This window comes from Amblyomma maculatum, chromosome 9 (genome assembly GCF_055883805.1).
Source record: "Amblyomma maculatum isolate TAMU_Amacu chromosome 9, ASM5588380v1, whole genome shotgun sequence".
Lineage (NCBI taxonomy): Eukaryota > Metazoa > Arthropoda > Arachnida > Ixodida > Ixodidae > Amblyomma > Amblyomma maculatum.
Window position 1 is genome coordinate 25,843,185 of NC_139352.1, and position 144,179 is coordinate 25,987,363.

At 47.4% G+C, this 144,179-nt stretch overlaps 3 protein-coding genes and 1 long non-coding RNA gene across 7 annotated transcripts in view; 3 read left to right on the forward strand and 1 right to left on the reverse strand.

The window, feature by feature from the left end:
• The window catches only part of LOC146178606 (ubiquitin-conjugating enzyme E2 N), a 13,725-nt gene extending 7,290 nt beyond the window's left edge, over positions 1-6,435 (reverse strand). Inside the window, exons 1-3 of the mRNA XM_084578405.1 lie at positions 6,288-6,435; positions 5,657-5,758; positions 4,768-4,912 (exon numbers count right to left, since the gene is read on the reverse strand). Coding sequence (XP_084434531.1) covers positions 4,768-4,912; positions 5,657-5,758; positions 6,288-6,317 — 277 coding nt within the window. The 5' untranslated portion in view covers positions 6,318-6,435. The remainder of the gene's footprint in view (positions 1-4,767; positions 4,913-5,656; positions 5,759-6,287) is intronic.
• A 2,862-nt stretch (positions 6,436-9,297) lies between these two features.
• Positions 9,298-115,849, forward strand: LOC146178607 (uncharacterized). Its single transcript, XM_084578406.1, has 4 exons — positions 9,298-9,441; positions 47,420-47,914; positions 113,179-113,421; positions 114,115-115,849. The coding sequence occupies exons 2-4, from the start codon at positions 47,513-47,515 to the stop codon at positions 114,238-114,240; spliced, it is 771 nt and encodes a 256-aa protein (XP_084434532.1). The 5' UTR covers positions 9,298-9,441; positions 47,420-47,512; the 3' UTR covers positions 114,241-115,849.
• Positions 75,677-80,208, forward strand: LOC146178608 (uncharacterized). Its single transcript, XR_014700621.1, has 3 exons — positions 75,677-76,089; positions 76,323-76,388; positions 80,109-80,208. It is a non-coding gene; the product is annotated as an uncharacterized LOC146178608 (long non-coding RNA).
• A 10,039-nt stretch (positions 115,850-125,888) lies between the features above and the next one.
• LOC146178609 (phosphatidate cytidylyltransferase, mitochondrial) overlaps positions 125,889-144,179 on the forward strand; it is a 25,606-nt gene continuing 7,315 nt past the window's right edge. For 3 of the 4 annotated variants that reach the window (XR_014700622.1, XM_084578410.1, XM_084578408.1), the window contains exons 1-6: positions 125,889-126,261; positions 126,913-127,095; positions 128,161-128,253; positions 131,981-132,128; positions 132,790-132,935; positions 142,594-142,759. Coding sequence is in view for 3 of the 4 variants with exons in the window: in XM_084578410.1 (XP_084434536.1) it covers positions 125,977-126,261; positions 126,913-127,095; positions 128,161-128,253; positions 131,981-132,128; positions 132,790-132,935; positions 142,594-142,759 (1,021 nt within the window). In the remaining variant the exon portion in view is untranslated. The remainder of the gene's footprint in view (positions 126,262-126,912; positions 127,096-128,160; positions 128,254-131,980; positions 132,129-132,789; positions 132,936-142,593; positions 142,760-144,179) is intronic. The other variant, XM_084578411.1, reaches the window with a different exon arrangement.

The following is a 144,179-nucleotide window of genomic DNA, read 5'->3' on the forward strand; positions in this document are numbered from 1 at the left end:
ACGGGATATCCAGTGAAATCTTTTTTTGGCACCCACATTTCTGTCGCAGGAGTTTGGTTCAGCGGCGTAGTTACGGCTTTCACTTCAATAAAAGAAACATGCACTACCGCTGTACAGAATTCCACGAGCAATGTACCGTATCTTCTGATTGGCCAAGCAAACTGTGAGAACAGGGCCACGGTTGGCAGCACCTGCAATCAGCAGTGCTTCCGTCTACAGATACACAAGTACTTTGCTGTGAACACGCATGCATGAACATATTCATACAATGTTCTCACTGCATAGACAGTCTGATGTCCCAAAGCACACACACAGACCACGGACTGCATATGTTAGCGTTCAACTTCTCCCTTCCATCGCGAGAAGGAAACAGAGGTCTGCCGCCAGACGTGGGACATGGTTTATAGAGTTTAACGTCCCGACGCACCTCATGCTATGAGTAGCACCGCAGTGAAGGGCTCCAGATAATGATGTAAAAGCGCTCAAGACGCAATTACTTGAACATGCACCAAAAATCCTCACTAGGCGATGCGTCATGAGAGTCTGGCCAGCAAAACATGGTCTACCTTTTTCTGTACGTGCCTGTACATATCTGAGCCAGCAGCAACGACACAGTGCACGCAATGCTAATGGACACTTTGTGCCTACACTACTTTTTCACACAGTGCGCACCGAAGTTCTGTATTACTGCTCAGTGCACCTAGCAACAGAATGTCGCGACTGCACCCATCATTTCCTGCCAGGAACAAAGCGTCACATTATCAAGTCCGTATATAACCTTCTTACGCTACCTGTGACATCCAAGGTATTTGTTAGCCTAATCAGCAAACAAATATGAGGAAAATGAGGCAAGGGTGGCAATGGACAAGCGAGGCACTGGTGAACGCTCTCTATGGTAGTTTTGGTTTGTCTTGTGGGGTTTAATTAATGTCCCAAAGCGGATAAGGCCACGAGAGATGCCGTAGTAGAGGGCTACGAAAATTTCGACCAGCTGGAGTTCTTTAAGGCGCACTGACATCACACAGACACCCTGCTTTTTCGGCTCCATTGAAATGCGGCTCCAGGATTCGATCGCAGCACTCTTAGGCACAGCAGTCAAGCGCCCAGAACACTGCACACTGGGGTCTCAAATACAGATTAAACGGAGCATAAATATGTAACTAGAAGAGTTAAAAGCTACCACCGGTAGCTCAGTCGGTACAGCACCAGACGAATACCCCGCCAGTATGAGGCTATTTTTTTCTTTTACTTTCTAATCATTAATCTTCATGATTACATTATTCGAGATTGATGCAACAAAAAAAATCCCCAATAGTTTCCTTGGTGTTGGTGCCTGCCAGCTCCCTTTTTAATGCCAACTACAAGTGTCTTGAAGTAATTCCCGGAAAACTAAATGACACAATATTAACCGTGAAAAAGGTATGGGTGTCCAAAGCAGAGAGGTGAGTGATGTTGGTAGTGTCAACGCACACCCCTAACGCTGCATGCTTGTAATGAGCACCCACTCCGCTGCTTTGGTGTATTGGCTGGGGTGTATGTGAAGTAAATGGCAAGAATATCATTACAAACAGAACAGGGATATTTGTTACAGCAGACTGGAAGCCCAAAGAAATTATTCTGTTTTTTACACAATGTCCATTGCGAGTCGGCAGCCATGATTCTTCCCTTTTTACAATTCACCCGTTCGCTATATCTTTCCGGTGCACCCAACGTTCTTGTAAACCAAAGAGACACCTGTTAACAATACAGCAGCTCTAGATAATAAGATGTGTGAAAGAAACCCCATAGTAAGGACTACAAGAGGGATCAATCTGAAAGCTCAGGCTTATAGATGCTGCCATACAATGTGTCACATTGCTCGCTGCAGCACTCGGCTATTGAATCAGAGTACTCGAGTTCGAAGCCAATTGTGGTTGCCACACTTCAATGGAGGAAGAGCGCAAAGGCATCTGTGTGCTGTGCGATGTCAGTGAACATTAACCCTTTGCGGTCCGTAACTTTTATGCCTTTTCTCAGTGCTGCGGAAGAAAACGATGACTATGCAAAAACTCTTTGGGAAATATTTATTGTTGACCTTTCCGTGGATGGCCAAGACCCTCAACGATACTTTGGCAGTGAGTGGAGCCGCTCGAAGCATTCCCCTGGGTGCAGCCCAGGTTTAGTGGAGCCGCTCGAAGCATTCCCCTGGGTGCAGCCCAGGTTTTTGACTGCACGTTTGGCAAAAAAAAACACCGCTTCATTCATGGCTCCTTTTGGTTTCCCGGTCACTGCAAACCGTGCACTCTTTGCTGCTTCATCCAGGGAGCTTGTATATGAAGTGAGGCTTGCCATTAATCCTTTCCTCGGTGTCCATATGTGTCGATTGGCTCCGCCTTTTAGCTCGGGCCCTCATCATCGACCAAGCAGCTCGATGAGCTTCCGGTGGTATTGCAGGTGTCCCTGCTCCCTCAGGCCGTCTGAGCCGCTGAGTCTCAATAAAATAGAACTGTTTACAATAGAAACTTTCAGAAGCCAGAAAACTAGCTTCCGCCCCCACTTTATGCTCTTGCGGGTAAATGCATAGCTGGCACAATAGTGGTTACCCCCGTCAACTGAACCCATGCTCTGAGTGTAGTCGCAGATCACCACAGGCTTCTGCATGACGACTTTCTTTCCGCCTGCTTGCGTGCGCGTCTTTGACATATTGTGGGCAGAACAAAGCATCGTTATGTGACGCTTGTCCAGCCAGGCAAGCGCCATATATGCATCTCCTTGCCTATCAGCTGCCATTTCACCTTTTTTTTTAGCTTTTCTTGAGCTGCGGTGCAACTGCTTCCAGTCTGTCATTACCGTACCCGTTAGCAGCACTCGCTTTTCAAGCAATTGTTCTGCAAATAGTGGGGAAGTGTACAATCGGTCCGTGTAAATATGGTAGCCACTTCCCGGTGTAGCCAGCTGCAATTTATCGAACAAGTTGAGAACAATTATACATGTGAAGGGGAGCTCTGGACGACAGAGACTGTCAGTTGTTGTGTTTTGCTGCCGTAATAAGGCTTAAATGCTGAAATGTATCTATTTTTGACAATCAGCCAGGGCATCGATGCACATGCTCTGTTTTGTTGGTTTCTGAGGATTGCATCATTCAAACGAAATTCGTCCTTTGAAACCACCGGTCTTTCATTCATGCAAATTTTTGGTCTGGCTTTGAAATGCTCTCTGCATTTTGCGTCGGTGTAGCGCACAACGTCCCTTACGTTGCTTCCACAAATCGGTCTGTCTGTGGAGAGATCCGGGCATGGCGAAACATGAAGCATCCAGAAGATCTGCAGAAACTGCTTCTGCTTGAAGACGTGCGGAAAAAAATTTCTTGATTTCTGGCTTGGGATTTAAAGCCATGTTGATTATGACACATAAAAATGCTTTGAATTCCTCTAAGAACACATCTTCCCAGCCTTTCCAAATTGAGTTCTGTGGAAGTACTCCAGCAGATGAGATTTTTTCACGAGCATAACGATTGGTCCCGCACACAATATCACCATCACGATATCAGTTTGTCAGTGAAAAAAAGCTGAAAGTAGTCCAGCTCCCAGCTCAAGCTGCGTGAGCTTACTTGAGATCCCAGGTTCGAGACGGAGAAAGGAATAGGTGAGAAATCTAGCCAATTATTTGTGTATGCTCTCCAGACTGGTGTACTCTGTCGACTCTGTCGCGTGTCCCCAAAACGTCACCAGCGCCGTCACCGCCGCAGCTTGATACTGTGGCATCACTGTCTTCATCATCTGATGGAGGAATGTAGTCTTCTGCACTGAAGTCATCATCAATCTCGTAGAAAGTTTGGCTATTTTTGCCGTAGAAAACACTCAACGAGAATGCGGCCATGCTGTGCTTTGTGAGGCATGTAAACACAATAGAACGCTCAGACGCTCGCTCATTCCAAACCTTCAAAACACATATCTGCTGCCCTCCAGTTCAAAACACAAACACAAGAATAAAGAATAGTTCACTCAATGTCTAAGAGATGGCGCATGCTGCATAACAAGAAAAAACATGCGTAATTCAATCTTGAAAAAGCTTGTCGGGCATGCCCGACACCAGACTGCTACGGACGTGTCGGATTGTCACTCAGGGCCCGACTAAGAACCACAAGGGGTTAAATATCCCCAGGTGGTCTATGTTATTCCGAAACCCTTCACTAGGCCAACTCCTCTTCCCTGCCACCTCAGTCCCTTCCCTTACTGCATGGTGTCCACCGAGAAATGTGACAGATACTGTCCCTTTCCATTCCTATCCACCCACCAGTTTACCATGGAGCAGGTCACTGTTAAAACGGTGAAAAAGTTTGTCCCTTTCCCTCAAAACTAACAGCTTTAACCCACCGCAGTCGTGCAGTGGTTAAGATAACCGACTACTGTGCCAGAGTGCCCGGGTTCGAACCCGACCACCAGCGGCTGTGTTTTGATGGAGGCGCGTCCGTGTGCTGTGCTATGTCAGTGACACATTAAAAATCCCCAGGAGATGGAAATTACTCCCTAGCCCTCCACTACGGCACCTCCTTCCCTCTATGCACTTTCCCTCCCACCTTCCTCCCTTCCCTTAAAGCATGGTTTAGGTGTCCACAGAGACAAGTGTGACAGATACTGTGCCTTTCCCTTCCAGTGAACCAATTATTTTTATTACTTCTCAAGCTGGCTAGACAGCAAAGAATCACACTGAACCACCACACGTAAAGCCATAAAGCGGTGAATGGAACTTTCCAGAGCCGTCTGGATATGTGAAAGATGTGCGCACCTTTGAGGATGTCCAGGCATATGCGACCCAGCTTGTCAATGTTGGGGTGGTAGATCTTGGTCATGAAGCGCACTTTGGGGGCCAGCATGGGGTATTCTTCAGGAAGGAACAGCTCCAATTTGAACACGCCGCCTTCAAACGGCGACTGCAGAGAGAAAAACACAGTGTCAGTGACAGGAAAACCCGGCATGTCAATGTGTCAGAACAACACAGCATTTTAAACGTGCGCATACCTTTTGGACTAATTTGAGCAGAAAGCAACATGCCACAAAGAAAACACTGCCCTTCCAAAGATACAATTCAACGAATTTCTTCTGAAAGAGTACACCTGGCCAAAAAGAAAGGCAAAAGTTTCTTGCAATGCACTAGGCAAAGGCAGATACTTGATTACAGCACCTGATAGCACCACTAGCCATGAATAGTGACAAACACAGCTCAGAAAAGCACACAGGACGTACTGAATACCACCAGTACTCTCGAGTTATGGCAGTCCATTCGTCGACGAACACGATCGCGGGTTAACTTGAGCGACAAGATAACAAGAGAGTAGCGTCAGGCGAGCATCGATCCTTTCCAGGAGGGCGCGCACACAGATCTGCAAGCTCCTTCTCAAGTGTCTGCAAGTGCCAATCTATCCATGCCATAAGAATCTAAGAAATGTTATTTGCCGGCTATACAAATCAATAAATTGAATGAAAAGTTGCAAAAATAAAAACTCGACGAAAGCTTTTTCAACCGCTAGGCGCAAGCAAACTCCTGGGGTGGCCTGGTGTATCACACTGACCTTACGCTGATCGCTAGCGTTTCCTGTACACCCCCAGTATCGCCCCAAAGAAAAGAATGCAGACGCTTAGAGGTCAAGGTTTCGTAAAGAAGCCGGTGCACTTACCCCTTCGGGACCGGTTACAATGACGTGAAAGTACCTCGCGTTGCTTTCGTCTGGAACTGCACTAATACCCGGCACAGGTTCAGCCATGAGGCGCTGCGTTTCCTGAAAGACAGACAATCGTAGCTGGGTCAGCACCCCAATCGGATCGGGATCGACCGCAGAACGCCGAAACAAAACTAACACACAGGAACGCTGGAGAAAAAATATCGCGAGCCAGTTCTGCGCGCACAAAGTGCACGAAATCAACGCGAGACACGAGAACTTTGCGCGGGTCCCACTTTCCGTGTCGGCAGCCGAAGAACTTACTCGAATCGAATAATTGCACTCCGCCCATGACGGCTACTGGGCAAGGTGCTTTCGGCTCGCTAAGTGCGGCGGCTGCGCTTCCGTAAGCTAGAAATTATGTTCAAAATTATTTGAAACGAAGTTCAATTTAACTGTTCCACTAGGTCGCGGCTACGCTGCCGTTTTCTAGAGGCCCGAGTGAGCAAAAGCCGGCTATCCCCGCAGTCAGGCCTAATGTCAACGTCATACTGGTAGGGTCCCATGGCAGCGAGCACCGGCGATGAGCGAAGCGTTGTTCGATCACAGAGCAATGTCCCCGCTCCGGAATGAATGCGAGCTTATTTACCTTGATTATTCTCCTCGGTAATGCAGACATTGTGCAGAATTACTACGATTATATTATCCAAGGAGCGAACAAAGAAGCACAGCGCCTAGCACTCTCATACGGCGAACATCACCGCTTTGCTGTAGCCCATAAACCGCATCAACGTACTTAGTACTTTTCTTCTTTTTATTTTTTTTCTACAAATTTTTTACTATATTTTTTACCGCTGTGCCTTGACATCACTAAGTAAAAGTCATATCTAAGTAAAAATTATTAGTGTACTTTTTTTGCTTGTAAATATTTTAGTCAAAAGTGAAACTGAAGTTCATTTTTCTACTTTTTTTTTAGGTCACATACCATTGTTGTGCGCCATCAAGTTGTGAACGGAAAACTGGGAGTTAGTTTAGGTTTAGGTTGCGAAGTATAGTGAACTAGTAGCAGAAGGGAGACCAGAATTAAAGTGTTGCATGGCATGGTTTTCTCGGCAAGGATGCTGTAGCGATTTAGCGTCGTGCATGGACGCTTGTTCGATAATGATTGTGTGAAATTAAGGTACCGAGTGAAACTTGCATAGAAGGAATCAAAGGCGAGCGTTGAGGACGCGGGCATTCGTTCAACTGGTTGTAAAGAGTAGTATAGTGTACTCATCGCGAACAATTAAGTGAAATCGGTGTGCAAGATTTCGGGTTTTGTCCTCTTTTGCATTCTACTTTTTTTTTTTTTTCGAATGTTATTTCGCGTTGTCTAAACAAGTTCCTGGAACTCATTTCGCTTCGTGATGATGAAGTAGACTTGCCGAGTACTGTGCGTTGCACACTGCCTGTCACGCGTGTAATGTCATTGCGAACTTCAATATTGTTATGTCTCCTTAATAAATGAGCTATGGATTCAACACTACCACTGAACGCAAATGAATTGTGTCCGTGAACAACCGCGCTTCCATGCTCGATTGTGGAAAATGACATAATATTCATTCATTCATTCATTCATTCATTCATTCATTCATTCATTCATTCATTCATTCATTCATTCATTCATTCATAAATCTTTACTCATAAGGATGGCCTGAGGCCTAGGAGGGATGTAGGCGGGTTAGACGAGGTTGAAGGCGACAGGCTCGAACATGAAGTCTAGTGGGCACGAGGTAGTAGTTGGGCTGTCCAATATCACAAAAATAAATTTTCACTAGGTTGCGCATTACTCGCTAGGTGGCGCCACTTAACCGCAAGGCGCCCGATTTTTGGATCATCTTTTCACACTGTGGCATCACCTGTGGTACCCTGTGGTTCGCTTCAACTGACAGCAAGCATACGCGCCATTAGCGACATCCTTTCGAGCTCGTTCAAACAGCAGAGCAATAGGTACTGGAATATTGAACCATGCTACGTCCACGTTCGGGTCGGATACTCGCGCTCCGCCCATCAATTGCCCGCTGAAGAGCGTCACAAAAGAAAGCGTTCGGTACAATGCCACGACCAGCCAAAAAGACCTGGCTTCGCCCAGGAAGAAATAATTACCAGCTGCTCCGCTAGAAAAGCCACTTCTAGGAATTATCGGCTGCCGGAAACGCGGCAACGCCCTGAGTACGAATTCGACCTCTTAACCTCTCCGAGCTCTGCAGCCGGGCCAAGAAAGGGAAGCTGATAGGCAACGCGAGGGAGGTTCTGGATGCCTTTGAAGATACACCCGGACTCGATAACACCGGACTTCTCCCTACCGCCTCCCGACATGGTACTTTTTTTTTTTTTTTTTTAGTGAATAATTCATGGGCTGCTGCTATGCGCACGAGATGCGCTTAGACGAATTGAGACATCCGATATATATATATATATATATATATATATATATATATATATATATATATATATATATATATATATATATATATATATAACATATATAAACAGGATGTCACACAACAATTGCAGCACTGAACAGAATGCCTGTTCATACTTCTCTGAACATATTAAAATTATCAAAGGGCATCACGTCACAGCTGTTGAATACAGCGTTATTTATCAGGTCTCTGGACAATTAAATGATTCTAAGGCGCGGTGTAGGCGCTTTGGCAGAGAATGCCTTTTAATTGTGCCATGCAAGCACCCTAAACCAATTTGTTTTGGTCATCAATCTGAGTACCTTTCGTTACACTACTTGAATTATTTCGGCGAATATTTTGCAGCGCAATCGTTATATTTAAGAGAGCACAAATCAACACGCGCTGAAATGTTGTATAAGGTGCAAATACTAACTTACAATGTATTTCCAAGCTCCACGGTGTCTGTATCTTCGTTATGGATCATATGCAGCCTAATTTTACCGAAAAAAAAAAAAAAGAATGCAATTGATACTCCCCACTGCGATAACCACCCATAAAATGTATCCGTAATTATTCCCTCCGCAATATTTGCAGTCTGCGTAATATATTTTTCTTATTCATTTCCTCTTCGGAAATTACAGGATAGTCTTCAAAGGCTTTTAAACCTATATTCTGCACAACTAATATTTTTTCTAGGTAAAATGAAGGTAACACTCCGGTAATCCAGTGGCGTTTATTTATCGCGGGTATAGGGTACCATAAATACCTTCTTGACATTTGCACCGACAAAGGCTTCATAAACGCAGCATCAGTTCATGCCGTGTTCAACACGGACCAATGAGCCATTTGTCGAGGCAGGGCAGTGCTCCCGCGACTCCAGAGCGATATGGATCCACGGCGAGGATATCGTCAGTGCAACGAGGAGTCAGAAAAGAAGACCGTGATTCAACAGTTCTGACCGTGCAGCCATGGCTCGACTATGGTGTTTGCAAAAGATTGAAAGCTAAAAACGAAGCGTGAATCAACGCGCTTGATCGGCATGGCAGGACCCACTCTCCACAGCTGCCAGAGCCGAATTCAAAAATGGGAAAGGCCGCTTATTCCTTCTCCTCCTCGAAAAAGCTGTCTGCTCTCGGCGCGCTCCCATTGGGTGGCGGAGGGGCGCCGGCTCGCGCTGATTGGTTCCCGCGGCCCGGGCGCCGTTCGGACGCAAGCCATCTTTTCGGAAACAGGCGAACTCGCACTCGTGACCGAAGCGCGCGTTTGGCTTGTCAAACTGTTCCACAGGGCCGGTCCTCCGTGCACGAACAAGCCGACAGCGGTTACACGAGAGCGACTGCACGACAGCTGCAGCAGGTAAGGCTCTGCCATTTTCGCCGCGTGCACTAACTACGCCAAATGTCTTAATGAAGTTCGTAGATGCCGAAAAAGTGAGGGAGTGCGGCGGCAGCGTCCGCCGTTGGCGTCGTCTGCTCTGCGCGCGCATCCTCCATGTTCGATCGCGCAGCCGACGCACTGGGCGGGAAATGCGAGGCGTCATCGGCTTCATCCGCGGATAAAACATTTGTTTTGAGCCCGATATAATGCACTCTGCGAAGTGGCTGCCGAGCACTTTAAAACATTGGCGTTGGTGTCTGTGATCAATGACCCTAAAAATGGCAAGCATCCATCTTTTTTTCTACGCACTTGCCGTATGTCTGATGAACTCTAGCTTTTTCCTTAGCTTACGTTTACGCAGTTCTTCGCTCCGGAATTATGCGATAGTCGGTGTGCTAAACTCTCCCGAGTGCAAACGATATGAGGGAAGAGTGCCGAGCCGTGGTCGCAAGTTTACTTTGATGAGTAAAGATTTTCCTTATTGGAACGCAACACAAAACCACACCCTCCTCATAAAATCAAAAGTGTAATACAGGTAGCCTATGCGTGTGACAAGAAGGGGAGATTGCACTGTTTATAATCTGCGTGGTAAAAGGAGGGGGGGAGGGGGGAGTTTTAACCATCAATATTGGTCATAACTATCCCTACTGCAGCCCCGCGTGGCTAACCATCTGCATAATTAGCCCACGGATGCCAATATATTCAATTTGGTGCATTCCTAGCATCTGCGGCTTGCCGAACGCACGTGCCACGCCCCTTTTCTAAGTTCGCCTTTAGTGACCTCCGCTTATTGTGTTAGGCATTGAACTTTAAGCAGAGAAACATAAAAAAAAGCATAGTCTAGTTATTTCCAGTGACATTTCGTGTTACAAGTGTTGCTGATAAAGATAACATCAATTAGAAAATTAAAGCAAGAACTATGCACAGCGCCCTGTCAGGTGTATCGCGGAGCTGCCGGATTAATTTTTTTTTTTTTTTTTTTTTGCATGCTGTAAAGTCCGTCGGAGCGCACCTGTACACACATGAGATAGACTCGTTACAAGTGAAATCTTGAATACGCTTAAGATAAGAGGGAGTTAATCGTTTCAAGCTTTAATTGAAATACGTGCTCGCCTGTTCCGACGCATTGTTAAGTCGCTGTCTTTGCAGAAGGCAACTGTTTCGCAAGGTGGACGGGCTTCAGCACTTCTCTTTTCGCCAAATTGTCCTGTGAACGCATACTTTTCGGGGGGATGGGAGGGAACGTTGCACAAACCCTGGCAAAAGTTTTTGCTTCCTTGTACAGGCACCGTATACAACAGTAGAGTGAAGGAAACGCAGAGAAAACCGCGTGAGGGTGGGCAGGTGGCGACTGCTTGCCCCATGTGGAAGAGGGGGGTGGGTGCGGTCATTCTCCGCGTCCAGCAAAATTCGCTACACCCGCACGAAACGGAGAGTGAACGGGAGGGGATTCGGAAAAGGGGGGTGGGAGGGGTAAAAAAGGACGAACAACGGAGTCGTCATTTCCTTCCACCTCCGCGTTTCCCCCACTTATCTTTTTCTTTCTTTTTAACGTCAGCTTCACTCTCCCTATTGCTCGCCTTTTGTGTGCCGGCTCCGCACCCTCCTGTGTGTCTCTCTCTCTCATTCAGCACTGACCTTCACAAAACGCGCGCAACCGTGTGAGCGACCTGCCGGAACGCGCGCCATCGGTGGGGGGGGGGGGGGGGTTGACGGCCGATCTACTGCCGTCGTGAGTGTCGTGGCTTCTAATGCGGGCAGAAATGGTCTGCGTGGCGGTCGAGCAAGCGTCGCATTGGTTTGGCTCGTGAATCTGTGGAATTTGGTAAACAAAAAAAAAAAGTCGAACGCCGAATGGCAGGTGCCCCGTGTGGAGCCAGGGTAGGCACTATAGCCAGGGTTCGTCCTCCTCGATCATCTCCCCCCCCCCCCCCTTTTTTTTTAAATTTTTCCTTTGACTCCTTTAGGCGCGCAAAAATATGTTTTCGGGATTTTCTGCGAGGTTGAAGGCGAGGAGGGGACAATTTAACCTCGTTGACAGCGTTACCTTCGTTATTTGTGCGTTCCTAGATATCTTCTTTTTTTTTTTTTTGCCACCGGTGTTTGAGAGGTGGGTAGAAAACTTTGCAGGCGCGTGGCCGGGTGAATGCAGCTTGCACAACGGTCATCTCGCTGCTTCTTCGTCATGCTAGTTCTCTAATCACCTCTTGTTGTTTTTGCTCTATAGCAACATCACGCTATGTGGTCACGTATGCTCTAGAGCGCCAAAGAACGATTCGATCGAAACACGCGCGGATAGGTTCAATACAGCAGACGTTTCTCTCTGCTGTATTGAACTTCATCGCCTATAGTGTACTTCATTAGGCATGTGACGTCACACCATCGAACTTCCTCTGAGTACACCTAGTTGCTGCGGTAAACTCAGTGAAGGCAAGGTATTAAAATAAACAGCAAACTTTGATTGATTCAAAAGATGAGCTAGTCGGAGGTTGGCCGACAACCACGTCTTTTGCGGCTTGGCTTATCGGAACAGTTGCTGGTAACCTATAAATGTTGAAAAGTGGCTTCACTGACTGTTTGCTAACTTGTCGCGAGTTAGGATCGAACTCGGTTCGAGCGATCTTCGCGAAATGGCGGAAGTTGCTCGAAATAGGCAGCCACCTTCGAAAGGTCAAAAGGGCCAGCTCGTGTAGCATCTCGGCAACCGTTAATGCCCATCTGGCTGTATTCCGAGAATTTGAAAAGATGACCAAAAACAGTCGGCACTGCACCTACATTCTTTCCTCAAGCTGTGCCGGGGCTTGCGCTGTCCGAGTTTGCCATCGCCATTGTGCGACGAGACAGTCTGCATGCGTGTGGTTCCTGGGTTTGAAAGTAACTGTTTTGCGTATTTATTTGCACCCTAGGGCACAAATTAAACCACGTATGAGCCAAACCAATATACTTCCTGGCCATCTACAAAAATAGGTAGCCCGAGTTGGAATCCCTCTTTCTAAAAACGGTCTGTAGACATTGGATCTTCAAAATACCCTTTTTTTTTTCTTTCACGCTGGAGGGTCTATTATTCCAGCACGCAGTGCGTATACCATCTTGCCCGGCACCAGCCATTCGATATCTTGTCTTTTTTTGCAAATAGATGTCACACATTCCCCAGGATACCCGCGCAGGGAACGTGAGGAACGCCCCGACGAAGCTACCGCGGGGTCTAGCTGGTCCTTCGCCTCGCGACAAACACTGCACGCCTTATCGCCTGCTTCGAAAGACAACGCCTCTCAAAAACGAACGCCCCCCGCCGCCCCTAACGAAGGAATGCGCCGTCGTAGCTGCATTCTGTCGTCTTCTGGGAATGCCAAACTTGTTCACAGCTTCCCAGAACGGGACACTCGGAATTTCGCCGTGGGCCCTCTTAACGGTTGGGTCCGCAGGCTGGCTGTACACGCGCGTGAATGACGTGCTTCCCGCGAGGCAAAAGAAGACAGAACAATTGTTAACATTCGACGACGACAAAATCAACACATATACTGCGAAAACAAAACATTTTCAAGAGGCTTTCCTTCTTTTTTTTTTTTCTCGCCGATAAAGTTGGTCAGCGAAATCTTGTCCGTGATCCTTTTTGTGACTGACCACGAAGAGGTCCGTGACATATACTCAAGATTCCCTTCCTTTCTTTGGCTCCGCAGATATCTATCTAGTATCTAATATTCGCTGTCGATGGATGCATTGCCTGCACCCCTTAACTGCGTATAGACGAAAATTCTTTTCTCAGGCGGGCCTAAACCTGACGCCGAGATATAGATTCCTAGCTGTTTTTAGACGTTCTAAGAACTCTGCTACACGTTCTGTGTTCAGTGGGACGATAACATGTCTCTACAGTGACACAAGCGGCACTGCCAAAGTAAACTTCATAAAGTAGACGGAAACGGTGGCCGCGGCATGAAGCTGGCCGCTCAAAAACAAATCGGGGAGCGAAGAAAGAAACAAAAAAGCAGTGGCAACTGAACAGTAGCATGCACCTGCTGCTGCCTACAACACGGTAGCATAACACTGGTTGTAATGAGCGGAAAGCATGCAGCCGCCGGCTTTGGATGGCCATCAGGGTGTACACTAATATTAGTGGCAATTACTGCGCTGGCCTTGAAATCGGCAAGTCACGCAACGGGACGGACGAAAACGCTACGTGCCACCTCGAGTGACCCTCAGAGCGCTTCACACAGAAAATGCCTCGGGACAGAAGACTAGCTCGCTCTGATGACATGCTGTACTGTAACTCCGCTTATAGAGTATCTGTGTGCTATACAGTCTTTTCCGTTTATAATCTACCTTTTTAGCCTCAAGGGGGGAGAACTTGTGTACGATGACTGTTTCTTTCGTGTGCGTATATATGTACACTACTCCCAGTGTGCGGTACTACAGGAATTCCGAGTGCAGCTATGAAGCCTCTACGCGTGTTTAATAATAGCCGGAAGGCGATTTCAGCTATCAAGTTTGCTTCTCGCAATCATGTCTTAATTATATCGAGCTGAAAGCAGAAATGAAGGATTAATTATAAGCATTAATAGCGTTGAAAGCTTGCGGCGATTGTTATCGGATTAGCATGTATCGCCGTGATTGCCATCTATAGGGTGACTTTACATACTCACCTCCGTTTCAATCGAAACCATCAGATACAATTGGGAAGGCCAGAAATCCAAATCAGGTTACGTGCAGATAAACCCCTTTGACTTGCGCTAGCCCCGGCCGCCCCGTGGTGCGTCTGAGACAAGCGTGTCCATAGCGACTCTACCTTATCCTCTCTCATTTCTCTTACTTTTTACTTTTCTCATACCTATTTAGTTTATCTATGTCACCCGGCTAGGGCACATTACTGAGCCCACACGATACAGAGGGTACAGTCACAAATCATCATCATCATCACCGTTCATTCTATGCGGAGTTAAACTTTTACTTAAACTGGAGGTGCCCTTATTTTATTTGAAAGCGCCTCAGTGCAGGGCCCCCTACGGGGGCTAAGAAAGAGAGAGAGAGAGCGGTGCCACTCTCGCTACCTGTGTTGTTTGGCTTGGCGGTGCGCTAAACGCGCCAGTTTAGAGCTCTCGCTCGAAAATAAATCAGCGGCATTCCTGCTGGGGAGCTCGATAGGCAGGCGGAGGCGAGAAAGGCGGTTTGGAGGAGGTGTCTGGAGTTCGGCGAAAACCGCGTGAGTCCGGCGCGTTTGCAGAAGCTCTTCCCGGGGCACCGGTCTCGTTTAATTTTTTTTTTTTTATTTCTTTTCTAGAGGGCAGCCTAATTCTTGCTACTTTAGTTTTTGTGTTGTTTTTTTTTTTTTTACCAGCCGCATTGTTTTTTTGTTTTTTTTTCTGTTTTTTTTTTTTTCTGGAGAGATGCAGCTCGCAGTCTGGCGGGATTTTTTATTTACTTGATTAAAAAAAATGGCTTTTCGTATTAACGGTTCCCTTGTATTAGAAAGACGCGCGTGCGGTTTGTTCCGAGGAAGCTGGGCGTGGCTGTCTGTAACGCACTGCGTCTGTCGGCGCGAATTGGCGCTGTCAAGCCAACAGGAGTGGCGTAATAAATAGTCAGCTCTCTTAAGTTGCCGGATTGCGAGTGCGCAGGAAAGGAAGAAATAAAGAAGCGTCTGTGTACTGGCGATCATTTCGTTATAACCGGCGCTTCGGTATAGTGATGCCGGCTTGCGCATCTGCGCATGCAGCTTTCGCGAGGAACCACAATGCTGTGACATCGTAATGCAGGATAAAACGAGAGACAAAGATCTCTCGTTTTAGCTATCGCTATCTCTCTGTCGTCACTTCCGTGCAAAAATGTGAGGGTTCCGTGGGTCTGTATATCCGAATTCGTATATGTATAACATGCAGCAAAACGCATGTGCTTTTGAGGCGTTCACCTCATTCGTAGGTGGTGCACCTGCATGGCTGTGGAATGTTACCGTATTTGCGGCACTGACGTGTCATGCATCGTGGACACCTCTCGATTAAGTTTACGCTGCAACACGGCCGGCCGAATTTCGAAACATTTCGCTGCGCCTATCGGGGGAGGAGGCTTTGGGCGGTGCATCCGCACAACCTCCTCCGCGTCGTATTCAATCACTCCGACTGTATATAAACATGTGCGTACAGGTGCGATCGGAGCCGCCTGCAACGCGACTGCGCCGGTCCGACAGCTTGTTGCGGTGGTGTGATTCCGTTCTCTCAAAGGTAGGGTCCTCTGAGCAGCGCCACCTGGCGACAGATAGCGGAAATATTGTAAAAATGAATACGAGCGCATTTAAAGTTGCGGTGCACGGCAACGCACTGAGCGTTCCTGTTTTGCCGGGAAAAATTTCAAGCAATATCGAAGAATGAACTCTGCAAATATCGTTTCTTAAGTTTAAAGGACTATTTTGCCATCGGACATACGAGGCAGGATACATGTCTATCTTCCTGGTAACCTGAAGTGTGTAGTAGGCTAGCTAACTTTGTAGCCCTTGCGTCGTGCTGGTTCACCAGCAGTTATTGCAACCCTTACGTAATCGAGACAAATAAAAGCAGCGAAGTTGAATAAGCCGGTGGACAGTGTAATAACGACTACTTATTGTCGGCAGTTGCAAGGAAGCCCCCGTCCGAGGCATATCGTCCACCAAACGCTTCCGTATTCAGTCAGTGTCATGTGCTCCCCGTGGCACCCCCGTCAGGCTCCGCTATCCTTTTTTTCCCAGTTCCAGCACGCATGAAGGTTGGCTGGCATATTTTCAAGGTTCCTTTCCTGACAGACCACATAGCGCCTTCTGTGATGTGGTGAAAAACAACAACAACAACAACAACAATAATAATAATAATAATAATAATAATAATAATAATAATAATAATAATAATAATAATAATAATAATAATAATAATAAAGAGACACGGAAAACGAATGTAAGTTTTGGCAAATGTGGGGCAGTTTTGGGGGTGCAACGTTCGTGACTGAAGCCGATGCGGGCGCACCGCTCTCTTCTCCGCCTTCTCTCCTGCTGAGTTGCGCTCGTTGCACACAGATGGTTTGGAAGCCGGCAGCAACCGACCACAACAATCCGAGCACACGCACGTCGCCCCACCTCACAGTTGTGCGCGGTCATCGGACGCGGAGGGGTGGGGAGGACTGCCGTGTTTATCGCGCGACGCATCGTGTGGGAACTGCTTCTACCGCGTGCGCCTCCGGTTCCGTCTCGTCCTGCACCGGCTACTTGCGCGTCCTCTCTCAACTTTTTTTTCTGCTCGCGAAAGATAAGAAGAGCCGAGAAGCGGAGATAAGATTGCATGCACTTTTTCGTTCGAAATGGGAGGAAAAATTAGCCTGCTTGTAGTACTCGTCGCCGACGTGATGTTCGGCGAGTGTCGATCTCATCAAAGAAAAAACGAAGAGGGGCTAGGAGTAGCAACACAGAGAAAGGAAGGCGGCAGATTCTTCTTCTTTCTTTTTCTTGAGACGGAACTTGGACGTCAGGGAGCTTTGAAAGTTGGTGCGGTTGTAACAACGAAGGGGTTTCAGGAACGGGGGTGGAACGGAGGAGAAGAGTGTCTTTCTGAAGGCTTCTGACATTCCGAGATGCTCTTTTGATTGTACCATTTCCTGTGTTACAGCAGACCATAGAAAGCAAGCGGCGGGCTCCACTTCGGGGGGAGCAACGCGAACTCGTGAGCCCACACAGCTTTTAGCGCAGCAAAGACATGGTAACGTGTACGTGCAGTTGGTTAACGGGGGCTGGTTGCGCACGCTCGGTATGCTCTGGCTGAACGTTCTCTCTTTGAAGCAGAACAGAAACTCTCTTTTCTGCTTTTCCTTCGCAGTTCTGTACACAGCGCTTCAGCAATGCTCGGCCAGCAGCATGGCCGCGATTGCATCCACCCCTTTAGTGTGCGGCCGCAGGACAGGGTCCGGCAAACCGGTATATGTATCCGCTAAGCACGCCTCCGGCCAGCTAAACCTCTGTAATTACTTTTCCTCCCGCAACAAATAGGAGACGTAGGCATGAAATGGTGACGAGCGTAGCACGTTGTCGGCAGGGGAGAGCAGTCTTCAGTTGTGACGTATAACTCGCAAATTGATCGACATCTTTCATATCAGGCTCCATTGCTCGGCTTAAGCAGCTGTGACGGTGACAGCAATGATGTGCAGAACGATGCAGAAGCGTACGTGATCACAAAGAGACGCTGGCCTGATAAGAATATGGGAGAAGTACGACATTCTAGTGCTCCCCGAGAGTGCATAAAACCGTTTGCTGAAGAGGGAAACGCCAAGATGTGACGCCGCAACGCAGTGCCAGACTTGATTCCATTCCAAATAATAATAATAGTAATTGGTTCACAGGAAGGGAAAGGCACAGTATCTGTCACACTTGCTCTGTGGACACCTGAACCGCGCCGTAAGGGAAGGGAGGAAGGTAGGAGTCAAACGCGCTTCGAGCATATACCACCGGCGCCGGACGTTGTCTTCACACGCGCGTGTGTGTGGAACCGTGGTGTGGCAAACATCTCCTTCCTTTTGTATATACAGTAAATAACCACCACCACCACCTTGGTGAGGGCGCGGAAGCCTTAGAGAACTTAATACTCGTCTTGTTAAATCTCGCTCGTTGTCCGGATGTTCACGATTCGATGCCCGGATGAAGCGCCCGGATGGTCGCTCTCGGTGTTGGCTCGGCGTCACCTAAAAAACAAAACAAAAATAAAAACATGCTTAACAATTTACAAGTCGGTTTATGAAGGTGCTCTACAACTTTGCGTATCAAGCTGGGGGTAGCAACCGCTTATTAAAAAAAATGTTTAGGCAGTAACATAATCAATTAGTTAAGGGGAATAAAAATAACTTTAGTTACCATATAGGCTAGTGCCAACATCATGTCCGGTTCAGTTCGCGTTCGAGGCGCCTTTCATTTTCGAAATATGACTCAAGTTACAGGGATCAACCTGCGTACAGCTCGTTAATGCGGCTTTACACAGTAATGGGGAGTAAACTAGCCTTAACCACCTGCTTTCGTGACACGCTGCGCTTGCACATGCTTAGCCCCGCACTGTCGGCTTCCGACACCGACAAAGGTATAAAGAGCGTCCCCGTATAATCGCCGCCAGCAGGAGAGCGAGTTGCATCTCGGGGTGGCGTTCGCAATCAACGTAAACTTGTTTCGTGCGTGCACACAGGACACGGTCAACGATGGCCCGCTGTTTATTACTTTACTGTTTTATCGGCGGGTGTTTAGGAGGTGCTGCCATCCCCTCTCCTTGTTAGCTACTGTATACCTGCTTTTATGTTCGCGCGGCACGCATGGTATCGCCGGAGGGCCTCGGCTTTTTCGTCCCGGCGCGCTGTCCGTACCGAAGGGCTTGCGTGTTGCAGTGTTACGTGAACCTGCTGCGTGGACTGGCAGTATACGTACAATAATGCCGTATTGCCCGAGGCGGTGAAGGTAGTAGGGCGGAAAGGGAGCGGCTTGCGAAAACTCTCGCCAGAAGCCGCATAAAAGATGGAGGCCGGGCGGCGCCGAAATTGCACTCAATAAATAAGCTTAGAGGAAGCGCAACATGCATAAACTTCCTGTAGGTCAACAGGTCGTGATTTTTCTGCCTGTAACAAAAAATTAAAAAGCGATCCCGGGAACTGTGCCGGAGTTCCCGGGTTCGAACCCGACCGCGGCGGCTGCGTTTCGATGGAGGCGAAACGAAGTGGTGTCCGTGTGCTGTGCGATGTCAGCACACGTTAAGATCCCCAGGTGGTCGAAATTACTCCGTAGCCCTCCACTACGGCTCCTCTTTCTCTCTTTCTACTTTCACTCCCACCTTCCTCCCTTCCCTTACGGCCCAGTTCAGGTGTCCACGGAGCAAGTGTGACAGATACTGCTCCTTTCCCTTCCTGTGAACCAATTATTATTATTATTATTATTATTATTATTATTATTATTATTATTATTATTATTATTATTATTATTATTATTATTGTAGACGAAGCTGAAGGTCACGTCGTCGTTCTGATAGCACCTCCATTTGGTTCGCCCGGAAACTCGTCGTGGCGTCGTAGCAGCAGCAACCATGGGCAGTATAAGCTTTCGTGGGAAACAGATGCTCCGAATCTGCCGCCTCTTAGTCAAGCATCTTTATCCTGCGTTTTTTTTTTTTTTTTTTTATTTGGCAATGTTCTCTAGCCCTCCCCTGCTCTTTATTATTGCTGTTCTCTACGGGGATGACAGTTTTATCGTTGTGTTCTGCGCTGTTGACATCTGACATTTTGGTTGCTCTTTTTGTTTTCTCTGTTTTTTTTCTCGTGTCTCTCTTCTCGTTAACACCGTGGAACGCGCACATCGCCTAGCTTTTGATAGCCTGGTGGCGGAGTGTTTCGTTTCACCGTATTTCCGGAAGCTGGAAAGAACGTGTGCATCAGTGACATCACGGAAAGCGAATGGTTGACTGTCAGTGGAACTTGGTTGGAGGAAAGTGTGTTAAAAAATTTGTCGAAACAGCAGCAAATCGATCTTACCTCATCTAAATAAACCATAATAGTCCGCACAGACAGATCCATCTTTTCATATGTTAATTAGATATAGACTCTCTACTATTCTGCTCATCTCCTTTCCGTTTAGCTTTTATTTTTATTACTGTTATTCTTAGTCTTCGCTCCTCCCACGTTTAGGTCCGCAAAGTTCTTTGGTTGTCTTTTGAACGTCGGCGGGCCTACCAATCGAGGTGCACATTCTGTATACCCGCATCAAGGTCCAATCCACCCGTCTTTACTCAGGCGTATATAAGCCGGTCCCCGAGGTATTAGCAGAGATATATAAGCACGAACCTCCGCTTGGACGACGACAGAAGAGGCGGCAAACTGTTTCCCAACGACCGTATTATGCGGCATCAGTTAAAACGCACGATACCCCCCCCCCCCCCCCCCCCCCTCTCCTTCAACCTTTCCTGGCGTTCCACGACCCAGAACCCAGCCGCGACGAAGGGGGAAACAGCAAAAACAAAAAAGGTAGAAAAAAAAAAAGAAAGAGATAGAAGAAGCCGCAAAGCTGGCATATGCGACGTGGCCGATCCATCTCCATTATGGCGCGAAAAATCCACCTCGTCCCGGCCAGGCGCGTTATATACGTATACAGAGATAAAGAAACCCTGCCCGGCAAGCAGTCTGGTCGCCCCACGCGCAGTGTTGGCCCTTTTCGTGGTCTTTTTCTCGTTGCCTGCTCGATGACCGAACACTGTCTGCCCCGAGGGTCTTCGCTCATGGTTCCCGCGCTGCTGCCGTCGCCTCTCCGACCTTGCACGCTTCATTGGCTAAGCGTCGCGGCCTGTTGGACCGTTTTTATGCCGCCTTTTGAGACTGGAGGCATTTGTACACCCACCCCCGGAAGCGGCCGGTGGATTCGCTGACGGTTAATTGCCTGGAAGGTTTCCTAAATAGATCGCAGTATTGCCCTCGTCTATCATCCGTTTAACCGCATTGGGAGCGGACCTCGTTGGATGGGTTGTCTTTGCTATACGTTCGAAATGGTGACTACGACAGGATGTTGCGTTGCTAGAATTAGTTCTGGGAATCTCGACGCCTAATACGAAGCTATAGTGCGCACACGTCTGTTAAAGCAGAGACAACGAGGACACTGACGGCTTGTTCCTGAGGGCGATGCGGTTTCTGCGCAACTTGAACGTAAGGCGGAAATAACCGTCAGACGAAGATGATTGAATTGACAAGGCCTTCGCGCCAGTTGACTTTGAGTCGCTGTTAACCCTTTATTGAGCAGCTCGAAATAGGACAGGAACAATGCGCGGTCGACACGACAACAGATATCCCAGTTATTTGCGAGCACTGCGGGCACGGTGTAGCCGTATGGTGCCAACGCACGCTTGAGGCATATCTGCTAGCTTCGAAGCAGGCAACACGCTGCATAATGGATTGTCTTCTAAACGATTCATCCGCCAACTCTGGTCAGTCGCATCTCGGAGACGCCCTTTTCCAGCTAAGGTCAACGACAATGCTGTCGGCCTCCAGAGTCCCAAAACGTGAACGTCCCAAGCGCAGCGGAGCGCAACTCATCACTCAAGCACCCTGAATGACCTTGAACCCCAGGTCTGTGTAGTATGCATCCCGCCATGAACTAGGAAAAGAGAGGTGGAATGGCGAATGTCCCTTGCAGTTACGAGAAGAACAGCCGCACCAGCACTTTGTTGCACCTTCCCTCTCCGTCTTCTCTCCTCTTTTTCGCTTCTCTTTCTCTCGCTTGCCTCCAACCGCCATCGTGGAGGAGGCGAAACGACGGAGACTTCCAGAGAAACGGAGCACATTAGCCGCCCATCGAGCGAGCGTCTTTTCTCCGAGGCGGATCTGTTGGACTGATGACACTGCGGAACCTTCCCCCTGTCTGCCCCCCTACTCATCTACTGACTTCGGAGGCGGAACGGTCTTTCCCCGGTGCCTAGCACGCCGTGTCGCTCGCTCCAGACGTGGTCCGTGCTCCTCCGACAAGAGGACCGTCCACGTCCTTCTTCAGGCTCGGTCTCCGCAGCAGACTGGAGCGGCGCCCACATGCTCCCGTTTTTAGAGGTGAAAGTTACATAAAATGGGCGCTTGCCTGGGGGGGAGGGGGTAGTAAAGAGGGGGGAGACCACATGTGCGTCGACGTCATCGTTGCCTCCTTTCTCTCTGATGAAACAAACAGAAGAGAAAAACAAAAGCCGCAGAGAGAAGGGAGGGAAGTAGCTGTGTACTGGAGACAGAGGCGAGGAGAAAGAGTCAAGAAGACGTGGCCATAGCCTGAATGCCGCTGGCTGCGAGTTTGAGAGAAGATGGGAGAGCTGCTCCTCCATTAGGTGGGTCCAGCCAAGCAGCAACCGGAAGTCGGTGTTTGTATACCTTTGGCTGTTTTGCTTCGCTCCCTCTCCGCCTCCGGTGCTGCTTCCGGTGAATGTCCTCTCGCGGCGAAGACGACTCTGCTGCTCGCACCGTGAATCCCCAAGCTTCTGCTTAATAATATTTTTTACTTTAGCGAGTATTCTGCGCTTGTGAGTCGAAAAGAAAAGAGTCGCATTGCTGCGTCAGGCGAATCGCTTTCGCAGCCGGGTATAATCTCACGCAGCCCGTTTTAAGCGCTGGCCATCCGTTTATAGTCTTGGGCAGCTCCTGCGATAGTCCCTTAAACGGCTGGTTATAAATGTAGCGTGAACGTATGCGAGACGTACACTTGCCGTCTAAATATAAAGCCCCGCCGCTTCCGCGGGGTGCGTCGGGGCAGAAAGCCTACAGGAGCTATCTGCTGGCTTCTCCGTGCTCGTCATGATGTATAGGATGAGTGCATGGGCCTGCACGCGCTCTGCACTTATTTAAGAACGCATTATTCGCGTACTTTTGCACCTTTGTAGGGAGGATGGCGGAATTATTCGCCATGGCTAAAAGACGCCTTGTTGAGGAGGTCTTTAAGTGGTCAGTGTTGAGAAGAAACTCAAGTGACGAAAAATAAAAAAAGAAAATTGAGAACTTTTATTATTATTATTATTATTATTATTATTATTATTATTATTATTATTATTATTATTATTATTATTATTATTATTATTTGCTTTGTAAAAAGTTAGGTCCTTCTGCAGTGTTCCAGGTTCCCTCTCCCGCGGCAACTTTAAAGCGGAATTTTTATGAATGAACGTCATCAGACGCCGTCAAGTAAAACAGCCGTAGTGATAAGATTACGAGAAAAGGGCGGGCTTTGGATCGGCAGAATCATCGCGGGGCGGGTGCAAGGGTACAAATGTAGGCGTTGCTTATTCGCAACAAAGAGTATCAACCTGCGTGTTTTTGTCTTTTTTTTATGCGCAATCAATGTTGTGGCGCACTGGTATGTTCACCCGTTTCTCGGGTGATTAGGGCTCATGTGAGCCTGAGAAGGTTGCGTGACGCTGACGTCATTCGCGGTTAACGTTCCGAACGGCTATGCCGCCGGTGGTGGGAACGGTCTACGCTGTCGTCGTCATCGCAGCCCACCACCCACGCGATATCTAAATCTGTCGTCGGAGCTCGTGCCCCTCTTCTACAATGGACTGCCGCCGCAGACGCGTCACGAGCTGTGAGAGAAAGGAAAAAAAGGTCAGAGAAAGCATATAGAGAAAAACTAAATCAATAAGGATTATACATGACACCTCCAGCGCCGACTACCGTCGAATGCAAGACACCAGTGTCCCCTCTCCTTCTCTTCCTGTACCTCCATGCGGTGCCTCTGGTGTTGTGATCGTGCCTCTTTCCTCCTCTCATCTTTCCCACGGCGGCGTTTGCGAGGGATCGAGGCACCTAAGGTACGGGGACGACACGGCCGGCGCGGGCAGCGGCGTCGTTCGTTGGTGGAGAGACAAACGGAACGTACCAACGAACACGGCACCCGATTTGCTTTTTCTTTTTCCCGTTCTTTCTTTCTTTTGCTGTGCGCGTCGTTCGTGAGAAACGCGGTGATATTTCATATGCATCACCGCGTGGCGAGCATGTGACGCATCTTTTTATTTCTGTTGCTACGTCGGCTCGCTGTCGCCTTCAGCACGGCGCAGTACGCACGCCAGCCTTTGACCATGGTGAAACCGGAAAAGGAGTTCTAATGTGTACAGCGGTTTGTCTAACTTCTAAAGGTGTTTCCAGTATGCTCGTTGCTTGCTAGGCTACACTGGTTCAAGGGTGTGCCTAGGACAACTCTAACATTTCTATTTCCTTTTTTCTGTAAAAATCGATTCTTGGCCTTTTTCTCTCTGCGCTGACATTTTTTCCGACTGCAAAACACGCATTTATTCATTGGAAGATGAATTGGAAAACAGTTCGATTGAAATTCACTACTTGAGGACCTAACTGATTCCGTGATCGCCGGTTAGAGTTCTAACCTTATAGGTAGACGTGAACATGATACAGTTTGCGTTGTTAATCTAAGAACCCCGCTTGCGCTTTTCGCCGGCTATTGTCCTCAGTGGTAAACTCACGTTCGTACGAATTGGTGAAAGCAGCGTTTCACATAAGGCTGTTGATGACTGCATATGCCAATGAACATATGGGACCCGAAACCGAAGTGAAACCTGAAGTGCTAGCCTATCTAACTTGTCTAAGTACACTCAGCCGGCCTTAATCCCCCCCCCCCCCCCCCCCCGCCCCCCTTCCAACTACTTCCCGTTTAACATCGCATAGTTTTGCCTAGCAAGAGGACTACTAGCCGACTTCAATTATTCCAGACAAAAAAGAAAAATGCCCACAGTGCAGTGTACATTTCTTCTAATAACCAAGACAGCGAATGGAACCACACACATACACACATTACCTGGGACATCAAGTGTCCTAGCTAAATTTAACCAAAGCTTTGAAAAAGACGGTGTGCATGTTCTAGCGTTGTGAAACCTGCTGGCCTTACTGCTCTGTCATAGAAACGCCGCCTCCATCTTCGCCGTCTCGGTTTTAGATCGCGTATCGTTGTGCCTTTTCGGCTCCCTCTCCCCCAGTGTGCTTGCCGAGAAACGTGCGGCAGCTCGAGGAGCGGGGGAAGAGGCGGCGAGGGGTTACGACTTTGGCCCGGGTGAAAAGTGAAACCGGAGTCTTCACGTAAGAGCACCGAGTCAGCGTCTCGCGACTTCTGAAGATGACATCTGGCGAGTCTCTTTTTGCAGGCTTGGGTGAAGCTAGGGAGAGGAGAGGTCATTTCATCCATGGCGGGCTACGCGCGAAGTGGGGTGGGGGAGGGGGTAGCTAGAGTCTAGGCCGGGAGAGGGGAAAAGAGAGAGAAGGAGGAAAGTGTGCAGCGTGCGGCTTGTTTTAGAAGGCGACGTGACAAGGTCACGGGCCTTTCTCTCACGACGGGGTCACGGCGCGAGGCGCGGGAGGTACCAGCACAGATCTGAAACTGTCGAACTGGAGATCAGGAGCCGGGGTAAAGTTTCGTCTCGTCAGCGTTGTTGGGGGTGGAGGGATAGGGGAGGAGGCTGGTCCCAGTGAAGCTTCACATGCAGCAAAGACTTGGGACTCTGGCTGCCACTCGGCTACTGCAGTTTATCAGAAGACACCACGTTCGACATAGCTAAGCACGTGACGAGGTCACTCACCCCACTCTGCGAGGAGAAGGAAAAAAAAAAAACGCAGGTCAAAACCAGATTGTGTCAGTTGCGTTCATCCTTCGCAAGCCCCTTTCTTTCCTCTTTAAGAAACAGAGGCTCGAATCGCATCCGACTTTAATTTTCTTGCTTAGATCGCGCATGCAGGCGGCTACCACGTGAACCGTACAGCAGCATACCTGTCTCTTCCCAGCACAGCGCGTACAGGTATTCCCGCCCTTGTGATCGCCCTCGCTGCGGTTTATATAGTCTTGTGCCCTTTGCAATCTTGGCTTGTGTCTGATAAGTGTGGGGGCTCTTCATGACGCACATGGTTCCTTGATGACTGTCTCTCCTCCTATCCCTTTTAATCACCACGCTCTCCTCATCTATGGAAAGGCGAGTCATGAAATGAGGTGGTGGTGGCAGTAAAAACTTTAATCTCCAACAGATACAGGATAGGCGCCAACCTATCCGCCTACATGACATCCTGGTTGAAAAGAAACCCTTTCTCGCGCGCTGCTTTCTAGGGCAGGTGGTGGTGGTGAACTCTTATTACGCCCAAAAACAAGGGACCAGTCACAGGATCGGTTGCGCTGGCGAGGCTAATGCGGCGCATCGAACTGCTCTTTATTCGCATTGGTTGCTGCTGTTTCGCTCTGGTATTCGGCGCGAACGAGCCTTCGTAACTAATTCGTAACAGCGGTCCCATCTTCTCCCGAACGCTCCATCTTCCCGCGTGTAGGGGCCCGCGCGTCGCCTGAACAATCCGAGTGCGCACTGAATGGCGCGAACGTCCCGTCTCGCTCTGTCGCACTCCAGCGAACTCGCGGTCACTGGCTCTGAAGCTTTCTATCCTGGTCGGCGACGGTGAACGCGCTACTGGGCCAGCGCACCTAACGCCCGGCCTTGATCCTTTAAGAGCGCCCTCATTGCACAGGCAGTGGTCTCCCGAGCAAAAACCGTGCACCGTCACGTAGGTTAACGTGCTGTTGCATGCTGATCACAAAAAATGACTCGGCCGAGTTCGCGTTCATTGGTTCTCGGCTGTTATCTCCCGATCAGCGCCTTCCCGATTCTGTTAACACAACTATGATTGGCTAGCGCTCGTTTGACTGGATATCACACAAAGCTATCTTGCGTGAAAAGGTGCCTTCGCAGTGCGGCCCCAGGAGCACAGCACCGTGAAGCCGTTTCATATTCACAGTGAATTTCGTGAGCACTGCACGTTGGCCGGTAAAAATAGGTCATATTTGTACAGCCCATACATCGAATTATCTTGATCGATTAAGGTTTGAAGCATTGTGGATTTTAAATTGGAAAACCCCGGAAAATCGATCTCACAAGGCGGGGTGAGACGAGGAGGTAATTAGTTCTCTCTATCTTCTCTCTCATGATTTCACAACTGTAGAGCTCTGAGTTTGTCACGCTTCGCGCCCTTTGTTGCCCTCCGACGCAGCGTAGATAAAGTCTTGAATACTGCGCAATAACTCCCAGAAAGTAAGGCTTTTTGGTCTGGGAACTTGATCATGTCGACGTCCCGCTTTGCTTGCTTAGCTGACGCCAGCTCTCGAGTCTTATAGCTTTCCTCTTCTTCCCTGCACCGTTCCAGTGAGGCAGGCTGCAGAAGCGTTCTCCGTGATCTTTCTTCGGTGCCTCTGGAGCGTGGTGGAGAGGTGGTGGCAGTGGCCCAGTGCCGTTGCCTTGCCGCGTGTATATACACTCTGAGGGTAGCTTCGTGCGACCAGGGTTGATCTTTGTTTGGACGACCGGGACGAAGGGAGAGAGAGAGAGAGCCCGCAGCCATCTCCTCGAAGCGCCGATCCGTCAAGCCGTGGCAGGTACACGAAAGGCGCTGGAAACGCCGCCCCGGGACTTCATTCTGAAGGCAGGGGCCGAGTTTGCTGCACGCTTCGTTCGACTTTCGTTCCGGCACTCGCTTGCTACCCTGAAAGAGGCGCGCAGTAAGTGGGTATTATGTAAGGAAAATAAAGGTAAGCAAAAAATGAGAATCCGAATTCCTCTATGTATGCGTATAGAAGCGGAGTAATAAACGCAGTTCTGATAGGCTGGCGAGATCGACCGACCTCGTAACCCTGAAAACTGGTGATGCGGATGAAGGCGCTGGATTGACATGACGTGCCGACGAAGGGATGAAAGATTGGCTCTGGAGGCACGGAAAAAGCAATATATAAAAAGGAGCAAGGAGATGGCACCGTGGGAATTTGCGATGGCCGGGAATCTACATCGAGGACGTTATAAGTGAGTCGTCCCGTAACATGCGCGATGTCTCACTGTTACTTTTCTTGTTAGTGCGTACTGGAAGTGCGCCTAAGCGCCGTTTCACTCATTATAGCGTTGATTGATTAGTGTATAGTACCTGTATAGCGTAGTGGTGAGGTGACTGGCCAACCTATAACTGTTGAATGAGCCGCATATGTATTAACGATCTGCGTCATCAGACTAGGCGAGAAGTCGCCGTCGTTGCTCAGTGTGTGTGTGTGTGTGTGTGTGTGTGTGTGTGTGTGTGTGTGTGTGTGTGTGTGTGTGTGTGTGTGTGTGTGTGTGTGTGTGTGTGTGTGTGTGTGTGTGTGTGTGTGTGTGTGTGTGTGTGTGTGTGTGTGTGTGTGTGTGTGTTGAACTGTATTTTCTGTACGTTATGACGCGCGGTAACTGATCAGTCGTAATGGGGTCCCGCAGTCATGGTTGCAACGAAATCGATCAATCTTAATAGGCAGTCAGAGGGTAGCAGGAGTCCGCACAGGCGCGGTTATATATATATAAAAAAAAGAAAAACAGGCGACCATGTCATTTCACCCACTTTCGTGCGAAAATTCTCGACAAATTACCTATGACCTGGGGTGCTTTGAGCGCACATTTGCGTTCCATTCTATCTCATATTCTTGGGCACTTTATAGAGAGGTTACACCAACGAGATTTCCGTGGTAGACAAACATCCCGTTCCGTTACCCCGGCTGTACCTCGTCACCTGCACGAGAAGTGTCGTCGCTTCGTCGGAGGAGCAATTGCCATCACTGCATTTGTTACCACAATTTTCAGCGATGTCTTTTATTCTTTTTTGTTCTTTTGCCTCCAAGGAGAGTGGATGCATTCGTCTATGTTTTTCTCATATCCGTTTTTGTGTGTGTGAGTGTGTGTGGGGGGGTGGGGGGGGGGGGGTAGGTTACCCCACATGGGCCCCACATGATGTCTGCGCCGGGTTTGTGGGACGATTCGCTTGGGAAGAAAGTCTTATGGCGGTGCCTGCTCTCTCCTTGGTCATCGTCATCATCAGGAGAAGGAAAAAAGGGCGGGGGTGGAAGCAGCTCGGAGAGACGCTGCGGCGGCTCTTTTGAGCTCCACTCTGCGTGTGCCTGATAAGAGCACAATGTATCTTTTGATCGGTCAAAAACTCTGCTCTCCGTCCATCAGCGCCCCCCGCAGCCTCCATGTCTCCAACTCCTCCCTGCTGCCTGCCTCCCGTCTCTTTAAAAAGGAAGCCGCTGGGGGCAGGCAGCGACTCGTCTTTTGTGACCGCACAAGTGACCTTGAAAACTTGGAAGAAAGGAAAGTATGCGTCTTTCTACCGGTCATGGTTCCTTCTACTCCTCTCTCTTACTCTCTCCCTCTGATCTATCTCTCGTTCTATTTCTTTACTTACCTAGCCCCACTTGTTAATCTTCCCCCACTTCTTTATGATGGGAGGAATTCCTCTCGTGTAGGGGCGACAGTGGAGAGGAGATTGTTCCGCGTTCCACGGTGGATTACGTCATGTCGCGCCCCTCGTCGCATCATGGCTTAACGGCAGCTGCTATGCCGTTTCAATAGCGAATGGCACAAGGGGGTCGGGGGCTCTACAAAGGAAGGAATAGGTACATTGTCGCCGGTAGACGGCCGTGGTATGAAAGCTGGCACTGATTTGGGCACAGAAACCTGGCGAATTATTGCGCTGACATGTTATTGCGCATTTCGATAAGTTTGTATCGAAACGGTTACCGTTATTTGGGGCTTCTTCCGCGCAGTGTGGCTCGAAGTGTCGTAGTACATTGTAAACGAAAACTGTGACCAAGTTACGCAAGTGGGCTTGGCAGTCAGCGGTCTCTCGATATGTCAGGGTCAGGTTTGAGGTGCAGTGGCCACTTTGCTCTGTGGATGAGACGAATCCCCGCGTGCAAATCTTTTCGTGGTGAGATGTGAGGTAACATATATTTGCAACTATGTGTTGAGATATAGTATGCAATAAAAGGATTTTTTTTTCTTCTCTGGATCAAGTTACTGTTCCGCTTAAAGAAAGGAAATATTGATGCAAACCCATTTTCTTTTCACTCCATAAAATGTGGAACACACACACACACACACACACACACACACACACACGCACACGCACGCGCGCACACACACACACACACACACACACACACACACACACACACACACACACACACACACACACACACACACACACACACACACACACACACACACTGTGCGCGCGCACCGTACTTCAAGCATCTTCAAGCACGCACACACTGTGCGCGTGTGTGTGTGCGTGTGTGCGTGCTTGACGTACGGTGCAGATTTGATCTTGTTTCCTTCGTGAATTCGAAGTAGTATACATCTAAATCTCCGGGGCTTGTTCCGCAGCCTGTCTCACAGCATTCTCTCAACTGTAAGAGACCTCCTCCAATCCTACACAAAACGACGTGCTAGATCTGAGCCACATAATGAAAAAATGATCCTGGAAACTAACGAAAGATGATTTTTTTTTTCTCAGTGCAATGATCCACAAAGAAGACAGTCCGAAAGCCGAAACTCAGGTGAAAGGCTCGTTCGGAGGCACCGTTCCGAATCTGATTATTGCGAATATTGTCCTACATATGCATATCGCGATACAAAAAGTATGGAGGACACTTAAGCTCCAGAGTAGGCTAGGCTACCACTCGATATATAAACATGAAGCCCTGTTTTAACCAAGTCCCATGAACGTGCCTGCGTGGCCTATGGGGGTGCCGTGTCCGACTCAGAATGCAAGGGTCCTGGCAGGCTGATTCTGATATCACCTTCCCATGTGAAAGGAGAGGCCCAAGCTGGCAGCTCCTGTCAAACGTTACTTAAGACAGTCCTCCGTCAAATCATTCAATGTGCAGCCATGTCAGCTGCCAGCTTCCAATTGCCAGCGCTATTTTAATTCGCTCACAACAGCGACGTCTGATTTTCTGCGCAACGTGCCATTTAACGCTATATGGCGTTAAAATGAAATGCTGACTGTAGCTTCCGTCTCCTAAATAAATTTAGTCGTATCTCCACTCTACCAACCGGCGACATCAGGCAATTGCGGTCAGTGGAGCAAAACTGCTGAGCTCTGTGTATATCGCGGGCGCTATTAAATGTATTTTACAAGCAGCGACAAATTATTGAATCGGTGAATTCAGGAACTAATCGCTGCTTTCCGTGGATTCGGCTACATGTTCACTCTCTTGCCCTCCGTAGAATGCTGTGGGTTTCGGAATACGACGCCAGTAGCAGCGCTGGTAGCTAGCCACCCGTGTTAGTCGCTGGACAGGGTATCATGGATGGGGTTGACCAGTGACGTTCCCCGGTTAGCATATCATCACGCGATGGACGTTAAAAATGGCAGATGTTAGAGAGACGGGTGACAGTAACGTGAACGCCTGGAAGGCGTGCGTCGAGCCGGATGCTCCACTTTAATCCGCATTCGGTAGTAACTTCCAACTAGACATAATAAAAAAAAAAAAAAAGAAACGAATAAAACGCGCGATGCCTGGACATGGGCGCTCGTTTCGCGCTCCAAAGGCGCCGAGGAACGTGTCATTTGTAACGCCATCCAACTCTGCCCTCGCCTCATCTTCCTTTTCTTTCTCTTTTTCCCCCGCTGCGGGTGCTGCCGGCAGAGTTCCGCGAGCAGGGGGTGTGTCACGATGGCAGCCGGAGGGCAAGCCTTCTTCTTGTCAGCTTGCCGCTGCGGGAATGGATTTTGTTTTGGCTCTGGCTTGGCTTTTCGCGTGTTTTACATTCCACGCGTGCCCCCGTTGCGTTCATCTTTTGAAAAATAAAATAAAACAACCTATGACAAGCGTCGCCGCTCTGAGCTGTGTCCATAATATGAGAGTGCCTTGCTTCTGACAGAGGGCTTTTGCCGCGTCGGCAAGGGTTGACAAGGCGCACACAAACGTGCGTGACACCGACCCGAGGGTATGTGTGTGTCCGGGGCAGGGGGGGAAGGGGTAATTAGGAACAGGACTTTGTTATGATTAGCGACCACGCTGCCATAAGTCTTCCCGGTTGGATGTCCGTACTCTCCTCCCTTACTATACACAGTGACTCTGCGATACGGTTCGTTCACGACCCCGCGACTTGAACCGGGCTTGCCTTGAGCCTCCAACATGAGCGCTTGTTTGTTTTCACTGTGCCATAGTTCAAGGCGCGTATTAACCTAGTTATACTAACTACTACCAATCAGCAGGCGCATGTTTTACTGCTAGCTTTGGGCACTCTTCTCTTCTAGGCATTGCGATGCGATTCGTTCAAACGCACGTTGCTCAAAGCTAGCCTTCGAGCCTGCACATGCTTGCCATTATTTTATTTTTTTTTCTGTTAGGACCAAAGCTTGTATTAGCCTAGTTACGCTAACTGGAACATAGTGTTATTATTGGGCACAAACTCGAGTGCTGTCAGTGCTGGCTCTCATTTCGAGAGATTCCGACACGCTTGGTTTACGATCATCCGCTGTATTTGGTCACCGGCTTGCCTGCGGTTACCCTTGGAGCTGTGGTCGAATTCTTTTCCTTTGCGTCAGGAGCGAGGCACGTATTAGCCTAGTTACGATGTTAAACCCGTTGTTTCGCGAGGTGAGGTTCTTTCTGCGCACAGCCTTTTTTATTTTTTCGGTCGTCTTGCACTGTGTTATTTTTTATCTATCACCATCTGTGCGCGTATTCAGGAACAATTTTTCGAGGCGAGCTCGATGCACGTTCTACGTAGCCTCATACTTGTTTTTCATCGTTGTTTGCTCCCCGTGTAACGCGCTGCATACACATTAGCTTACCCGGAGCCCTTCAACGTGTAACTATTATTAATGCTCACCGCGCCCGCCGTAAATCATACCGCTTCGCCTTCAGACATGGCCAGTTCGATACGCTCGGTCACGAAAACCGCGCTGCACAGTGAGCTTCCTTGTTTGGCGTCAAGGCTTCAGAGCCTCTTGTTTTTCTCCTTTGGAAACGATGCACGTTAGTCTAGTTATAATCCGGTCGTGTTTACTGCTGAGGTCGATGAAATTATGACTCCTATGACAAGTCGTTCTCGTGCTTTTCTAGAAATCCGTTTTAGTCTTCGATATCTCAGCTTTAACTATGGCTCTAATGCAAGGCTCACAGGACCACTCTTTTTTCATTAGTCTTCTTTATCTCAGCTTTAACTATGGCTCTAATGCAAGGCTCACAGGACCACTCTTTTTTCATTTCAGCGATAATTATTTATTGGGTGAATGGTCTCGAATGTGGAAGAGATGCGCAGTCGATTCTATGCAGATATCTCCTTCAGTTATCCCTATTACTGTCACGTGACAACGATAACCGAACAGGGACAGGGATAACATATGCATGAGATGAGGGAAGAGGCCTTCCCTCCATTCGGTATTTCTACTAACGTAGAGCTATGCAAATTGAACGTTCATGTGTCGTAAAACGTGGCATCGCCACATAACACAGCGGTATGTGAACAAAGCATACCTCAAAACATATTGGATTCTCCGGCAGACATATAAGATCAGGGACAGGAGCGATAAAATCTGGAAATTTTGGGTGCACACAAGAGTGGAGAGGGTATGGACGTGTGTAGTTCGTGAGCTGGAATCGTGTCTAAATTGCACAACGAGAACATTTCAGCGAAGCCGAAAGAAATTGTTCCAATGAACTGATATGACTGACTTCACTCGTTCTCAGCGATACTCCTGATGCAGCACAGCTCACCGATATGTGCGATAACGCGATCAAAACGAGCAGCTGTTTACGGTGGGTCGGGACCGCCTGTTCTGGGCTGTTGTCATTTATTGCCTCCGCACGGCCGTTAGGGTATTCTGTGGTGATTCCGGAGGCGAGATCTGATAACGCGGCGAGAAGATAAGTCGTTTAGGTAATAACGCCCGAGGAGCACAGTACGCGCTTTCGTTGCCTCCGGCACGCATGTTATGCGATTCCTTTCCTCCGACACGCAGGAAACGAGAGAGAGATAAAAACGCAAAATTCCGAGAGCAGGGCAACGCCGGTCACGGTTGACATGGCAACGACGCCGTTCGTGCCGCCTCGTCCTCCGTTCGTCAAACTGTGCATCATTTCCTCAAGACGTATTCCTTTCGGAACACCCGGTACTGCTCTTGACGTCGCACATGGATCGCCTGGCACATCGAAATAGAACGGTGCAGAACTGTCAGAGCTGTACCGTGGCGTGTTACGCAGTCGGGCCCCTATTCTTTGGTGTAGCCTCAGTGAAACTGCGTAATTTTTTCTTTCGCAGTGGAAATTGTATCAAGACAAGTCTTGCAAAGTTAGCGTCGTCGATGGGGAGCTAGCACGAATTCACGTGGTCACCCTTTGACCGACGAGGATTCAGCATATCACCGCATTCCTCAGCTGTTAGCCAGTAAGATTTCACCGCCTGCCGTGGTCCCCTAGTTTAGGTCGAATCGTTAAAATATGTGTTCACACGTGTTGGAGTAAATGAGGTGGAGGGGGAACAGGGTTTAAGAGCTGTCATCCTCGTCATTTGCTTCTCATAAATTGATAGATGGATAAAAGCCTCGAGATTTCTTCAGGTTCCTGTGTCCTCAGTCACCCATACTCGAGCATAGTTTTTACCTAGCGGCAGGAGTATTTCCTTTGGTGAAGTTGTGGCAAACCTTCCGGCTCTTCCGGTATATACTTGAATCTTTCTTGCATGCTAACCACTATTGGTTACTGCGTCGCGGTCTTGGTTGCTACGTTCACGCCAAGCCGGCCACTCACGTGACACCTATAATTCAGTGCCGCCATGGCAGCTCCGCAGCATTCTCTAACACTGCACGGCTTTCGAGTGTGAAAAAAAGAAAGGGGGAAAGAGTCAGGGTGCAGGGTGTTGCCGGAAAGCAACGAAAACACGATGTGGCGACGGCCGTCCCTTTGAACTGGAGCGAACCGACGGCGTGGCTGCGTAGTACTACGCAGACACGTCGGGTGTGTGTAGAGAAGACGAGGAAAGAATCATCACGCATGCCCCCCCCCCCCCCCCCCCCCCCCCCCCTGCCTCAGAGTAAGACAGATATACGTAATCGTTCTCTCTCTCTCTCATTCCGAGCTGTGTGATCTCAGCGCGGAATCCCTGGAATGTATGCGCGCGGCGGAGGGAAAACAACATTCTGGCTGGATCGCATCTCGCTCGTAGATGTCTTTCTTTTTTTTTTTTTTTTTTTTTTTTTGTCGTTCACACAAGTCGGTTCCAGGCACGTCTGACCCTGCAGCTGGTATCTGTCACTGGCGTTCGTCAAGGAGTTAATCTTTTTTTTCAGGCTATGTGGCCGTGTTGGGCGAGGCGAGCGGCAACACGAATTGCGCAGTTGTTGTTGTGACATCGTGTGAAGTACAGTGATAAATATAAATAAAAATCGCTTACAAGTGGCTTTGAAGGGTCACGCCACTCAGCGTTTCGAAAAGTGCGAAGATCCCCCTTTTAATCTTTCGGCATTGTCCTTGTCCACACACACACACACACACACACACACACACACACACACACACACACACACACACACACACACACACACACACACACACACACACACACACACACACACACACACACACACACACACACACACACACACACACACACACACACACACACACACACACACACACACACACACACACACACACACACACACACACACACACACACACACACACACACACACACACACACACACACACACACACACACACACACACACACACACACACACACACACACACACACACACACACACACACACACACACACACACACACACACACACACACACACACACACACACACACACACACACACACACACACACACACACACACACACACACACACACACACACACACACACACACACACACACACACACACACACACACACACACACACACACACACACACACACACACACACACACACACACACACACACACACACACACACACACACACACACACACACACACACACACACACACACACACACACACACACACACACACACACACACACACACACACACACACACACACACACACACACACACACACACACACACACACACACACACACACACATACCGGGTGTCCCAGCTAACTTGAACCAAGGGGTACAAAATAATATATTTGAGGTAGGTCAGTGAAACCAATTGCATACAACTACCAGCCTCCTTGCGCACTACAGGGAATTTTTTGTTTTGCAATTACTTAATTAGCTAATTATGTTAATTTCTCTAATTTATTAAATATCGACTTTAGACCAAAAATGTGAATTGGAAAGTTGTAGAGCACCTTCAGAAACCCCCATTTCAATAATTGCGATAAAGAAAGTCTCACGTCACGTGTATCTTTTTTTCCGGGCTCAAAAGAAAGCCCGCGAAATACAAATAATACCACGTGACTAGTGCATTTTTGCGCCGCGATTGTGGTGCTCTCAGTAGTGGTTTGAGCGAACGAAATTAGCTGCGGCCGTGTCTTCTTGGCCCCGTTAAAGCGGCAGGCCGATATGCCTGCGATGGCTTCTTCGCCCGCGTCAGACAGCCGGCCCACGTGACGGTGCAGTAGCAGCGAGAGCGGCGAGCCGACACCACCGAGATTCTAACCAGGCCTCCTTCTCTCCCATCAGCGAACGTCACGACAAACGGATGAGCGATAGGGTATCAGCCACTGAATCTGCGCATGCATGCTTGGGTAAAGGGGCGAGATGACATCATGTGACTCGACTAAAATTAGCGCTGCACCTTCATTTGCCGGTTCTTTATCGTCATCCGCCTGTCGTGATGTAGGCTGCTGCGGTGCGCAGGCGTGGCCAAAATCGCGGTGGCGACGGGCGAGCTCGAGCTCGCTCGAACCATCACCAATATTTCTGCCTGCCGCTGCAACGGGACCATCGGGTCACGGCCGCAGCTGATTTCGTTCGCTCAAACCACGACTGAGAGCACCACAATCGCGGCGCACAAATGCGCTAGTCACGTGGTATTATTTGTATTTCGCTGGCTTTCTTCTGAGCCCGGAAAAAAAGATACACGTGAGACTTTCTTTATCGCAATTAATGGAATGGGGGTTTCTGAAGGTGCTCTACAACTTTCCAATTCACATTTTTGGTCTAAAGTCGATATTAATGAAATTAGAGAAATTAACATAATTATCTAATTAAGTAATTGCAAAAGAAAAAATTGCCTGTAGTGCGCAAACAGGCTGGCAGTTGTATGCAAATGGTTTCACTGACCTACCTCAAATATATTATTTTGTAACCCTTAGTTCAAGTTAGCTGGGACACCCGGTATATATATATATATATATATATATATATATATATATATATATATATATATATATACACAAACAGGTGCAGGTGCTTCGTAATTTTGTCGACTTTTTTTAACCTGACAGGTCGGGAGCACATCGGTCACATTGGAGAGTTATACGTACGCCTAGAAAACGCAATCACGTGTACTCTGTAGTGCACAGTGCCTCAACGCTATCAGTGGAGAATCAAACTTTAGGTTATATGTGCGATTTCATTTAGCGAGCTTTAACGGTCATTAAGTGCAGCACTTCTTTGTGTTCACTATTGCCTTTGTAACCGAGCATAATCGTGGGGCTCCGATGGTCGAGTCTGTGTAACACCGGTGTATGCGGGAATAACAACAATGACAACAACAAAAAATACCCACCCATTCTAAACCTACCCAGCAGCTGACGACGCAGGACAGAAGTTGTTTTACTCTAGTTTTTAGTGATATTTTCCTTTGTACTTTGTTTCTACTGTGATGAGCATTGATGCGGTACAAACGTTGCTGTTAGTTATTTGACGCTCGGGAGGGAAAAACAGTCAAATATCAAAATTTAGCGCCGTCTCGTAAGAGCCAAATTTCCTCCCATTTGGAAAAATAATTTCTTATATACCGCACGGTTTTTGCAATGGGGAAGCGATTGACTCGATTTTCCCCCCTGCAGTGACATCAAACTCCGCTTGTGGTACTGTACGCAAGCGTTGACTTGAGTATGTTAATTAGCGCGTCCTTGTAAACTCGGAAGTCGAAGTGCCATTGTTCTTATCTTTCCAGGGTTTCTTCTCATTCTCGCTCGACCAACTTCCTGTCCACGCACAATGCAAACGAAGACGCCTTGAAATGCACTTTTCGAGCCAGTGATGCCGGAAGCCTTTGTTTCGTCTCGCGATCTGTTTATTCTTCCTTTGCTTTGGCTGTCTTGGACGTGTTATGGATTATAAAGTGACTGACCATAGTTTCTTTCACCGGTCCTTCTTGAATCTTGACTGCGCCCTACATGTCTGCGAAACCACCCGCCAAGATTTTACGCGAGGCGGAAGTTTGCCGACTTCTTCGAACTGTCTTCACCGACAGTCCTGTCATTTCCATTCCCCGTGCTCCGCTTGGGAGGAGTGCACGGGGCATCTGTTTCACTCGTAAAATCCCGGATGGACGCGGTTGCCCTCGGTCCGCCTCTCATCGTTGGAGCTTTGCCAGCGAGTGCGAATATCTGCATGTGCGTTCGTTTGGGACCGTACTGGGGCAGGGCGGTGAACGGAATGCCCACGCTAGACCCCCCCCCCCCCCCCCCCTCTCTCTCTCTCTCTCTCTCTCTTTCTCTCTCCCCTGCTCCCCTTATATATATATGCAGTCTCTGGGAAGCGAACGGGTACGACGCCCGAAAATCGGCTCTCCCCGTGATTTACGGTCACGCGCGGCTAGTCCACTCGCGCGGTTCGGACCGCCCACGTTCTGAAAAGCAGGCGCAAAGAACAAGAGGTTCGCTTGTGTGTTTCTGGTGGAAATTATATATGGAGGCCAAGTGTCGATAGGCGCGTGTTCGCCGAGAGAGCTTTTTACGGGAAGCGATGGACGCAGGCCTAGAGCAATTTCTCGAAATAAATTTATGGACGAGGGAGCGATGAAGGCGTCTCACATTAGTAACGCGACTTGAGCTCGAACTTCTCTGTACAAACTAAACTCATGGCGTAAAATGAACGTGGGGAATAATACAGCAGTGAAAAGGAAGCAGAAAGGACCGAACATAACAGTAACATGCATTAACTTTTTCTTCTTGTTTCTTCGACGTGTATTGCGCGGTGCATAATCATCGAGCAGGAAATTCAGGTCTACCTGCTGCGAGCTTTGACTGATTAACAGCGCTCAGCTACTATAGATCCAAAACCTTCATAAGGTCGTGTTTTTGTTGCGACATTTGTTGCATTTGTCTTTGTAAGTGCAGTCTCGTCCCTCTCTCGAAATTCATTGAATATCCTTTAGGGGTACAAATCATACTGAGTCGGCATAACGAAAACAGACCTGAAAAGTATTAACTTGTTCGCAGAGACAGTTCGATAGATCACAGGGGGCCCACTCCTGTGCAGCTGCCTCCCTCTACACTGCCCTGTATTATTCTAAGATATTTAGGTTATACTTCGCCTGGCGAAGCTCAGCTCGTGCTCGCGCGACAAGCGAAATATTTTTCTGGTCTGATGTATAGTGTCCCTTACTGCTGCTGCTACAACTACCACCACTAAGCGAGTTTCGATTCTCAGGTGAACGCCACCACGCGCGGTAATATTTTACCGGAAAAATATTATATGAGGAACGTCTGAGGAAACTGGACAGTAACAGATGGGCAGCTAATGTATTTAAATACCTACTTAAAAAGCGTTGACTCACAATGGAGGAAAAGAACTAGGAAACTAACTAGTAAGTATGTTAGTCACAAGGACGGAGAAATAAAGAGCGTTAAGCAATAGGTTGGTTGGTTGGTTGGTTTGGGGGGTTTAACGTCCCAAAGCGACTCAGGCTATGAGAGACGCCGTAGTGGAGGACTCCGGAAATTTCGACCACCTGGGGTTCTTTAACGTGCGCTGACATCGCACAGCACACGGACGCCACTTCGTTTCGCCTCCATCGAAACGCAGCCGCCGAGGTCGGGTTCGAACCCGGGAACTCCGGACAGTAGTCGGGCGTCTTACCACTGCACCACCCCGGCAGGGCGTTAAGCAATAGGTGAAAACACAGAAGGTAAAAATTGGATAAATTCGATGGAAAAGAAAAAGTGTGAAATTATACCGAAAGTGGAGAAGGCAGATCAGGAAGGAAGCTTTCTTTGATAACTCAAGAGGCAGCGCCCTACTTTTTGAAGCTATAGATCAGGGTGCCTTAGAATACGCAGCTACAAAAAGAAATTTAACAATGAAGATGACGCATGTGCTGTATGTGGTAACTCCAGTGAAACAATTGACCATATTATACTCGAATGTAATGGTATCCATCCAGAAGTTGATGCAGGCGCAGTCACTTTTCCTGAAGCTCTGGGGTTTAGAGATGCCAGTGGCTGGGCGAATAAACCGGCGGTGGAAGCTAGCAAAAAATGACTGGAAGATTGGTGGCTTAAAAGCAGAGAAATGACATAATGTTAGTAATGTAGAAACAAAAATTCAATAAACAGAATGATGGTATAGTTAACCAATCTAAAACAATAATTAAGATATAAGGAGAAAAACGAGCATGATAGCTACTGATACCACCCCGTTTCGAAGGAGCGCTCCAATATTCCATCCATCTGACGGAAAGGCACGAGCTCGATATACCTTCCCATAGTTGACGGTTGGGTTCCCGCTTTAGTTTCTTCGCAGAATGGAAGAGACATGCGCGTCATAACACTCGCCTCGCCCGTATTGTAAACCACCCGCTTGCACTTGTAACCACATATGGGCTATGCCCTCTCCCTCTCTGTCGAGATAGAGTAGGGGGCAATTAGTGAGCGCTGCTCAGTGGCCGGCATTCGCAAAAGAAGCCGCTGCTCCCTCTCTGGTGCCGAGGTCGTATCATTCTGTCAACAGGCATCGTCCTACTCCTAGCGCAGCTGCATGGGAAGCGTGAAAATATAATGCGCAGAACAAGTGGTATAGACAGTGAGGGGGAGAGGAATCGTTGTAGCACCAGCTGCCTCTCTCCTCGAGCGGAACCCCCTTAGCGCCAAGTCGTGCGCCGTCTTTTTTTTTTTTCTTTCTTTTTCATTCTTCCACATGTATTTATTTATTTAAACTTTAGCAGCAGCGTGTGTGACGGGGGCAGCTTCCGCTGCCTAGCATTCCTTTTCCTGTCGCCGCTGTGGGGACGAATGTTTTGCACGCATCTTTGCACCGCCGAACACAGCTGTGTTGTGGGGAAGGGGGGCGGGGTTCAGTGCTGAGGCTGTGTGGTCGACCGTTCATCTCTTCTTGGGAGCGACAGCTTGTCCCAAACACGGGCGAGATATGCTGCATGAGCGGCGGCACGCCATGTGGGTATTTTCTCTCGTTTATTTTCACTTCGGTGCGGTACTGCAAAGGCGATCGAGAAGAAAACTTGAGCCTGCCGGAACTTTTCACACTGGGAAAACCGGAGGAAAGGGCGCGCGGGAAAAGGTGCAAAAGCGAGCAATGCGCGCCGCCGGACAGCTCACTCGCGTCCTACTACGCCTTGAAGCAGGTCTGTTAGAAACCAAGGAGGATGAAGAGATGTTTTATTTCTTATCTTCAGATCTTATAAATGTCAGATTCAGTTTCTCTTTCTGCCGCGTCAAACTCTTTTTTTCCTGTATCTTTTTTTATGTGCCATACCTTACTCTAGGTGAGTCGGTCAACCGTGTAGGCCTGCACCAATTCCTGACCCATCCACCATAGTGGGTATGTGTCATATCTTTCTAAACAGCAACCAGTCTCACTTATTTATTTATTTATTTATTTATTTATTGTCTCAGTTGTTCGTTTAAAGAGGCCAATGATGAGCGTTGGAAATGCGAGGTATAGAGGATGTCACTCAAGTAATTGTTTTATTCTCACTGACAGAAGTCGTTGTCCTGACCTTACCACCAGAAGACTTGTCGATTGATCAGCACGTCGAAGCAGGCAACAGCATATTTACCAGGACGCCATGGTAGTCACCTATCCATGGAACGGGAAACAAAAAGAAAAACGATTTCGAATATAACCAATACAAAATGAGGCTCGTATTTTGTAGTGGCAGCTATTGTCGTTTTTATACTTTGTACCATTTGTCCTTGACTAACAAGGCGCCACACTTTCGTTATCACTGACATCAGTCAGCAGGTGCAATGGAGGATAAAAACGATATAGACGGCAAAGAAAAATTATATAATACGGACTTCTGATATGCATATGTCCTGCGCAGCTTGTTACGTGGAGACGGGGCAGTTGCGATACTTATAGAGGTGCAGTAGTACACGGTCTCGCAGGCATTGTTTCCGCAGCATCGTGATGGACGGGGCTTTGTTTGGGCACTGTAGTGGTGCTGTGCCCTATATCGCCGTCTCGCCGCAGTTCTTCGTGGAGTGGTTGTGCTGGCGGAGGGGGCTTGTGTTGCGGGCGGCTACGGTAGGGGACGTGTGGCCTTGGCGTTCGTTTGGCAACATGCTGTGGTATGCCAGTACGCGCTATTCAGCACGAGGCGCGTCCTGCTGTGTGTGTGTGTGTGTGTGTGTGTGTGTGTGTGTGTGTGTGTGTGTGTGTGTGTGTGTGTGTGTGTGTGTGTGTGTGTGTGTGTGTGTGTGTGTGTGTGTGTGTGTGTGTGTGTGTGTGTGTGTGTGTGTGTGTGTGTGTGTGTGTGTGTGTGTGTGTGTGTGTGTGTGTGTGTGTTAACCTGCGATGTTAACGCGCTAATCTTTATGACTTCCTTCTTTCCAAGGCCACCGTGCCCGTTCGGCCGTCCCATTCTACTCGTGCAATAGGAATGTATGTATGTACGTGATAGACAATAAAAGGCGATTTTTTGTCGCGTGTTCTTTTTTTTTTTTAATGAAAACAGTGGCAGCTATGAAAATAGAGGCAGTTCAATGAGCATGCAGCTATTGCCATGAAGAACTGAATAGAAAAACAAATAAAGGCGTTGTTGCAATGGTGGCGTTTGATCCCCTGTACGTGCTACCATCGACGCGTGCGGAAATATGTAGTCAATAGCTATTGACGCACTCAACAACTTTTGTTTGCTTCTTTCTGTCTGTATGCGGTAATCATAAACAGTGGTGCAGATTCGGCAGGAAAGCGCACTTTTCGGTTCTTACACACATGCGCTTTTTTACTACTACTACTACTACTACTACTACTACTACTACTACTACTACTACTACTACTACTACTACTACTACTACTACTACTACTACTACTACTACTACCACCACCACCACTACTACTACTACCACCACCACCACTACTACTACTACCACCACCACCACTACTACTACTACCACCACCACCACTACTACTACTACCACCACCACCACTACTACTACTACCACCACCACCACTACTACTACTACCACCACCACCACTACTACTACTACCACCACCACCACTACTACTACTACCACCACCACCACTACTACTACTACCACCACCACCACTACTACTACTACCACTACTACCACCACTACTACTACTACCACTACTACCACCACTACTACTACTACCACTACTACCACCACTACTACCACCACCACTACTACTACTACCACTACTACCACCACTACTACCACCACCACCACTACTACCACCACTACTACCACTACCACTACCACTACCACTACCACTACCACTACCACTACCACTACCACTACCACTACCACTACCACTACCACTACCACTACCACTACCACTACCACTACCACTACTACTACTACTACTACTACTACTACTACTACTACTACTACTACTACTACTACTACTACTACTACTACTACTACTACTACTACTACTACTACTACTACTACTACTACTACTACTACTACTACTACTACTACTACTACTACTACTACTACTACTACTACTACTACTACTACTACTACTACTACTACTACTACTACTACTACTACTACTACTACTACTACTACTACTACTACTACTACTACTACTACTACTACTACTACTACTACTACTACTACTACTACTACTACTACTACTACTACTACTACTACTACTACTACTACTACTACTACTACTACTACTACTACTACTACTACTACTACTACTACTACTACTACTACTACTACTACTACTACTACTACTACTACTACTACTACTGCATACACTGCGTCGCGGAGAAAGGCAGAGAGAGACATGTTTGGTGTATTAAACGTTGCCTTGTAAAGAACGCAGATTAGTGACATATTGGAGCAACTTTGTAGATTGTTTAGTTGTTCTTTTTTTATATAAGAAGCCACTTACAACCCCGCGGTTATGCAGTGTTACTGTAACCTTCGTTTCGCTTTGGCCTCCTAGGTGCGGGAACGGAGGGAAAGAATTCTTCTCCTGAGCCTCCTGTGTACAGGAGGCCCAATACAGCATTATGATATATTCATCTCCTTTTTTGTATCCGCGTCAATAGACGCTTATGAATTAACAAATTATTTGCCAGCTATACTGTGTGAAAAAAATATATATATAATTTGCGCACTTTTCAGCTTGATTTTGACAAAACTGACATTCTGCGTCGCATCGTTAATGCTAACCAGCGCTGTTGTTTTTACCTAATTTCATCCATCCCAGCTCCAGAGGCATCGATATTCAGTCTGCTTGCTTGAATATCGGGTGCCGTAACAGCGGAAACGTCACTTGCATGCATTACCTTTTCGTTTAGTATGCCTCTTTTCCGAGAGAACGTTCATAAATGACTAGCTTGGTGATGTGAGGCCCTCTCTAACAACTGCCCACTCATCAACCGTTCGTCATCGCGTATGGCACGTGCTCGAGCCAGCTGGCCTTAGCGGGCCTCTCTTCAGGCGTCGGCCGATCGTTGTCACAACGCGCGGCCAACCTCGTGCCACGTCGTGGTCGGGCCACGTACTACACAAACACGCGACGTGTCGGGCGAAAGCGGCCCCATTAATCCTAATTGCCGTCGCCTCTCCCATAATGGGCCAATCAGCGACGGCTGCGAAACTGCGCGCCACACGTGTTCGAAACCGCTCGGCGCGCGCCCTCTCGCCGCTAATGACGAGGAGACTCCCTTGCGCGCACTTAAGTCTTGAGTCAACAGCGCCGGCGCGTGCGACATGTATGGCACAATATGTGTGGGGCGGATGACAAACGCCATTTGAAATTTTAGCTAAAACTAAGTGAACGAGCTGCGGTTGTGATAAGAGATGTTTACGGGCCGAGGCAATATATGGTGAGACGGCGCCTAGTTCAGATCTTCGGATTAGTTTAGACCACAGACACGCTTCGTTAACCAAGGGCACAATGTTGTCTTCATTGAAGAAGAAAAAAAAAGTGTTCTGTATTTTTTTTTCTTACAGCATTTCAACAAGAGTTGTTGTCGGGCTAGTTGGCTTGAATCATGTAATGCCATTAAGGCTATGCGCAGAAAAGACAACACACAAAAAAAACAGAGGCAACGACAGGACGAGCGCTTTTCTGCGCATAGCCTTAATGGCATTACATGTTACAGCATTTATTGGTTCTCTGCTTCTGTTTAACGCTCCTATATACTTCTTTGAGTGTCTTTCCTTTTAGGGAACCGTATACGAACGGAACTGCGCATTCACCCAACTATCACCGCCTTTGCACCGGAAGACCACATGTTGCAACCCGATTACAGCCGCCATTGCGTTTAACTTGCAAAAAGGTTGGTTGGTTGGTTCACAGGAAGGGAAAGGCACAGTATCTGTCACACTTGTTTCTGTGGACACCTGAACCGCGCCGTAAGGGTAGGGAGGAAGGTGGGTGTGAAAGTGGAAAGAGAGAAAGAGGAGCCGTAGTGGAGGGTTACGGAGTAATTTCGACCACCTGGGGATCTTACGTGCGCTGACATCGCACAGCACACGGACGCCACTTCGTTTCGCCTCCATCGAAACGCAGCCGCCGAGGTCGGGTTCGAACCCGAGCACTCCGGACAGTAGTCGGGCGTCTTACCACTGCACCACCCCGGCGGGGCACAAATAGATCCAAACAAGTGGTGTTTTTTGCTCTTCTAACTCTTATTGTTAAATTTACTAGCTAGCTACCGAGTTAGACTGCGTGGAACAATAAAGTATATTTTTTTTTTTCTGGCTATATAGTTTGGAAATTGCACACTTGAATTCAGCTTTCGGGCAAGGTTCGAAGCCCACCAAAGCTGCGAAACCAATAGTGTGCGTGTTTTTATAAAACCACCTCATCCTACCTGCGGCCTTCACGGAAAGGCATAGACCGATACAATATAGTTATTTTGTTAAACAATTGATCAATTTTTTCTCAGCTTTTTCACAGCCATTTTCGTCGGTGTGGATAGAAAGGCGAAAACAGTCTTCGCGTCGAACTACGATCGCGCGAATGCGGTATACGTACTGCACTCAACGCTGTTCGCGCCGGATGTACGCCTGTTGAGCACGAGTCGTCGTCGCATCTGCGCACGGCCACTCCCCGTCCTCAGGGTCTTCGCCTCTCGCGAGCATAGCTGGCAGCGCTATACGCTCTCTGAGCATGCATCCTCGCCGAGTGGCAGGGTGCCGGCGCTGCAAAGGAGAAGTCCACTTCGCAGAGTTGAACGGACCTTTCTTTTTTCGAAATCGCCGGAGACGGACGCGAGCGTCGCGGTTTCCTGCGTTCCGGTTAAGCAAGGGATCGTGTTGGCGAATGTGTCGGTACAGTTTTACGCTGCTGCTGTGTTGGCCAAGAAGAGCTCAAAGTGGCGACGGACGAGCCTGCTGAGTCGGTTTAATTGTCTGCGTACACCTTGTTGACGGCGGAAATGGACCGAGGGGGTGATCATTTAAGTGTCAGAGTTGGTACAGAAGTGCGGAAAACGCAATTGAGGATCGTCAAGAGCCAGGCGAGCTGTGGAAATCTGCTGGTTGCCGCACTTAACTGAAGAAGACATTGGGAAAGGAACATGTTCTACTTCTAGGCTGATGATTCATACATACGACGAACGCTTCAGTGCTCGCCAATGTGAGCGTTGGACGACCATATTTTAGCGAGTCCTTGGCGCACTTCATACTTGAAGGAAAGGGTAATCGGCTCACTGGAATTCATTATATCGCACGACGTAAATATTTCTCCCTCTTTTTTTGGCAAAGAAAGTCACTTGAGCATGCCACAAATATAGCACTTATGTCATTGTAGTGTCGGTGCAGCGTGCCGAAGGGCAGCATGATCATAAAAGAAGGCAGTTTTAATGACGTTTCACCTTGTTGCAGAGAGATGCGGTATACATGACAATGCGACCTTTCTCAACCGCCTCATATTGGTTGTTTATCTCCCGCAGTGCGCGATAACATTGAAACCCAGAGAGGAAGCGAAACGGGATAGATTTTTCGCAAAATCGCAGCTTTTTCATGCAGTCTACTTATTACAAACATTAGAACATGGCCTCACTGGATGTCCCCGCAAACGGCGGACTTTTCTTGTGCTTGAAGGACAGAGACAATGCTATAACGGAATGATGAGTACGAATTAACGTGCACGAGCTCGGCTCACCTGTAACCATTTATCAGATTGGCCATCTTGACACTAATATACATCTGCTCGAACTTCAACGCTTCGAAAAGCGATGAAAGAGAGTTTGCTCTCTCGTTCAAGTGTGCTCAAGCTCTCTCTCTCGTTCTTTGTTGCACAGGTACATCCACCCTCAGAAACCCAGTGGGGATCAGCCGACGAAACTCCCGACCGTTAAGCACAGCACAGACGTGCAGAGGCAGCTGAACGCGACATGGAGTCCAAAGATAAGAGCTCCCGGTCCGGCTCGCGGGCCAACCTGAACGAGTCCACGCTTCCGCTGCTCGAGGACGTGGGTGGCGGCGACGTCAAGGTGGAGGACGCCAAGGAGAAAATCGAGCTGGAGGTAAAGGGCACCGACTCCGGATCCAAGGGCGAGGACTCGAACGCGGCCACGGCCGAACCGGGCTCCGACGCCGGAGGCAAGGAGGGCGGCGAGTCGGACGCCGAGGGCACCTCCAAGAAGGACAAGAAGGGCAAGGACAAGAAGAAGGAGAAGAAAGAGAAGAAGGAGAAGAAGACGGCGCACAAGCGGTCCCCGTCGTGCGTAGAGACGCTTACCATCGGTCTCAACCTCCTGGACCGGGATGAGAAGCATGTCAACGACCATGTGAACGTGAGTCTGATGCCAGAGTGCTGTGACATCGTGTCGCGCTGCTTTCTCAGGCTTTAATGACGATGGAAACAGTAATCTGAGAAAAAAAAAAAAAAAGGCCACCGCAAAGGTAATATATAGTTGCGGACCTTCAGGGCTTCTATAGGCTTGAATCTTACGTCAGGAGCCCGTTGGTTTCACTATACGCATGGCATGAGCGGAAACACATCCGCGGCCAGACGTTCTGGTTTCGCGTGGAAGGGAGGGGTTGTAACGAATAAGCTAGTGTTTGTGCGTTTCGACAGAAGTAACTTTAACGAGTTCACACCATACATCCAGCAGGGCAAGCTGGCATTCAGGACAGACGCGGTCGTAGGAGATTTTAATCGGCGTAGCAGAGAAACCTGTACGGAGTTGCTTTGTTACGTGCAGTCCTTGTTGTGAAATAGTTACGTGCTCTTTCCTAGAAATCAAGTAGACGACTGCGTTTCAACGGATGCCGATATCTTGCAGTACAATGTGTACAGTATACGCTGGCTTTAGTGCATCGAATTGCTTCGCTTCGAACGGCTCGTACGGAGTCGAGATTTGTCGGCACTGTGCGGGTGCTTTGGTGTGAACGTACTACATAACTCGTAAACGTGTTCTGCACTTCAAGTCCCGCATGCAGCTGTAGGATGCTAGCCGAGGTCATTAACGGTGACCCCGCAATTCGACGCCCACTCTCGTGCCATGTCATTAGCGTGAATGCAACGGTCGCCCTGCTATAAGAGCCTTGTATCACACTCCAATGCTGTTCGCGCGCACTTAGCAGGTACGGACAAACTTAGCCTGTCAAATGTATGCGGTTATTGCCGCATGCATACCACGGGCACCTCTCTATTTTAAGGTGCACGAAGGAGGCCCGTAAAACGAGGCATCCGCGTGTGTGTACATATACTTCTCCCATATACTCCGTTGTTGATGGCGGGTCATCGTTTATATGCACGCTGTATGCGTATTTTGTTTTTTCGACCTCCGAAAGGCTGAGCGATCCTATGCGAACAAGGAGGTGACTTGTCCTTTTATTTGTGCATACTTTTTTTCGGTCAGCTTTGCGTTGCTAAATCCGAACCCAGGAGCATCGGCCGACCTATCAACATCAGTGAAAAAAAAAAAAAAAAAAGAGAGAGAAAATGAACAAGGAACGGCTCTCCTTGGCATGTTTCTCGGCGATGGGCGCGCATCGCAATTTACCTATACATACTCACATGCCACCGGTGAGTCAGAGATCAGGCCAGAGCTCGCGTGTGTGTATATAATATATATATATATATATATATACGCATATGACGCCCGCGGCGACAGGCATGTGCGCGTCCAGGAAGGGAGGGGTATTCTGGCACGGCCACTCCTGAAAAACAAATAAATAAAAGATAGCGGCCTTTTTCGCTCAAACCGGTCACGATGCGGCAAAGGAGGAGAGCCCGTGGGCGGATGAAAATGCGCCTATGCGACGACGTAAGGAGGAAGGGGATGCTATAGAAGACGCGAGCCAGGTCCACCCGCGCGTGGGTCAGTGGTTCCCCAAGGGAACCACTGTACACCCGAATCGACTGGACAATGTGCGAGCTGCTGTAATTTTGGTTCGATTAAACGGGAAGTTCGAAATAACGAGAACCCAGTGCGCTTCTTTTATGGGGCACGCTTGCTAGCTGCCGAGACCATAGGAGGTTGGATATTACGAACGTTAGAGGTTGCCTTGACCGCCAGAGCTCGCAAGACATGACCCCACGAGCGGTCATACGTTCGCGGGTGAAGCCATTTTTCTGGCCTTCTTGCTGAAAAGGTGGTCGTCACTGTAATTCATAATATGGCATGCCACTGCATGGTGACTCGCGTTTAGTTATTTCCTATGCTTGGACACCTGTGCATTTGATACGCTTCAAGACTTTTTATTTATGAGTGAATCAAGCTATACTTATTGTTGTAAGTTGTTAAGCAGTATCAACAAACAACGGCGAAGCGTTTCAAGTATATTCTGTAAGAGTACAGAAGCGCTACCAAACCCACTGGAAGCTAGAAGCCAAAATGTATGGGCAAGCACATGGAGGCTTGTCCGATGTTATATAGTCATACAGTCAGATAGCCCTTCTAAACGCACCGTATATCTCTTCGACTGCACAAGTTGAGTGTCAATTGAAAAGTCGTTCTGTGTAACGACATGCGTGAACGGTTCAAATCTCCTGGAGATTCGGAGTTCGGCCCGTACTGTTGGAGCTAGGTCGGTTGATTTCCGGTAACAATTGTCATAGGTATCAATATCGTGTTGGGCGGCGCACATGCAGAACGGCTACCCTCGAAGACGGGCTTTGCGATGGTCGGCGGATTCCCGCAGTGAACTGTTTGCCGAAGGGTGTGTGGCCCGTCGGCCGCTTGGCGCGTGACTGCTGTCTGGCCGGGCTTTGTCCATGGGCAGCCAAGTCTAGCGCTATGAGTACCCCAGATAAATTTCGACCACCTGGGGTTCTTTAACATACATACATACATACATACATACATGAACTTTATTGCGAGAAATATACATGCAAAAAATATCGGGTGCCCGCAGAAGCGCAAGCGCTTGTGGGCGGGCAACGGCAGTCACAGCGGTATGCATTCAATATAAAAACGCTGATAGTACACAGTCAGTCAAAAAAGAAAAACAAACAAAAACTGGTACAATGCATATATAGTTTTCTCAGTACAATCAATAGCTAAAAGACACTCAAACCTGTAGTCAATAAACGTAATGAAATCGGCAAAAAAGAAAAAAAAAAAAAAACGAACATAAATTACAAAGAAGCTTGATAGCTTTCTTCGCGACCTGCAATCCACGCTTTCAGTGCAGATTTAGTAGCCTTCATAGAATCGCAACCCAACACATGTGCTGGTAGTTTGTTAAAATAGTAAGGAATATAAAACTGTCGTGTTTTTTTGCCATAATTGGTATAAACCCTTGGTACCTTGTAACGTGCTATGTGCCTAAGGGACTCTGGTTTTTTATCTGGTTGTTTGAACTGGTTTGAAAAGTAGTTTCTTAGAATTACCACTTGCACGTACAAGTCATGCAGGGGACTAACACCTGCTTCAGCCATCCTGGTGTTGTAGTCAGCCTTCTCATAAGCAGTTCCATACAGCAAATTAGTGGAGATTCTGCACAACAACTTATCAACCTTCCTAATCTTACAGGGCGCACATGATCCGTAGACAGAAATGCCGTATCTAAGCATAGATTCTCCCAAAGATTTATACACAGTCTGACGCAACTTTACAGGTGCAGTGTATTTTATACGATACAGCTGCACAGAAAGGGAACGCATTCGCTTTAATAAGTGGTCAATTTGAGACGACCAACACATATTAGAATCAAGATACAGGCCGAGATATTTAACACTGTTCGAGTAGGGCAGCAGCGAACAGTCACAATTGGCACAGTCACTACCATGCAAAAGAATCGACGCGGAAAGATCAACATTCTTGTGCGGATTTCGGAAACATATCAACGCAGTTTTCTTTTTGTTTATGTATATTTGATTTCCAGAAAACCAATCTACTATTTTTTTGACATCGTACTGAAGTAGTTTCAGTGCCTGTGGGCTTGATTCATGGGATATTACTAATGCCGTATCATCAGCATACTGAAATAACCTTGCATTTAATTTTAAGTCAACCATATCGTTTACATAAATATTAAACAAGAAGGGCCCCAAAACAGAACCTTGTGGTACGCCGTACTGAATATCAGAAAAGGTACTAAATGATTCATTAATTTTTACTACTTGTTTACGATTAGACAGATAGCTTGCAAAATATTTTTGATATGGACCACGGAATCCAACACTTTCCAATTTTTTTAACAAAACAGAGTGTTCTACGGTATCGAATGCTTTCGATAAATCCATAAATAACCCAAAAACACATAAATTCTCATCCAAATTACCATTGATAAAATCGCAGCAATCTTCGAGAAGCTCAACCGTACCAATATTACGACGAAAACCATACTGTGTAGTACTCAAACATGAATACTTTTCACAAAAAGATGTCATATATTGGTGGACAATTTTTTCCATCAGGATGCTAATGACCGGCAGTATGGCAATCGGTCTGTAGTTGGTTGGATCCGACTTTTTTCCCGACTTGTAAATTGGTCTTAAAACTGATATCTTAAGACCTGGCGGTATGTCTCCTGTATTAAAACAACCATTGAGTATATGTAAAAGTACTTCTTTAAGTATGGAGTAATTGCTCCGCAAATCACGCAACCTAATCCTATCGTATCCTGGTGGTTTACTATCTGGTAGCGTCAGAATAAGGTTCCACAACTCTTCGTCATCAACAGGTGGAAACGCAGCCGAATTGATTGTTTTCTTGCCTTGGTAGGGGATGGTAGAATCATTAGTTCGCGTTTTCAGCTCCCTAATGGATGATAGAAACGCGTCATTAAAAGAATTCGCAACGATCGCAGAATCTACTTCTCCGAAAGTACAACGCAAATTCTCATCCAAATTAGGTTTTTTCTGTCTACCTAATAACCCATTTAATAGATTCCAGGTTTTCCTTTTATTCTTGCTACACCTAGAAAATTCCGCAGAAAAATATTGCTTCTTTGCTAGCCTCAGTGCAGCAGTAAGTTTATTACGATGTGCCCTGTATTGCTCTTTCAAGGCTAGATTCCCGACATCTTGTTTATACGCACTCCAAAGTTTGTCTTTTTGATGAGATAATTTCAGTATATCATTCGTTATCCATTTCTTCTCAGGATTCCTTAACCTGATTTTAACCTCCTTTGTGGAACTGGCATACAGCTCATCAAACTTAGCTACTAAAGAGTTATAAGCATCAACGTGACTTTGAGTTAGCAGTATCTTCCAGTTAAAAGTTTGAACGAGGTTGTCCAAACAATTGTTATCGATAATTTTTATCGTTCTAACAGTCTGACTTGACGTTTCCCTATCGTGCTTGAGCACACAAAGCACAGTGAAATAATGATCCGCCACTTTTTTTCGTATTACTGCAGCGTTAACGTCATAATTCGGGAGTCTAACTGCTATATGGTCGATACACGACTGAGTAAGTCTAGTGCCCATTACCTCTTCTCTAGTATAACTACGAATCATTCTCTATTCCGTATGAGGCAACTAAGTCTAAATAGCACTCAACACCAGGCTTCCTTGTTTCTGAAATGTCAATATTAAGGTCTCCCGCTATTATCAGATTAATTTGATTGTGTCGATTTAACAATTCTGTAAGTTCAGAAAAACATACGTCGAGTATTGAGTTAGGAGGGCGATATATTGCCAGCACAAAAAATGTCTCGTCTTTGGAAGTGAGTGAAAGGGCCACAACCTCCGCCGCAGTAAAAGCACAGGATACTCTTTCAACGTGCCAACATTCTTTAACAAATACTAATACACCACCACCCCTACCAGAGTCACGACAATAAGAGAAAGATTGGAAACCCGGAAGAATAAACGTGTCAGACTCATACTGGTGAACATTAGTTTCAGTCAGAATCACAATGTCAAGGTACCTAGCCAAATCAGACAGGTAGACATTTAATAAATTCCAGTGCTTCTTGATGCTCCTTATGTTGATATGGACAAGATCTACTGCAGCGTTGGCTTGGGAGTTAAACAAAGTACTTCTATATGTGTTCCAGTCGTCAAAAGAATCGAAGTCGTCAGTCATGGCTATTTGAGCTTATCAATATCACATAGGTTTTCAATTCTTATCGCTCCAGAGCCCTCAACTTTCCTCACAAAAATTTTCCCATTTTTCAGCCATACAAATTTGTATGATTTTTTCTTTGCTTCTTGTTTAATTTGCCACAGCAACTTCTTTGTCTGAGCAGGTAGGTTCTCATTAATGTACACATCTTCATCCTTCAGTGCGTAGCGCTTATTTATCCACAGTTCACGAGCAGTATGTGAAGTAAATTTCACTAGCACAGCCGGTATCCTGTCCTTTTGTGCAGATAGTCGGTGCGCAACCTCTACGGATTTAAGTGTGGTCTCTGGAATTTCCAACCTACAAGCCAGTGACCTCAATGTAACCTCAAGGTCCTCATTTTGCTCTGGTTTGAGACCATGGATTTCTATGTTGTTACGCCTTGAGTAGGCTTCTAGGTTATTCAAGGCTGTGCTAAGATAACTCAGCGTATTAGCCTGCTCCGCAAGAGAACCCGCCAACTCTCCTGACCTCTCTTTTAATGCAGACACCTCAGCAGAATACGAAGCCACAGACACCTTCATTTCTTCATACTTTGAAGCGAGAAGTTCAATAGAAGCCTCAATTCCAGTAATCACCTGTCCTTGTTTCTCAATGTGTTCAAGCACTGAATCACTCTTCTGACTCTGAGACTGTATAACTTTGTCTAGCTTATCAACTCTGGAACTGATTTTCGAAATCTTCTCATCTAATGAACGGATAGCTTTCATGAGCTGATTCAGCGTTGGTTGCTTTCCTTCATCTTCACTATCTGTATCCGAATTTTCTGTGTCGCGCTGATGTACAGACTTCGACGACATACATGTCTGGCACACCCAACCAGATTTTTTCAGAGTTTTCAGGGATTTCTTTGCAACCCCAGAGCACTTGCCAGAGTGATAAGAACTGTTACAGTCACTGCACTTCAGGCCATTGTCATCAGGCACTAGTTTTGAACAAACACAACAAAAACCGATAGTATTAGAAGACATGGCAGAAAAAGCACTTGTACCAGACACACGCGAACAGAACACGCAAAGAGTACGCTGATCGCAGTCCGACGAAGTGAACAGAATTCAATCAGTTTGGTAGTTGCAAAATTAAACAAATTGCTTACCTAGAATAAAGCATGGGTGTTAGCATCTCGTTCCGCACTCCGTCGGACTGCGATCCGTCGAACATCCGAGGCCGCTTAAGTAGCCTTAGTTCGTCACCGCCCTCCTTGATAACGGCGGTACCACGTGACGATAAGATAAAGGATGCCGTCTGTCTTGCTTGAGGTGATGCACGCCGGTAGCTTTTGTGCGGGTTTTCCTAGTAGGGTCACCAGGCAGCTGCAGGGATCATTCCTCCATCGACGATCAGCAGGCTAGAATAAAGCATGGGTGTTAGCATCTCGTTCCGCACTCCGTCGGACTGCGATCCGTCGAACATCCGAGGCCGCTTAAGTAGCCTTAGTTCGTCACCGCCCTCCTTGATAACGGCGGTACCACGTGACGATAAGATAAAGGATGCCGTCTGTCTTGCTTGAGGTGATGCACGCCGGTAGCTTTTGTGCGGGTTTTCCTAGTAGGGTCACCAGGCAGCTGCAGGGATCATTCCTCCATCGACGATCAGCAGGCTAGAATAAAGCATGGGTGTTAGCATCTCGTTCCGCACTCCGTCGGACTGCCTGCACTAACATCGCACGGACGCTTTCCGCATTTTTCTTCGATGAAAACGTGGCCGAAGATTGAACGCGCATTCTTGGTTTCAGCACCCGAACGCTCTCACCAGTGACTAGCGAGTCACTTATCGGTTCATCGCAAACGCTCGGCACGTCACAGTTTTTTGAACGGATGCCGCGTCAGATTCAACCAGCGTTACGTGATATATAAGCTCCGTTGTATTCGGGCAGGAAGATGCTTCCCCTGAATTCATGCTTAATACCACTAGAGTTTTACACAATACCGCGTAAGTGGCTTTTTGTTTGCGCACTTCCGAGAACAGGAAAGGGGAGGGAAGAGATAAACGAAGGATGAGTACACAGATGAGAGCTTATTCACATTTTTTGAATTTGCAGAAGCGAGGTTTGACATCAAAGTATAACATGGGATGGGCGGTTTCATTGAACTCACATCCCTCTCTTTGCAGTCCCGCTCTTCCTCTGACCAGTTGTTGTTTGCTACCTTTCCCGTTCTCGCGTTCGCGCCGCTGTGTGTGAACGGTATAAAGCACGCGCCACGGCATCTTCCTCCGCACTCGGCAAAAATAGCTAGCATCCTCTGCGGGCTCGAATAAAGACGCACTCCTTGTCAAGGCCAGGTAGCGAGGTGCCCATACGGAAAGGAAAAGTCGAGACAGGAACATGTGTCGCTTTTATAGACTTCGGCGTGTGTGTGTGTGTGTGTGTGTGTGTGTGTGTGTGTGTGTGTGTGTGTGTGTGTGTGTGTGTGTGTGTGTGTGTGTGTGTGTGTGTGTGTGTGTGTGTGTGTGTGTGTGTGTGTGTGTGTGTGATATATATATATATATATATATATATATAGAGAGAGAGAGAGAGAGAGAGAGAGAGAGAGAGAGAGAGAGGGTTGCAGAAAGAACTGCGAAGACTTTAGAACACTATATATATGGGAGAGGTTAACGCACAGCTGACGCGGCTGCATCTGGCCTTTTTCCCGCAGCCTTCGTGGTGCACTTCGGCGCACGCAGCGGCGGTGCTCCTCTATTCACTCCCAGTTCTCGGTTCTCTCTTCTTTCTGCACTCTGCACTGCGATAGTAGTGATAGGTTGGCGCCAGTCGACAGTCCAGTGCGCATTCCTTAGACCTGCAGACAGACACACAGCGTATGCGCAGTAAGCTTTGTTCCCTTTTTGCGTGTTCGTTTCAGCGTGTGGGAGAGTGCTGTTACAATGCGGTGACAGTTATACAGACGCGGGTGCAGCCTTACTCGAAATGCAACTGTTTCCGGGAGGAATTACCTTAACAAGAGAGAAAGAGAAGCAACAAACATAGTTTAGATAAGTGCTTCGCCACCTGGTGGAGCATCTGCGACCACCAGCTCGCCCTGTGCGCGCTAGGCAAATAAATGTGCACTCGAAACGGCTGGCAGTCACCGATCGTATGACCGCCGTTCCCAGCTACACCATAAAAGGACACGATCGCGTCGTTAGAATGTGGCAACTAGATAACGGCACCCTCAAAATCGTGATCAGATGCTGACCCAGTCACCGGTTCAAGCGCCAGTTAAAGATCCCACTTCGGACGCCAGCTTGTTTTAGATGCCGGTTCAGATGCCATATATAGATACCAAAGCTGCACAGAACTGCGCCGGCGCGTGCTATCTCTCCCAATGGTCGGCAACGGACACCCCTGTGATCACCGGTTGATAGCGTGCGTGCAGTATAGCGCTCATCTCGCCGCATATCACCGCAGCTGCATCTGAGGATATAACTGGAAGCGAGGCCCTTCTTCGCGCAACGCCGCGGCGACGTCAACCCGCCGTCCATCACGCCGCCGGCACGACTTCGTTACGCCTGCCTTCACCGGGACACGCTTGAACCGGTTGAACCCAGCCGCCACTCCGGGTGTCTCTCCGCTCCTTCTGTTCCTCCTCGTTCTTATCCTGGAGATATCTTGAGAGCCGCTACGCCGTGAGATGTCCGCATCTAGAGAAGCAACACATGAAGAGGGAAGGAGAATCAAAAACAGCACCCTCCTCCGTCCGTGTTATACGTCCCCCCAGTTATTGTGGCCACATATGCGGCGCACGTTACGCGCATACTGAATTCGATGCGTTGGCGCAGGAGGCGGCTGTAGCGTGAAGAAAGCCTGTGCGCGAAGCGGGGTAATAAGGGGCGACTCCTTGCGGTCGAGGAACGTGTTTGGACGCAGGGATGTGTTAACAAAACTTACGGAGGAACAACGGAGCATCGAAAGAGAGCCGGAGTATGAGGTGGACCGGAAAGATGCTTGTTGTGTGTCGGCCGCTTCTCTCCAACTGTATACCGCGCCGCGTAGGTGGGAGTACATGGTTAGGAGCGAGGAAGTGGGAGCTTTATCTGGTCTATCAATCTCGATGCCTGTCCACCTCCTCGTACTCCTGCTGGGAGCGTAACGGTGCGTGTAGTCTTTCCTGCCAGGCGCACGTGGAGGCAGAGAGGAATGGCCCCAGTCCTGCGGCCAGAGTGTTCGGTCTTGTAAAAGCCGATGACTCCAGAAAGCAAAAGAGTTAAGGGGGCAGAGAGAGAAAAGTGTGACTTATCAGATGCACGTGAAACTTGGGTGGTTGACGCCCTGTCCCGCTTTCCGAACAAGGCTCTTCTCTTGTTCTGTGATGTCACTTGTCACGCGCTCGTCTTTTGGGCGCAGACGGGTCTGAGAAATGACTCCCTTAATGTTCGTAGTGCTGGGGATCAAAAAGATGAGATTCGCCGCAGTGTTGTGCGTCAGACCTTGTTTATTAGCCTCCTCCTGCGCATTATCTCGCGGACGCATGTTCATCAGGAACTACTTCTTAACCGAGCAGACAATCGATGTCAGTTCATAACGCATTCTAAAAACTTTCGACGAAGTTATATGTGTGCCTAGCTCGTACATCGCGGAAGCTTTCAGGCGTTTGCCTCAACTGTCCGCCGTGCCATACTCATGCACGTACGCACGGTTTCCCCGAGAACTGCGCGGTTTTACGGCGTGGGAAATCTTTCTGCTGGGCTATGGTTGACGTGTTTCCGAGATTCTCGAAAATCCACGTATATGTCCGCTAGGACAAGTGTGCACTGCACATGCGGACAGGGCTTGCGATCTTCCAAGTGTCGTCTTCTTTTCAAAGAAACTATACCGACATATGCAAGAGTCTGTTCAGAGTGAGCGTACTGGGAAAACATGAATGCTTGTGGAGCGAATGGTGCATTGGCGAAGCGAAAGAAAATCAAGTTGAAATAGAGTTATCGGAAATCAAAAATGAATGCCGACTCTGCCCACGTCAGTCGAGAAGAGCTTAACGCAGCTGCCGCTGAAGCGGCGGCGATGGCATCGTTGTTATTTAAGCTTCTCCTTTTCGTCGCCACGGTCTGCTCTCCACTCGTATCGGACTCGTTGGTTTATTTTCGTTGGTCCGAGTCGGCACTGGCTGTCGACTCGTTGCGCGGACAGCAAGCATGAACGCCTCTGCAATGGCGCTCGCACAAAGAGGCTTTCTTTGTTGCGGTTCGTTGGCGGGCTGTGTTGGCAGGCTCCGCCTGTGAGTTTTCTTTTTTCGGTTGTTCTTCTTCATCTGCATATGCGCGACGTTGTTTGTTTATTGCATGTAGGTTTGCGTACATTGCTTTTCTTCGTACGCATGTTTCTTCTTTCACCGCCAAAGTTTTGAAATGGCGTTTTTGTGTGTGTGTGTGTGTGTGTGTGTGTGTGTGTGTGTGTGTGTGTGTGTGTGTGTGTGTGTGTGTGTGTGTGTGTGTGTGTGTGTGTGTGTGTGTGTGTGTGTGTGTGTGTGTGTGTGTGTGTGTGTGTGTGTGTGTGTGTGTGTGTGTGTGTGTGTGTGTGTGTGTGTGTGTGTGTGTGTGTGTGTGTGTGTGTGTGTGTGTGTGTGTGTGTGTGTGTGTGTGTGTGTGTGTGTGTGTGTGTGTGTGTGTGTGTGTGTGTGTGTGTGTGTGTGTGTGTGTGTGTGTGTGTGTGTGTGTGTGTGTGTGTGTGTGTGTGTGTGTGTGTGTGTGTGTGTGTGTGTGTGTGTGTGTGTGTGTGTGTGTGTGTGTGTGTGTGTGTGTGTGTGTGTGTGTGTGTGTGTGTGTGTGTGTGTGTGTGTGTGTGTGTGTGTGTGTGTGTGTGTGTGTGTGTGTGTGTGTGTGTGTGTGTGTGTGTGTGTGTGTGTGTGTGTGTGTGTGTGTGTGTGTGTGTGTGTGTGTGTGTGTGTGTGTGTGTGTGTGTGTGTGTGTGGTACGGCGGTCAACCGTGCACCTGCCTGTACGCGTCGTTCCGGGTTCTTTCTTACTATTTACTCGCGTTACTGCACACGGGTTTCGTTCATTTATGCCTTCTTTGTCGGCTTGCACTTTCTGAGGTCTTCCAAGATGCGAACGCTGTCAGCTATGCCAAGACGACCGCGTCCAAGACACTTATTTATTTTTGTTCTGAAATGGTTAAATCGAAAAAAATTCGTTTCTATTTACATTTCTTACTTTACCCACAACAGAGTGGCTAAGTTAACCAACGTGCCTTCGGTAAGACGGAAAATCTTTGTTTGAAAAGACAGGTTGATTGAACGCTCAAGTCAAAATCGAAGCGCGCAGTGGTTACGACGCTCGACTACTAGGGAACCACCCCGTCTGGTGCAAGCATGCACCACCGAATTATTTCGGGCTTAATAAATGTTGATTCCTCCTCCTCCTCGACTACTGTTCCCAAGGACGCGGGATCGAATCCCGGCCTCGGCAGCCGCTTTTCAATGGAGGCGAAAGGCAAGGCGCCCGTGTGCTGTGCGATGTCAGTGCACGTTAAAGAACCCCAGGTGTTCTAAATTTCCGGAGTCATCCACTACGGCGTCTCTCATAGCCTGAGTTGCTTTAGGACGTTAAACCATACCTAGGACATTTCCTCCCGTGGGTATGTGCCACTGTGGCACATTTCAAGAGGCCAACAACAACAACAACGGCGTTTGAGCCTACAGCAATCTGTAGGCTGCGCCCTTAGACGCGCCCACCAGCATCGGCTGCGCTGTGCTGAACTGCTGCGTGAGAGGGCTGGGACGGATGGCTAGGACCCTTGTTTAAAGTGTCGTCTTGCTCCTTGCTCCCTCCTCCTGACAAGCCTCTGGGGGGCGTCATAAATCACGCGCCGCGAGGACGTTAGCTGCCACAAAGTTAGTCCACGAACTCACCCCCCCTCGCCGCCTCTACGTCAGCGCACACGCACGTCGGGTTCTGCCCACCGTATACCGTATAGTAGACTGCCGGTGTTGGCTTTACATGGGCGTCTGGATGGACGGATGGATGATACGGCACCTCTTTTGAAAAGGGCCGACGGCGGTGCTGCGGAGACGGAAGTGTCCTCTGGCGCCAGGTCTCTCAAGTGTCGTGCCGCTATACTGCCGCCCTTACCTTCTTTGTTTTCTTTGGCGTCGCAAGCTCTTCAGCTTTACTGCGATGTTCCTCACGCAACAGCCCGTAGTCGACAGCCTGGGAAAGTGGAGAACCACATGTCGTCAAGCGAGTTGCTGTTTTAGCTTTGAACGCGCTAGGAGGCGTCGCTCGAAGCATGGGCACCATTCGTGAAGTATTGGATTTCACCACTGACGCTCGCTTCAAGCCTGGGATAGTCGGTGCCGTTTTGGCTGTTAGTCCTCTTTCAACGTCTATGGAGTGCTTGTTTGTCCGATTTTGCATACTTTAAAGGCAACTTTAACAGTGGGGACGCCGATAGTGAATGAGTAGTCGGAGCTCTTGCTGCAGGCTGTCGAGAGGCAGAAAGCTGCAAACTTGATGATTTATTTTCCCTTTTCATCAGAAGGAATATAGATCGTAGAGGCCAGAGTTGCGAGGCGGTGGTCGGGATGTCGCCAGTTTTCAGGCTTCAGGCTCCCCCCAGAAGCTGATACTGAAAAATGAGGGAGCGAGAAATAGTGAGAGCACGCGATATACGTTTACGCTAGAAGACCGACTGAATAAGCGCGCCGAGGGAAAAAAAAGAAAAGAAAAGGACGATATGCGTATCCAGGAATGTGCTAGGCTTTCGGCGCTGAAATCCGCACTTCCGACGTTTTCGTTCAGTCGTATAGCGTCATCACGTTGCGCCGGGAAAGTTTGACTTTCTCACGCTCTCGCGGATGCAGCCATCCGGGCTTAATTCCCGCGGCAAACAAACGCAGTCGGCTTTGCCACGGGGCTTACAAGCCACGAGGTGCAGCCGCGAATTGCCCCGCTTCGCATCACATGCGCGCAAAATGGGATCAATGAACAAGAGCAACAACAACAACATCAGCAAGAAAAGGTTATTGAGCAAGAACTTGGACACGGGAAAATCGGAGCACGGTACCGCCTGCCTGCGTCCAAACAGGTAGAGCAGAAAAGGATGAGAGTAGGCAAAAGAGAACTGCTAAAAAGAGGAAAGACATAGATACAAGGCATCCGGGATGGGGTTAACATGGCTGAAGCACGGTGCAACAAACATGACAAATGATTGACGGATTTACACCACCTGTACAACCATCGCGCCGGTTATGTTTGCCCTTTCGTGCCCGCCCGGCTAGCAAAATCCAAGAAATCGGGCCGGAAAGATCCCCCCCCCCCCCCCCCCCCCCCCGGCCTTCTGTTCAAACCAATCGTTTCGCGGGATATCGCGCTGTAATCTGCGAAAAGCACCATGGCCCTTCGCCTCCATGGCGACGCACACCTGCGCGCTGGGTGGGTTGCCCAGTCCGAATTCTAGCTTAGTCTAGCTTAGCCCAGCAAACCAAGCAGGATGTGGAAGGCTGCGGGTGGACCTTGCATCGTAACAACGGCCGCGGCTGCGCAAACATTCGAACAAAACAGGCGGACAAAGGTGGGCTGATCGGTTCGTTGCGTCCGTGCCCGCTTGGGAGGGTTGGTGCACGTCAGCGGACGCACCGGACCGTTCGTGCGGACGCGTCGTTGTTATGGACGTGTTGTGTCGGCGCCGGCTGTCTGGCGCGTCTGCCGGAGCCATGGCAGCGTTCGCTGTGTCGCGCGCCGGGCGCGCTAAAACGTGACGCGCGTCACGCCCCTTTGCGGCGCGAGCACTTGCGCGTGTTGCGCCGTGCGTTGGCATTGGCTGCTATGCGGGGAAGAGGATTGGGTTAAGGACGCGTAGGGCAGAGCCCAAGTGAACCCAAGACAGTCGACTTGCAGAAATTACGCGCTCAAATCGTCGCAGCAACGCCGATCCATATTGATTGCAATGCCGGGGACGAGACGAGACGCATGTAAGAAAAAGAGAAAAATTAGCTTTGGTTTAGCTTCGTGTAAACCTGATAAAACGCGGTAGCTTCACGTGGCTACGTCTGTCAAAGCTTTGTTTGTCTCTACCACTTCTGATCAGATTTAACCGAAGCTCCCTCGTTCCACATACGGCCGGCGGTGTGACCTTCACGATTACAATGCCTCCACAGCAAGTCGCGCTCAGTGGCTGTGCATGTGACCTTTGACCTTGACGTTTAACCTTCTCTTGGTTCCCCTGTGGCATAACTTAAGGTTTGACCTTGGCTAAACTTTGAAGGTCATTGTGACACACACGGCTATCTCCTGGCCTACCCCTCGTAGTAAACCTATATACCGCTTCAAAAAATAATATATATATATATATATATATATATATATATATATATATATATATATATATATATATATATATATATATATATATATATATATATATATATATATATATATATATATTTCGTACGCTAGTGCTCCTTTTTTCATGGATGGGTGGTATAGTTTAGTGGTTGTCGAGTAGCAGTAGTAATAAACTTATTTCATGGATTCCGTTGAGGGCCGCTCTGGGTAGAGTCTCTGCAGGGTTCCGTTAGTCGCACATGTATCCCAATAGATACGCCATATTGCTGTTTGTCCGGGCCGGTGCTGGCGAATGCTGCTACCCATGATGAAGGATCGGTGTACTATTTTGGGTCTGGACAGGATGCCCTGGCATCCTGGCAACCTGGCATCCAGGTTGAGAGGTTTGACACTGCCTTGTGAAGTGTTATATGTATAAGGTGGGTAGGGCTCCCCATGAGCGGCTGTAGAGGTGGATGAAAAAGATGCTTGAGACGACAAGATAGAAACGAGCGCGCTGGTAGTCTCATTACTGCAGAAATTGCAACGCCGTTCATCAACTGCCTTTCAGTGTCCTTCTGAGAGCAAATCCTCGTTGCGACATCACCGAACATCGGCAACGAATGATGTCGAGACGCAGTTTCTCTGAGCGCACACGTGTATCTTTAGCTGACATCGTTCGCCCAGGTCCGGCGTAGAACACGACTAGCGGTTTCAAACCAGTATACAACCTTGCGTCTATTCTCTTGTTTTCCATCTAGTGTGGAAGGAAGCCCGGGAGAACGAGCCTTTCTGTCAGCGCAGTACATCATCTGTGTAGAGGGCCCGGCAAACGCAGGTTGGGGGGTCGTCCTTTTTGAACCACGCAAAGAAGCCGCGCTGCAGACAGCGCTGGAAATAGCTTTCGCATCGACAAAGCGTCGGCCACCTTATACCAGACTTGCCGGTCACGTTGCGCAAGTCACTGCGTACGGACGCCTTTATGAGAAACAACTCGTGTCCGCAAGGCGGGATTACAAGCGCGGAAGATTCCTTCTAAACATAAGAGAACGGAAATCGGCTTCGGTGCGTACTGGGAGGGAATGTCGCAATAGGAAAGAGTCGCCAGAGCTTTTCCCAGGAGGTGAAGACCGGGGCCTCTGGGAAACAGCGGGGCGTCTTCACACATCCCTGGATGCCGTTAATGTTGCGTTCTTTACTCGTGCCAATGTTATTACATTCAATCAATCACGCGTCCTCTCTCTTTTTTTTTTTCTAATTATTTTGCCTGACTGGCTTTTATTCACGCTTCCTGTTCGTATACGCAATTCTGTCGGAGTTCCCCTTTCAGGTATAAAGCCTTTAAGAGTGCCTGTGTGTAGAAGACGGGAGGGGGGGGGGGGGGGGGGTGCGGCACGTGCATTACGATTCGTGCACTTGACATCCGAGAGACCTCGAGGCCGGGCATACTGCTCGAGTCATGAAACACGGAAACCCCGCAACCCATATAACAAGTGGCTTCTTCCGCCGCAAGAGAGGGCAACCATAGCAAAGCGAAGGGGGTGCGAAAAGAAAGAATAAATAAGTGGAGAAAGAATGACAGAAATATAGTACAGTAAAAGGAAGAACGAGACAAAAAGAAAATCTATCCTTAACGTTTTTCGTCAGCAGCGCGGAGAGCAAGCAAAACGCTCTGGGCCGCGCAGTTTTGACGCTGTCTTTCTAGACAGCGTCCGCGACGTGAATGGGAAAAAAAAAGAAAAGAAAAAGAGAGGAGAGCGAAGAAAGAGAGGAAGAAGCAATTTCAGGGTCACTGACTTCACCTCCACGTTCGCGGAGAGACTCCACTTCCGACTTGGTCGCCGCGGGGATTCGTGCCGCGAAGAACAGACCGCCGTTATATACCTTGCCATGCGTGCTCTTTGACCACGCTTCTCATCCGCGTGCGCTCGAATTTGGGCGCGTCAGCGTATGCGTGCGCTCGTGCTGTTAGAAAGAAAGATTACGGAAAAAAAAATATATCTCGCCTAATAAAGAGCGCACGTACGTCGCTCGTCTTGTGGACGCGTGGCGTTGTTGTGGTGGGCGGAAGAGGGAGCCGGAGGGGGCGAAGAGACGCGTGCTTGTTGAGGAAGACCTCGTTTACGCAATCTTTTTTTACGCGCGCTATCTCTCCGCGCTTGCGATGGGAAATCAGCATGCGGAGATAGGTTAAGCGACGTTGGTGGCCCCTGTGGTGTAAGAAAGCGCGCACTTTGGCATTTGTTTATACGTTTGTTTGTTAATAGGGTGCCGCTGTTTTCCTTCCTGGCGTTTTATCGTGCGATTTTATCGCGAGTCCTCCTGCGAACCCCGTCGCCGCTTAAATTAACCGTGTGTGGCGCGAAGTACGTATATCGGCGATGTGTATACACATGAAATTAATGATGTCTTTTCCGTTTATTGGCGGTTTTTTACGGCTGCATCTCGGAACAAGCATTTGAGGATTGGCCGAAAGCACTGCCAGATGTTAGACAAAGCACGTTTCAGGAACGTGAATATGTAAAACGCAATAAAAATAGTGTATATCAATGTGCATCACAAAACAAAAGCTATCCTGGGTTCCCTCGTAAAACGCGTGCATATGTATGCGAATTAATGCGGTGGGGGAAAATGTATCCGCAGGCACATTGCGAGCCTAAGGTATTTTGTCGCTATATATACAGTTTGTGTTTGTGTAGCCTGTTTGCGGGAGTTTGACGACCGGAAGTGATCGCTTTATAATTATGGCGTATGAGGCGAACGTATCAGCATGCACGTGTTTCTCGCGTCAGTTGCGTGGTACTAGGGGGAGAAAAGCTTTACAGAAACTACGCGCGGTCACCGACTCGGGTCAGCAACATAGGCAACGACAATGCCGGGTCAAGGGTAGCTACGGCCTCCATATATAAGAACGGAAATTAGCTGCTGGACAATGAAATGGCCCCGCGCCTGACAAGCGACTGGGTGCAGATTATACGAGCGTATAAAGTCTTGTCACTGTGAGCAGTTCCCAGCACCGTTGTTCTCCAAGCAACAAGAGAATACCCGAGGCAGCACGTCACTCAACTCGTCATCATCTGGGCCACATATGACCCCGCGCGCCAGGCGGCCCCCGGTGTACATAAAACAAAAAGTGCATAAAAGGCGGCGTGGCTGCTGCTAGCTAATTTGAGGAGCACGCGTTCCATGCATACAAAGGGTTGCTCATTGCTGCGTCGTATACGCATGACCTCTGGGAGTGTCCGTATCCCGTATTTGCGCGGGTATAAGGCTAACCGTTTTCGGAGTTCAGTTATTCACCGATGAAGTATTTACATGTGCCGGTGCGAACAAGGCCATCAAGTTCGGTAAATGTAATATAAGTGACCATTCCGTTCTAAGGTGGGGTTGTGATCGCACACTATAGCCAGTGACGGGATGCGGGAACAGCACATTCACAATGGTATTCTTCACACAAGCCCGGCAAGTTTGTCGGGATAGTATGAACAATACCATTGCAAGTGTGCTCTTCTATGATCTCATATTTATTTTGAAAGCAGGCACCGTCATGCATCCTGAGTAAATAGTGCCGTCTGAGCGCGGATCGATGGTCTCCACCTCTCCACGAGACCGGACACTGCGATGTAAAAGAGGGGAGGATTACGCTCGCGCAAATTCGGTATAAGCGATTTCGAAGATCTTCCATTGTTCGGTGTAGTGTTAGGACGCGTGCTGCCCAGAGGCGCCTCTCGAGATCTGCAGGCTCCTCCGACGTGACCTGGAAGGGAGCAGCAACGCGCAGATCCCCCACTCCCAGCCCCGTTATTGTGGCGCCCCCCTAATCTTCTCCTAGATGCCAAATTATGACGGCCCTTGATGGAACACCCGCGCCCCGTCGCGGTGGTGCTGATTCGCACGCATGCGCGGCCATCGGCCCAAATGGGAGCAGCGCCGCGCCCAATTCACGCGTGCGCGCACTGACTCTGTTTGTGCGCTGTGCGGACGAGAGCCTGAACTTTCGGAGCAAGAGAATTTGCTCGCTGCTTGTTCGAGATGAAGGCGCTGACTGGTCACCGTCACCCGAGGCAGGGTTGCCGCAACTGCTGGATGCAGTCCGCTCGCGGTGATTGCAATGATCCTTGTCCTGCAGCCAGGCGGGTGGACGCCTTATCTCCACAGATCTTCCATTTGCGTACCTCACACGAAATCTCCCCCCCCCTCCTCTCCTCCTCCTCACGGCTACGTTTTCTCGCCGTTGGAATTATTCGACTGTCTCAAGTTTCTCAACGGACCAGTCACCAGTGGCTGTCTGCTGTTGGTGGGGTGTTGACTATTAGTCGATCGACAAATGGACGGCTGAAAGAGTAAGCTCATCTCTGCCCGAGCATTTCGAAATTTGCTTACGTTTTTGCACTCTATTTTTAACATCCCGCGTTTCCTATCCGCGTGCCCTAGTAACGATATACGGCCCGTTTCTTCCGCAAGTCCATTCTCTCTTTTCGGATGCCATTTTGACAACGGAATCGCTCATTTTACTGATGAGATCTAACGGAGAAAAATGGATATAGGGCGGCCGTCCTTAGCTGGCTGAGGGGCATGCCTTGTGATAACTTGACTAACGTAACGATATGAGTGGAAAAGATGAATGCTGTGAGTGCGTTTAGAATGAAGGCATGAAGGTTATTTAATGGGCTTATGTGGGACTTTTTTTTTTTTTTTTTTTTTTTTTTTTTTGCTATACACGGAGCCGCATTCATCAGTCGCATCCGAAAAGAAAGGTCACGTTGCGCATGCCACAATAACAAGCTGCCTTGCAGCTCAGGCTGGCGCAGAAAGTTGTGGCGAAGTTGATTGGTTTCCGATTGAGAAAGGGGTGAGGCAAGGCTGCATACTGTCGCCCTGCCTATTTAACCTATATGCAGAGTGCATCATGAGAAAGGCCGGTCTGGACGAGTCTTCAGCTGGAGTGAAGATTGCTGGAAAACGTATCAACAACCTTAGATATGCGGATGATACCACTTTAATGGCAGAAAGTGAAGTGGAACTCAAGATACTTCTGATGCGCGTACAAGAAGAGAGTGAGAAGTTTGGGCTTAAACTGAACATTAAAAAGACGAAGATCATGGCGTCTTGCCCTATCAAGTCCTGGAGCATCAATGGACAAGAAGTGGAAGCTGTGACAGATTTTCTGTTCTTGGGCGCCAAGATTACCTCGGAAGGAGACTGCAGCCATGAAATTAGGAGACGCCTGCTTCTGGGAAAGAGAGCAATGGTTAGCCTTGACCGCCTAGTAAAGAGCAGAGACATTAGTCTGCCAACCAAGATCCGTATAACCCGTGCTATGGTCTTTCCAGTTGTGATGTATGGATGCGAGAGTTGGACTGTGAAAAAGGCTGACCGCCGAAGAATTGACGCGTTTGAATTGTGGTGCTGGCGAAGACTCTTAAGAGTTCCTTGGACTGCCAGAAGATCAAATCAGTCGATATTGTCGACCATAAACCCTGACTGCTCATTGGAGGGTCAAATTCTAAAGTTAAAGCTCAGCTACTTTGGTCATCTGATGAGAAGAGAGGAGTCGCTGGAGAAAGATTTGATGTTGGGAAAGGTTGAGGGTCACCGGAGAAGGGGTAGGCAGCGAACGCGATGGTTAGATGGCATTCTCGAGGCATTGCAGATGAAGCTATGTGATGTTAAGAAGATAGTGAGAGACCGGAAAGCGTGGCGTGACATGGTCCATAGGGTCACGAAGAGTCGGACACGACTGAACGCCTGAACTGAACTGAACTGTAGCGAAAGATTAGAAAGCGGAAAAGTTAAGTCCGTTGTTTGGCAGCGCAGAGTGTCGGTATTAATATCGTGAGGCCGGCATTCACGACAGCGCCTGTTTTTATCCATTCGTTATCAACAACTCATCAGCTAGCAACGTAAACGTCATTATGAGAGCTGGATAAGAATAGCCTTCTGTGAACGTGTGACTGACAGTTTATCCAAATCTCTTTCTCTCTCCCCCCCCCCCCCCCCCCCTCCTCTGCATGCTGCCCTAACCTTGATAAGGAAATGCCGACTGTCTGTATAAACGCAAGATGCCCGAGAACCTATAGTGACAGACGACAGTGCCGGGGCAGCTCCGCTAACAAGGAGCAGCTGATGCACTCCTAGCCATACCACAGGGGTGGAGTTAAAACAGCGCTCATACTAAGTATCCCTGCTTTTTTTTTTTTTTTTTCGTGTACTCGATCCCAACAAGCAGCATTGTTCGGCCTCTGACGCAATGCAGAGGACATCGCCGTGCCTCCTCCCACGTATACACGAGTTTATATATACACGACCGTCGGTCGGGCCTGTATTCGGGGGCCGCCCACACTAAACTGCCAAGGCTCGCGTGCCTGCCCGGGGGTTCAGTGGGGCCGTAGCTCCGCAGCAGTCTCGGGGCGCATTCCTCGCGTACGGAGGCGTGCATGGCCTGTGTCTAAATATAGACGGGCGCAGTCAGGGATCAGCAGCCTGCTGGCCGGTCACGACCATCGGCCCACGCTCAGCCACGCCTGTCGAGAGTCTCCGCAGACGTCTGTCCGTCCGTTCGTTCCGTGCCTGCCAATTGAGGAAGCCTCGTTTGTGCCGAAACAAAGCTTCGTGGCGGCGACCGCGATGTATACGAGGCGTGTGCATGTCCTTGTTCGCGGGCGTCGTAAACACGAGAAACGGCCCGCGCGTGCCTCTTTTATTTCTTCTGGCACCGGGGTCTGTTGTATGTGCATGCAGTATGCATGTGAGGCTTGCAGCACGAATAGCTGGATGTGCTTTCGACAGGCGCTGACAAACAAATCAGCGTTGGATTTCGTCTCGCGTGCGGCCGATGGCGTTTCTTCCGTCATTACTTTTTTTTTTTTTTCTGCTTGTCGTGGTTGTCAATCAACCGGCTGTTGAATTCGTGTTGAATTCGCTTTACGCAGTATTTTTTGGCGGCAGCGCAAAGTACGAGAGCTTGTGAGCGTAATGCTACGGTACTAATAATGTTTGTCCTGAGACGACGCCCGTCTTCGGAGACACAGATTTCTTCCTTTAGACTTGGACGGTTGGGTCTCTTCCTTTTCTTTCCGAAGCGCATAAGGGCTTCGATGAGAAGTAATCTAGAAAACTTATTGAATGTGTTGCCTTTGATTCTTTATTTTTCCTTTGCACTTAGAGAAGCATCTTACCCACGGACAATCGCTTCACCCACCATGTTTTTCGTTGTTTGGCTTCTCCGAACACCCCGCAGTTATGCGGCAAAGCTAGCTGTTCTTCGTGGTTACTTTTGTTTCGTTTCCCGTTTTCTTGTTCTTGATTTTTGCTTGTTTGTTTGAGGAGTGGGGAGTAAATAAGCACAACGGCATTGGCAATGAAAAGTTTGCAAGTTCTGAAATCATCATCATCATCATCATCAGCCTGACTATACCCACTGCAGGGCGAAGGCCTCTCCCATATTTCTCCACTTAACCCGGTTCTGTGCTAGCTGCATCCACTTGACCCCTGCGAACTTCTTAATCTCATCCGCCCACCTAACTTTCTGCCCCCCCCTGCTGCGCTTTCCTTCCCTTGGAATCCAGTTTGTTACCCTAAGCGACCATCGGTTATCCTCTCTTCGCACTACATGTCCTGCCCATGTCCATTTCTTCTTCTTAATTTCCACTAGAATGTCGGTAACTTGAGTTATTTCTCTGACCCACTCTGCACGCTTCCTATCTCTTAATGTTACCCCTACCATTTTTCGTTCCATAGCCCTCTGGGTTGTCCTCAACTTAAGTAGAACTCTCCTGGTTAGCCTCCACGTTTCAGCGCCATAGGTGAGTACAGGTAAGATGCAACTGTTATATACTTTCCTCTTTAGCGATACCGGTAAGCTGCTAGACATAATCTGCGAGTGCCTGCCAAATGCGCTCCATCCCAATCTTATTCTTCTTGTTATTTCCTTTTCATATTTCATAAGGTATTTTCATAAGGTATTTACTAAAGTAATCGCTAATAGAATCAGAACAACCTTAGACTTCAATCAATCAAAGGATCAAGCAGGGTTTCGGAAACGGTACTCTACTATCGATCATATCCATACCGTCAATCAGGTGATAGAAAAATGCTCGGAATATAACCAGCCCTTATACATAGCATTCATTGATTACGAAAAAGCATTTGACTCAGTTGAAACCTCGGCGGTGATGCAGGCATTGCGAACTCAGGGGGTAGACGAGCCGTACGTGAAAGTGCTGGAAGATATATACAGTGGCTGCACAGCAACCATAGTTCTGCATAAAGAAAGTAACAAAATTCCCATAAAGAAAGGTGTTAGGCAAGGAGACACAATCTCCCCAGTACTATTCACAGCTTGCTTAGAGGAAGTATTCAGAGGCTTGGAATGGGAGCAGTTAGGGATAAGGGTAGATGGAGAATACCTCAGTAATCTGCGATTTGCTGATGACATTGCCTTGCTAAGCAACTCGGGAGATGAACTACAAATAATGATTGATGACCTAGACAGAAAAAGTAGAAAGGTAGGCTTGAAAATCAATATGCAGAAGACTAAGGTAATGTTCAACAGCCTCGGGAAGGAACAGCAGTTTACATTAGGTAGCGAAGCACTGGAAGTAGTAAGCGAATATGTCTACTTAGGACAGGTAGTAACCGCAGATCCGGACCATGAAAAGGAAATAACAAGTTCTGAAATATGCAACATTAAACAGTCAATGATCTTATTTGAATGCGCGTTTCATGGGTAAGTTGCACAGCCGTGTCATGAATGAATGGACCCTCTTGCTCAAAGGTGTCATTGACCTCCAGGAATCTAGTTCGCCGCTAGAAGCGCAGGCAGGCTCAACAACAATACGTGTCAAGGCCGCCATGAAAATAAGAGTAGGTTAATCTCCCCTGCGCTAACGGTACCCCCCCCCCTTCCCTTCGTCTTTCTACAAAACGCGAAGCATGCTTGCATTGTGTTTTGCAAAAACCTCAAGCCCAGCACGAGCGCCTTATTTGTATACCGTATCACGGATTCCCACATTATCCTCTTCAGCCTTCTTCGTTGGGCGTCCCGGCTGAATTTATTACTTGCTTTCACAATGAAACACCGAAGTGCTCCCGAAGGTAGCGCAATCTACATCCACTCGTTCGGCATCGCTACATCTTAAGAAAACACATCAGTGATATATATATATACATACATGCGTCTTGGGGCCGTAGTGATCGAAGCGTCACGCACTGTTACTTTTCCTCGTTCCCGAATCAACAAAAGCCTTCGACCACACGTCGCTCCAGTTCGACGCAGGTTTGCGCCGCATCGAGGAAAACACACGCCCGCTCTCTTCACAGCCCACCGTGCTTCGTAATGACCGGCGTTCGAAGTATCGAGAATATACACGCATGGTGCCTCCGAATGGGCGAGGCGTAAGAGCATCAACGCACACGTCAGACAGGACGCCCCCTTCTTGACACCAGATGCGTGATGTCTGTCTGTCGCTGCTCCAGTATTTTCGGGGCGGGTGGGGGTAATTGGGGGAAAGGGAGGAGCTAGATGGTGTAGGTGCGGTACGGGGGCAGTACAAACATTCGAAGAGGATGATGAGAGCCACGGCGACTGAGAGACGAAAAAGGAGTGACGCTGCTGGAAGCGTTGGCGTTGAGCGGCGATGCACAGGCAGGAGAATCGACGCGGGCAGGGCTGACATTGCGGGACGTCTGGACTAGAGCTCTGTTCAGACCAGGGCAAGCCGGTCATGGCCGCTTCCGCTGCCCCCACTCTTCTAATGGAGGACGTTGCTAGGCGACCTTGCCCGAAGGTATAGAAAGCCTATGCACGCCTATCCGCCCCCCCCCCCCTCTCGTCCCCTACTACTAACTTCTTTATTCATTCATTTCTAACCCCCCTCAATCTCAAACAGGGACTACACCCCTGTAGATGATGATGCTGTAGCACGGAGCGGGAAGGGGAGGGCGGGAGGAAGCGGTGATGGACTATTTGATTCGCGGAAACCGGCGTGCAGCGCAGGTTTACCTCTGAAGACCCACCCTTTTTTTGTTTTTTTTTTTAATTATTTCTTTTCTTTTTTGTGGTTCCTAGGGCCTAGCTCCTTGCGGCCTTTCGCTCACATTCGTTGTCTTTCTTTCTCTTCCCCCATCGGCTCAGCCTCTCTCTGTCGTGGTGCCGCGGCTGCGGAAAAGCGACTCGCGCATCTGGAATAGAGCCTTCAGCATTCCACTGTCGCCTTGGGATCTGCTGCTGGATACTTTCAGCTCGGTCCCTTGTCTGGCGTAAGATCTGACATCTTCGACTCTTGTTTAGTTCCCTGTCACCTCCCCCCCCCCCCCCCCCTTTTTTTTTTTTCGCTTTTTGCTACGCTTTGCGTAACTTTCCTTCATTGCGACTTTTCTTTCCCCGGATTTCTAGCACTTCCCTCCGCGTAAAAAAAAAAAAAAAAATGGGCGTGGGTTCGACCAGCGGCACCTTCGTTGCAGTTCATCACTTGGCACCCCTGTGACCAGAGTGGGAGCGAGCGCTCGCTATTGTATTGGCGCCCATAACCTCCGGGCACGATTATGCGGTCTGGAAACTCGTGGACGTGTACACTACGCAGGTGCCAAGAGAGGCGGGTGCATGTCTTCTGCCTGACGGCCTAGCTCACGCGAGAGGGTCATTTTGCTTCGAGGGACAAAACCGGCCAGGGAGAAGGCGCCCTGTCCTGCTGTAAAGGGCCCCGCTTCGATGTGCTTGCGGCGAGGTATGCCGATATGTGCGCGCATTTCGAGGCAGTCGTGTTTCTCAAAGGAAGCAACGCGTCCGCCTTCGGCACCGCTTTGAAGGGCCCCTCCTGCATCACTTCGCAATCCGTAGCTGCTATTGCAGGAGAGTTAGGGCACTGAAGGTTTGCTCATCGCACTCCACGTTTTACGGTACGCAAACGGCGCTTGCAATGCCTCCGGTTCGATTCTAATCCACCTTCGGGAACCCGGATGTTGTTTGCGACGCACTCCTATCCGTCCATAGTTTTCTTTTGATTTCGTCACCGATTCGGGAATAGTGCTAGCACCTGCAGCTGCTTCTAGGTGCGACCTCTTGCATGTCTTACGCAATGTCTTCATACCGCAACGCACAGTACGTCTGTCGTCATTTACATTAAGTCGTATCGCAATGCACCAAATGTAAGGCGAATGCGAGTGTGTAAAAAAAAAAAAAGAACAACAAAACCGGGAACACGCATAAAAGCGGTGTCGCGGTCTCTCTAAGACTGAAAAAAAAAAAAAAATCCCAACATGGGTCTTAAGAACCGAAGCAAAAGAAGAGATCGTCCGAACGCCTGGGAGAGTACAAAGAGAAAATTCCAAGCCTATTTGTACGTTCGCTATCATTTGGTCTCGCCATTTTTCACCCCCTCGTTGAAGTTGATTGATCGCGGTGCATTTTTCAAGGGAGGGGGGGGGGGGGGGTACGTACCGCGTCCCTTGCGTTTAACTAGACCCTTAGGCCGGGGTTAGGAGGTGCGGCTGTAACGCGGGCACAAGGCCAGACTGAAACTAGCGACGAAACGCAGCAGCTGGCGTCAGGCCGCAGGAAACGGTCTTATTGCGTGCATATGCGCATGTTTCCGGCTGACGCTTAATGTACGTGGGGCGCTGTACTCCCGCAGGTAATAGAGAGATTTAGCTTACCGGAGACGTATTACGTCTCACGGAGACGTACAGACGTAGACGTATCGGACGCCTACTGCGCATGCGTGAAAACTGCCGATACGTACAGGCGCTGGAGACGTACTCCGGAGACGTATGCCGCGTGACGTCCAGCTTGCCGTAATCTCGCGAGATCTCACGAGATTTCAGCAGCCATGGAGCCAAGCCGCCAAGCTAAGCCAAGCGCCGATGGGATGGTGCTACGAGTGCTTGTAGAGTGCTGCTGTGCGCAACGGGCCACATAGTTCTCCCGTTTTCACATTGGCGTCATCAAATGCTGTAATATCCTTGCCCCGGCCGTGCCAAGAAGACATCATGCGCAAGCGTTTCAGTGCGGCGGACGACCAGCAAGTAGCTCGAGATCGCCACCATCCTGTACATACACAGTACAGCGCAGGGAGAAGGCGCCGTCGAAAGAAGTTGCAACGATTTCTAGGGATCCGCCGACGGCGAACGAGCGCTCGCTCCGCTGCGCAATGAAGGCGTTCGCAAAGGCCTTTGCAAGCCATCTAGCGTCAGAAAAAAAAAAAATGATTCTGGTAAGTCACTACTCACTACCTTCTTTGTTCAGACGATCGGACTGGACAGCGGACTGTCCGAGCGGAACAATTAGTTATCATATGTGACGAAAACGGCACTTTCGAGTAGCTCGGAATGGCAGTGACTCTGCGCCTGCCGATCGCGTGCGCTCAAAGTAGGAGTGGTGGTGGATGATGCTTTCCCACGATACATACGGCCCGCCCGTCTGGATGATGCTTTCCCACGATACATACGGCCCGCCCGTCTGAACACCGCCTAGTCGATTGCTGGGGAATAGCAGCGCAAAGTAAAAAGCCACTTACGTTGTGCGAATTAGATACATGATATTTCAGCATTTTTGCTAAGCATGGCTCGAGTTGCATAATATAATACACGTCGTGTAGCTGCTTTTGTTTACATGTGCATGTAAATGTGCACAGCCACCAGGAGCCACAATAAATGAAAATTGTTTGCAAGATGATTTACTTTATCTTCTCAGACAATTGTCTGGCACCATTAGCTAACAGCACATGCTGAATGCAGTGCCAAAGCCAAATATTGCAAGAGGTCATTTATTTTATTTTATTTTTCCCCAAGCTTATGAACTTGTGTCCCTGTGTCAGCACGTGAAATGAAGTGCGCCAATATTTTATGCTGTTGGACAAAACATTCAGGCACTGGAAGTCCTATTAGCATTTACAAGTCGCAGAGGCTGAACTGGTTTGCTCATTGTGTTATAAAAACACCTGAAACTTAAAAAAGGATCCTTGTTAAGGACCATTGCATTGAATGAAGGCAACAGTGTCTGCGTCGTGGCACTTTTCTAGTGTCCTGGCGCAACTTTCAGCTGCACAATTAGATCCTGTATTATGTTGGCAAGTTAATTACCAATCATCTGTGTCTCATATGGTTATTCCCTTTCAGATGAAAATGAGCCTGCAAGTGCCTGAATGACATGGTGCCCAGAGAGACTCATGATGATGAAAGCAATCATGACAACTCCCGGAATAGTAAGCGACAACACTTCTTATATTACTTTCTTCAATGTTCTTGTTGAACATGTTACAGCTATTTACAAAGCACTGCAATGTTCAGTCTTGATTCTCTTACTGCTGTGTACAAGGTCTAGCCAGAGTGCTAAAGTAAGCTCGTGCATGTTGTTATGCACCGGAAAACAGCCCAAGATCTCATGGCTGCAGAAATAATTATTTCTTTCATTTGTTTGTTTGCTTCCATGGCACAGCCACAAGTCTGCACAGTGTGGAGCCGCTGCCGTCAACACCAAGCCTGCAGTCAGTGCCCCTGAGGGGTGAGGACATATTTATGTTATTTTGAGCAGCACCAATTTGTAAAAAGTTTTATTTATCTCAATGCCTTAGCAACTTACTATAGTTTAAAACTCAAGACTGCTTAGTAAAACTGCACTAGAACCTAGTTGTTAGCTTTTGCATTCATGCCAAATCTATGCACGGACCAGCAGCAGCAACAGTGCATTATACAAAATGCAATGGTCTATGAAAGCAGCGATAAATGAAATAAACGAGTAGGAAAACAAATTATTCACAAATTTTCATGTTCATGGTGCACACTCACGAGACCATCGCAATGCTTTGTGTATTGTTATGCTTGTCTCACTGTTTTGAACCTACACTCCATTTGGTGGCATGACTGAGTCTTCGGTTTGAGAGAAGAATGACGTTTCGAAGATGAGAGAACAAAAACAATGAAATTTGATTGCACTTCTGCAGACTTATGTACATACTTCAAAGGTCTTAACAGCAAAAGGTCAAAAGCAAGTTCATAGCAATGATAGACTATTGAGCCTCTTGCCCAGGGCCGGTATTTTTTTACTCCACAAGAAGCCTTTAAACAATCAATCCAGCCCTCTCACAGAACTTTGGCCAATAAAACATGGCACATCTCTCTGGGTTAATCAGCCAGTCAATCAAACAGTATTGGTAAGCAATGTTCCTGCAGTCATACCTTGGGAACAGGCGAGGAGACATAGAAACTTCCATTTTCACTTCGATAGCGTTGCAATAGTCGAACAAGGAGTCTGTCTGCCAGAAAAACACAGGGCATGTCTGATGTCACATACAGCGGATCAAAACAGCATCTGTAGAACTCAACTCCTAATGGATCAGTGTAATGGTTTTATGGCCATGTCCCTTCTCCCAAACAGCCACCGTATCTTCCTGTGCAGTGTGCCCTCAGGCATCCCTCTCCAGAATGTATTCATCATCGGGCAAAGCATGGGAAGTTCCCACATGCTTTTTCTTTTTGCGGCTTCACACTTTTGTGTGATGTTTGCCTGGACGCGTGATGCATTTCCAGCTCTTAGGTCATTGCACCATGACCTAAGAGCATAATGTGCATAATCAACGCAAAAGCTCAGAAGTAATATTTTATAGAGACATTTCTACCGCAATTACCTATTTGGTGAATTTTATTTATCCTCAAGAAAAGGATGGCAAAATTATATTATTGTTTACTCCACCCTCCACTGTGGTCTTAATGCATTGGTTGATGTGAAAAAATGATTCAATTTGTTTTCAATGTGCATCAGAAGGAGCGTTCACTGACATAAAATAACATCAAATACCATGGAAAATCTTTTGCATATGCCAGCAACAGGCAAGTCCTAGTATAGATTGCTATTGAACGTGACACTTAGTATTCTCTGCGAGCCTACAATTGTAATGTTCCAACTCTCATTGCTGACAGCACGATTAAAAAGAAAATTTCTTTCTGGAAAAATAATTAGCGTTGTCTTTGAACAATTTATATTAAGTTTGTTTGATTGAAGCCACAACAATAATGTTAACAGGAAGGCTTTGCTTTGCTTTGTCAACGTGTCTGCATCTGTGCCGGTCATAATAGAACAGTCATCTGCATGTGGTGGTGGCAAAACTAATAAATATCCAACAGGCGCAAGATAGGTGTCAACTTATCCTCAAAGATGACGGCCTGGAGTCCTTGGACATGGGCGACGTCAGCTAGTCGGATTAGACCTAGCAGAGTTTCAGGGCGTGAGCTCGACAGTAGTTTCCAAAAATAATTTTTTGTCACTCGATTTATATTTTAGATTTCTGGACACGCCCATATCATATGTACCAGATCCACCCTATATATGTACGACAAATTTAATGGATATGTCGATGTGGGCAATGTCTTTGATGAAAACTTTCAACAACAGTGGCCAAAGCAGGCTTCCTTGTGAAACACTGTTAGTGACTGTTAGATCGTTCAAATGGTGATTACTCAAGCATGCTATTTGTGTTTATTCTCCTCTCCTTCGGGGCAAGTGCCAAGGGTTATACCCTACAACCTGTGTGCAATTCTGTTCACAACTATATAATCACACCAGGTAGATTGCTACAATGAGAATTCACTGCCTTTTCTTTTCCTTTCTTTTTTTTTCATGAAATTCTAGTTTAAGATTCGTAATTATCAAAATATTCAATTGCTTGTCCATGAACCTTTTGTACTTGCTATATACCATGGCCTATTCCCCGCCGTGGGTATGTGCCATTACCACTAAAGACAGTCATCAATGGGTCTGATACATAGGTCAGGGGTGGAAGCAGGCTCAAGCATTTTGAAGCAGCTTTGGGAGCAGCGAGACAAGAGTTTTGGAGCATTTGAATTATGTTTTGGAGCAGGTTCCTAAGGTCAAATGCCTCTGATAATTGTAGTAATTGTTTTTTTCTTTGACAGAAAAAGATGAGCTCTTCCTTTTTATGCAAGTTCAATGCCTGTCCAACTTCGCACTCATTTCTGACAAGACAACGGCCAACAACTTGGAACAGACTAGCAGCAAACAAAATGCTTGCTGGTGTGCTTTATAACTGAACACCTAGTGTGACCTTGTGACCTAACGCAGTTGCCTATTCTGACTTGACAGATTCAAATGTCGAGTTTACCACTTCAATGCACTCAAGCAATGCCACTAATTTGGAGCTCAGATTAATGGACATGCCATTTCTGCTCTCTATCTTGTGCATATCCCTTTTTGATCCTATGCCTGTGCTGATAAATTCCTCAGCAGTGGTCAGTAGTGCCTTCAGGAAATGTAGATGGCACTGAAGGGTAGCCTTTTCATTCTTCAGCATTTTTACTTCACTACCTCCTTCCAATAGTTTTATCATTCTTTGATTGAGCAATGCTGGGGCTCATTTTTTAAATCTTGGCAATAGGCCCTGTATGGCTTTCCAACACTCTTGAGACGCTTCCTAGTGAGTGACATCTTTGGAGTACCAACCCATAACGATTCAAGTATGATTTTGTCTGCCGTAGGCCCGACAAGCTTGTTACTGAAAAAGAGGCTCGATAAGTGCCTTCTTGTTCTTAGACCACAACCATTAGAATAACTCATGTGGTTTTTCCAGTCGGACAAGTTTCCTTCCGAACGACTCACAGTAGTTTGCACCTATCTGCTTCGCTTGCTGCTCTTGCTTCTCCCTTCACCGGCGATTCAAAAGGCTGAGAGGAGGTGCTACGGCACATGCACAGTGCATTTTTTTTTGCAATTATCTCCAATCGCCAGTGACTCATATTAAATTTACTTGCAAACAAATATTTATTATGCCAAATGCTTCCTTCCCTTACAAAAATTTCGTTTGTATTAAGCCCAGTGCTAGATGCGTTATATCTTTGCCACTGGTGCAAAGACATTGTTTGCGTGTTGCACTAAATTTGATGGTAGAACATTAAAACAGCCAGTTTGGAGCAGTTTTGGAGCAATATTGCATTTTGGAGCAGGATAGAGCAGGAAAAGCAGTTTGGGAGCAGAATGGAGCAAATGGAGCGGCAATTCCACCCCCGATAGGTGCATTCACAAGAGGAGACTGCTGCACTTCTGTGCCATGATATAGGGGTATGCCATATGCCCAGACATTTCATGAATAATCATGTGCGTAGTTATTCACTGCAATACTAGCTGGAGAGCAATATTAAACAACCTCCAGCTTTCTCATAACAGCTTTAATTTTACAGTAATTTCTGTGAACACTGCACCTTTTCATTCCAGGAAGGTAGAAGAATACAACACGGATTTTTTATGCAGCACATGGTGAAGAACACTGCCCCGTGTGAAGATGGACATGTGAAGATCAGCTGGTGAAATCTTGGCAATCAGTGTTGACAAGATGCTGATTGCGCTGATGAAAGAATGAAAGTTATTTATGTTGGCACTATATCACATTGCAGATAGCACCAGTTTATTTTCTCCAAAACTCTCTCGACCATGTTCACTTTGCCAAATAAATCCCAAATACATTTTTGCAACACAAATGCTGTCGGTGTGTTTCTGTTCTTGCATTTTATGGTGCATAAGTAGCTAAGGCTACAGTTTCGCAAATACAGGTCCAAAATTGTCTGCAAAGGGCATTACACTAATTTTAAATTGCATATTTTAAGAAATATTTGCATTGTTAGAATTGTAAACATATGCAATGACTCGAAAAAAAAAAATATGTGCACAACCTCTCTCAGGTGAGCCTCAGCTACAACGTTGAAAACACTGTTAGTGGCCTGTGGTCACCACTTCACCAAAAGAAATTCAAAATGTCCCGTCACATAGTGGTAATTGCTAAAAGCATATCATAGGTCAGTGTTTCTCAAATAAGGGCTCACTAAGTGATTTTCAGGGTCCACGAAACCCACAGCTGCAAAAAAAAAGAAAAGAAAGATATGCGTGATAGCTTTGGCCTGACTAGACACAGTTTTGCAAGGTTAAAATCTAGGAGATTCAAAGGCGACTTTAGTTTATGAAAAAAAAAAAAAAGAGTGCGGAAACAGAGGGAGAGGGCATCTGCGGCATTCGTTGATGCCAACTATGGTAAAACTCTAGCTCTGGCTGCACTACTGGATGGGGCTACAATGCAAAGCATCTCGGGCATGATGACAACATGACAGCTCAATGAGAGTACAATTAACTCAGTAGTGTACAGAAAACTCTGAATAATGACTCTAGCAGCACATGCGATCAATGAATATATGAGCTGTGAATTAGCGGCATGAAGTGAAAAACCATAAAATGGCATCATCACTTTTTGCATCTGGTAGCACAGGTTCTCACTGAAGCCGTCAGACAGCCTGACAAAGACAAGCTGTGGCGGTTCGCCAAAGCAGATGGCACTTCACACATACAGACACTTTTATAACTCAGATGCCACCTTTCCTTAATCTAGACAATACACAAATGCACACACAACCGTTCGGGTGAAACACTAGAGACGGCCCACGCAGCACAACTCAAGTACAGCGTTCAGACTGGTGGTCTAGTACATATTTGCGGTCACAAGCATCTCGTGCCACTAACAGTTCGAAGTTAGCGTTGGGAACAAGTGAAGCCGTTGGTCCGGAGCGCAGCTGTCAAGTGTTCACCGGTAGACGGTCACGCAGTCAAAGGAGCATGGGAGACAACGCCGAACCAGTCATCGCGTCCTTTCAGTTCGCCAAGTAGCGAGATGGCAAACCGAAGCTGTCATATCGCTGCACACAACACTCAGGCAAAAACCCCTGCATTTGAACACGAACGCTATCACACGCCACCCTAAACGCCACCACGCACACACCATGTCATGTTGAACACTGTGAGACGAAGACAACGAGAAAGTAGTCATGCACTGCTGCAATCAATCGAAATAAATATTGCTGCATCTCGCATAAAAAGAAAATTCATAAAGCTGCATCTCGGCATAACAGCGTCAACAAATGAACAGCATAAATCTTTGGGCAGCATTGTTGCATTCAGTGATGCTCATCTTGGAAATGGAGTAACTGTTCTAGAAAACACGAACAACAGAAACAGAAGTGGACATGGACGTACATAGGCTCACAACTGTATTTTACTAACCGAAAGAGGACACATATACAGCAAGCAAAGGTATAGCGTTGAGCATGCGGTTTTGTGCACTTTATATGTGTCATCTTTACTTAGTAAATCCAGTTGTGAGTCTGCAAGCCTCCTGTCCACTTGTTTCTGATGTCCAAGTTTCCTAGTGCACTTACCCTATTTACAAGATATGCACCACTGCATGCTGCAATTATTGCTGTAAGGAATACAGAGATGAATTCTGCGACTGTTGACAAATGCCTCAACTATGAAGGTCACTGCTTGCCATGCTTGTCTATATTTTACTGAGAAAGGCAGCCTAAAAAAAAAAAAAAAAAATGTTCCAAATTTTTTGACCGCAGGACGTAGGCCGACACTTATGTCTGAAAAGGCACAAGGTACTAACTGAGGCAGACACAAGACCAAGTACATAGACACATGACAGCTGTACAAAGATGTTCGGCAGTTCATTGCGCAACTTTATACATGCGCCCTACCTGTTACCATCTCAAAGTTTGGTTCTTGAAATAGTCAATAAAAGCAAAATCCCGTGCTACGCTGCCAAACCCTTCCTCTACAGCTTTCCTAACGCTGCTCATTGCCTTGTTGAAGGCAACATGATGAGGCTGCAGTACGGCACCTCCAAACAGCTTGTAGAGTAGAGGCCATCGGGGGTAGGCTGCATCACTATAGATCACATATTTATGACCCATGGTGATCTTCTGCAGGTTCTCAAAGTGCACCGTCTCCTTGAGGATCCCTAAAAGATAGCAAGAATTAAAAATATAACCAGTGTGGGTCTACACAGGTGCCTCTGTTCTTTTTGTATAATAAGATGTAATTACAGTTGCAAGTTTTTAGATACAATTTTTTCCTACAAATTTATAAAATGCCACATGCTAACACAATCTTGCATCACATACTTAAGTGCCACGTTTCTTTACAGATGAAAAGCTGTTTTTCATGAGGTGGGTCATTGAGTACCCTTTCCCAAAAACCAACTCAAAAAATATAAAAGTACTTGTGGAATTTTCGCAGCAGAGATGTTAGGCTTTAATTTGGAAATGCACTCCCCTGAATATGAAAAACATATTACAGCTAGTTACTGCAATGAAGACATGACTGAACAGGCTTACCTGCATCGTGACGCCTGCCTTTAAATGGCCCACTGGCAGACTATGGCATTGGTACACATTAGTGCCTGATATTTCTGCACAGGCTCCACCTGTGCCCAGAGAAGTCCTCCTCCTGAGCCACAGATGGTCGACAAATTTGCCTTGCTGTGCCATGATGAAACCCCAGCAGTTGAGCACGGGGGCCTTCCTTTGCATGCGCCGCCTGAGGAGGAAAAATTGAAGCGGCTGCAAGCAACGATCGCTTATAGAGTCCCTATAAAGTGGTCATGAGAAAATAATCTTTCAGTGTGCACCTTCTTTACTGTGCCGTAGCATAATACTTATTGCATTGTTTTTGGAAGAGTTCACTAGCGTTACCTCGTACAGGCCCATCAATTTTAAGGTGAAAATCTTTAATGGCTCATACTGTCGGCATTCGTTTGTTTCGTCACTCTATAGCTGTCAATCAAATGACGTCATGATGATGCTATCAGAAAAAATTGAAATCCTGTTTCCGCTGAGAGCCGAACCTCTATCCCTCGCATCCCCATCCGAGCGCTTTAGCCAACTGTGCAACGCTCGGGATCGTGAAACACACATCAAAATTCTCCTTGTCTACAGTAGCGATGACAATGAAGTTAGAATTAGCAGTGATGACATTAGCAATGATAATGACGGTGCATTTAATTCATAATGATGAGAGCAAACGTGATGCATCGTGTGCACCAGCAACGCTTAGATTTTCACATTTCTGCAGTGTAGATTCCGCAGTGCTCCCAGATTTTTTCAACACTATCATCGACACCTGATTTTTTTTTTCAAAGCAAGCGAAATTCAGAAACTACATTAGTTATTTTCTTCTTCTTCTTTTTTTTTTTTTTGTAATTGAAAGATCATATATACATCTCACTTTTGCAAATGGTTTGAGACAGTAAGGATGTAAATAAAGACCAGGAATTTCACAGAAATCATGTGCCAAATCAAAAATGAGCCAGATTCTACTGATGTGCAGATGGAAATGAGCCAAATCTATTTTATTCTTGACAGCTTTCTTTCTCAGCTTTAGCATGATAGGGTGGACTACTGCGAGTGTAAATTCAATTATTGCTTCTCCATAGCTACTTCCTAATCACTGTCTAGGATACGAAGAGATCACAGGAAAATCTGAAGCCAGAAGATAAAAACACTGGGAACATAGGCCTGCAGCAGACGAAGCAGTTTGTGCATAAAGCTCGCAAAATAACTTATAAAAGACTACATTTAGTTTAGCCTGTTGGCAGCGGCTTTCTGCATTTAGCAACATAAGCAAATAGCCGAAACTGGCAAGAAACGACAATATTTGCCGCTGTCTTGTCGCTTTGCATCCTATGTGCATCTACCATTCCCCGGCAATACAATGGTGCACTGAATTAAAATAGCTCTTCATTAAACACATTCCAACTAATTTCTACCAATAGAAAATAGCCTCACATCTTTGCTTGAAGCAGAAGCCCACTAAGCATTTATTTGCTCACTTTAGAGCAAATTAGTGCTGCTGATTGTGTGACAATGAATATTACAACTCTTCATCAGCTGTATTCACAGTACGATCATTTACAGGTATTATTTTCACAAAGAGACTAGAAATGACTCTGAAAAAAATTTCATTCAGTCAAAGTAGGGTCAAATATAGATTTTCATATCGATAAGGGTCAAATCCAAAATTGCTTACATTGTTTAAATTATTGCATAAAATTTTATGAAATTTCTGTGTTGAGTATTTCTAACACATGAAGCAAATTAAAAAATAACTTGTGCTGATAACAACCTTTTGCGTATTTCTCAGTTTGTGTTTCCGTGGACTTCCCTAATTTAATAAAAAAAAAATATTGACTAGTAAGTATGCTAGTGTTTATGTTGATGACCTTATGCTGTGCTAGTAGGCAAGATCGAAAAGCAGCATAGCACTGGTTGCATTCGGGACGTTAAACAGTTTCACTAAATTCGATGTCGACAAGAGAGCACCTTTCCAAAGCTTTACAACCGAGTTGGAGAGCAGGGGTATATATATATGCCTTTGCACAAGTGTGCCTAAGTTAATTGACGTAAAAAAAAAAAAATGATTACAGCAGACGTTCGGTGACTGGGCACGAGTCAACTGCAATCGTTAATGTATATTATGTTTTACAGTAGCCAAAACTGCTCGCCTGCTAGAAACGACACAACGCGGTTACGCGCCAGAGAGCATTGGCCCCATGCCATCATCCCTAGGAGCATGAGCGCTGGTGCCTTTCGACTACAAAATGGTAGGGTTTTGACGTAGTTATATCGAGTAGAAGGCTCGGTAGCGTTCATGCACACATGGAAGCTGATGGGGATGATGTGCAATGAGTAGCGCGAGAGTGCGTAGCAGTGTGCACGCGGAATGATACGACATCCCGCCCCGCTTCTCACAAGGAATTTATCGCTTTAAATCCGCTTGAAAGCGCTATAAGCGGTCGCACAAGTGTTAGACTGTTTTGATAAGCTCTGAACCTCAGGATTAGCGCTAATTCGCATTCAAAGATGACTACTGAAACGCCACAGCCAGTCAGCTTTGCTTTACATGTTTCAGCGGGCATATTTATTTGACACAGAAAGCACTGCTATCAATAATTTGGCTTGTAACCGTCAAGCCACCACTGCCACCACACCATGCGCTACTTACCTCGGAGAATCGCTGAAGAGCTTGCAGATCAAGCCACTTGTCATATCGTAGAGTAGATGACCGAAGTAAAAGTCGAGCTGTGCCAAGGTGCCTCGGAGCCAGAGACTCTGACACGCTGCGCACTGATGACCTCATTTGGAATTAGGAGGGCTAACTGCAGCTCTCCGAAATCCTCTTTCTAGAATCTAAAAATCCTGTTGAACACTGTGTTGTTGTTGGCGCCGATGTTGAAGGGTACCACGCTCACGTAAGTTCCTTCGAGGCTTTGGAATATCGCGCTCCCGTTGAAATCTATGCATGTCTTCAATTTCATCCCATGATAGGGTGCTTAAAAGCTGCCTGTCGTGAAGGGTGAAGGATGCTGTCGGCATGATGTAACGTAACGTGGGCAGGTTGCACCGATAGCAGGAGCAAATTCTAGCACACGACCGAACACCAGCAAACACGAGCAGTTGTTTCCTTCCTCCATGCGAGCACCAAAACAAACGGATTTAATGCAACTAGGCTTGGATTGTTCAGGCTTGCTGCAGGTGGCAAAGTGGTTAAAAGTGAGCTCAAATTAATAATTATTCGAAACACAGCTAACACGTCAACATGATGACTTCGGGGGATCTGCATGTGACATTTTTGTGACATTATTTGAAGTATTTATTACAAATAACTTCTATCTTTTTTTTATTGGATAGCCATCATCATCATCTGCATGTACGTCTAGCGATACGTCTTACGTATGGGCGATACGTACAGCTAAAACGTGTTTTGCCCGGTGTCAGCCGAATACGTCTACATCAATTTTCACGCACGCGCAGTAGGCGTCCGATACGTCTACGTCTGTACGTCTCCGGGAGACGTAATACGTCTCCGGTAAGCTAAATCTCTCTATTGCTAGTTACGTGCACCGCAGTGGAGGACGGTGGAGCACGCCGGTTTCGTCATCCGCGCAGTAAAAGAGTCACACGCAACGAATACCCCAGCGCTTAAACCGTTTCGCTTATAACTAGGTAATTAACACTCATGCATCTTAACAGCGTTTGCCTCTGTTTATCTGAGCATCAGTTGACCGGTGGAAAGCCAGTTGTGGCGGAGTGATTCAAATTAGGAGTCACGGACGATGCCGCGCTGATTGGATTGAATCCCCGTTTCCCCCTTATGTAATTCTACACAGTATTAGCAATGCGTGATGCGACTGCACACTTACGAGATGAGACGGGACGTATAGAGGAGGCTGGGGGAGAGGGGAGGGGGGGGGGGAGCTATGAAAGACAAAACTGGGGTACCGCAGACATTCCAGAACCCTCATTCAAAAAAAAAAGAAAAATAAAAGGAAAGAAAAATATATATTGCGTGCTTTCTCTTTGCTTGTTGCTGCTGGGCTTCCCAAGGCGTGGGGCACCCGCGACAGAGGGGGGTGATGGGGCAGGTGGGAGGAGGAATTCAAGAGAGCAGGCCAAGGGGCGGAATGCAGAAGCGAACGACGGGGAGGCATTGGGAGGAGGTAAGGGGAGAAGAGGTTCTCTTTCGTGCCTTCGGTGGTAGGCCTCGTCGCCACTTCTGCATTTTTTTCCCACGGGTCTGCTACTGCTTGTGCGTAGAGAGTGATATAAAAAGAACCTCAAGAAAGCATGCTCCGCCGACGCCACAAATGTCGAAAAAAGGGCAGTGCAGATGCCCCTCTTTTTCGCAAGTTGTGTTCCGCTCGTTTTTATTTAGTTTTTTTTTTCTCTCTCTCTCGTGCTCGGCTGCTCTCTTTTCCCACCTCCGGGTCAGGTCGCGTCAGAGCAAGGCAGCTACGGCACACCACCGCGCACTTGCGCGAAAAAGAAAAAGAGAGAGAGAGAGAGAGAGGCAGGCTGCGAGGATTGCATAATTCTTATTACAGCCTGACAGAAATAATTAGGTTTCTCATGCGTACTGTCCTCTGGCTCGCTGTGTCCTCTCTTATCGCTGTTTCTCTCTCTCTCTCTCTACGTGGGCCCACGATTTCTTTGCGTCCCCGCTCATCTAAGGAGCGACATCGATTTTTATAATTGTTTGTGGGTTTTCAGTGTGGTGCGTGCGTGTTGTTCGTTACGCTGGAATAATTACGTCTCACTTGATTGGGAACTTGTCCCCGAAACGTTCGTGCATGCAAAATGGTTGCGACGAGCAAGTCGTTGTCGTCGACGTTGTTTGGTTTTGCTGTCGTAAAAAGGGGAGGGGTGTAGATGCGGCGATTGCGAGCGCTTAGCCGCGGCCGTCGTCGAGCTCTTCTTTGCGCTTCTTTCTTTGTCTTGTTTCAGAGGGAGGAGGTCCAGTTAATGGGACGAGACAAATGCCGCGCTGCGCGCACTGACACACGCACATCCCGTCCGTGATGATTTATGAGAGCCTTAATCGAACAAACGAACGTCGGCAAATTGAGCAACACAGCCCTCACTCTGCGCTTTCGTTTTTCTTCTGCAGGGCGACTGATGAAAAATGTTCTCCGCTGATTTCAATGTGTTTACGCAGATCATCTCTCATCTTTTTTTCATCGCGATGTTCAGACGGAACTTCCAGATTAAAGAACAGAAAATGTTGGGAGGAACGCGTGCTTTAGTTCTGAGCCGTGCCTACCGTTTTCTTGCCCTTCGTGTAGCGTTTTTCAGGGCTGTCATTCCTAATTTCACATACCGGGATTTCACTGTAAACCGGTATTGTACCCGTTGTGAAAGTGAGCCTGCTTGATGCTCCGCGTGGCCCAATCGCTTCAAACACATCACACGCCAGAGCAGACTGAAATAAGAACTCATATTCACCTGGTTCCTTGACATTTCTTTGCTTAATGATGCGTTCAGAGGAACAAAGCTATTTAATCCATCCTTGTTTTTGTTTTTGTTTTTTTATCAATGCGGTGGCGCGTTATCTGGCGAGGCGGAGTACATGACCATCTGCAGTGCAGTATACGTATATGAAACTTATACACGGTCCGCTGCCTGAGCCTCTTATCGCTAAAGATTGCGGGCAAGTCTGCACAACGCTCTCCAGCGGTCAGGAGCGCGGAGTGTTACCCACCTCTGCCAATGTCGCCAAAACTTAGTGCAGTCTTCACCAAATGTGCATTTGTACAGTGTACAGTGGACAATTAGGAATTGGTGGTATTGATGGGGAACTGCATTCTGATTAAAAGCAGACCAATTTCATTAAAAATGAAGCTTAAATTTAATTAGTATAAGATGTTGAGCTGTAGAAAAAAATGTAAATACAAGCTGCCTTTACAGGCCGATTTCCAGGTAAAATGCTTGCATCGAAGCCAATGTTTGAGCACGGATCCCAGAAGGTAAAGGCTACACGTATGGCATACGCTCCAAAAGAGTGCCAACCCCTTCGGTATGAATCGACCGATGGGAGTGTTTTATAACCTAATTTTGTGGGCTATAAACTTGCTGCCGTGGTCGGACCAACGGCACACTAGCCAGAAACATCCCCGTGGTCAATTCTTATTTAGAACAATTATTGCATGAACCTCTAGGTATCCGTAGAGACGATATACGACGAGGCAGTGCCCTTGGGAACGAATGGGTCTCCCTGTTACATGCCCTGATATCATTATGGATAATCAGCTTAGCAGAGACATATACGCAGTGACACATATGCGTCCTCTGCATGGCGAATGCGCCTGCGCAGTAAACACTTTAGATGACCTGTATGCGTATATGCCTTTGCAGCTCGAAAACTAGCTTGTAGTGCTCAAAATGCATCCCTCACTAACACACACAAAAAATAAGGCATCTTTATAGTCGAAAGCGGTCTCAGCTCTCTCTCCAACGACTGGCAGCTTTGCATTCGCGCCTTAATAGGTGAGAGGGGGAAGGGGGGGGGATTAAACATCACCAGCTCGATAATCCTGGGAGAGCGTTCACTCTTCGCTGCGCGGGCATCGTGTTCTCCAAACTGATCGCCCCCATCGTGATAACGACCTCGTCCCGAGGCAACGGCCCGAGTAATTAGCGTGCCCTTCTAATAATAAGAAGGCGGCGTGTATAGCTATAGCTGCCTTCCTACTATAGCACTCGCTCCTATCAAGAAGCGTGCACAAGAAAGCGCCAGCCTGCCATCCCTAATTTCGTTACTCAGTAGGCTTCTCCGTATAAGATTGTGTTGATTAAAAGAAAGATAAAATAGAATATTCGCCTTTCGCGCCGTTCGTGTAGACAGAGGTGACCGCACGCGATGCTGTATAGCAGCCGCGGGACGCAGCATTAAAGCGTGAAGTAGCCCGCGCGTGTGGGAAGCTTGGGGTGTCGGCGTGATTCACGCCTGGATACTCGGGGTTCATTAGGGTCGACATTAATCAAGAAAGTTTGAGCGCTAGATGCAGCCACGCTTCGTGAAGACGTTTCGAAGAGGTCCGTGGTTAGGCGTTGCGGTTACTACTAGGCGTAGCTGCTTCAAGTTAAACAGTGGAAAGCAAGCCTTATCTGTGCTGCTGAAGGTTATAGTCACGGTGATGATGAATGACGGGAAACTTAATCCGGAATTTCGAAGGCCCTTCATTCCCGACACGTGCGTCGTAAAGATTGTTTCTTCGCTTGAAAGAATTGAACAAAATAAAGCGTTTTAGGAGGGTGAATTAAGCTTGTACGCGGCTGCTATCCCCACTGCTTACAATGTAATGAGTTTTTCGTAACATCGTTTTGTGTACCTGAGATGCATTATGCGCTCGCACAGTTCTCGGCTCCTGTTGCGTGCGCTGTGGATTCGGTTGGACTTTGCTAGGAAAAATCCAGTGCTTAAAAACTGTACGGTTTATTTATTGGTTTACTAATAAGGTGGAGCCACTCGACTCGAAGCGATGGTGGACACAAAATGACAGTTTATTACCGCTATAACTACAATATAAATCATGGAACTTATTATGTAGGAGCACGTAAATACACAACGCGAACGTTTTAGACGCGATCCTATCAAACTTGCAATAACCAGTTCCAAAGTTTGCCACTTGTTAGTGTCTGGTTGTTTTTGCAACAGATGGCTCGATTTCAATCCCTCACTTTCGCATACGCTAACTATAAATTATCTAAAACGAGCTAGAATGTAGATGGGCCGTTAATTTTGAGTGCACCTACCCGTGCATACGGAGAAGGCACTCACAACGCGTCGCTACGCCGAGCAGTGTTCTTCGTCACAGGTCACTGCTACATACAGATGACCGGCCTGCTGGGCAACAAAAGAGCAACAGATGTATGCATTAACCCCGCACCGGCAGTTAAAACGTCGTTACCTTTCCCATCTCGCTCTTCTTCCGGCTGCAATCTTCCTTTCTTTTTCTTCTTCTGTATCCCCCCTTCCTAAAAGCCTGCCGGTAGTTAAGAGATAATCGAACATCGCTAGCGAAGTAATGGCCCGGTCTGCCGGTGCGCCAAGTCTCTTTGGACAGGGGAGTTATAGCCGCCTATTCGTTTACTTCGAAGAAACTTCCACGTGCGCACGGCACCGCTCAGCGTCCATGGGCGTCTCCACAATTCCTATGAGAAAAGAAAGTCAGGACATCTAGAGCCCATCGCGCCTCTCCCAGCTTGCGGGGGACAGGGGCGAACGCTGGGTGGCTCTGCCGCTGCATGACCGAGCAAAGCTTGAGGCTTGTGGCAGCTGTAAATTGCTCGGATGCTTCGGGGCCTGCGAACCCGAGTGTTTCGACGTAATCGATTTCGCTTACTTGATGGTTTTCCAGGCTTGCCCTCAGAGTCTTTATCCAACGTGTTCCGCATTCTTGTATTAGAGGATGCCGTTGCTATATTAGAGCGCGGTGACAAATAACGTGAAATGAGGCGTATTTTTGTTTACTTTAGTGAGATGTATTTGTAGGAAATGCTTTTCACGTATCGAAATCTTTTCAGGTCGTAGCAAGTGCTACAGAAAACGTATCATTGCGCTTGAGTCATGCCATCGCATTGGCTTGCGTTGCGTCACGTTGCGAATTGATTGGGTGCACATATGCATACTATTTGTAATTTTTTGGAGCACCGAGCACACACAAAAAAGAGGAGAAAATGTTGGAGTAGAATGGCTCTGTGGCGAGCTCGCGGAAACGTAAGTATAAATAGTGAAATCTTAATTGTGCCCTTCATGCTTCCATAGCATAGCAAAAAACAACAACAACAAAAGTTTACGGGGATATTGTGCTGCAGGCTACCTTTGTTGCTCTCCGAATTGTTATACGTCGGAAAGATCATACGTCGGCAATGTAGACAGCTTCCAGAATATTAACGACTTCTTAACGGACAAAATTACTTAAGATCTCATTAGGATACACTTCCGTGTAACATCGGGTTCAAGTACTGTAATCATACCATCTTTAGCACTATGCATTCGGAAATTTGGTTCATACTCTCGAACGTCGTTTAAGGAGTAACCGAGCACCGCTAACAAAGTGATAGCCACGCTGCCAATATATAACTGTAATAACGCCGCCACTACAAAGGAGAAGGACTTGCATTATGGGAGTATGTTACTGGAAACAATTCCGCAGTTTGCCGCGGGCTAAACAAAGCCACCACCTCGTTACCTCAGTAGGCTCATTAATTTGCCCTCCCCACCCACCTCATCTCTTTTTTTTTTCTTTTTCTCTCTGTAATATGTATATAGTTGGTTTGGCCGGCCAATAAAATGCGGGCGTGTAGATGGCGCCCTTTGCGTTCGCCTCTGATAGATTAGGAACCACACTACATCAAGCGGAATTAATAGCGATCGGTAGCAGCACGCGGAAGAATTGCGATCCTCTGCATCCAGCCCAAGTGCGGTAGAAGGCATGCATCCATAGGATGTACGCCGTCCCGCGGAAGGTGTTGGCTTGACTTCGTATAACAGGCGTATGAATACGCCCTTGCATGCCCCCCCCCCCCCCCCCTCCTTCTCTTATTCTGTTTTCTACGCGCACTAGCACTTACTGCGAAAAGAACAACAAGATGGCTTTGCACCCTCGTCCTTGGAAAGGCAACGTGCGTGCGTCTTGGTCTCCGCACCCGCAGTCTCGTGATGCACCGCATTCCCGGCGTTGCGTGTGGTGCGCGTGCGTGCGTACGCATGATACAAGGGCCGCGCCCACGGGGGTACCACCAGTTGGCTCGGTCGCGGTCGGACTCCAATTTGTCTCGGGCGAGTAATCTCTTTTCGGCGCCGCCGCCGCCGCGGCTGTGTTTCGTTTTCCGCGCGCAGAGAGCTTCCGAGAAAGCCTGCGTCTCTCTGCCGCCGCCGCCTCGTTATCGCGCTTATTGCTCGGCCGCGCGGAAGTCTCTCTGGTCTTGGCCCCGTCTCTATACAGTCTCGGAGTTGCCATTGCTGTGGGCTTGCTCCTTCTTCTGCGTGGTTTGTCTTTCGATCTCCGGCTTGAACTTGAGCCTCGTGCGAATGGCCCGGTTTTAACGAACATCCCGATATAAGGCGCTTCTTCAGTGGATTCATGAGGCACACGGGACCGTCGCGAGGAATCAGCGCAGACAACGACAGGGCATGCATAGGACAAAGGGGAATACAGACACGCGTGCGTGCATCCACAGACAAAAATGGATGGATGAGAACAGATGTAAATGGGTGGGTGGATGGACTGCTTACCGCTAAAAAGCGAGGAAACGAACAAATAAAAACAGCGCGCTTAAAAGCGGTTAAAGAATGAAAAGTTTCTGCAGGTTGTGCAAGGCGAGTAAGAGGGAAAGGACGCGATTCGAGACTCGCGCCGGCTTTCCGTCTCCTGGAAGGCGGGCTTTCTTAACGCACCGGAACGCCTTGCTGCAAAGCCAGAGGCAGCGTGCGCGCGAGGTAGATGCGAGCTTCTGAGAACGGCGATTACAAGGGGGCGGATGCGGAAAAGAGCGCCGAGGAGGATCGATGCATGGAGGAGCGCTTAGGCTGCAGCTGCTGCAGTCGTTGCGGCAGAAGATAATCGCGCGTTCTCGTGACTCGTCGGTAGGTATAGGCTATTGGGCGCATCGAAGGTGGACGTGTCCCGTCTAGTCCGCAGTGCTGTGTTCGTTGCTTCAGAGTTCTTTGTCTTAGCTTCACGTAGGAAAGTATGGGGGGGGGGGGGGGGGGGGGGGTCTTCCAATTAAGACATGATCGCACCGAGCAGCTCTCACCCTGCACGTGCGGTGCAGAAAAGTTGACTGGGATACGCACAGCTATAGTATACCTTTCTTTCTTTTTCTTTCTTTCTTTCTTTCTTTCTTTCTTTCTTTCTTTCTTTCTTTCTTTCTTTCTTTCTTTCTTTCTTTCTTTCTTTCTTTCTTTCTTTCTTTCTTTCTTTCTTTCTTTCTTTCAAGTCGTCTCGTTCATTAGGGACGTAAGCGTGATTAAAAAGAAAAGGCAGGAACGGGGAACTAGAAGGGCGCGTTGTGAACCGATTCGTCTCGGGTCTACAGTGCAGAAGACGATCGGACGGCTCACGGACGGGGGTCCTATAAATTAACCGATCGGTGCTCACTGAACGTGTGCATTATAATGCCGCGACGACCCAAGACCAGACTGCAGTAGAGCGCGCGCAGCTAATCGAACGCGCGCTTTCAACCACCGTAGCCGACACGCTCCCGCGTTCGCGCCGCGCTCTCTGTACGCGGAAGCAGTCTCGCACTGAACGGGGCCGCAGGACTAACTGGTTTGCTTCGTGGTTCACGGACGACTCGCGCTTCTGTCTCCGTGTTACCCTCTCTTCTCTCTAGATTGCCATTTGTTTTTTTCCCCTTTTCGTAAGTCTGTAGTAGCGCCATATATTAGTGCGCTTTCATGCGGGGCCGCCACGTTAGGGATCAGCGATGCTGCAGTCGCCATCCGCGTCTTGCAGATAAGAGACGAACGGGATAGTATACGGCTTCTATATCGACGAGTGATGAAACGCTCGCACGCTCTGTCTGGATAGAGACACAGCGGTAGATGAAAGCGTGCTTCTACCTTTTTCTTCTTCTTGACGTTTGCGATGCCGTTTCGAGACTGCACACGTTGTCTCACGCGCGTAGTTCTTCTTTTGATGCCGCCCGACCGTGAGCCGATAATTTATGCCAACGGAGGCCGTCGCTCTCAACGCGGGTCGCCAACCAATCAGCGCGCGAGTATATCATTCAATGGGCTTTTGCTTTTTCCTGGCTGCTTTGTGCGTTGTACCTCGTGGGGGGATGTTAAATATAGGGGCACGAAATACCGTGCTTTTGTACACCGTCATCAGAGATGTAACACAAAAAAAAAAAATAATAATAAAAAATAAACGAGAACTTTGCATCCATTATCTTTCTCTCTTTTTCCATTTCTCTATTTGTTTCCGTTCAACAGAGTCGTCTTTGCCCTGCTAGAGAGGCTATTACTCAGCTGATTCGTTTTGGTCAAGGAAGGGGAGACGCAAGCCAAGGTTTATTTAGATGAAGGTGTATGGAAGGAGACTGTGAACGCGAAGGCTAGAGAGCCGCTATACAGTGAGTGTATGCACAGTGCATGCAGAAAATAAGTTGGGCAGTTCCCTTGATGCAAACATTTTTCTCTCGGTCGTTACTCCGTTAATTAGTCTTGTTCCTAACCTCGCCTAATTAGCTCAGCCCGTTAATGTTTGTTGTTGTGTTGTCGCAGCTTTTTTTGGGCGCGAATCTCGGAGGTTCCGCTAATCCGCCATTCACTTCGTCACTATAGCAATGCGTCCTTTTCGATGAGGACGTGACGAGCTTTGAAACGACCGATTTAGTGCTCCAAAGGGACTCTCGCTATGAAAACGCCGTAGTGGAGGGCGTCAGAAATTTGAACACCTGGGCTCCCTGAACATGCACTGGCATATTATTGTACCCGGGGGACTCTTTTAAATCCAATTTTTTCCCGGCGACGTGTTTCGCTGCAGGACTCGAGACGTCAACATGGGCACAAAAACCAGATAATCGATTTTGACCTAGAATAATAGTTGAAAATAGTTTGTTCTCGAGGTGTACCTCTGAACTGAAGGCGAGCCATAACCTCGCGCTCACGGTCCGTGACGATTCGGCGTTTGGAAAGGCCATAAATGATTCATTACTCGGCTCAAGAGCAACTCCTGCGGCCTATAAAGTTCTTCTTTTAAACCGGGGTGTTCATTTCTCAGAACCAGATTACCAGCAGTAGATTTGAAGCTGCGATAGCATCACGCCATGTTTAAAAATATCGGCGCGCGCGCACACACAGGCAGGAAGTGAAACAGGTTGCGTCGCAACCGGCGAACTCAGCACGTGCACGCGGCTTGTGCAGGTGCACCCTCGTGGGTGCATTTAAAAAGGCGCCGCCGCTCCCGACACTGTAATACGCACGCGAGCTTCATCCTCTCCCCTTGTCTTTTTCTCCCTCCCCCTCTTTCTCTCTCTCCGCATTACGTAAACAAGCGCGTATATACATAGGCCGGCGAAGCGAGCGACACAAACTGTCGGTTCCTGGCGTTCAACGACCTCCGCCGTGCGAATTACGCGCACAATGCCACTGCCGCAGCCTGTGCGACGCATGGGGACTGGGGAGGCGGTCCTCCTCGCAGGATTTGGATGGAACGGACGAGGAGAGGGGCCTGCGTGGACATCGGCCCTCCCACCTTTCCTTCCTTGCGCGGCCGCTCTCTCTCTCGATGATGCGTGCAGTAGAGTGGAGTCTATGGCCGCAGGCATCAGCTGACCGAGGGCCGAGTTCGCACGCAGAGCGAGCACCGGAGTGGTCGGCGCTCGTGCAAGATCGTGACGTCCAAACGTGTCGGCCAATCGAAAACCTCTTTCTTATCAGCGAGAAGTTCCGTAGTCTCTGCACAGATGGCGGCTCTGCTGTTAACAGCGTGAAAATAACGATAAAAAGGGAAGATAAAACACGCGCAACTAAACCTTGCTGCTAAGCTTCATCTCACAGTTGCACTGCAGTGGGGCGGATGCCATGGACAGATTATGGAACGACTTACAGGCGTGTTCTGTTGATCTTGTGAGAGCATCACAGTTACGGAATCAATCAGTGCCGCGCTGTCAAGTAAAGCAGATCATTGCATGCGCTTTTGTCCTGTGACTTCAGTCCGTCGGAGTTCACGCGGTTGTTTTTTTACTCCATATAGTCAGGGTCCCTTGTCGCAAAAATCTCGACCGTCTGACGGGGTTCCAATGTCACAGCCACATGACCCCGCGCGGGAATTTCAAATACCCCACAACACTTGCTTGAAACGTGACGTCACGCTGGAAAAGGGGGGGGGGGGGGGGGGGGGTAATGCGTGTCATGTAATATGAATTAAAAGCGTGCCTCAGATGACTTTATAAAGTAACGAATTTTGCTTAAAGAAAATATCTTTGTGGAACCTGCGCCCAGGTGGACGCCGCTTTGTTTCTTGTGCGTCCGGAGGCGGCGTTCGTAGTACGAACAGCACGTATTCTTTCGATTTGTGAGTGCATAATCACTCCAGATGACCACAAGTCTCTATTGCTTCACGCCTTTAAGGTTGGCCCCTAATTTTCCAGTAGACCTGCAGCAGCTACTCCACATTGCAGACCAATAAGAGCGATGTGTAACCTCCACAACAATGCACGTTATTAGAGCGACATACACCGCATATACATTATTCTAACTCGCCTGTGTGAGTGCATCGCAGTGGATAGCGTTGAGAGGGCCACTGCCCCCCTATTTCGGCTGGAAGGGGGCCCGTGACGCCGCAGTTTGGAGCCCCACCGCGTACTTAGGAGCAGGTGCGGGAAAGGGGTCCATTAGAGATGCGAAGGGCGATGCGAGGCCCACTCGGAAGCTTCGCTCACGGCAGCCGGCCATATAACTAATGCTCTGTGCCACGGCGTTCACAAAACGACCTCTTGTACGTACGGTGTGGCGTGCCCACTGTCAGAGCCGACTACATGGACTACTGTGCGACGACTGCCTGTGCGTGTTTCTTTCCTCGCAGCACATGCGTCGTGTGCCGCGCTGATTCGTCCCGCTCGAGTCCACGTGGGCTGCGTGTGTTTATTGTAGCTGGTCGCGAATAATAACAATAGTAGAGCGCAACGACGTTGTGCAAACGTCGACAATCATTTCAGGTTAATGCGAATATGTCGCGGGAAACCGCCGTATAAGAATGTATATAAACAGATGCATCGACCGTTGCAGGGTCCTTCTCAACAGTCCGTGTTTGCTCTGGTGTAGCATGTTACAGTCCGTTTGGCGTTCACTTAATTTCCCTGCGTTTCAGAACAACCAAACCGCACACGACAGCCATCGACGTATATAGCTATATACTATATACACTCAGGGGATGGGCGTCGTACGAAGTGATTCGAAATTGTTCACATCACTGTTCCTCCACTAACACTGCGTGGATTCGTGAACTGCGAAAGCGAAGGGTTGGCTGGCAAACAGAAAGTCTCCTCTCCTTCAGTTCCTTTTCTCACTTAGTATACTCATCTCTTCCCTCCTGGTTGAGCCCACAGAGGGTGAGACGGTCGCTGCGTCTCTCCTTCCCTTATAAGAACACCACCGATGGTCTTATGCCACGGTCTTTTCCAGAATGCGTGAAATGCACTTTGAGGACATTGTGATTAAGTTAAGGCCATTCTCTCACCAAGATTAGTGTGCCTGCAAACGCGTAACGCTATATAGCGACGCTTTTTGATTCGGCAAAAGGGAAACTCGCTGAATCATATCGCGTTCGAATAACAAAAATTGAACAATGGATTTAACTGGTAGCCGCTTACGCCATCGCTACGTCACAAAATCCGCTTCTTCGGAAAGTGATCCTCCGATTCTGACTGCTCGGTATAGAGCATGGAGACTCAGGCCCAAGAGTGCACCACCCCTGCGGAAGACACAGATGATGACGAATGGATTGGGCAGTTCCGTCGCCACAAAGAACAAGCCTCAGTCAACCAGAATGTCTCTTCGCCACAGTAGGAGCCTTGTCGGTATCCGGCATTTGCTTTGCTGATACGACTTGCCTGCGCCAAACTCCGATGTCACCACCAATTCCATGCGGTGAACTACGCCCTCGCTACGTTTTACAGCTGTTAGGCTGCAAGCTATTTGAAACTCTGACCTCAGTCAGCCACAGCGCTAGCCTTCTCGAGCAACCGTTCAAAAACAACTCGAGTTGCAGCTTGACCTCTGGTGATAAGTGCTATCTCGATCTCCCTAAGTGCCGCCTTAACCTTGTAGAGTGGACTGGCAGGTCTACCTCACTGGCACGACAACGGCCAAGTCCGCGGTATCACCGAGAACACCACGCCTTACTCTGCATCATATCGATTACTAGACGACCTTAGTGCATCACCATATACACCACTCTGCATGCCCGACTCACTCATTGGGGCTACTCACGACTCACTCTTGGTCTTGAAGGGTCGTTTAGCCTATATCTTTAGCCCCTATAGGGCTATAGATGCTTATGAGATTCCGTTTGGTAGTGTACGCTTTAAACAAGAGAGTAATTACTAATCGTCATCCCCCTAAGCGCAGCCACATGGCCACAGAGGGCAGCTATTCAGGCGTATTAAAAACTCTGTCGTCGAAGAAAAATTTGCTCTGGCCTATTCTCGCCTTGGGGTCCTCTTCATGTACTGTGCTTGCAAAATGCGGTGCGATTACCCTTGAATACTTCGTGCAGTTGAACTTTTTTTCCTTGTTCCACCTACTGACTCTTGTCAGAGGAAAAAAAAACTTTGTTTTATGGGAGGCTCTACGAGAAGCACTTTGGCGAGCATCAACCCCCACACCAGCAATGAACAAAGCCTGGCAGCTTCGGCCAGATTCCTTCAATGTGTATCTGCTTCCGCAGCGTATGGCGAGAAATATATCGCGAGCCAAATGCGTCCCACTAATTGTGGGCGTCACCCTATTCAGGCAGATGCGCGGGTACTCTCTATATCGACGTCCGGGGTTTTTTTCAGAACGCGAACCAGCAGACAAAAGGGTGCGGTGCTGTGAACTGCATTTCCTGTCCGCCGAGCTCTGTTTGATTGAGGATCCAGAACAATGGCAGCTCCCGGTATAAAACCGACCGCAATGGAAACCCTCCTCGGTTTCAAAGAGGAAAAGTAAAAGAGAATAGTGACGCTTTCTTTCAATCGGCTAATGGCTCACAGGTTTATTATACGTCACCTTAATGTGAACGGTCCCATCACTCACCGAGAAGACAACATAGAGACTATGTGGCAGTAACATTCACGCTAAATATTTTAATTTAGCAGGGGCTAAGACGTATCTTATAAGACAGCAAGTAGCTTGCCTTCGCGAACGCACTTTTAATATCGACACGGAGGCCTCTCCGCGGCAAAATTTGCAACGACTAAAAGCATTTCCAGTGTCGAAGTGCGCGGTCATATAGCGGGCACTCACAGCGGGGTAGTCAGGTTGAGTCTTTCACCCTCTATGCAGCAGCTTCTGACCTAACGTCCAAAATTCGCTCTACTATCCCTTCCATTCTCTTGCAACAATCCACGCGTCGCATGCAAACTGTTCGTCGTCCTCCTCGCCTACGTTTCCTTTATATAAAATATTCGCTATAAGCGGAGATCGCCACTCAGTCCCTTTCACTTTAAAAGCTCGGTGTGTGACACTAGTCTAGCGGTCAGCACTCGGTTTTTTGGAAGGTGCAGAGAAAGGAAAAGGGGGGAGGGTTGTAACGGACGTACTATTAGAAGGAGAGTGCGTGGAAGAGCGACACCCTCTCTCCTTTCTGCCTTTGCCAGCTAGCCGCCCTCCTCAACCTCCTTCTTCGTGTTCTGCACTCAAAAGCTTGGCTGCACTCGCAGAGGGGGGAACGGTGAGGAGGTGATGTCCCCGGTCATCGAACTTCGCGGTTCGCAGACCATTTCCAACCCCCAGGCCCCCTCCCAAGCTGCCCCTCTGGTTGGGTTTGCGTGACCACCAAGTTGTGGATGCACTTTTTCATCTGCATCTATTTGCTTGCTGTCAGGCTTTGTTGCCGAAGCGCGGCGTCCCGTCGCCGACGGCCTGGCCTCCTCTCCATTTTCTCCCGTGTTGCTTCACTCTCGTTTCAGTAACTCTCTCCCTTCTTTATATTCTTTGTCCTTTTTGTTTTGTTTTGATAGCTGCGCAACTTAGTTGCGAAGAGGCCGTGTATGCATGCATATACAAATACGCAAAGACAAACTGCTAGTCTCGGGGACGCGGTCCTCTAGTGGAAAGAGGGAGAGTCAGCGATCCGTGCCGAAAGCAGCACCACCGACATCGGCAACAGAAGCAAGGAGCCATCCCGACAGCGAAAATGTCCATCCCAGGGAGCCCCGTCAGCTCTATTCTTATAACGTCCTAGCGCCTTTTTTTTCTCCTCCGGCAGAGAGCAGCGTACGGCTTCTTACACAAGAGTAATCTCGCGGTGCATTTTTTGTTTCTCTTTTACTTATTTTCTCAATCCCGTCGATTTCACCTTCCTGTTCCCTCGCCCCCCTTCCGTATCTCTGCTGTTTGGATTCATTTCGTATGCAGATGTGTGTAGTAAACACTGGTGGGTCTTCGCCGAGATGCTAGCGCACCAAAAATAGCAAAGAAAGAAAGAAAGAAGCCTGAATGTGCATAACGAGTTGTCGGGGGCCGCTCACGGTCACTGCCGCGCTGAATTATAGACGGGGTTGTTCAACACCGTTGTGCATGCTTGCGCATAGTATTCGTGGCTTGGTACTGGTTATAGTACTGGTATTTTTGTCTTCACTGAGGCTCGGCTCGGATTGGCTCAACACGGCTAGTGGTGGCTATGTTACCACCGTTCTTGGAGGTTAGATAGCAGAACAAGTCGAAACTGCATGAGTCGCGGCTCTTCTGATGGGCGTCGTCGTCGCCTTATACCTTCGTCACGGGGGCACGCCGCAGAAGAACGCAGGTCGTCATCGCGTGCGTATTACGCATCGGCCGGGAGGCGACGCCACCGAACTCCCGCTTCTTCTTGAAGACTTCTTCCGGTTCTTGAGGCATCCTCCTTATTCCTGCTTTGGTGCACTTTTTTTTTTATTTTGGGGTATTTGAAAGAAGCGACAGTAGACGGCAAGGTGGAACGAGGAAGGGCAGTACCGGAAGGCGTGTAAGGTCGCCCTGTCTGGCCCGACTCAGTTCTCTCTCTCCCAGCCTCTCCCCTGCACCTTCATCTTTCATATTACTGGCAGATGGGCCAGGTAGAGAACGCTGGCATACCGCAAGCGGCGCCCAAGCAAGGAGACAGTCTACGGTGGCACATTTATCGCACTAACTCAGAACCTTTTAATTCGAACTTCCGCTTTATTCGTACCCAAGCTTCGGTTCCGTCAACGTAAAATGTAGGAAGCAGTTCCTCTTGACATGTATAAGCGTACGCACGAGACATAACGCGAAAAGATATATTAAACTAGAGTTTGGGAATGAGAGGTTGCTTTGGTGAATTTTTGTTTGTTTGTTTGATTGTTTGATGTTGAAGTGTGCTGTAGTACGCAAGCTATGGTCCTCTATGACCACACAAAGCACGGTGGAACAACTGGATAATGCTATGGGCGAGACGATGGATTATGGCGCTGCAGTGGGATGAAAACTATGAGCGTGCAGCGAATCAACGCCGGAGACGGATCGCTTTGGATCGCACACAAGGCGATGACCGCTATTACTGTGCCCCCCCCCCCCTCTTTCTCTCTCTCTCTCTCTCTCTCTCTCTCTCTCTCTCTCTCTCTCTCTCTCTCTCTCATATGTGCGCGCGTGCTCTGCAATGAAGCTAGATTCCACCCGGAGATGACGCATCGTAGCTGCTGGACTGACGCCTCAATTTGCCGAGAAAAGCGCTTCCAGATTATACTTCAGGCGAGTAACCTGCGACGAAAAGGAACCGGTTCTTTCAGCTGATCGGCGAGATGGCGACTATATTTACAAGCGCAGCCCTAATCTTTATCGAGTATATATATTCGTTATTCCCGAATTATACGGAAACCTTAAAGCAACGCGCTCACCCTGATAAGCACGGTGTAACGTCCGGGTAATAGTCGTTAGTAATCTATCACAATGGCGAAGCCGCGCTGTGATTGTAATCCAGCCTCGCGGTCGCTTAGGAAGAGATGATTGCTCGAACATAGCAAGTACCTTGGTAAAGAAGAGTACAAGCTACACCTTGATATAGACGCATGCTTCAAGGCTATAGGCATGAAAAAAAGTTGCTTGATCTCTTCGCCGTGGATGTACTCGCCTATAGGTGCAAACGTGAAAACGCGAAACACCTTCCGGTATAGGCATTCGTTTCACTGCATTTATTAGTGTTATGTGGAAAAGCTTTGCTTCGCTATGTATGAAGTAATCACTGTACTTTATTCAAGTTCGGGAACTTCATTCCTGCGTGGTTAAACTGCCAACGCGCCACTCCAAGGCTTTGTTTCGAGTTCGTGGTTGACGTGTGCGGTGGTGTCCTGGGATCAACATACCTTGAGTATGGCCTGTGAAGTTCCCCGTGAATTCGTTAAATTATTTCCCGGAAGCCGACGAAAACATGGCCTTGAAAGCATTTCTGATCATTATATAATTATCTGCCGCATCTAAAGGTATGTGAACGCGTCACATTGCTGCGCCGTGGGAGTTTCACGTGAATATTGAGACTTTGGTGTCCGCTGACGAAACGTGTGAATGGTGGTCGAAATTAAGCCTGAATCCTTATACACTGCGTTCCTCTCAAGTCACAGTGTTGTGCTGGTGCGTAACAAACACCCCGGCCTACAACCTTAGCCCCACAGACCAGCAAGCGAAAGCACGAGTACTGCTGTAAGCAGCCTTTGCAATATCCACGTCGCAAGGTGCATTCAGATCAAGTGGTCTCACAGGGCGAGTTTTGAAGTGCGCTTGTCACTTTTAGCCAGAAATGAGTAAAAAAAAAAAAGTGCAGCAACTGGTGAATTGTGGTGATCAGGTCCTTTCTGGGACTGTGTCGAAAGCGGTTTCTCTCCGTTGCATCACTTACCTGGGCAGTGGACGTACACCGTGTGTGCTCTGTGCAGACAGGAATTAAGGGGATGTTAGGAGTTGACCCTTCCGAAGTCCAATTGCATCGTACGCGCTTCCTCACCGTTGTCTCACAAGGACATTGCGCGCATCATATTATCGACAACAAGAGAGTATTAGAGGTGTATGAGTCGGGCCTTTTTCGTGTGTAAAGGCGTTACCATACCATGCATGCAGTCCATCAGAGGCCAAGTGCAGAGCGACTACCTCCCATTTGTTAATCTCTCGACGGAGTAATTTTTCGTCGCGAGTAGCAGTTAAACGCCGCGGTGACTCCGATTTTGCCCCCTTTCTTGGGGCAGAGAGTGAGCTAACGCAAGGCTTAACCGAAACAGCGTATGACTTCGACACTAGCGACAGAGGTGAGTATAAAACATGTTCAGTTATCTACCCTTCATTTGAAGCCCACGTCCACAATACACATGACATGATGGTAGAAGCATCTCCCATTTGTTAGTTTTAGCATCGGGTAAGATGAGAACAAGGTGACTGCGATCGTACGGCAAATGCGGCTAGGAAAGTCTTGCAACGGTACAGCGTGTCTGCCGTACGGCTGTCCAGCTGTGCTAACTTTGCGAGCTCTGTAAAAAAAAAAAACCGCAGCCCTGAGGGTGCGCTACTGACTGAGCCAAGGTCGCCGGTTTGGTTGCCAGCCGGCTAAGGTCACAGCATCGTGGCGACCAAGGTGAAACGGAGTAACCTTTCACCATTGTTTGTCGGGCGCAGTCACGGGGACGGTGCGTCACCTGCATCGAACGACAAGTCGGTCGCGTGATGCGTCGGCCGGGGCGTGTGGCGACGGGTCTATTGCTGCCCGGCAGTAACTAAAGAATCCTCCGCGCCTGCCTCGGGCACGTTCCGTGCATGACACTCGATGCACTGGGTTCTGTCAGGTATGGTCTGGTGACAGGGCGTGACTATACGCACACTTGACGACAGAAGCAGCTACAAAGGGGCGCCAATGCCGCCTTGCGGCCGGCGTATATCCTACGTTTAGGAGTTGGACTTGGTGGTTTCTGTTTAAAAATTCGGTTGATCACTTTTCTCGGTGTTTATTTTTAAACGCGAGTTTCGCTTTCTTTTCTTTTCTTTTTTTTTGCGAATATCATTTTGGAAAGAATTACGGAATTTTTTTAATCGATATTTATTGCCTTAGGGCATCACTAGGGTATGAGATGAATGATGAATAAATGATTAAATGAATGGAAAAAGGTTGGCTTTTTTTATGAATTCCATAATTCGTCTCTAATTCGACTTGCTGTGGGACTGTCCAGCACTCAAACCAACACGAATTATGGACTTTTATTCGACAATTTAATGCTACAACTGTCTATGGTGTTTTAGCTGGCGGCCGGGAGCAGTATATTTTCGAGTAATTACCGTATAAATGATAGCACTCATTTGGAGCTATGCTTATCAATCAATCAATCCTTTATTTTCAACATCATGGTGTTAAAAGGAATAAAACGAATTTCACTCCTTTTTAAAAATTAAAGCATAATAAATGAGGTCGCCAGCACACAAAACGCAAGCTTCTTTCTAAGAATTGTTTACAAGTTGTCGTGGAGAGCTGTCGCGCTGGGCTGATTGAAAAGGCAGCCGTCACATGGTGTGCGTGCTGTAGCAGCGATGGAAATGCCGCTCAGTCGTAACGATATCCACAGTACAGTACTTTTTCGTGACGCCCATGCGCGGATTAGTGTCAGTGTCCTACACGCAGCTGATAAACTTATTGAGCTGATGATAGTGAACAAACGAACTTAGCTAGCATGTAGCGAGGAGATGTCGCTTCCCAGAAGTCAGGAACAAATACCTCAAATCGCACACCTGCGCTGCTTACCCGGCAATACTACCGTCGCGTCTGGCTTCCTTATTTAGTTTATTTTCAACGTTAACCGACTATACATATACTCGTAGTCAACACCTATCTATATAGCTACGCTTCGAATCCCAAGAATAGTGATCTTTTTCAGTTAACAATCGAATTTCGAAAATTCAATTCGGCGTGCTCTAACAACTTTTTTTATTGGTTTGAACCGAAAAACCTAGACCCATACCTAAGTTACCCGCTCGAGAAGCCCGTGAAAGAACAAAACGACAGCCGCGCGCGCATACTATGTAAGTGACTACTGAGGCGGTATGACATTGTGCAGTAAGTGACGTGTGTGCGGCATTTGACACACTTACTGACTCGCTATATGTCACATGTGGAAGCATCACATCAGTGGCCACGGAACGTCGTAATCGAACTGGCGTTCTCTCAGCGTTCGCTGTCGATTCGGTAGCCCAGCGCATTCCGTCCGCCATGCGGGCGCGTGCCGCCTGTTTGCGTTCACTCTTACCCCGAGGTGTTTGTAGTTGTTGTTGTTGTGGCTGTAGGATGAAGGAAATGAAAAATTTGGAGGGCGCTTAAGCTTCGCCTTCAAGAGTGGAACGCGATAGCGCTATTGCACCTGACGGCCTAACCAATTATAAAAATTCAGTGGCTGGCTAGCCCCCGCCGCAAGCGGCGTTGGCCTACCGTCCCAGCCCCGTAGGGCCAGGAACTGCCCCCCCCCCTCCCCCCACCCCCCAAGGTGTTTTCCTTTGCGGGAGGAGGTGGTAAAAGGGTATTTTTAAAACCATCAGCCGTCGAACTCTCTTTCGCTCTCTCTCTTTCTCCTAAGTCCAGCGTATATAGTATACGTCGTTCATAGCCTAGCCGTGGCCGGGCGCCCAAACAGCGTTTGTTTACGCCTCTCGCACAAGCACCCAACCCGCCGAGCTTCAGCGGAATTTTCTCTTTTTGCCCCCTTTTTTCTTTCTGTATATATATTTTTGAAAGGCAAGAACTACGCGTTGTTAGTGCACGCGCGCTTACGCACGCGTTGCTTTGGAAGGCGTATTTCTTTTTCAAACTCGAGCGCGGTAGTTTTTGGTAATGGAGGTCGGTTCACTCTCGGCCAACACTTCGGCGTCATGTTTCACCGGGTGGCCGCACAAAATTAAACGTCTCGAAGCGTACTGTCGTTAAGGGTCGCTCTTGATTGTGCATACTGGCATATGGCACAATACATCGGTGCATTTTTCTGTGAGTTTCGTCTTCATTGAAATGCGGCCGAGATCGAATTCGGTTCGTCCGTCTCGGTAGCCGAGCTCCCTAACAACCACCATGAGCCACTGCATCGGCGCTAGTTGATGTTCTGTCCCGTCAAATGAGATATGTGCAGTAACAGCTGCGGAACTTGCGTCGTTCAGAGTGGTTGCAATTGCTTTTACGAGGCAAGGTGCTTATTTGAGTGCAATTCTGCATGGATGACAACGTGCTCAAGGGCAATACAGGTGCATTAGAACAAGCGGTGCTGTATACCCTACCAGGCTCACCGCCTTTTGACTAGACAGCTTTCGCATGTCGATCATTTTATACGCAACAGCTTCAACGAAGCGTAGCGGCGAAGAACGGAGTAACTGAGGCTAAAGCGAGCTCTGCAGGCGGTTGTGCCTAGTACTTATTACGCTTGAGTAGCTAGGGAGATTACAATATATACCCCACAGTGTGTAAAAAAAAAAAAAAAAAAAGCAAAATGAAAAAGATCCCCGTTTCACTTCAACTAAACCTGGCGGCAGCGCAAGCGCGGGAGACCTAGAATCGGTGACTTCTAATCATCTTGACGTCAGCCTGACGCTGCTCCCGTAAAGGCAGTTTAGTATAAATAAAAGTTCCAAGTCGCTTTTGCCGTTCGCATTTAATATCGATACGTTGTAACGGCGCTGTCAGTCGGGCAGGCAGCGATCAATCAGCATTTCAGCCCAAAAAGGGGAGAAAAACTTTTTTACAGTTGTCCTCAAAAGTTTCTGGGCCACGTATATTATGGCTGATGAGGTTGCAGGGTGCTTCGCTGAGGCTGCTGGCTTCCTCAGTGACTTAGGACCTTGTAATGGCGGCAGAACTGCTGCACTCTTCGGTGACTGCTGCGATTGCGTAAAGCTAATTAAGCTAACTGTGAGTAATGCGCAAATTAACTGTTTACTGAAAAAAGCTGTGCCTTCTATGTTCTCTTGGCACCTTGCTATTCCGTATATGGTTTATCGGAACTGACGGTACGCAGGCCACGAGGTACTATAATATGATTCTCAGAAAGAAGAATTATGACTGCGCGGTCGCGCTTTTGTTATAAGCGCTTTTTTTTTCTCCTCACAGTACCCCCCCCCCCCCCCCCCCCATTCCCTCTTCTTCGAGCAAGACATGAAAAACATACACAAGTGAGGCGCGAAAAATACTCTTCATGTCTGTTTGGCATAGCGTAAGTGCGCTGACCTAACGCTACAGAGTGCAACATTCGCGAGACGTTTGTGTCCTAACAACCCATCGTTTTCCAGACATCGCAATCCTCCTCAATTAAACAAACAAACAAACAAAAAACAAGCAGTACGAGACTTCGCGATGGAGTCACGTGCCCGGCGGTGTCATAAAATGGCTCTGCACATACCGAGACTGGGTAAAATGGCCGGTAAAACATTGCGATGAAAGAAAAAAAGAAGAGGGACTGCCTGCGTCTGTTTCCGAAAGAAGCCAGTCTGACGCAAACCAAAGAGGCAAAGAGGGACAAGGCTGGGACAAGATGACACGTAAAGATGCCAGAGAGAGCAGAAAGCGCACCCGTGGGCCTCGTAGAACTGCCTTGTTTACGCTTTCGGGCCCCGTGGCTAAAGGAGAAGCTCGCGCGGAGCCTATAGGAGACAACCGAAACGCCGCGAAAACCTGCAAACTATCACTCGCGGGGACGGGGAGGCAAATAACAGTTCCAAGTCCTGTGAACGCAACGTTTCGTGCAAGCGTTCAGCGTAATCTCAAGAAGAGCACGCTGCCGGAGGACAATGGCACGCGCGTAAAGATAACAGATCGCCTCCTCCCCTTGGAAGGAACCGCCGAAGAGCGAAAGGCCTGTCTATTTATTCGAGCCTCATTTCGTGTGTGTATCCTAAGCGGGCGTTGACGCGGGGGGCGCCGGTGTCTGGCATTCGTTCTCGGCCAAGGCCTCTCCGTGAGGTCGGTATACTGACCACGCCAGCCGTGCGTGCCTGGAGTGTGTCTCGTCACTGAGCGAGCGGGCGTGGAGGTTCGCGTTCCTTTGTCCCCATGTTTCAAACACTATTTGCGTCTTACCCTCTTGCCTGAGACCACACCATGGTGATGGGGCATGCCCGCGTACGTGAAGACCTTCAGAGTATATCCTTCCGTTGACCGTCTTAGTGTTCCGAAACCACGATTTGCCTACGACCAGACGTGCCTGCACAAGTGGACCTCTAAATTCATTCCTCTGATCGAGGCGTCTCAAAGACGACCTGCGCTATGCGCTTGTGCCACAGGGTAAACGTCATGGCTATGGAAATGTCCGTGCAAGAGGACCTCCAGGACCATCGTCGTCCTCTTGGTTAGCCGTGTTGGTTATCCGTGCTGGACTCTTCGACGAATCCTGCCTTCGGAACATTAGCTCCGGGCTAGACCACAACAATCGTTCGTTTTCGCGTTCCCCGCATCGTTCTTTGTTTTGTTTTGCAACCATCGTGACCGCAGCATTTACTATTATTCATGTGGATCGGGGTCATGAAAGGACATGAAGGACGCGGTGGAGGTCATGAAGGGTTACACGCTACGCATTATCTGCTCTCGTAACTAGCCTTTGGTGGTCACACGACGCGAATAGGGCTGCAAGGGAACGAGTCGCTTCTTTCTTGGCGGACTGCATTTTGCTTTTCGGCTTGAACTCTAGACAAAATTCCACCCTTCCCGTGCTTATACCCCCCCCCCCCCCCTCCGAAAATGTGCATTGAAGTACTGTGCATCTTTTTAATACGGGCAATACTTGCTGCACGCATTAAATTGAGCACTTCAATGCATCATTTAGGATGGTGTGAGTTATAGACACGGAAAGGGTGGGATTTTGTTGGCAGAGTAGAATATTGCGAAGTTTACCACAATGCGGCATAACTGTACCAGCCTAACACTCTAAGCTTGCTGAAAGTAGCTACTTGGTTTTTCCATATCAATATACTACCGCGCTGAATTTAACACAAAACTGACATCAAAGGGCACGACACAGGTAACAAGCGCGAACTTTCAGCTGTTTACTCATAACAAAGAATAAATTTGCAAACAGTAAGAAACACTTAAGAAATAACTGTCCATGGAACAGAAATCCCAATATCACCCCTTCCTATCGCGCTGCTAGATAACGAATCAAACTCACTCTGCGTAAGCGATATATCGATGGATCCCTAACGAATTCCGTAGGATATCGGGTCGTCTCATTATATATGCTTCGAAAATTAATGTTTTATTCTGGTCTGTGAACCGCCCTATTCTCGAAGCTTGGCTCGCAATTCTTGCAACGGGCTATACATGCTTGGCGAGATTGCTTTGACTGATACGTGGGCAAGACAGAAAGATGCATAAATATAAAGCTGGGAGAGCAAGACGAAACTGGGATGTGCCTGTTGCAAGAATTGCGAGTCAAGCTTCCAGAAAACCACAATAATAGGGTGGTTCACAAACCGCAATGAAAGATTAATTTTCGAAGCGCTGATAAGCCGATCCTACTGAATGCGTTAGAGATCCATCGATAACGCTTACGCATAGTGAGATCGATTTTATTTTGTCTAGCAGCGCGATGGAAAGAGGTGACATTGCGGTTTCTGGTTCACGAATAGCTATTTCTTAAATGTTTCTTACCTTTTGTGCAATTGCCCTTATGTGCATATATAATCTATAATGTGCATATATAATATATAATATATTATAACAAAACGAATAAGCAGTTGAAAATTCATCTCATTACTTGTGTCGTGTACGTTCTTGTCCTTTGGTGTCAGTTTAGTGTTAAATTCAGCGCGGCAGTATATTGATAAATACTATATATTTTCTTTCACCGCTTTTGTGTTTCGATCCACCACAGTGGAGAGGGCCTTTGTGGCACTTTCTCACGCTGTAAAGTGAGACAGGAAGGCGTGTAGCTCTGAAGCATCCACAGTTGGTGAGCAGTTAACACGCGATAACAATTCCTTCGTCTTCGCGGCGCCTTATCTGATACCCATTTACATGAGGGCGAAAGAATTCCAAGCCCTTGTCATGCCCTCCCTGGTTTTTGTCTTGCCAATTACCATATACTTTCGCCTTTTGTCCCTTTTCGTTACTGCCAGTTGGTGTACTACAGTTACGAGCGATATGAAAGAGAACGTTTAGTGTTGCTCTTGAGAAGAAAGTGTCTTTTATTTCCAAATGTTACCTGAAAAGTAATCTGTGGATAATGCGTCTAAAAGGAAACTCATAATTCCCAGGCAGTCGCTGACAGGATGCTAATAGCCATTACGCTATCGTTATCTTTTATTTATCTGCCTGTAGATGTAGATAATTTTTTTTTTTTCCTTCGTTGTCTCCACGCATCGCTACAGCTTAGGCCAGGAGGCAAGAGACGGTGATAGCCAGGCCCGCCGTTGTGTACAGCGAAAACAGAAACAACGCCTGGGTCTACATGAGGAGTACAGGGAGGGGTAACTCCTAACAGGGACCCCACACCCTTCTCGTTCCACGCACACACTATTGCTTATTTTCTCTTGTTCCGTTCCTTTTACCGCTTGTCTTCGTGTTCGTCACTTGAGGTTCAGCAGACGTCTCGCACTGTACTCCCCGAGAGCTACGGGGTCGTCGAAAAGGGGCCGGCTGAACGCGACGAAGACGGGGACGACGACGATGCCGTTTGGTGTGCGGCCTCTAGATGGGAGAGAGAGAGAGAAGCCGCTTCCGCTCGGCAAGTTTTTAGAAGGCCGCCGCCGCAGCAGCAGCGCATTCCGCTCCTCTTGGGTCTCCGCTCAGCTGGCCTGCCTTGTAGCTAAATAGCCGGCCGCGTCGCTGCGCTTTGGCGGATCCTTTGAGCAAGGGGGAGGGGGATAAAGTTCTCCTTTCGACAAGAAAGACAGGGGGAGGGTTATGCCGAATTCCGGTCGTTCTTGTTAAGCGATACATGACTCGAAGACGACGAGGAGCGAAAAAGGGCGTGTCTTTGTCCGTCGCCTCTCCGCTGCATCGTTGTCCGCGTGCGCGTGCGAAAAAAAGAAGTATATATGTATATTAAGAGAGAGAGAGAGAGTAACCGATGTTGTGGAGTCTGCTGCCGGTTGGAGTGGCTGGCAGAGAAACGGTACCGCAGCGTCCGTCGTCTTGGTTTTATTTGGGACCACCCGCCCGTGCTCCCGGGGTTCTTGTTTGGGAGAGTTCGTTTCCGCGTCCGCCGTTTCCACTGCCTTTCGACGCCTTCTCCTTCAGACAAGCTACACAGAACGAAAGAAGTTGGAGGAGGGGGGCGACGACGATCCCAGCCTGATGCGTGCTTATTTCTCTGAAGAGTGACCGGGGCCCGTGACAAGAAGGGAGGGGGGGGGGGGGGGGGGGGGGGTAGAGAATGATGTTGATGTCTTGCTCTCACAACCGCCCGAGGGGCTTCAGGAGACTATTTAGTGGATCTATTCATCGTCTAATCGAAGGTTGGTGAACTTTTGGCCGGTTTATATATATATCAACGAAGAGTGCCTGCCACGCCTGCTCCTGCTCAATCTAAAATTCGTGTTGTGAAACAGCTGTGATTGGACGGCCGCTGACATTTCTCGGCGTCATGTAACGGGTGGTTGTCTGGAGTCTTGGGGGAATTAACTCTGCGTATTATCCCCCCCGATGTTCCAAGTCTTCCTTGAACAAGTGTTCGCATCAAAGGAAATTGGCAATGCGGCGCTCAAAGACTGCTGTGCTGCTAGCCGAAAGCACAATCGATCTCCATGAGCCTATTATTGGCCGTCTGTGTTCACCCTTGTTCGATGCTTTTTGCTGCCTCCGGTTCGTCTCGTTGGGACGGGTCATGCTTTTTCTTGTTGCCTTTACGGCCTACTTGCCGGCGTCTTAGACTCAACTGTCATTCACTGGTGCAGCCCTTGAAATATGGACGAGTTTATCGTTTACTGAAATGCAGAGCAAATGCATTGGTGGCTTTTATGTCACATATTTTCGGTCGTATCTAAGTTCACAGAAATTCTCTATGTTTGTGGTGGATTCCCTAATGAGTCGCGTCGAATATACTACGTAACATAGGAATTCTTGTTCAGCCTCGTACCTTTATCTCCGGTTCCACTTGCTACGCAGAAAGAAAGAAAGAAAGAAAGAAAGAAAGAAAGAAAGAAAGAAAGAAAGAAAAAAAGAAGGAAAGAAGGGAAACGTCAGTCAATGCTGTTCTCCCTGCATGTGCAGGTTTGGTCAATATTCCACGGTCACATAGCTTGCTTTTCAGCAGCGTAGGAGGAAATTTATATGATGCCCTCTCTGAAGCTCATTGAGGAAGAGGCCCCACCTCAGTCCTGAGGGTCTTGGTGGTATCACAAGGGGGCGCCGTAGTGTCCCCGTACACTGTTGGAAAACAGACCCATAGCGACTGGAATGTTTTAACCCTGTATGTATAGACATCCGCGTCTCTGCCGCGATCTCACAAGTGACCCGTTGCACTGGTGTACGCAGCTGGTGTTCGAGGACGTGCTTGCGGAGCCTGACGCGAGCCACGGCTTCGACGGCGCCTGGAAGCTCACCTACTTGGTGTTCTCGACCACGCGACTGTGGTGCTACCGCCTCCTGGCGGCGCTGCTGGCCCTGCCCTGCGGCTTCACATGGGGGCTGCTGTTCTCTCTGCTCTCCCTGGTGCACGTGTGGCTGCTGACGCCCGCGCTGCGTATCTTCGATATCCTGCTCCACGTCGTGCACAGGGTAAGACTGGAGCTGACCATTGAGAGCCGATCACTGCATGTATATCAGAATGTAATTATATCAGAATCCTTCTTATGGCCAATGAAAGCATGCCATGCATGTCATATACGGTTATATTATTCCAGTCTGTGCAATCGGGAGAGGTGTACGGTGGGGGGAATGGGCAACAGCTCTTGAATCCAGTTTCGGACTAATGCAGAGTGAGAAGTTTGGACAAGAATCAAGAACTATGCGACAAATGCCCCTCAAAGGAGGCCCTCCATACAGTGCCGTCGACAAAATATCAAAACGTCCCGGTCAACCGCTTAGATGCCATTGCAGGCACGACATCAGTAGGCCGCCGCCATCGGCTGCGTGGCCTTCTTTGAAGGGCCATTTTCGGATTCGTTCCTGAGCTGTGTCTGACTATAAACGTTCCCCTTATAGTGGAAGATGATCGTTGAAGAGAAAAATCAAATGACAGGGGTCGCTTCAGACTGACTAACGTATACATTCCTGGCCCACATGCTTCCGTCGATTTATTTTTGTTTTGTTTACCAGTGTTATTTCAAATGTTCCGTTGCCTTTGTCAAAACCACGTGGTCAGAGTCGTCACGCTGTCGACTGTGATGACGCTTGCGGAGTCCGTACCACTCGTTGCTGCCTTTCGGCATTGGCTTTGGAAGCAAACCCACTCTTCGCTGTCTGATGCAGGTGTGGGGCGGCCTGGTGCGAACCCTTCTGGACCCGGTGTTCCAGTCCATCGGCAAGGTGGCCGGAGACGTTCGTATCACTAGAACGCAAGTCTATCCCAAGAACGACTTCGCCCACGACCCCTGAGCCGCTGCGGCCGAGCCAGCAGATGGCGCGGGGGGGGGGGGTGGACGATCGTCCAGAACGGCTGAGCCTTTGATCACGGTGGACCCCACCCACATCCCCCGGCAAAGGGGGACGAGGGCGAGGGCCCACCCAGCGAGCATCGACGCCCTCTGACCCCCACCGTCTTCGCAGCAGCCCCCTTCGGCACCACTTACCCCTACCGGAACAATCTTCTTCTACCCCAGTTCGCCTCAGTTCGCAACCCGACGCCCCTCTGGCACCGCCCTCGATGATAACGGCTCACTGTTCAAAGCACGGAAACATACAAACAAAAAAAAGAATCAAGACATCGAAGTGCGCAGCCGGCGAATGCAGCTTCCCTGTAAGGCGCCCACCCGCGGTGACCACACGACTGCGCATGCTACGTTGTGTTCGTCAAGAGAGCATGCGTTCTGTTCGTGGCCATCAGCTATATTCTTCGCACAGTCGCGCCAACAGTGTAGAGGAGTAAGTTTATAGGAGACGCGCGAAATCTGGTCTTGGCACAGATTCTTCCCAAAGCGCGGACTCGGAATCACTTCACATGGGCAGAGTAACGTCTGATACTTTTGCGCATGCGTAGTGACTGCGATGGCCGGAACGCCATTTTTCGTCTTCGATAACTTGCTCTGACGCATACTTTGGCGACGGCGGTGCTACTGTGTTGTCATATACTTTGATAGAGTTATATTGAGCTTTTCGACGGTGTTATCGCTTCTTGAAATGCTTTAGATAATTTAAATGTCAGTTCAATGCATATCACATCTTGGTTCTATTTGGCCATGTTGACCTCTGGGTGTGTATGTGGGCGTGCATACGTAACAGGCCCTGTAGTGGACCTGTATGTTGTAAACGCTCACAGTGAGTGCTGCCATCCAGAAACGTATGTGCCTTGTAATACTGCATCGACCAAAACACCATCGCATGACCGTGACCTTCTAGAATGAAAAAGAACTTGAAATTACGTTTTGGACCACCGTGAAGTACCTAGCTTCCAATATAGTTAATCGTTTACTGTCTCTAGTGAAACTCATATTCGACTAGTTTTCCAACCGCTTTATAGTTTATACAATCATATTGCTTTAGGCTCAATGCCCCACACAGTATGGTCTCACTCTGGAAATTCACGTTGATCCGATGGTACACATTTGAAAACCTGATGCAAGAGTATATACATATTCTTACACCAAAACAGTATTTTTCGCCTATCCTGTGTGTATGTATGCGTGTGTGTTTGTGTGAGTTTATACTTTGTTTCTCAATTAATGCGCGGAAGCTCCGCGTTTTGCATCCACGTGTACGCCTCTCTCTTCACGCCTTCATTGTCACCCAAAGCGAGGCAGCGTCAATTGACGGGCCGCGCACCATACTCCGTATATCAAACCTGAGTTTCATCGTAAGGATGAGCCGCGTTTTTAACATGTGACTGTTTTCGTTTATTTCTCACGTTCACACGCGCATTTTCATGATGACGCCAGTGTGGCGAGTACCGGCAAAAAAAGTATATATGTGTGTGTAAGCGAACAAAGATTGTTCTTGCTTTTTTCCTGTCTCATCGTCTTCATTCAGTGGTGTGCGCATCTTTCATCGCTATGTGGGTCCACCAACGCGAGGCTCGTTGTGGGGCTATTGTAGCAGCCCAAATAAAAAAGAGTTTTAAAGGAGAGACAGAGTGAGTACCTCTGTCGTTTGAAGTGCCCAAGTCTGTAACCACGCTTCCTCTTCTCTTGTGCAAGAAAAAGTAATAAAGTATCTTTTTATCCAACCTGAAGTCCTGTAGTCGTCTACAATTCGCATCGGCAGGAATCCCTTCCACCGAAAGCTGTAAGGCACTTCCGGCTGAATGGCGGAGGCGCTGGCGTCGTAGCAGCATGTCAACTGAAAAATGCCTTCCCCTCTTCTTCCGCATTTAAACCGCGGTGAGCGACAGTGTTCTGTGGTGACGGGATTAAGGTGAGCTTAGTACAACCCGTGTGAAAAGCATAGTCAGCGTAAGTGGCTCTAGTTAAGAAGGTAGCCATTCCCCCATCCCTCACTCGGACAGGTTGTCTCTTTTAATCGGGTGGTGGTATGGGTTTGCCGTGGAAGATAAGAGATCTTGAAGGGGAGTGCTGAGCCTTCCGTTCGGCAGTACGCTGTTGTACTCGAGGTCGGAAGTGAATTCAGTGTTGTTTAAGGTGAGAAAGGAAATCGGTATCAAAAGTAAATAGAAGAGTTGTTGGAAAGTTGGGATTAGATGCCGAGAACAATACCACAAGTGAGGCAGTGGTCCATGCTGAGGTAGGTGGGCTGCACAGCGATCGTTTGACGTGCGTGAAACGGGGAGTCAAAAAAAGAAAAGAACTCGGTATACCGTATACATTAATTGCCGCTCATTTCGCGATTTTGGCGGGGTGTGGCTGTACAAAGGTCTATTCACACATGCGAGTAGTGAATGGGCGTGCGACTGGCTGTCGTATGCGTCCAGAGAGCCGCGTAGCCGACTAAAACAGGAGAGATTTTCCATTCTCAACTTTGTCATCTGATGACTGAGGTAGGTGTACTGCAAACGCCAACGATGGAACGGAACTGTGAAACAACAATCCTAAAACCTGATGCAAGAAAACTATAGAGAAGTAGTTGGATTTACCCTCGATGGTTATTTTGATGCTTTTACTGTACTGCATGGTTGTGCAAGGGTTCATACACGCAACATTTTTTTTTTCTTTTTTTCTAGAGAGTGGGCTAAGGTAGGGGGCTGGACGTGTGGTACATTCGGGGGGTAGGGACAGGATGTGGAGGGAATCCAAGGTGTCAATGGGTGGGTGGAGAGAGCTATATAGCTAAGATAGGTGACAATAGGAGGTCACTGGTGAGTAAAAAGCTTTCCCGCTTAGTCCTTAAAGTCTGTATAACTGTCCCTTTTTCGTTGTGTGGTTGAAGGCTTGTTGGAGGTGGAGTCATTGATGGTTGATATGGGTGAATGGCTGGTGGAAGGCCCTCTTGGAGAATGGCGGGACGGTGGTCGGGGATGGGGATGTGGATAGAAGAGGGCGATGGTCGTTTCTTTCTTTGGGTGTGGTACTTCTGCAGAGTGGAATCGTCACACTTCGAAGCATCACGTGGTCAACGCCGACATTTTCGTCAATTGCCAGTGGTACTGTTATCGCAGTAATATTCGGTTACAAAATTCGTAGGAAGTAACCTTCAGAGTGGTGTGGAAAAAGGATTGCAGGACAGGCAAAAGTTACCAAAGTTATTGAAAGCGGAGTTCAATTAAATCAGTAATTTGTCAAGGTAAAACAAATTCGTCGCGGCTTGAGCAAAGCTCAGCATAAACGACAAGGCGTTACTTCAGATAAAGTGCCGCAGACAAGTACAGGATTCTAGAACACCTCGTATTGGTGAGGCAATTGTGGGATGATTTACAAGATACTGTTATGCACACGTTGATTCGAATAGTTGTTTCCTGATGCGCGGCAGGTATTCGTTGGTTAAAGTTTTTTTTCTACACTCGCGTCGTCGAAGTAATGAAAACTGCCATAAAAAACCTCGCTGTCTATTTGAAAACAATTGTGAAGCAACATTTTCTAACATATTTTTTATGAACATATCAATAGAAATGGTCCGAGGTTCTGGTGCGTCAGCAGAAGTGTACTTCCAAATTTCGTGCGCTCGCAGATATTAACACCCTTATGAAAAACAAATGGGGTGCATTGCTAAATAATTATGAGTCAATTATGAGTATTGTAAGATACTTTTTTATGCACATATTGATATAGATGGTCTAAGCTTTCGGTGCGTAGCACAATATTTTTGTCCTCCGCTCAAAACATATGTTAGGCTGCCATAGAAAATAATTAGGCGCGCTTTTGAAAATTAATAGCAAGAAGTAGATAGAAGCCTTCCAATGGAAGATATGGGGATGTATTGATTGCAATCGTGACGTTATACCATATGTAAAAAAAAAAAATGCGTTCAAAAACGCTTTCCAAAAAAGTCAAAATTTTCTGGTATGGGACGAAAAACTGACGGGCGACCACACGAATTGTGTGATACGACAAATCTCCTTCAGCAGTCTACTTTACATTTTTACGTTTGAAATGATTCTGTTCCGTTTCTGCCTGAATTTTATTTCGCCGCCGTTTTTTCGTTCTACTGGCGGTAGGGTTATACGGCCGGTACGTAGGGACCATAGATACGATGGGTATTAGGGTGATTGATAGGTGGATCTTCTGGCGGTCGATGCATGGACTTCAGACGCGGAATCAAGATTTTCGCCGAAAGAGGGCTATATATGTATGCTGCCAACAAAATAATAGCGTGGAAGGACTGCGAAAAAGTTTTGTAAACGCAGACGCGCTTGCAAAACTATACAATTAGTTGAAGTCGTTTGAAACTCAAATATCTAAAGGATCAAATACAAGAGACGAAGGGAATTGATAGTGTTATTTCAATTATGTTTCATTGCGTCGTCAAGAATGCATAGCCTGGGAAAAGAACGAACCATTTTTTTGCTTGATATAGAACACGATAAAATGTGTGTCTTCTTTTGCGCAACTCAAAGATGTCTGAGGTACTGCACCAACTAGGCCGACAACACATCTTACTGAATAATACACTTTGCACCGTGATGTAGAACCACGCATAAATCAAACATGCACTCTGATCCTAACTGTAGCGCAATTTCACTGCCTACACATACAGCAGCCTAATAAAAATAATTAAAATCGTGTTCACACACTCCTTTTGCATTCGAAGTTACAGCGGGCGACTGTCACGGTGCACGTGCAGAAGCAAGATATTTTATTGGCACCTCCGTCGGCCTCTATTTTACATCGACCAAAGGATTACTAAGTGTGTTGTGCAGTGTTCATAGCAGCCGGGTTTCAAGTAGTCGCCAGCAATAATTAAATACTTATTTGTACAAAATATCCGTCTTGGAGGATACCTTTTGTGCAAACAGAACTAATGTTTTCACTGATCCTAGACAATACGTTGTCTCCCTGTTGTTGTTGTTGTGGCTAGGAAGAAGGAAAAGAAAAAGCACGGGCCTGCTACTGGCTCCGTAGCTGAGCCACCTCCGCTGCCTCGTGCGGACAGAGGAGAAAGTAGAAAAGAAAGGAAGAAGAGGGAGAGAAAGACGCGCGCCGCAACAACAGCCGTCGTCCACCACCTAAGCGATGGCAGGTGCAATGACGGCCTACAAATAAAATTCGGTGGCTGGCTAGCCCCCGCCGCAAGCGGCGTTGACCTACCGTCCCAGCCCCGTAGGGCCAGGAACTGCCACCCTTAACCACCTCTCTCTCCCTGCCCTCCTGCACTTTATGGGACGCTCAACAGCCGATGACAATCGTCCTCCATGAGAGTGGAGTCAGCGCCGCGTCGATGCGCCAGGGACACGTCCAAGTAAAACAGTTCAAATATAACTGATAAAAGGAGGTGACGCCCGAAAGTGGAATCTAAACTGGACGCACCTCCTGCGTCCTTACCTTTGCAGTTTAAATACACGACGACATCCTAACTGCCTGATGTTCGGTCTCACTTTAAACATCGGTAGTTCATGATGAAAACAAGGGAGTTAGCGCTTAGCTGTCTGCGTCGTCCTTTCTGTTCTCCGCGTTCCTTTTGCGCTTTTTTTTTTAAGGGGGGGGGGGGGGGGCTGCTTGAACATTAGTAGTACTAGGTCCTAAAACTGAGGAAGACATTTTCCCACATGCCCCGTCACGGTGCGGTGGTGCAGTGGTTAAGATGCCCGACTACTGTGCCGGAGTACTTGGGTTCCATCCCGACCGCCAGCGGCTGCGTTTCAATGTAGGCGTAACGGAGAGGGGTCCACGTGCTGTGCGAGAGATCCACAGGTGTTTGAAACTACTCCGTAGCCCTCCACTACGGCTCTCTTTCCGCTTTCACTCCCACCTTCCTCCCTTCCCTCACGGCGCTGTTCAGATGTCCACAGAGACAAGTGTGACAGATACTGCGCCTTTCCCTTCCTGTGAACCAATTATTATAAATTAGTATATTTTCCCACACTTATCTATCAAACCAACATATCAAGTTTAGCCTTATTCTGTGACAATTTTGTTCATACGGTTATTCGTGAAGTTGCTCATTGCAGAAGAAATTTCCGTGTGGCAGGTTACAGCTTTCTTTAATTAATTAATTAATTAATTCGGTCGGTCGGCCGTTCGCTCGTTCGACAAAAAAGCATTTCCTTTGTATTTATTTGTTCTCGTGCCGTGTGCAGTGTGCACGCATGCAAGTACACGCTGCTGTCTCGCATACAGAAAAGGACGCGAGGAGGAGGAGGAGGTAAACTTTATTAAAGAAGAGGTCGTAGGCGCGGGGTGGGTTGGCGTTCCCGTCCCCGCGGTGGGCTCCTCTTCTAGGCCGGACGCCAGGTGGCCGACCGACGATGTCGTTCGGCGACCTCTTCGGCTCGCTCCGTGACTCGGAGTTGAACCTCCGGGTCGGAGCTGAGCAGCGCGGCCCCCCACTGAGATTGGGTAGAGAGCTGCAGACTCTGTGATGGCTTGTCTTGATTACATGAGTATAGGATGTGTGGTGTGTCTGCCTTTTGATGTCCACAGAGAGAACAGACAGGGCTGAACTGCTCTGGGAACCATATGGAGTACATGTACGGATTAAAGAAAGTGTCTGTTTGAAGCTGGCGTCAGGTGACTTGTTGTGTTTTACTTAGAGATCGATGTGGTTCTGGGAAGATTTGTCTTTCTTTCTTGAAGTGGGTAGTAATTTCTTTGTAGGTTGTCATCCGCTCCCTAGCCGACCTGAGCTCAGGGCAGCGCACCTCCCGGTTAACTACGAATCCTCAGGCAAATTGGTGCGCTGCCTCGTTCCCGGGATGGTCCGAATGGGCAGGGACCCAGATCAATGTGATAAGGCGGGTATGGGAGATTTTTTGTAAGATTTTGATGGCTGCGGAGTGGGCCCTTCCTTTTGCAAAATTTCGAATTGCGGTTTTAGAGTCGCCAAGGATGTATTTGGCAGTGGTGGAGGTAATGGCTAAAGCTATGGCAGCCTCTTCGGCCTCCTCCGGAAATTTTGTTTTATTGATTGTCGCCGATGCGAGGGGAGAACCTCGATGATCGACAACTGCCAGGGAAAAGGCATCTCTGTCCGCATGTTCTGCCACGTCCACGTGCACCGTGTCTTTCTGTACTGAAAATCTTTCGTGTAATTTTTGTGCTCTAGCCCTTCTTCTGTCCGTATCATATTCTGGATGCATGTTTTTAGGCAGAGGACGGACTATTAATTGCTCGTGCACGTGTCTTGGAATCGGCAAAGTGTGGGCCCGGGTCCCTTCATATTCTATTCCTGCTCTTTTTAGGATGAAACGTCCCGTTTCAGTGCTTGACAGTCGTTCGTACTGTGCGGTGAGGTGTGCTTCCACCATTTCCGCTAAGGTGTTATGAATTCCTAACTTTAGTAGTGTTTCATTTGGGGTATGACGAGGGAGGTTTAGCGCAATTTTATAGGAGTGCTTAATTAGTGAATCCAGGTCGTCTCTTTCTCTAACTGTGAGGGTGACGTATGGTGTAGAGTAGATAACTCTGCTAAGAACGAAGGCTTCTACTAGTTTCCTGGTCTCAGCTTCTTTAACTCCTGCACGCCCATTCGCGATTCTTCTGATGAGGAGGGAAATTTGGTTGACGGTGTTTTTCAGTTTCTTAATTAGTGTGTCGTTTTTTTGGTTTGACTGTATGAGCATTCCCAAGATTCTTAGTGTTTCCACTTCTTGGATGGCTGCACCTTCCGCGTAGATTTTTATCGCAGGCGCTTTATTCTTTCTTTGACGCTTTGGGTGTAGAATGAGTAACTCAGATTTCTGGGGGGAGCACGCGAGTCCCGCGGCTTGCGCCTCCTCTACGACTACGTCTACCGCTTGTTGTAGCGTATCTTGTATCGTGCCAATACTCCCCTTGGTGGTCCAAAGGGTGATATCGTCCGCGTACAAAGAGTGTTCTAGGTCTGGGATTCTTGCGAGTTCGTGTGCCATTTTGATTAGGGTTATATTGAATAAAAAGGGGGAGAGGACCGATCCTTGCGGAGTTCCTCTATCTCCTAAAGTGAAGGTGTCGGATTTGATAGTGCCAATTTGAATTTTAGCCGTCCTATCGGAGAGAAAGTCTTTGATGTAGTTAAACGTTCTTGCGCCTACATTCAGCAGTGAAAGAGATTCTAGGATTGCTTTGTGTTTAACGTTATCAAAGGCTTTGGTTAAATCTAGGGCTAGGATTGCCCTGGTACTCCTTTCTTGCTCATGAGATAGGACTTCGTTTGCTAGTCTTAGCATCGTATCCTGTGTTGATAAATGTGGTCTAAAGCCGACCATAGTGTTTGGATATAAATTCTCTTTTTGCATGTGGGACTGGAGTCTGTCTAGTATGACGTGCTCTATCAGTTTTCCTATGCAAGAAGTAAGCGAAATAGGTCTGAGGTTTTCGAGCGCGAGCTTTTTGCCAGGTTTTGGGATGAATTTAACGATGGCATGTTTCCAAACCGCTGGGAGTTTTCCCTCCCTCCAACACTCGTTCGCAAAGTCCGCGAGGGCTGTTATAGAAGCGTCGTCTAGATTTCTGAGTGTCTTATTGTTAATGCCGTCCTCTCCTGGGGCGGATGTTGTACGTACCTTAAAGAGGGCTGCTCTTATTTCCGCCATTGTTATGTCAGCATCCAGGATGGAGTTAGGCTCTCCTTTATAATTGGGCAGGGACTTCGTCTCACGGGTTGTGCAGAAGTATTTCTGCTGTAGCGTGTCTATAATATCCTGATCCGTGCCTGGGTCTATGTTTAAAAATTTGGTGATTTCCTTTTGAGTGGTAGCTTTGTTGGATTCCGGATCAAGGAGATGCCGCAGAAGATTCCACGTCTGCCTCGTGCCTAGATTGCCATTCACATTTTCACAAATATGGCTCCACTGCTGTCTCGCTAGTTCTGCGGTGTGGTGTTGAATTTCTTTCGTGAGTGTGACGATCCTGTTTCTAAGCTTTTTGTTATATTTTTGCTTAAGCCATCTTTTTTCTAGGCTCTGCCTTGCCTCCCACATGTGCGTAAGTCGGCTGTCAACCGTATTTACGTCTAAGTCATGTGCTAGTTCCTTAGTGGCCTTTCCCACATCCGATAGGAGGGTCTGTGTCCAGTGTTCTAGGTCTATGATTGGTTCGTTGTTTTGGTCGCGGATAGTCCTAAGTTTGTCCCAGTCGGTGATTTTGTTTTTTCTGGGTTGGGGTTTGAGATTGGCAATGGTGATTTTAGACATTATGATATAATGGTCACTTCCCAGATTTTGTCTGGTGTTGCTCCAGCTTAAGTCTGGGAGGTTTTTGCCTATCGTTAGGTCCGGGCACGTGTCCCTGGTCACGCTGTTTCCTATCCTAGTAGGTTGCATGGGGTCCGTGTATTGGGTGAGCCCTCTTTGCTGGATAAAATCCATTAGGGCCGTTCCTTTCCTGGACATAGTTGCGTGTCCCCATTGCACGTGTTGAGCGTTGAAGTCGCCCACAATTAGGGTTGGGTTTTGGCCTGCGATTTGGAGGGTTTTGAGTATAGCGGCTTTCGCTGGTCCAGCCGGTGCCCTGGGGTGGCTGTATGCGTTTAGTACGAACATAGAAGAGGAGTTTCTTCTGCTAGGCAGAATTTCAATTAATATACAATCCAGCTCTACGTTTTCAATCTCGTGGTTAACCACGGTAAGATTTCTATGTACCAACGTAGTGGTTAAAGGCTTTTCTTTGATGTGACATGGCAGAACCGCCCGGTACCCTGGCAGTTTTAGTCGAGACATTCTGGGTTCTTGAATCGCTATAACGTCAGGTTTTTCGGATTGCGATTGAATGTGTAACTGCAGATCTGTTTTTTTGTTGCGCATAGACCTGCAGTTCCACTGCCAAATTGTTACGGTTTTAGGATTGGCCATTTTGCTGGGATAGATCGATTGGCGCCCCTTGAGCTAAAGGGGGAAGCCGGTGTAAAATTTCCTGTAAAACGGTGTCAATTACTCCGAATTTGTGATTTACATCCTGTATGTGTTGTTCGAGTCTTTGTGTTAAATTATCAACTCTTTGGGGTAGACTATCGAGTTTCAGGCTGTGCTCCTCCACTTTTTGTTCGAGTTTTGGGACTCTATCCTCCACTGAGGTATTTCTTACGTCAGTGCAAACTTGTGTCGTCCAATATTCATCCGGCCTGCCCTGGGTAGCTCAGTGGTTATGGGGTTATGGCGTTATGGAGCACGGCTGCATTCTTTCGTTCGCTCGTTCATTCACTAGTTTGTTATTTCGCTTGCTCGTTCGTTCGTTCCTTCCTTCCTTCCTTCCTTCCTTCCTTCCTTCCTTCCTTCCTTCCTTCCTTCCTTCCTTCCTTCCTTCCTTCCTTCCTTCCTTCCTTCCTTCCGTTTTTTTTTCTTTTTTATATTTGCTCTTTGAAGAACCAAGGCGAGAAAGGGCATAAAAGGCACTTGCTTTGGTCTGCATTTGAAGCTATGGTGTCGCTTTAATCATATACTTTTGTGACAGTCGGTTTTCTGATGTGCCAGTAGATCAAACCCATTTCTTGTTTTCGCTACGATACTGCGAAAATGATATTGAATTGATTAAATCCTAATTTCCCAGAAAAATGCAACAAATGACCTTCGCACAGTGTACCCAGAAATGTGATTACGTGCTGAGGTCGGCCAACTAACGGTAATTACTCATTGATTACCTGTTCAGGATGCATGTCCACAAGTAAACGCATTATCATTACTCGTTGCGGCACTCCGAAAGACTAATTAAAGGTATCGAAATATGAATATGAAACCTCCGTCAACAGCAGCCATAAGGATACAAAGGAAAGCCATATTTCACAGAAGATACTGAGTAGGTAGCTGAAGAAAAAATTCGTCCTGGTCTGGTGCCAGGATGAATATTAGTTTGATTTATTTGATTGTAGTGATTTGTTTGTAGTGATTTGATCTGTAGAGATATGATTTGATTTGGTTTGTAGTGATTTGATTTATAGGGATCTAGGCTATGAGGGACACCGTGGTGGAGGGCTCCAAAAATTTGGACCACGGGGTGTCCAAATTTTTACATGCAGAAATTCTACATACGCGATTACTCAGACTTTAACGAAACATTAAAAAAATTTCTTCGTGTGACCTGACAAATATTTGATCGCCACCTTCACTCCCTCTTAGCACAGTCACAGATCTGTATGCGTGAAATGCCCGCGATACTCATGGTGCGGGTGAGGCTCCATAACGCCATAATGGCAATGTACTCTCTCTGTACGTAGAAAATATATATGTCAGACACGAGCTGTGCGTTTCATAAAGTATGTGTTAAAAAGCCCCCTCGCACAGAATCCAGAGTCGGATATTTTTAGCGCAGTAATCAACTACTTGGATGCGTAGAACCAGGATATACGGCTTTGCGTAGAACAGCACCACGCCGAACACTCTTGATCATTCGCCGATACGTGCGAGACGGATATGAACAGAGTCAGAACGACGTCGTTTATCAGCCAGATACAGCCTCCATCCACACCTCCTGTCGAGCACCGATAAGCACATACGTTGGGGAAATGTGTCAACGAGCGTCAGTGAGCTCTTACGTATCATGTCGCGGTGCCTTGGGTACCACGGAGTCGTTATGGCTTCTCGCTTAGAAACTCGCTCTAAAGTTCGCTGTAGTTGCTGATTACTCAACGTGCACGTTCCCCTTCGACCGCACCCTCTTTATGGCAAGAAAGAAGCGGAAAAAGGGACGCCGCAGGCGAGCGAGGAAACGAGAAGGCCGTGCCAACCGTACCGAGCCCTTGAAGCCACCCCAGATTTCACCTTGTGACAGCTGTCAAGAACAGCCACGAGGGGGCAACGAGTCGCGCCTCAAGATGGCGGCGTCCGCAAGAGCAGTCGACCCAGTGTCATGGTCAAGAATGTTGAGCATTTTTCCTGGGAAATTCACATTTGCCTTTTGCTATGGGTCCGCTGCGTTACCTCAAAAAGGAGTCGCCCAGACTAAGGTAAGCAAATAGTTATTTCGAAGGGCCCGAGTGCCTCGAACGGCGCCAAGCATGCATGCTTTGCGCTCTGCTTGCTGCTCGGAACAACTTTTACTTCCTGAAACAATAGCCGGACGCTACTTCCGCATCGCAAAGTGTGTCATGCTTCTCAAAGAAAGCAAAGAAAGACCATGTATGTTCAGTGTACAGTCGTTTTATCTACGGTGTTTCATATGACGTCGCATTAACGGGCGTGGTTAGCAGACGATTTTCACCCGTGGGCGAGTCTGCCTTCGCCGATTTCACCGTTAACCTTTGGTTAAGCAATATTTAGGAAGTGTCCTGCACGTGAGAAGTAAGCACGTTCAGATTTCATACTAAATTATCGTAATTTTACGGGGAACGACAAATTACACATACAAAATAGTAAGAAGGCGTGCACTGCGCGCAGCTGTACGATCGTTGAACCTCAACGACCCTTCACGCTACCCTGCTTTTTCTTTCATGAGACCGCGCACGGCGGCATGGCGATTCTATTTTAAGGGTTCCATGGAAGCCAGCTGCCGCGCACTACCGTTTGTGCTCTACCCGCGTTGTTGTTGCTCGTGAACGGATAACACCACGAATGATGCCGGAAAGACTCGTTACACGTGACGCCGCTTGACCTTGCAGAGCAATATGCTGGACGTTATTTTCGCCGTGGACGATCCTCTTTCGTGGCACCGGGAAAACCTGAAGCAAAATTGGCGGCACTACTCTTTCCTGAGGTACGGCGGACCGTGTCTGGTAAACAAAGTGCAGAAGGACTTCGGCGCTTACGTCTATTACAATACGTTCGTGCCGTATGATGATGGGGTGAGTCCTAAAGTTCTCTCTTTCCCTGCTACATCGTGCGAACACGTTTTTACAGTGCGTGATCAATACAGAAGGATTTGCAAGACTGTTCAGTTGTGGACTTTCTATGCGTTTCACACTCATGTTGGCAGTTTCCATGGGCTTCACGTAAATGTTGTTACATGTGCAAGCTCGCAAGTTAATAAAATTGCGTGCAGCTGCTACCTAAAAGTATAACGGCGTTGGATTTATCTGCCCTGGCATGCAGAGCAAGAAAAATCAAACATAAATGATGCTGTAATAAAGAAACATAAACTAAGTGGGCTTTAAATGCTGTATTACTTTACAGGAATATATACGCTTCGTCACATACAGCCAAGCTCATGGAGATCCTTCTTTCCCATTCTATTCAACCTTCTTGGTGGTTGTGTTCTGGGATACCAGTGGGATATTTCTTTCCTTGGTAAAATCTGGAGGGACCTCTCCCTTTTTGTGCAGCGGTTTTCTATTTTTGTATAAATGCACTGAAAGAATTGAGAAGCTGGATCACACCTGCCTGAGCAGAATGGCTGCTTAACATTTGGCATGCTCTTTGAATGAATGCGACATATTTAAGATGAAATTTGAGGTAGTTTGCGATACCGTGTTCAACTGGCTCAGTCCCCCATCCACAGCAATAGGCATTGTTTAGGTTTTGAGTGGCTTTACACAAAATTTCCACCTGTGTGTATCGTGTGCTGAAGGTTTTGAAATATGCCAATTAAGTTATCATGAATGTGAAAATGCCTGCAGCATACTTGTTAAAGTAGCACTTTTGACATAAGTATAAGGCCTGATTGGGGTGCGGAGAACTTTTATTGAACTGTCTTGGACATCTGCCAGTGGCTCACAAAAAGTTTGTTGGCCTCCTCTCTCTTTCTTTACGAACATGGCGAAGGCACATGAACAGGCTCTTGCATTGTGCAAAATCATGAATGAGTGTAAAACCTGCACTCTTATTTCAGTCTCTTTTACAAAGTCGTCTGTTACCGGATTCAAGTTATGACGTGAGCTGAAAACCGTAGGTGTTCTGTTGTTTGCTTGCAGTTAATGAAGTATGGAGTAATCAGCACAGAAAGGCTCATCACGGACCTTTTAGACTGGGAAACACTCTACCTAAGCGGACGACTCCATAAACCGGTGAGCAATGTAGCAATAACTAGTGGCTAACAAGGTTTTTCAATGCCAAATGTTCGCTTCTGCACCCATATTATCATATCTAAAAGGACTAATGGAGGTGCAAAATTTTCCAAGTTTTTTTAATTATTTCTTTTCATACGTGCAATTTGTCCTTGTAGTTATGCTGTAGAATACCATTAATTCTAGAAAGCGAAGAGCTATTAAGGCAAAAGCCTTTAATGCCTCACACTGTCATTAGCAGCCGTGTCTGCAAATGTGTCCGCGTTTGGAGAACGAGAGTTAAAAATAAATTAATAAACCTTGTCTTCCACCGGGGAATCACACCTCCATCCTTTGGACACCCAGCCCAGTGCTTTACCACTGCGCCACGTCCCGGATCGTGGAACGCTCCTTATAATTCCCTTTGTCTACAGTGAGAACGGTAGTGGGATTCCTTGAGTGACAGATACTGCGCCTTTCCTTTCCTGTAGATAAATTATAAATCGCCGGTGAACTTTGATGCATTCAATGAAATGCTGGTTGTGTTCGACAAGGGGCGCGCAATGTACCGTTATGACAGGTCATGAGGCCATAAGGCGATTCATGCATATACGAAGCTGACCTCACCGGGCGTCTCATCTAGGCGTCCGTGCGGCCTTTCATTTGCCGCTTTCTCGAACGCCGCATCACACAGCAAACAGAAGCAGACCCAGATGTCTAGGAGGCAGCAGGCATCAGCGGCGTTCGTAATTGATTTACAGGATAGAAAAAACGCAGTGTCTGTCACAATTTTCCGCGGACACATGTACCACGCCGTAAAGAAAGGGAGGAAGGTGGGAGCAGAATGCGGCCCTCAGGCTTTCGCCTTTCACCACTTTAGTCGCCAAAGTGTCTCATAATTTTATTAATTATTCTCGCACTTGATATGACGGGTCTTCTCTTGGAGACTTGTACACACGCCAAGCATGACACCTTTACAGCACAAAAGGCCGGGGTAACTACAGATGGCGATTATTTGGCACGGCAAATTTTCAGCATGCAGCCGGCATGCCAGACAAACTGCTGGGATGTGACTACTCACTGACTGCTCTCTAAACTAGGGGCCGTCATATGGCATGTAATCAGTTTTGTCATATTGCTCAGTTCACAATGGTTTTTGTCAGTTCTGTCTCTGTTGCTGGCAGAGTTTGACAATCAGATTGAAGTGTAGCTTTGGCTGAGTTTTATATTTGTGGGCAATAGGAACTGTCTATGCCAGTGAAAATTTAAACAGCTTGGATTTTTCTGCCCTGAAACATCTTGCCAGTACTCATTTTATGCAGTGCAGTGCGAAATATTGAGATTGACATTTATTTTTTCCTTTCTTTGGTATTATTGAACTGTGTAATTGACTGACTTTTAGGAAGCATAACTGTACACGTATGTTGGCATGCATTTAGTTTTATAGCATTTTCTGCTTTGCGGTTTTCCTTTCGATTTCTATGAGCTAGCTAGAAGCTGCATGTTGATGTCATTTTTAGTAATTTGGTGTGCAAAGACATGTTATAGCAAGCATTTGATGACAGCGGGCTGCTCTATCCTCTGCACAGTCTGCGTTGGATCATAAAGCTGTGGCATTTCATACGACTGTTTTGAGCCTGAAAGTAAGGCAGCGCTAACAATGATCTGGACAGGTTTGGTCATTATGATAACTGCTTGGTGTACTGCCTGTCACGCTGAAGATTAAATGCCTTTTGGTCATTTTTTAATATGCGCACATCATGAGCACTACATTCAAATAGGATGAGATAAAACCATCACCATGAAAATTTGTGTTTCCCAGTCTTCCAAAGTTTGAATAAAGCTATTAATGCACATAGTTGGTGAATATCTATTACCAAATTTGCTGCGCTCTGGTTTGACTTAATTACTCACTGCAACCTCCCCTCATCTATACTGCTGCTTGGGGACAGTCTTTATGCTGTTCATAACTACACAGTGAGGTTGTTACTGATCTTTACAGTTAAGCAACTATTGCAGGTGGGCAGCGACAGCCGCTTTGTTTCCCTGTTCATCAGTCATGAGGTTGTCAACAATGAGGTCTCAGTCATGGTGATTTGTTCATAGATACCACAGGGATTGCTAACGCAAGAGTGATTTACATTGTTTACACATTATACACACTATTGCTACTTGCCAGAAGAAATCAGCAAAGATATAGACTATTCTCTGTTGTTATGCCTTGGCCATTTTAGTGCTGTCAATGCAATAGATAACTCTTTATCAGCACACATGAGTTGGTTGATACGAAACAGCAAGAAATCATTGATTGCTTTGTGACTCGCACGTTTACTTTAACCTGTATGGCAATAACATGTAATTCTGGGGAGTTTCAGCAAATTAGTTGCACTATACTGCTATGTGGGAATTTATATCAGATGAACAGTTTTGGTGTCGTGGATTGTGACAGTAAATCTCACATTTGCCTGCTTATCTTGTTTGTGTTACGTTTGAAATGGGCTAGAAAAAACAAAATCGTGGAGCAGGTCTTTAATTTTGGACCACGTTTGATACATGTAGGCATTGGGGCGCGGAAAAAGACTGTGATCGTAAAGGAAAAGGAAGGGAGGGGATACACCAGTTTTCATCACTTCTTCATCCTCCCGAAAAAAGGCCGAGCCAATAACAACTAAAGAAAGGATCGCCTCAGGCATAAGGAATGCTTTCATATAGGTTCCAGATGTAGTGGCAGATTGTGTAGGACGATAAAGGAGCTTGCCTAGAGTATAGCTTGAAAGCTGAACAGAAAAATGCTTCTTTCAGGTGAGGGCTGCTCCCTTTCAGAGCATAAAAAAAAAGAAAAATAGGGAGATAAGACCAGCCCTTACCTGCAACTTCAAGTACATTACATAGTACAATGCATGCCAAGCACAGTAGCAAGTTTAGGCTTTGACTGTGTATAATGATCAAGGAATAAGGCGGCCCCATAATATGTTAAAACATGTATTGCTAAACCTTCCCGCTTGTTAGATCCGATGGCAATGAACATGTGCCCCAAATACAGTTGCTGTACATATAGTAGACGACATAGCATAATCTTGCCCTCAGTAATGTTTTTCGTTTCTTGCACTATTTCAGATTTGCAACATTTTTTGTATTTTTAGTTTTGTGATGCCAGTGCCAGTGCTTTTGCATCACAGATAGAGACGGTAGCCATTAGCCAGAAGTAATTGTCGATTCCTGCCAACTCCATTGATACGGATTACCCCAAGACGCAATGGGTGATTTCATAGGAATTGGCCTCTGTGTTCTGGGGTCCCTTCCAGGCTGAACCCATGGATCGCAGATGATAAAGATTTTTTTTTGTGTGCTGTCGCAAATTTTTTTAGTAATGATAACAATCCCCCTCATTTCTGACCATGGATGGGATGTTTTATTGTTTTATTTAAAGTTAAATTCTAAGTTCCCAGGCTGTGATATTCATAGGTTGTAGGAAGTGTTTGCAAGACTTGGAATTTTTTAGTCCCTGCTACAGGTACAGTAAATGTGCAGCTTTCTTTGTTGTCGTGTCAGTCTTTTGTCTTCCATATGCTGTACATATGCGTCCAACTTAGAGAACTACGAGAAAATCTTTCTTTTTGTTCCTTGTTGCTTTGCTTTCGTGTTCATCTTTTTGCTTCTACCTTTGTCTATCCATTTAAAGTGTTCACTAGTTCCGTTAGTTGTTGGAAAGAGTTTGGCTCACGGAGTGGCGTATTGACACTTCCAGGTTCGGATCTTGCAAGAGCCAACGCCAGAGATCAAGCGTGCCATGGCTCTCAACTACATGACGGCCATACACACAGCTCTGCTCATGCTGCCAGACAGCTTCACAGAGGAAGAGCTCTACCTCAAGATAGCAGGACTCTCCTACGTAGGTACGCATGCCCCCCAAACGTCCATGCTATCGTGCTGTCAGGAAAGCGTGTTCCTTTAAATCTTTTCATTCTTGTTCCCAGTGCAGAAAACGTCTTGCGCCTGAAAATGGCTTGAATTTTCCATGACATGTTTTCTGTGGCCGAGTAGGGTGATGAAGGTGAAAAAATAGGTGCAAGAATTGAGGAGCCCATTCAGACCAGAGTTGCATATGAGAGTTTGCTTTGCCTAAGAATAGGTTTCACATCATTTTCGTTGAGCTAACTCAAGTATGATGGCTTAGCTACCAGCCCACACCATTACCAAAGCCGAGTGAACGGCTTCAGTCGCTGGACAGTTCAAGTACTGCACTTTTCTTGGAATTAAGTATGCGTGAACAGTCTTCACTTTGGGACTAGCAAGTACGCCAATTTACTTTGATTATTTCCCAATGTGTCTTCCTTGGTTCTTTTCGGCTAAACTTGACCCTTGTGAAATTAAGGTCGCATGTTAGTGCTTGACAGCCATTGTAACTCTTCTGAACATATAACCCCCATCACGCTTTTTCTTTTTGTAGTCTTCGACAGAGAACTACAAGTACAATTTTGTTCTTATCATTGCCATTTTACATTGAGCTTTGCTGCGTATAGAGCAAGAGTGACTCAGCTGAGTGAGCGGGTGCAGGTGACTTCCGCATGATCATTGGCGAGGACAAGAACAAGGTGGCCAACATTGTGGGTGCACAGCTGGCCGAGTTCCGAAAGCTCTACAGCCCGTACCTGCAGCTCATCAAGATGGTTTCCTGGAATGAAACCACGCAGACGTTCGAGGTAGAGCACGGCTTTGTTTCTTTTTCTGTACACATGAGCGACTGCGAAAGTCTAAACTTTATCACAAGTTGTACTTTCAGAAGCTGGACTTGCAGCGTAAAATTGAAGAGTGCTTTAAGGTACTTGCCCATACTGTTGTGGCCTTCTGCCTTAAGTGAGTGTGTTGGGTTTAGAAAATTAGTTTCTTTTCCACCCCTTTTCAAAAAACATTTAGTATTAGTGCTAGGATTCTGCTGTGCTTAATGTTATGTGTTGTTGAAGGTGTAAGCCTACTGCCTCAGAATTTTATTATTGCACGTTGAATTAAGAAATAATTTCTTGTGGACAGCGTTAAAGTGTCCTGTTGGTCTCGAGGGGTTGTAATTTTTCACAGCGGAGGCCTCAGCTTTTTAAGGTAGAAGCTGCAAATATCAGTGCTAGTGCATAACACAAGTTTGAAAAGCCAGTTTTCCACAGTCTGATGAATTTTTGACTTCTTTTGTTAGGAAGCCTTTCCACTAGCATACCAAAGTGCCAGAATTTTGAAGTTTAGGACGGATGGAACATTCCATCTCGCACGTCATAATCGTGTTCAAAAGCAAGATGAAGAGGGAGTGACAACGGAAGGCGTGCAAACATCAAATTTTGGTTGCAAACTCATTACAGTGATGAAAGAGCATTAGTAAACATTGTGTAATTCACCTGCATCTAGGAAATAACTTTTAATTTAATTTTTTTTCTTTCATGTGGTTTCGGTATAGGCTTCAGCAACCAAGCTGTTATTACGATGTCAAAAGGCATGCAAAAACTGTGACATTTTAGTCGCTTCTTCACTTGTTCCCATTACAGCTCTTCAGGCAGTCCCTGCGTGAGGCTTGTATTGAATTTAATTATGTTGCCTCCGTGTGCTGTGCGATGTCAGCGCACGTTAAAGATCCCCAGGTGGTCGAAATTACTCCGTAGCCCTCCACTACGGCCCCCCTCTCTCTCTATCCACTTTCACTCCCACCTTCATCCCTTCCCTTACGGCGCGGTTCAGGTGTCCACAGAGCAAGTGTGACAGATACTGCGCCTTTCCCTTCTTATGAACCAATTATGTTAGTTGAAAGTTGGCTATCTGTTGCTTCAGTAATTGTTGTACAGCAGTTAGTATTACAAAACTTGCACTACAAGTACTTGCGATTTACGCTAAAGTAGTGCGGGCATCAAATTTTTGTTGCCTGTTTGCTTCTTTCTAAGATGCATTTTACGTTGCATTCGCCTACGAGCACTAAATAAATTATAATTGAATTTTCTTCTCGAGCTGTTTTCAGTTTCGGTTTAGGCGGTGAAAAGATGGCCCCGATGAGAAAGGACAGTTGTAGATCACGTGAGGCATGAAAAAACTGCATCATGTAATTGCTGCTTCTTTATTTAGTAAAGCTGAAATCTGGGCGAGTTGGTATGCATTCATACTGGGGAACAGCGCAATAATGGTGGGACAAGGACGAAACAAGCGCTGACTATCAATTGGGTTTATTGAAGGATGGTAAGGGAAATGTATCGAGGAAAACAAAGCAATGAAGCAAAAAGACAGTGGAAAAAGTAGCTATAAAAATCAAATCTATGTCACATGGGAGGTGATATATGCCATTTCCTTGTCATTTAGTCATTGGAAACTGACCCTGGCAACGTTTAATGCTAGAACCCTAGCTAGTGAAGCTAGCTTAGCAGTGCTGTTAGAGGAACTAGAGGGCATGAAATGGGATGTCATAGGGCTTAGTGAGGTTAGGAGGCCGAATGAGGCATATACTGTACTGAAGGATGGGCATGTACTATGTTATCGAGGCTTACCAGAGAGGCGACAACTAGGAGTAGGTTTCCTTGTCAATAAGTATATAGCGGGTAATATAGATGAATTCTATAGTATTAATGAGAGGGTTGCAGGCATCGTAATTAGGCTTAATAAGCGGTATAAACTGAAGGTTGTACAGGCCTCTGCACCTACATGTAGTTATGATGACCAGGCAGTTGAAAGCTTCTATGAAGATGTAGAATCGGCAATGTGAAAAGTAAAGACGCGGTATACTGTACTAATGGGCGATATCAATGCCAAGGTAGGGAAAAAACAGGCAGGAGACAAGGCAGTAGGGGACTATGGCATTGGTTCTAGGAATAGCAGGGGGGAGTTACTCGTTGAGTTTGCAGAGCGCAATAACTTACGAATCATGAATACCTTCTTCAGCAAACGGAAGAACCGGAAATGGACATGGAAAAGTCCTAACGGAGAGACTAAAAATGAAATCGACTTCATAATGTGTTCAACCCCCGCCATTATGCAAGATGTAGAGGTAATCGGGAAAGTGCGATGCAGTGACCACAGGATGGTGAGGTCCCGAATTAGCCTAAATCTGAAGAAGGAACGCAACAGATTAGTAAGAAAGAAACCCATCAACGAATTAGCGGTGAGGGGGAGGGCAGAAGAGTTCAGGATCTCGCTACGGAATAGGTTTTCAGCTCTAACTGAGGATGGCGACATTACCCTAGAGGCAAGGAACAATAATTTCAGAGATATCATTACTGAGTGCGCCGTAGAAGTAGGCGGTAGGATAGTTAGAGAGGATACCGGCAAGCTGTCTAAGGAGACGAAAGATTTGATTAAGAAACGCCAGAGTATGAAAGCTTCCAATCCAACAGACCAGATCGAATTGGCCGAGATATCAAAGCTAATCAATAAGCGCAAGGTGGCCGATATAAGGAAGTATAACATGGAGAAAATTGAGCATGCTGTAAAGAACGGGGGAAGCCTTAAAGCGGTAAAGAAGAAATTGGGCATAGGCAAAAACCAGATGTATGCGATAAAGGACAAGGCGGGCAAAGTCATCACTAATATGGAAAAGATAGTCAAAGTAGCCAAGTAGTTCTATACAGATCTCTACTGTAGCCAAAGTAGTCAGGACCGTAATGAGATTGGCAGTAGGGAAAAACAGTCAGATGTTCCACCAGCGACGAAGGACGAGGTCAAGAAAGCACTAGAAACTATGAAAAGGGGGAAATCAGCTGGAGAGGATCAGATAACTACAGATTTGCTTAAGGACGGGGGGGATATCATGCTAGAAAAACTGGCCACCCTGTATACGCAGTGCCTGGTGTCATCGACGGTACCGGAACCATGGAAGAATGCAAACATTATCCTCATTCACAAGAAAGGGGACTCTAAGGACCTTAAAAATTACAGACTAATTAGCTTACTGTCTGTTACGTATAAGGTATTTACTAAGGTAATCGCTAATAGAATCAGGACAACCTTAGACTGCAATCAAGCAAAGGATCAAGCAGGGTTTCGGAAACGGTACTCTACTATCGATCATATCCATACCATCAATCAGGTGATAGAAAAATGCTCGGAATATAACCAGCCCTTATACATAGCATTCATTGATTACGAAAAAGCATTTGACTCAGTTGAAACCTCGGCGGTTATGCAGGCATTGCGAAATCAGAGGGTAGACGAGCCGTACGTGAAAGTGCTGGAAGATATATATATAGTGGCTGCACAGCAACCATAGTTCTGCATAAAGAAAGTAACAAAAGTCCCATAAAGAAAGGTGTTAGGCAAGGAGACAAAATCTCCCCAGTACTATTCACAGCTTGTTTAGAGGAAGTATTCAGAGACTTGGAATGGGAGCAGTTAGGGATAAGGGTAGATGGAGAATACCTCAGTAATCTGCGATTTGCTGATGACATTGCCTTGCTAAGCAACTCGGGGGATGAACTGCAAATAATGATTGATGACCTAGACAGGAAAAGTAGAAAGGTAGGCTTGAAAATCAATATGCAGAAGACTAAGGTAATGTTCAACAGCCTTGGGAAGGAACAGCAGTTTACATTAGGTAGCGAAATACTGGAAGTAGTAGGCGAATATGTCTACTTAGGACAGGTAGTAACCGCAGATCCGGACCACGAAAAGGAAATAACAAGAAGAATACGATTGGGATGGAGCGCATTTGGCAAGCACTCGCAGATTATGACTAGCAGCTTACCGGTATCGCTCAAGAGGAAAGTATACAACAGTTGCATCTTGCCTGTACTCACCTATGGGTCTGAAACGTGGAGGCTAACCAAGAGAGTTCTACTTAAGTTGAGGACAACCCAGAGGGCTATGGAACGAAAAATGGTAGGGGTAACATTAAGAGATAGAAAGCGTGCAGAGTGGGTCAGAGAAATAACTCAAGTTACTGACATTCTAGTAGAAATTAAGAAGAAGAAATGGACATGGGCAGGACATGTAGTGCGAAGCGAGGATAACCGATGGTCGCTCAGGGTAACAAACTGGATTCCAAGGGAAGGAAAGCGTAGCAGGGGGCGGCAGAAAGTTAGGTGGGCGGATGAGATTAAGAAGTTCGCAGAGGTCAAGTGGATGCAGCTAGCACAGAACCGGGTTAAGTGGAGAAATATGGGAGAGGCCTTCGCCCTGCAGTGGGTATAATCAGGCTGATGATGATGATGATGATGATGTCATTTAGTACTACGGAAGGATTGCTGATGCATTGGTCATCACGCCTATGGATGTAATGCGCTTCTATTATTTCGCGTGTCAGCTTATCTTTATGACTGAAAAGAACTTCGGTGTTCTAGTACTCAGGTGTGTGTTTGCATTTTTTGCAGCGGAACTTTGTGCACGGAATCCCGCCATTTTAATTCTGATTTCCTTTCATGCTCGCTTTCATGTTTATATTTGCACTTGGTACAATGATCGGCAACGTGGCTAAGAGGGTCACTTTTTCTTGTATTTTCATGCTCCATAAGCCTTTTGTTCAGACAAAAGCCCTTTGTGTTCAATGTAAACAGCACCACATGTGAAGGGAATTTGGTATACCACATTGTTTTCTGCACGTGGTACAGAGGGTGAAACATGGCGTACCTAGCAACCATTCTTCTTTGCTCCCTTTGCCTACGCAACCTGTTTGCACATGGAGCTCAGTTTGTTGGGAGAAGAAAATACAATGTCGACGTCATACTTGCTGGCAATCTTTTTGAGGCCGTGTGGCAAGCCGTGTGTATAAGGATCCTTAGCAGATCTGGTTATCCTCTTGCCCTCATTGGGTTAGCCATTCTTCACAAATTTGATCAGCTTTTCCGAAGCCCTAGAAATCATTTCATCCGGATAACCATCCTGGTGCAGGGCTCCTGGTGCCGAACTCTGAAGCTCTGGTGGACTATCTACAGGTGAAAAATCCAGGGACTTGCATGATGTTCAGTATTGATGCGGTAGACCTGTATTATTCCTTGCGACAGCATGATGATTGCTGTGAAAAGGAGAATTTCCTAGGACAATGATGAACATGCCTTTATTGACAACGTGATGATTGCTGTGAAAAGGAGAATTTCCGAGGATAATGATGAACATGCCTTTATTGACAAATACAGAGTGTCTGTTGAAAGTTTTTTAGAAGATCTGTTGTTTTACTTGTCGGCGTCCGTGGTTGATTGGCAAGGGAAGTCATTTGTGCAAGCGGCCGGCGTGTGCATAGGATCGAGGGTTGCACCAATTCTGGCTGATATCTTTTTTAGCAATGTTAACTCTGATATTAGCAAAGCTTCAAAAGGCATGGTCACTCGTATCTTGAGGTACGTAGATGACTACTTGGTTATTGCCCATGAAGGCAATTTGCCAAGAAAGCTCGTTGATGTCTTGAAGGTTTTCAGTGAATATGGACGCGGCCTCAAGTTCACAACCGAGGTTCCAAGTGGTAATCGGCTTTAATTTTTAGATTTGGCTTTGTTTCTTGAATCTGGACATGTTTTCTGATGTTATTGCCCAAACTCTACAAAATCATTGTTGAACTTTTCATCGGGCCACTCTAAGCTTATAGCAGTATCATGTCTGAAATCCGCTCTCAAAAAGTCTTGTCATGAGAAGATTGCTGATAGAATTACAATGCAGATCTGCAGGTTACGTGCAAATGGTTATCCGGATGAAATGATTTCTAGGGCTTCGGAAAAGCTGATCAAATTTGTGAAGAATGGCCAACCCAATGAGGAAAAGAGGATAAACAGACCTGCTGTGGTTGCTTATACGCACGGCTTGCCACACGGCCTCAATAAGGTTGCCAGCTGGTATGACGTCGACATTGTATTTTCTGCTCCCAACAAACTGAGCTCCATGTGCAAACAGGTTGCGCAAGCAAAGGGAGCAAAGAAGAACGGTTGCTAGGTATGCCATGTTTCACCCTCTGTACCACGTGCAGAAAACGACGTGGTATACCAAATTCCCTTCACATGCGGTGCCGTTTACGTTGGACACAAAGGCAGATGCCTGAACAAAAGGCTTATGGAGCAAGAAAATAGAAGAAAAAGTGATCCTCTTAGCCATGTTGCTGCTCATTGTGCCATGTGCAAATGTAAGCATGAAAGGGAGCAGGAAAGGAAATCAGAACAAAGTGGCGGGCTTCCATGCACAAAGTTCCGCTGCAAAAAATACAAACGCGCACCTGAGTACAAGAACACCAAAGTACTTTTCTGCCATAATGGTAAGCTGACACACGACACGAAGTGTCGCTGGCACTCACTGAATTGTGTTATTTTCACAGCTTCAAACAGTTAGTACACGATTACATGAGAGTACAGAGTAACAGCAGCTCATTACTTGATCTCATATTTGTCAGTGAAAATGCCACGTCCCAGCCGAGCATTGTGGAAGTGTTGCTAGGGATCTCCGATCACTCTATCGTTAGCATGAAACTGAGTTGGTCATTTCAAAGAGACGAAATGGCTGTTTCAAGATATCGGGACTTTAACATTGCTCACAACACAGCTATTCTTGATGAATTAGACCTACGCTATGGAAACTTCGTTACACTGAGCTCTTAGCCGCCGCCAAGTACTAAGCCTTCCAAGGCCCAGTGCTTCACCTTTCAGTTGCCGGAGCCAGCTCCGGCAGATGACCTGACTGATGCCTTCGAGTAACTGTTAATGAACTCTGGTTGGAATTTAAAACTATGGTTGAAAAATGCATTAACCAGTGTGTACCACTGAAGAATAAAAGAAGGAAACAGTCCTTGGATAACAAGGAAAGTCATTCAAGTAAAAAAGAAACTTAAACGACGCAGGAAAGCTTTACGCGAGACGCATAATTCATCATTATTGAATGACATTACCCTTTTGAACGCCGAGTTGAAGCATCTTATAGAAACCTCAAAACGCAATTATTATAATGTCACTCTACAGAAATACCTGCGTGAATCCCCAGATAAGTTTTGGAGGCAGTTAACTCCGTCTAAAAAGTCTGTTTCCGAAGTTACAACAGAAAACGGTACTCTTACGAACAAACAAGAAATATCGAATTGTTTCAACCACCATTCCTCCAGTGTTTTTATTAAAAATAATGACTAAATTGTAGAATACCAAAGTACACAGCTCAACATATACCACTCGGCAATGTTGATTTGACGGTCGAAGGAATCTTAATGCAGTTGCTTAACCTGAAAGTAACAAAATCTATAGGTACCGATGAAATAATGAATGTTTTTCTCGAAAGGTATGCTGAATGGATGGCTAAATACCTCTTGCTAATATTCCAGAAATCCTTGTCATCTGGCTCACTCCCGAAGGACTGATGAATGAGTAAAATAATTCCCATATTGAAAAGTGGTGACCCGAGACACGTGTCCAATTACAGACCTATTGCACTCATGTTTTGTGCTTGTAAAATGTTGGTGCACTTTGTTTCCAAACACATTCGTATACATTTATAGAAAGTAACAACTTCTTCAGTGATTGCCAGCACGGCTTCAGGCAAGGATTGTTAACTGTCATGCAACTAATAGAAACTGTGCACGATTTGGATCACGAAAATCAAATAAATATAATATTCCTTGATTATAAAAAGGCATTTGACTGTGTTATCCATAAAAAATTGGTATTTAAGCTAAGAGCTAGTCTAGGAAATAATAATGTTCTGCGGTGGATAAAAGGTTTTAATGATGACAGGCACCAATTTGTCAGTATTGAGGGGAACAGGTCCGACACATGTAGAGTGGGGTCAGGTGTGCCGCAAGGCTCTGTCCTTGGCCCCCTGCTGTTCCTGGTGTATGTGAACGATCTGATTAAAAATTCATGTGTAAAAGCAAAGCTCTTCGCAGATGACTGCATAATTTATACAGAAGTGAAATCTGTGTCCGACCAGGTTAGAAATAAATAAATAATGGAAGCGCATTACATCCACAGGCGTGGTGACCAATGCATCAGCAATCCTTCCGCGACACTAAATCTCAAGGAAATAGCATATATATCACCTCCCATGTGACATAGATTTGATTTTTATGGCTACTTTTTCCACTGTCTTTTTGCTTCATTGCTTTGTTTCTCTGTATATATTTCTCTTACCATCCTTCAATAAACCCAGTTGATAGTCAGCGCTTGTTTCGTCCTTGTCCCGCCTTTATTGCGCTGTTCCCCGATATTTCTGCTTCTTTATTTATTTGGTTAATATTTATGTCAACATTTTGGCTCTTGAGGCAGGTTTGCCGCTGCGTTTTAGTGGATCAAAATGACGGGACGGCGGGTGAACCGGTTCTTTTATGCCTCACATGGTCTACGTGCTCACCTTTGACTATGCAAATACCACATTGCAAGCATGTGTTGCATGTACTGTAATTACAAATAAAGCACACGACCAAAAATTTGGTGTTACGGGCAGTGGATAATTAAATGGAGCTCTAACCGTCACTGCTCGTTTTAGTGAATCTCACCTAGTATGTGAGTAATTACCCAGCACCTGAATAAGAATCGCGTGTTCCGAGTCGATTTTACTTGTCTCAAAAGGAGCCCTGACATAATACTGTAGTGCATAGCTATTGGGTGCTTCTGCAAAGCAGCTGTCTTGTACATGCAGCGCAGGACACCTCTCAGTATAGCGACTGGCTTCCATGCATCTAAACTTGACTTTAAGACTCTGTGACTAGCCAATTTAAAAATTGCTGTATTGACGTAGCAGCATAGAGAAGAAGCCTACAAAGAAAGTGGGGGACACTTATGCTCTGCCTTTAAGAGTATGATGCGACAGCATTAATGGCTCCGTTTGTCACACAACCTGTCTGCCAATCAATTTCCATTTATGCCACCTGCCATCTGCCGCCTGCCGTTTTCTGCAGCCGGGGGCCCTAAACATTGTCGCATCAGGTGTTGTGCTCCTGTACAGGCTTTTGGTGACCTGTGTTGCAGGGGCGTTTCCTCTCTGTTCGTAAGGGGGTATTGCTGTCCTCACTATTGTAGGTGCTGGTCTGCGACAGTCATGCAAACTAATATGTGAGAATACACCACCCGTGGATCAGCCCAACTCTGTGCAGTGTTGAGTCTGGCTTGTACTATGTGTGGAGCTCATGTAGAAGTCGCCATTCTAGTCTATTAAGATTTAAAGGTTATTGCTTGACAGTAAAATGGAAAGACCACTATGAGGACACATTTCAGTCATTCCAGAACTGTCATTCGAGTCATAACTGTCATTCCTTGGACACATTCACTTGTTCACCTTCAGGAGGAGAATAGCAGCCTTCTTTTTTTGAAATGTATATATAGATATGCAGCTGATAGCCAAGTATAGTATTCTAACGCAGTCTTCTTCTCGGCTGTCTTGCATGTGCAAGCTTACTCGGCGCCAAGTGTAATGTGCTTGTTGCCACTGTTCCTTTCTTGGTAGCAAGAGCCCGGCCCAGACGCCAAGCTGCACCACCTGAACCTGCTGCCCAAGTCCTTGCAGTCCCACCTGCTGAAGGTGTGGAACCGGGACGGCAGGCACCGCGACCTGGAGGACGTCTTGCAGGCTGTCGGAAACGACCCCCACTGCAGCGTGTACATTGAGGAGGGTGGGTGGTGGCACGTTCACATTCTCCTAGTAGTAATGGTCGAGTATGGTATGGTGAATTGTGCATCATATCCCAAGCCCGCATGTGGGCTGTGATGGACACCGTAATGGAGAGTTTCGGATACACTTCGACCACGTGGGGACAGTTCTTCCACATGGGGGAGTCAGAAGTGGCAAGACACTAAAGCCATAACCTCAGCACACTATGTGTAGGTTTTTGCTTGCACTGGAGATGAGCTTGGAAGGAAACTCGTGTAAGGCAACGAGTAGTCCTTGTTGTCAAAGTAACTGCACGGCAGTTCTTTCAAGTTTACTTTTGTTCTGCACGAGATTCTCTGAGCAACATAATTAAAAGGACACAAGGTGGGGCTAGCTTTTCCTGAGCAAAATTCAATGTCTCTCTTATGTGCAAACAGTTTTCTGAACAGAGAAATTGACATTTTCAAAATCTCTGTGGCTACCAGTCATGCCCCGTTTTCCACCTGTGTGCGACATGTAATTGTTCTGTGTTGTAAAAAATGGAGGGAAAATAGGCGCATTGATTATCTCCAGATTTGGAAGGATTGTGATTGTACGTCTGGCAGCAAAGAAAAACTTCCCGACATTTGACACTATGCAACTTGCCTGTAACGTACCGTTGGCCTGTTGCATATCGTTTTGCACCTTGTAAGTAGGCTTTGTACTTTCTGGTTCTAACCGAAGGACACCAATAAACATCTACCGGTAAAAACAAATTACGGAATCGGGTAAAACCGAAAAACTTCTGTTTTTGGTATATTCATGCTAGCCTACTACTGTTGAAAAACATCTTATTTCCTTCCCTTCAGAGTATAGAAATGGGCTAGCAGGCATTCAAATAAAGGAGTTCATGTAGTAGAGACGCTCGAGGATCTGCCACGCTGGGCGGCAGAATGCATGCGCCAGCACCTTCCTTGCTGTAGCAATGGATCATTTGCAGAAATCCGTATGTTAGCTTCGCCACGAGGCTTGTATTTCAATTGAAAGAACTCGACGACATTTTCGCATTATTCGTGGGAATAAAAGACCTGCTAGGAGAGCTGCTGGATGCATTCAGTCGATGTGAACATATTCTACAGACTCTCAGTACGGGACGAGTGCAACATGATGTACCTCGACTCAGAGTTCGACAGTTACCGCCAGTACACGGTGAGCACTGTTGTCGAGTCTCCTGTATATTGGAGACGGCACGCTTTTGTGACTGGCCATTATTAGACAAAGCGTTTTTGTGGGAATTTAGGTCTTCCTGTATGAAGCGCTAATGTTGAGCGAGCATTCTCAAAATTGTATGCTCTCAACGTAAAGGAACGTGCTGTCATGGCCGCTGACAGTATGCTTGTATCTGACACAATCAACTCTAAATAGCGTTTGCACCAAGGTCAATAAAATTTGCACTTTTTTGC

Excerpts from the sequence above, each read along its gene's own strand:
- LOC146178607 (XM_084578406.1), top strand. The coding sequence starts at position 47,513 with ATGGAGTCCAAAGATAAGAGCTCCCGGTCCGGCTCGCGGGCCAACCTG. Across the intron at positions 47,915-113,178 it reads ATGTCAACGACCATGTGAAC|CTGGTGTTCGAGGACGTGCT; the intron begins GTGAGTCTGATG and ends TGGTGTACGCAG. Across the intron at positions 113,422-114,114 it reads TGCTCCACGTCGTGCACAGG|GTGTGGGGCGGCCTGGTGCG; the intron begins GTAAGACTGGAG and ends TGTCTGATGCAG.